General features: G+C 46.7%; 3 protein-coding genes across 3 annotated transcripts; 2 read left to right on the plus strand and 1 right to left on the minus strand.

Moving 5' to 3' along the window:
- Positions 1-30,585: 30,585 nt before the first annotated feature.
- On the minus strand, positions 30,586-34,641 carry LOC130492284 (uncharacterized protein K02A2.6-like). The gene is made up of 3 exons (XM_056866082.1): positions 34,283-34,641; positions 31,678-33,745; positions 30,586-31,629 (listed from the first exon to the last, which is right to left on the minus strand). Exons 1-3 carry the CDS (start codon positions 34,639-34,641, stop codon positions 30,586-30,588), a joined length of 3,471 nt encoding a protein of 1,156 aa, XP_056722060.1.
- An 8,544-nt stretch (positions 34,642-43,185) lies between these two features.
- On the plus strand, positions 43,186-85,157 carry TMC3 (transmembrane channel like 3). Its single transcript, XM_056866083.1, has 23 exons — positions 43,186-43,409; positions 52,636-52,770; positions 55,073-55,216; positions 57,248-57,323; positions 59,892-59,973; positions 61,266-61,372; positions 61,905-62,003; positions 62,130-62,272; positions 64,857-65,004; positions 66,105-66,148; positions 67,380-67,527; positions 68,536-68,645; positions 69,613-69,691; positions 71,206-71,460; positions 72,242-72,370; positions 73,432-73,499; positions 74,532-74,660; positions 75,936-76,046; positions 77,189-77,314; positions 79,682-79,760; positions 79,994-80,036; positions 80,919-81,237; positions 84,311-85,157. The coding sequence occupies exons 1-23, from the start codon at positions 43,186-43,188 to the stop codon at positions 85,155-85,157; spliced, it is 3,645 nt and encodes a 1,214-aa protein (XP_056722061.1).
- Positions 85,158-89,598: 4,441 nt separating this feature from the next.
- CFAP161 (cilia and flagella associated protein 161) lies at positions 89,599-100,096 on the plus strand. Its single transcript, XM_056865953.1, has 7 exons — positions 89,599-89,707; positions 93,092-93,181; positions 93,579-93,817; positions 95,389-95,473; positions 95,587-95,745; positions 97,683-97,756; positions 99,904-100,096. Exons 1-7 carry the CDS (start codon positions 89,612-89,614, stop codon positions 100,094-100,096), a joined length of 936 nt encoding a protein of 311 aa, XP_056721931.1. The 5' UTR covers positions 89,599-89,611.
- Positions 100,097-116,615: the final 16,519 nt, after the last annotated feature.

Below are 116,615 nucleotides of genomic sequence, written 5' to 3' on the forward strand. Positions count from 1 at the left end.
ACTACTGTTTACACAGACCTCCTGCCACTGCTAAGTGTAAAATGCCATTCAGAGTTTATATCCACTGGCTGTTTGAGACAAATCACACTTTAATTATTTATGCCCTAGGGCTGTCATGCAAATGCAGTGCTTGAATCGTATACATTTCCCTGGTTCTCTTCCCAATGCCACCAAATTTATCTATCGAAGCAGAGGAAAGAAGAAGAAGAGTTGGTTTTTATATGCTGACTTCCTCTACCACTTGAGGAAGAATCAAACCGGCTTACAATCACCTTCCCTTCCCCTTCCCACAACAGACACCCTGTGAGGGAGGTGGGGCTGAGAGAGCTCTAAGAGAGCTGTGACTAGCCCAAGGTCACCCAGCTGGCTTCGTGTGTAGGAGTGGGGAAACCAACCCGGTTCACCAGACTGCTGGACTTGATGGGCCTTGGTCTGATCCAGCAGGGCTTTTCTTATGTTCTTATGAGCATGCCTGTTGTATTAGGTGCTGTGGATCACAAGCAGGACAATGCTGCTGCAGTCATCTTGTTTGTGGGCTTCCTAGAGGCACGTGGTGGGCCGCTGTGTGAACAGACTGCTGGACTTGATGGGCCTTGGTTTGATCCAGCAGGGCTTTTCTTATGAGCATGCCTATTATATTAGGTGCTGTGGAACACAGGCAGGATGGTGCTGCTGCAGTCGTCTTGCTTGTGGGCTTCCTAGAGGCACCTGGTTGACCCCTGTATGAACAGACTGCTGGACTTGATGGGCCTGGGTCTGATCCAGCAGGGCTTTCTTATGTTCTTATGCATACCAGGATGTAAACATCCACTGGTATCACAGGATGGTCACGGTCAGACCCGGATTCACGTCATGCGGTGCCCAAGAACAGTTTTGTGCCACCCAAATTAACATGTAGAGAAATCCCAGCAGGAGGCAGTCACTTTGACTGCTGGGAGTGGATAGATGAGCGTCCAGGGGAGAGATTTGCATCATTTCTCATGGTGCCCGCCCAGCACTCAAGAAAGAAGGAGTTGCCAGCGTGGCTTCCGTTTTTTTATTTTATTTTTTGCGTGGATGAATGGCTTTATTAAAAGAATAAATCAAACATTTGGAAATTAAATAGAGAATAGCTGGTGTGGATTTGGCTTCCACATTTGCAGAGCTGAATTGGGGTGGGGGTGGGGAGCGTATTCGTTCTTGAAATTGGCTCTTTGTTTGTTTGGGAAGCTGTTTTGATGGGAAAGATCCGTTTTCCCTGGCTAGGTAGCCTGCCTGTCAGAGACTGAGCAATTTACCCAGGTCATTTGCATTTTGAACAACGCCAGTGCTCTCTCTCCCAGGCAGACAGGCAGAGAATGACATACGTTGTTTACAAAGGGTTCTCGCGCATAACGGTTCATTACCTGGAGATAAGGCTTAGGACTTTACAGTGATTTACAACTTGCAGACAAGGTTGCGTTACGAGCAGTTTGTTCGGCTGAGTTGAGCATGGGGTACATTTCCAGTCCAAGGTATTTAACCAACGGCCGGTATAGCATGCCCAAGGTAATGTGTTTTCTGTGGCTGTGGTGGGGCTTGCTGCCGCGACACCAACGTGGCTCCTCTCCAACCTGCCAGCGTGGTGTAGAGGTTAAAAGCTGTGGACACTGATCTGGAGAACCGGGTTTGATTCCCCACTCCTCCACATGAGCGGCAGACGCTAATCTGGTGAACCGGGATGGTTTCCCCACACCTCCACATGAAGCCAGCTGGGTGACCTTGGGCTAGTCACAGTTCTCTCTGAACTCTCTCAGCCCCACCTAGCTTACAGGGTGTCTGTTGTGGGGAGAGGAAGGGAAGGAGATTATAAACCAGTTTGTTCTCCTTTAACTGGTAGAGAAAATCGGCATATAAAACCAACTCCTCCTCCTCCTCCTCCTCCTCCTCCTCCTCCTCCTCTTCTTCTTCTTCTTCTTCTTCCTTCACTCTTTGTAGCTTGGTTGTGCCCTGACCTGCATGGCCCAGGCTAACCCAGTCTTGTCAGATCTCACAAACTAAGCAGAGTCAGCCCTGGTTCATACTTGAATGGGAGACCACCAAAGAAGTCCAGGGCTCCTACACAGAGGCAGGCAATGGCAAACCTTCTCTGAACATCTCTTGCCTTGAAAACCCTACAGAGTCTCCTCCTCCTCCTCCTCCTCCTCTTCCTCTTCCTCTTCCTCTTCCTCTTCCTCTTCCTCTTCTTCTTCTTCTTCTTCTTCTTCTTCTTCTTCTTCTTCTTCTTCTTCTTCTTCTTCTGAAATTTAAGAGGCAGCTTGATCCAGCTGAGAAGAAGGGCCGGGTGAGCCATGGAAAAGTCACCAGTGAGGTTGGGAGATCAGGACCTGATTTTGTGTTTCCAAAATCATCTCAAATCCTAGAACTCGGGGGGCTCATCTAATGAAGCTAGTGGGCAGTAGATTCTGGACAGACAACAGACTCGTTTGCATGATGCATAGCAAACTTGTGGAACTCATTGGTACAGGATGTGGTGTTGGTCACTAGCTTTAGATGGCTTTGGAAAAAAGATTTGACAAGTTCATGCAGGATAGGCCCATCAGTGGCCGTTAGCCATGATGGCTAAATGGAACCTCCATGCTCCAAGGCAGTATAGCTCTACATGCCTATTGCTGGTGGAGGCAATTTTTGGTTTTGTCTTGCTGAGACTCGACACGGATTACAAACTGTACAACACAGTTCAATCAAACAGCATAAGGCATCCAGAATAAAATATGCAATAGGGCTAGGAATGCGGGATTGGAAAACAACGCAAACAAGCTAGCAAACAAAAAACCTGTCTAAGGTATAAGATTAAAAAAAATAGGAGCACTGTGGGTCAGAGGGGTAAACTGCAGCACTGCAGTCCAAGCTCTGCTCACAACCTGAGTTCGATCCCGACGGAAGTCGGTTTCAGGTAGCCGGCTCAAGGTTGACTCAGCCTTCCATCCTTCCGAGGTCGGTAAAACGAGTACCCAGTTTGCTGGGGGTAAAATGTAGACAACTGGGGAAGGCGATGGCAAACCACCCCATAAACATAGTCTCCATAGTAAAGGTCATGGTATGATGCCACCCCATGGGTCAGGAATGACCCGGTGCTTGCCCAGGGGACTACCTTTACCTTTTTAAGGTGTAACGTACCATAATGCAGAAAATGGTTTACAAGGTAGAAGACAATACAGCACAAGCAAGGTGATATATAAAATAAGCATTGCAATCAATTACAATCCTATTCCTTTACAAAAACGACCCTCTGAGCTATTCTATGATGCCACGCTCCTAATCCCTGTGTAAATCCCAAGTAAACTGGTGCCTCTTGAGATCCTTCAACTTGAAGACTAGGGGAAGGAAGGGAGGAAGTCTCCTAACCCCGACCCTGCGATGGTTCCTTTACCACAAAAGTTAAATATTGCTACATCTGTAATCAGGGTAGACATCCAGCTTCTTTAAATAGGCACAGTTGCAGGATGACATTAAGGGGACGGCGGCGAACTCTTCACAAGTCTGGGAATTTGTAATTCAAAAAATGCTAATTGCAGAAGACGGGGATGAAAATGGAAACGAGCAATTCCCCACGTTAGCATTAACGTCATCTGCCCCTGATTTGAACCGCCTTCATTGGTATGCATCAGCAACTGCTCCACCACTGCTAACTCTTCCTTCATAGACACCCTAATAATGATGCAATATTTCAGTTTTATTCTCATAAAAATTAGAAGGATCTTGGAGGGGGGGACAAAATTAAAGCCATAAAATTTCCCCACGCTTCCTGGAAAACATTCTTGGGTCCTATGTTGGAAACCCTTTATGCAATTTTTAAAAAATCAATTATATGCCTATAAATATGGATGATGTAAAAAAAAATCACTCGTGTATATTTGTACCTATAAACTTCCTTAGTCCTTCTAGGGTGATGAAATTGTAGCCGTGTCTAGATGTTGCGGTCCTGGAAAATCCCTTCAGCTTTTTTGAAAGGGATGTTCCTAAGCTTGAGGACCATTTTAGAAGTACATGTGACCTTGAAATCATCCAGAGCTTTCCTATGTAACGCTTTCTTTGCCCTCCCCACAACAGACACCCTGCGAGGTAGGTGGGGCTGAGAGAGTGTGACTAGCCCAAGGTCACCCAGCTGGCTTCGTGTGTAGGAGTGGGGGAAACAAATCCAGTTCACCAGATTAGCATCTTCTGCTCATGTGGAGGAGGGGGGAATCAAACCCGGTTCTCCAGATCAGAAGTCACTGTTCCAAACCACTGCTCTTAACCACTACACCACTCTGGCTTTATAGGAGACAAAGCCAATTTTTTTTTACTTTCTTTTTTTACTTAAAATACAAACATGCTTAAAACAATCAGTTCAGATACCTTTATTGGCATAGCCAACATTCATCCAAGTACAGTAAGGAGATAACATAACTTATTAAAAAGGAAGGTGAATTGCCATCACACCAACAAAAAAAATTAGCCACAATTTCTATGATTTTAGGGTCCTGGTTATTAAGAAGGGTGAGAACCTTTGAACAGTTAGAAAATCCCTCCAACTGAATCAGACTAGTATTTAAGAGTTTTAATCGTAATCTGTGATACAGAGGGCACCGAAGAAGAACATGTTGAATAGTTTCCGTCTCTTCCATAGAGCAAGGACACAGTCTATCGGGAAGGGGGACAACACCAGTATAACGGCCAGTTAGTAAGGCTTATGGTAATACATTAAGTCTGTCTAGAGAAAAAGCCCTGCTCATTTCTGGAGTATACAGTTGATATAAATACGTGGCAGTTTCACCAGATTTAGGGAATATTCCATGGTGGAGAGGTGAGCATGTCTTAGTAGCAGACTCATATAATAAAGCCAATTTTTTTTACTTTATTTTTTTACTTAAAATACAAGCATGCTTAAAACAATAACACTCTTACTATATTTCTTTTATTTAAGTGTTTGACCATTGACAAATCAGGACTAGAGGGGTTGCTGCCTCGGCTGGCTCATGAGCCAGATAAGAGCTCTCAAGGGGCTGGATCCAGCCCCCGGGCTGCATGTTTGATACCCCTGCCCTACATTGTGGCTGGGTTGGGTGGTAGGAGAAGTATCCTTTCAGCTGTGCCACTAAGAAAGGTTAAGCTGTGAAGTGAGCGGCCAAGAGTTAGGATGTCCTACTTGGTCCTTCCCTTGGCGTTTCTCGTGAACAAATCCCTTGGTCCCTTCTTGGTCATCCAACCCAGTGAGGGTGGTCAGACCTTGGCGTGCAGAAGGTCCCAGGTTCAATCCCTGGCATCTCCAGTTAAAGGGACCAGGCAGTAGGTGATGGGGAAGACCTCTACCTGAGACCCTGGAGAGCTGCTGCCGGTCTGAGTAGACGACGCTGACTTTGATGGACTGAGGGTCTGACTCAGTATAAGGCAGCTTCATGTGTTCATGTGACCTGGTGGCAAGAGTGCCGGACAGCAACAGAGCTGTCCATCAGCACTAGCAAGTTTGGCTTGGCGATAACCAACCAGCAGGGGAGCTCTCTGGGAAAGACAAGGACTAGGAAGAAGGGGCTGGTTTGTAGGAGTGTTCCTAGAATCATAGAGTTGGAAGGGACCACCAGGGTCATCTAGTCCAAACCCCTGCACAATGCAGGAAATTCACAACTACCTCCCCCCCACACACCCCTACACCCCCAATGACCCCTACTCCATGCCCAGAAGATGGCCAAGATGCCCTCCCTCTTATCATCTGCCTAAGGTCATAGAATCAGCATTGCTGACAGATGGCCATCCAACTTCTGCTTAAAAACCTCTAGGGAAGGAGCGCTCACCACCTCCCGAGGAAGCCTGTTCCACTGAGGAACCGCTCTAACTGTTAGAAAATTCTTCCTAATGTCTAGACTGAAGCTCTTTTGATTTAATTTCAACCTGTTGGTTCTGGTAGCTTTCCTTTCTTCAGAAGTTCTGTGTTCGGTTTATCCTAAATAAACATGCGTCGCTTGCCTGTCACCTTTGCAACTGTGTTCACAAACTTAACTTGCTGCCTGGTTATTATTTTTCACCCAGCAAAGTGCCACCGGGAGCCGTTAGCGACAGTGTTGAGCATCAGGGTTTGTGTGTGTGTGTGTTTTCCTTTCTTTTGTCTCCGTGCAGAAAAAGGTAGCAGAAGCATGCTCTTTCCCCCTCATTTTTCACGCTCGCTTTTCCACCTGCAATGAAGCAGGCAGCTGCCGGAGTCCAAGGACACTGCGCATAAAATTCAGCTTGGCCTCTTTAAGAAATGTAATCTTAGGTGAGCAGATGGTAGTTAGGAAGGCAGAAGAAATAATAAAGAAAGCTCTCCGTTTCCTATGCCATGGGGTCAGTTCAGCCTTCTAGGAACACAGGCAAAATGAATCTTTTATTTCCCAAGGTTGCAAAATAACAGAATATCTGCAGTTTCTCCTTTCTGCAGCATTCCCTTTGACTTATGGCAAAAGACAATGCAACAAAAAATCAAACAAAACCCAATGCGCATGAACTGAAATAACTAAACCATTCAACTGGCGACTAGGTTTGGTCTACTGCCTCTGAGGGGCTTGTATGCCCAGGGAGATAGGGACTTTACTGCTTAAAATTCTTGTAATTCTGGGCCAGGCTGGAAAATTAAAATGGTATGGAGTTTTCCTGGAATTACAACAGATCTCTGAAGAACAGAGGTCAGTTCTACACATACCACATATCATTTCATTTGCAGTCACGGACCATCAAACTGAATAATATAAATTAAAACAAGTACAAAACACAATTAAAATTTAGATACTTAAAATGAATGGGAAACGCAGCGGTATATAGCTAATTAATATCAAGTAGAACGAAAGCAGCCCTGACCTGGATGGCCCAGGCTAGCCTGATCTCGTCATATTTCAGAAGCTAAGCAGGGTCAGCCCTGGTTTGTATTTGGATGGGAGACCACCAAGGAATACCAGGGTTGGTGTGCAGAGGAAGGCACTGGCAAACCACCTCAGCATTATCCTGCCTGTGATCCACAGCACCTAATATATTCGGCATGCTCCTCTGATCCTGGAGAGAATAGGTATGCATCATGACTAGTATTCACTTTTGACTAGTAGCCATGGATAGCCCTTTCCTCCAAGAACATGTCCACTCCCCTCTTCAAGCCTTCCAAGTTGGCAGCCATCACCACATCCTGGGGCAGGGAGTTCCACAATGTGCTGTGTGAAGAAATGCTTCCCTTTATCTGTTTTGAATCTCTCACCCTACAGCTTCAGCATAAAATACATATTTTATTCTACACCTGATGGCGAACTGAAAGGCCAAAACTGTTCAGTGGGCAGATAAAAAACTTTTGGCAACACCAATTGATGATGAAGTTAGGGAAGGTGGATTGCTCTTCTGGCCCACTTGCTAATTTTCCTCCTTGAGCTAAATGAGCTTCATTTGGTTTTTTAAAAAGTATTGATATTACACATGTTGCCAGATGTAATCTCTCCATCAGCGTGGCTTTTTCTTGGAAATTCTTCTGCTCCGGTGAGTAAGTTTTTAAATAATTACCATGCCAGGAAAGAAAACACACATGTGTGTTTATTTTTTGCCCCTCCAAAAAGAGGAATCTCATAAGAACATAAGAAAAGCCCTGCTGGATCAGTCCAAGGCCCATCAAGTCCAGCAGTCTGTTCACACAGGGGCAAACCAGGTGCCTCTAGGAAGCCCCCAAACAAGACAAGTGTCGCATCACCATCCTGCCTGTGTTCCACAGCACCTAATATATTTGGTATGCTCCTCTGACCCTAGAGAGAATAGGTATGCATCATGTCTAGTATCCATTTTAACTAGTAGCCATGAATAGTCCTCTCCTCCATGAACATGTCCACTCCCCTCTTCAAGCCTTCCAAGTTGGCAACCATCACCATATCCTGGGACAGGGAGTTCCATAATTTAACTATGCGTTGTGTGAAGAAATACCTTCTTTTATCAGTTTTGAATCTCTCACCCTCCAGCTTCAGCAGATGACCCCGCGTTCTGGTATTATGAGAGAGGGAGAAAAGCTTCTCCATGTCCACTCTCTCCATACCCTGCATAATTTTACAGACCTCTATCATGTCTCCCCTTAGCCGCCTTCTTTCCAAGCTAAACAGCCCTCATTTCAACTCCTGGATTTCTAGCTTGCTCAGGAGGAAGTGGAGCCGATAAGCGGGAAAACTTGCCACCCGTGACATATTGCTATCGGCTGGCACCGTTTCAAATGCATAACGTTCGAGAATCAAATCTTGTACGCTTCCTTGTGACTCGACGGAGGCGCATATTAAGAAATCGCTTGTCAATCGCACAGATCGCGGCGGACAGGTGGGGCCAGCTTGAACGGCACTCAAGGACGGGGCTTGTCTGTCAGCGGGTGGGAAAATGTCCTCTCTGGGTTGTTATTTCTGAAAGTCAAGAGCTGGAGAGGTAAATTGCAGCTGCAGCTCCTAGTTAAGGGCTGCTGTCAGCGAAGGGGTGTGTGGGCAGGGGTAAGGCAAGGCGCGGGGAATTGACATATATCAGCCCATGAGTCCTTAGCGCACAGTTAATTTTCAGTTCACGCGGAGGCGAATTTGTCCCTAAAGGCAAAAAAAGGGGGGGTAATTAAATTGGAAACATTATCTCTGCTGTAGCCTTGAGAAAAGGACACAGGAATTTTCAGAGAATTTGCACAGGTTGACAGATGCCACCCTGCTTTCTAAAGGTGTCTTCTTCGGATGCAATTTTCTCTTTCTCCATTTCTCTCTCCGAGCCTCTTGGTTAAGAGAATGAACTGCAGCCTGGGAGGTTGTTGATAAATAAAATGTAAAATAGCATAAAAGTTTCTAATTACTAAGTTAGTAACAGTTGCAGGTGTACCCACATTCCCTCTGGGGCATGTAGTTCCAAGGTGAAGAAGAAGAGTGGGTTTTAATACCCAGCTTTTTCTCTACCTTTTAAGGAGTCTCAAAACGGCTTACAATCACCTTCCCTTCCCCTCCCTGCAACACGCACCTTGTGAGGTAGGTGGGGGCTAAGAGAGTTCTGAGAGAACTGTGACTAGCCCAAGGTCACCCAGCAGGCTTCAGGTGGAGGAGTGGGGAATCGAACCCAGTTCTCCAGATTAGACTCCGCCACTCTAACCACTACACCACACTGGGCAATTTGCTTTGGGGAACAACTGTACATGGAATAGGATAAACACCGCCTGTCTTATGCTGTTGCCCACATGTGAATCATTACCAGCCACAGATCTTAAAAGGCAAATGCGATCTTGTGCTGTATCAACCGAAGTCTTATGTCCAGATCACACGAGGTGATGGTACCGCTTTACTCTGCTCTGGTTAGGCCCTCCAGCTTCAACAGATGACCCCACGTTCTGGTATTATGAGAAAGGGAGAAAAGCTTCTCCCTGTCCGCTCTCTCCACGCCATGCGTAATTTTATAGCCCTCTATCATGTCTCCTCTTAACCGCCTTCTTTCCAAGTTAAACAGCCCTAAGTGTGTTAACTGCTCCTCATAGGGCAATTGCTCCAGTCTCCTGATCATTTTGGTTGCTCTTTTCTGCACCTTCTCAAGCTCTGCAACATCCTTTTTTAGGTGTGGGGACCAGAACTGTACACACTATTCCAAGTGTGGTCTCGCCATAGATTTGTACAAGGGCAGTATGGTAGCAGCCGTTTCATTCTCTATTCCTTGTCTAATTATGGCCAGCATGGATTTTTTCCCCCCATGAGTGCTAAAGGTCTATTATACCATCTTTAGCTTTCTGCTTTTGACTCCAGCCTTTAAAAAAATCTTGTTTTCTGTTTCAATTGAAAAACAAATGGTATTTTTGTTCTCTTCCGCCATGTCCTTGAGTTCCAAACGAGAAGCTCTTGAACCTTTGTGCTTGCTGAAAATCCTTGTGTGTATTCATTACAAAGCCAGTGTGGTGCAGTGGTTAAGAGCGGCAGATTCTAATCTGGAGACCCAGATTGGTTTCCCCGCTCCTCCACATGAAACCAGCTGGGTAACCTTGGACTAGTCACAGTTCTCTGAACTCTCTGAGCCTCCCCTACCTCACAAAGCGTCTGTTGTGGAGAGAGGAAGGGAAGGAGATTGGAAGCCGGGTTGATTCTCCTTGAAAGGTAGAGCAAGGTGACATATAAAAACCAGCTCTTCATCTTCCTCCTCATTATGACATATGCACGCTTCAGTCATTTCCCAGTAGCCTGAGCTTGTACACATTTTACTCAGCCTGTGTTTGATAGGACTCTTAGGAAAGTATGCATAGTGTTGCAATTTTCTCTTGCATTTTTTGAAGGGATAAATAAAAAAAAAGCTCATCATTTTATGGAGGGGTATTCATGGCTACTAGTAAAAATGGATACTAGTCATGATGCATACCTATTCTCTCCAGGATCAGACGAGCATGCCTGTTATATTAGGCAGTTTGGAACACAGGCCGGGTGGTGCTGCTGCAGTCGTCTTGTTTGTGGACTTCCTAGAGGCACCTGGATGGCCACTGGGAGAACAGACTGCTGGGCTTGATGGGCCGTGGTCTGATCCAGCAGGGCTTTTCTTATGTTAATATAAGCATGCCTGTTGTATTAGGTGCTGTGGAACACAGGCAGGATAATGCTGCTGCAGTTGTCTTGCTTGTTGGCTTCCTAGAGGCACCTGGTTGGCCACTGTGTGAACAGACTGCTGGACTTGATGGGCCTTGGTCTGATCCAGCATGGCCATTCTTATGACTACCCCCCCACACACACACACAAATTCCGTATTGTAATGTACTTCTCTTGGGGCAAGGCAGAGTGTTCAGAAGAAGAAGAAGAGTTGGTTTTTATATGCCGACTGTCTCTACCACTTAAGGGAGACTCAATTGCCTTGCCTTCCCCTCCCCACAACAGACACCCTGTGAAGTGGGTGAGGCTGAGAGGGCGTGACTTGCCCAAGGTCACCCAGCTGGCTTCGTGTGCAGGAGTGGGGGAAACCAATCCAGTCCACCAGATGAGCCTCCGCCGCTCATGTGGAGGAGTGGGGAACCGAACCCGGTTCTCCAGAACAGACCCCACTGCTCCAAACCACTGCTCTTAACCACTACGCCACGCTGGCTCTGTTCAAATGGAGAGTGCAATTAATTTGGCTCTGTGGAATATTAGACTGTGGGTGACAGTCATCTCTGGCACACAGTAAGTTCTTCGTAGTCTGCAGTAGACATGGAAATCCTAATTAAAGACAGATGCTTCCCTGTTATAAATAATCACTGCCTCTTGCATGGAACAGGGGGAGAGAGATTCCTTGTTTAGACTGGTGTTACTTAGCTTTCTCGGACCTCTGCTTCCTCGGTCCGTTTTGTTTCATCTTTCCCCTGTCTCTCTAATTCTTGATACTCGCCTAAGGAAATAAAAGGAGCAGAGAAAGAATTTCTTGGCACACTCCGAATTCTCATTGGATTACCCTATACAGTGAAATTAAATGCATCTGACATGTGAATGGTTTTTTTTTTTTATTATTATGGGAGGGGGGCGGGAAGGAAGAAGGGAAGGAATAAAGATCAAAAGTGTCCCCCCGCTCGAAATATATTATCTGGACTTTCCCCCTCTGCGAGATGGGCAGCCGCTTCGCCTGTTGCCGCAAGGCTGTTGTGCAGATGCCTTGGCGAGGATCCAGAGATCTGCTTTGGACGTCCCCAAAGGGGCTTAGGCAGCCCCACTGGGATTTCCCCTCCCCGCTTGCCTTTGAACAGTGGGCCCCTCACACCGTATCAAAAAATTTCTTTGGAAACTCCACTTTACTGCGGTCGCAGTTTATCATGCTGCTAGGGAGGAGGTGGGGGCTGCGGCTAATGGAGGGCAGAACAGAAGTCTTTGTGGACTCCCAGAACTAGTGTTCAGGCTTCTTTAAACCCTGGCCTTTTTAGTGCAGTAGATTTCAAACTTCTTTGCTTTAGAGGTCACTGTATGGGTTTGTCTGCTGGGAAACTCCCTGGACACATGTTGAGGGACTAGGGTTCAGGTACTAAAATCAAATCAAATCAAATGACCTTTATTGGTATATTCTCAGAAATATGGCATAGCCAGGGGTCCAGGTACTAGCTGGAGATCTCCTGCTATTACAACTGACCTCCAGCTGACCGAGATCAGTTCCCCTGGAGAAAATGGCCGCTTGGGCAATTGGACTCTATGGCATTGAGGTCCCTCCCCTCCCCAAACCCCGCCCTCCTCAGGCTCTGCCCCCAAAACATCCCGCTGGTTGCAAAGAGGGACCTGGCAACCCTATGAGGAGCATTCAGGGGCATTTTCATTGAAAAATTATCCTTTTACAAGAAGGATAATTGCCCCCGCTAGGGTTGCCAGTTCTGGGTTGGGAAATATCTGGAGATTTTGGGGGCGGAGTCTGAGGAGGTCAGGGTTTGGGGAGGGGAGGGACTTCAATGCCATAGAGTCCAATTGCCGCGGCCATTTTCTCCAGGAGAACTGATCTCTATCAGCTGGAGATCAGTTGTAATAGCAGGAGATCTCCAGCCACCACCTGGAGATTGGGAACCCTAGCATGAGTGAAAACTGGTTTTTTTTTTCTCTTGAGCTTTTGGATAAACGCCTTGTGGTCACTGAACTACTGCTGAAAATGGCATCTCCGTGTCAAGCTGCTTCGCCCACTTGTCGTCTGAACTGTGATTAATTTATTGCTTCTATGTGGGAACCATTTCAGAAGCCTTTAGCCGAGGTCAGCAATGGGCATAAATCTTTTCAACCTACATATAACAAATACTGACATCTCTCCCGTGCCACCGTTAGTAATGCATATTTCAGCCCTCGGTCACCCACCCATCTGAACTGTTCACTCTCAATCTAAGAACGGGGCTTTAAAACGTATAGTAACGTTTTATTTAATAATAATAAAAGAAACTTTATTTTTCCCCTGCCCCTCTTTCTTTCTGTATCCCACTTGTTATTAAAAAAACCAATAAAAATATTTATAAAAATAATAATAAAAAAAAGTAACAACAGGGTCTTGCCTGGACAAAAAGAGGCAAAGAGGAAAAACGAAAATGGATGCGAGCTGTCTCACACACATCATCTTTCTGTGGCCTCGGCCTCCACCTCCGTGAACTCGAAGGAACCAAGAAATTGGAGGAGAGAGAGGAGGAGGAGGCCATGAGCGTCTTTGCTATCAAAACACATGCTCCTGCCTGTTGGCAGCAGGCATTACTATTAATAAAACATTTCAGGGGCTTGGCGTGCCCGGGCCGCATCACCTTTAGATGTAATGTCCAATTCAAGCAAATAGTGCAGATAGCCGATAAGCGCCCGGTCAGGGCCATAGAGGGTTGCTTATCGAAATCCATCTCCCGAGGAAATGCCGCCAACGCTGGGATGGATTGCTCAAACAGCTTCCCCCCCTCCCAACCCTCTCCGATTACAGCATCCTGGGAACAACATCTGTTTTGCCAATCAGGATTTTGTATGGGGGTTTTTTTTGCTGCTGTTGGGATGACTTAAAGAAATAGCGAAATTCTAATGCCTTGAAATGATTCCTCGGTTCACGTGCCATGGGGAGATTTCTTCCCTTCCCCCTTCCATCTCCAGATAGCTTTACACGCACAGTTTCTATTATATTGTCGAAGACTTTCACGGTCAGAGTTCATTGGTTCTTGTAGGTTATCCGGGCTATGTAACCGTGGTCTTGGTATTTTCTTTCCTGACGTTTCGCCAAGAAAGATGCCTGCCACAGCTGCTGGCGAAACGTCAGGAAAGAAAATACCAAGACCACGGTTACACAGCCCGGATGACCTACAAGAACCAGAGATTCTACTATGTATGTTTCCCCCCTCCTGCTGTCTAATATATATAGATGGAGGATTAGCCAAGGGCAATTCATGGATGTGAGTATCTAGCCAAGTGCTATTCTTTGTAGCCATGTTTAAGCGTGGTGTAGTGGTTAAGAGTGGTGGCTTGGAGTGGTGGACTCTAATCTGGAGAACCGGGTTTGATTCCCCACTCCTCCACATGAAGCCAGCTGGGTGACCTTGTGTTAGTCACAGCTCTCCTAGAGCTCTCTCAGCCCCCCCTCCCTCACAGGGTGTCTGTTGTGGGGAGGGGGAGGGAAGGCGATTGTAAGCCGGTTTGATTCTCCCGTAAATGGTAGAGAAAGTCGGCATGTAAAAACCAACTCTTCTTCTTCTTTTTCTTCTTCTTCTTCTCCTTCTTCTTCTGATAAGGGAGTAAGGAACAGACCTTATTCGGAAACTCATACCGCATTTGGTACACCTGGGATCCTGCCAAAGCTAGTGTGTGTGAAGCACTATTTCTCTAGATAGAAATGGTGTACCTGTCCTCACAAGGGTACAAGCAGCGGCTGTTCGTTTTGTGAGCTTTTCCGGTAGCTGCTCAAATTCTGTAGAAGGGTCTCCTACAAGATCGACGTCCTTTCTGTAGTTTTCAGAGGAGATCTGAGACTGAACCTTTTAGAAAGGCCTCTGGCTCTCTCTGGCTTTGAAGGGCAACCGCGGCGCTTAGACTCTATTTTAATTCTGCTATTTCTATTTTACAAGAGGACGACCATCCCAGATAGACGGAGTGTACCGTGCTTCGGTCAAGGGTATACGATAGCTGCGCTCCCCTGCTAGAACCTCCAAACAAGAACAAGGATTTCTATTTTACATTTGTCTCCCAGTTTTTTGGGAGCTAGTTGGTGTTACAATGAACACATTATGCTGATGCTTCATTTTTTCATTTGGATTGTGGTTTATATAGTTTTTTGGGGGTTGTTTTTTTATCATTTACCTGCTGACCAGGTTAAATTGTTGTTGATTATGATTTATTACTTTATTGTATGTTGGAGGAGAGTGGGAGGATACCGTGGGCTGCCCAAAAAACAAATCAGTGGGTTCTAGATCAAATCAAGCCTGAACTGACCCTAGAAGCTAAAATGACTAAACTGAGGCTGTCGTATTTGGTCACATTATGAGAAGACAGGAGTCACTGGACAAGACAATCATGATAGGAAAAGTTGAGGGCAGCAGGAAAAGAGGAAGACCCAACAAGAGATGGATTTACTCAATAAAGGAAGCCACAGCCTTCAATTTGCAAGATCTGAGCAAGGCTGTCAAAGATAGGATATTTTGGAGGACTTTCATTCATAGGGTCGCCATGAGTCAGAAGCAAGTTGATGGCACTTAACACACATGCTTTATACTGTGATTTAAAATTATAATCTTGTTGTAACTGTTTTGGAGGAGTTTTTTCTTTAAATCAAAAAGCAGCACAAATATGCTTAGATGGGGGAAATAGCCACGTGAATACTCTCTTAGGACTTTGGGATTAACTTGTGCTAATAATTAAATTCATTATTAAATTTTGAAAGGATGTCTCCGCTTGCTAGTGTGCCCTGATCAATCCCAAGAGGCAAAATTTGTTAATCCTACCAGTATCTCTGTGTTGTTGCTTATCTCTTAATTCTCCTTTAAACTCTTTGATAGATAAATTAACCATGATTACTTCTTGGCAAGAGGGGAGGGGCCGTGGTTCAGTGGTAGAGCATTTGCATGGCATGCAGAAGGTCCCAGGTTCAATCCAGTTAAAGGAACTAGGCAAGTAGGTGAGGTGAAAGACCTCTACCTACACACAAAGCCAGCCGGGTGACCTTGGGCCAGTCATGCTCTCTCAGCCTTACCTACCTCACAGGGTGTCTGTTGTGGGGAGGGGAAGGGAAGGTGATCGTAAACCGGTTTGAGTCTCCCTTAAGTGGTAGAGAAAAGTCGGCACGTAAGAACATAAGAAAAGCCCTGCTGGATCAGACCCAGGCCCATCAAGTCCAGCAGTCTGTTTACACTGTGGCCAACCAGGTGCCTCTAGGAAGCCCACAAACAAGACAACTGCAGCAGCACCATCCTACCTGGGTTCCACAGCACCTAATATATAAAAACCAACTCTTCTTCTATAAGGAAATATCCGAAATACGGACCTCTTCTGGTCCTAAGCAGTCCGGATACGGGATACTCCACCTGTAGTATGTAAGATACTCCACTGGCCACCAAGATAAAGTTAATTCATGCCATCATATTCCCTATTACTATGTATGGGTTTGAAAGCTGGACATTGAAGAAAGCTGATAGGAATAAAGTTGACTCCTTTGAAAGGTGGTGTTGGAGGAGAATGTTACGGATACCGTGGTCTGCCAAAAAACAAATCAGTGCGTTATAGATCAAATCAAGCCTGAACTGTCCCTAGAAGCTAAAATGACTAAACTGAGGCTATCGTATTTTGGTCACATTATGAGAAGGCAAGAGTCACTAGAAAAGACGGTCATGCTAGGAAAAGTTGAGGGCAGCAGGAAAAGAGGAAGACCCAACAAGAGATGGATTGACTCAATAAAGGAAGCCCCAGCCCTCAATTTGCAAGATCTGAGCAAGGCTGTCACATTTTGGAGGACATTGAGTCATAGGGTCGCCATGAGTCAGAAGCAACTTGACGGCACTTAACACACACAGTATGTTTTGTAGCTGAGCCCAGGCAGTCAAGGACACTCGTGCCCATGAGAGGGCCGGGAATTGGGGATGGTCATTCTCCAGAGGACCGGCATATCGGACACTGCATCAGCAGGTGTCAAAGGTGCTGGAACGGCTTCCGCAAGATCAATGGCTCTCAGAAGCAGCTCTGCCTGGAGCGGCTGATTGTCTTCGGGCCCCTTCATAAATCACTGTTGAGACAACCGCCGTTTTCTAGCAGTCTTTGATCTTAGAACGATTAGATGAGCAGGTCAGAAATGATGGACTCTGGTCCCAGCTCAACAGGATGACCTGGAGTGTGCGATTGGCCCTTGCAAGTAGGGACGTAAACTATGGGGGCAGGGGCTCAAGCTGCCCCCCAGGATTTCCCAGTGGGGGGCAATGCCCCCTCCAGGCTGCCAGGTAGAATCATATGAACATATGAAGCTGCCTTATACTGAATCAGACCCTTGGTCCATCAAGGTCAGTATTGTCTACTCAGACTGGCAGCGGCTCTCCAGGGTCTCAGGCAGGGGTCTTCCATGTCACCTACTTGCCTAGTCCCTTTAACTGGAGATGCCAAGGATTGAACCTGGGACACATGCCAAGCGGATTCTCTGCTACTGAGCCACTGCCCCTCCCCATGGCTCTCCAGGGTCTCAGGCAGAAGTCTTTCACATCACCTTGCCTAGTCCCTTTAATTGGAGATGCTAGGGATTGAACCTGGGACCTTCCACATGCCAAGCAGATGCTCTACCACTGAGCCACTGCCCCTCCCCATGGAGGGACTTTCTTTGTTGTTATCATTGTTATTCTGGTCTATGACCGTAATAAAGTACAGTATAGGGGCTACTCAGGCTGTCAGGTTCTCAAGTTCAGCCAATCTTGTTCGTCTTTGTAGCTAGAACAAGGAGAGTTGGTTTTTATATTGCCAACTTTCTCAACCTTTTAAGGAGAATCAAACTAGCTTACAATCACCATCCCTTCCTCTCCCCACAACAGACACCTTGTGAGGTAGGTGAGGGTGAGAGAGCACTAAGAGAGCTGTAACTAGCCCAAGGTCACCCAGCTGGCTTCATGTGTTGGAGTGGAGAAACCAACCCATTTCACCAGATTCGAGTCCGCCGCTCATGTGGAGGAGCCGGTTCTCCAGACTAGAGTCCACAGTACATGTGGTGGAGTGAGGAAGCGAACCCGGTTCTCCATATTAGAGTCCACCACTCTTAACCCCTACACCATGCCGGTTCTCCATGTTAGACTCCACCGCTCCTAACCACCACACCATGCTGGCAACTTAACAAGTTCCTAGGAGGTTGCCAACCTCCAGGTACTAGCTGGAGATCTCCTGCTATTACAACTGATCTCCAGCCAATAGAGATCAGCTCACCTGGAGAAAATGTCCGCTTTACCAATTGGACTCTATGGCCTTGAAGTCCCTCCCCTCTCCAAACCCCGCCCTCCTCGGGCTCCGCCCCAAAAACCTCCTGCCGTTGGTGAAGAGGGACCTGGTGACCCCTACAGATCAGACCATCCTTCTGGTGCCTTACTGTCTGGCTTCAGTTTCGCGGGCAGCGGGAGGTGAGAGCAGCCACGGAGGAAGAGGGCAACTCAGCAAATATGCATGTGATGGGCCATGATCCAACTGGGGGGGGAAGTGTGCCCCCAAGAATTAAAAGCTTGGAAAACACTGCGGTGTGGTGAATTGCAGAAGGAATGCTGCTTAAGCACTTTCTCTCGTTTTCTTTCTGCAAACAGGCATGTATTTATTGAATGAGCAAGTGTTTATGAAAGGAATTACCTAATGGCTGGGGCATTTTAAGTGAATAAATCTGGTGTTGCTCCATCAAACTCCCATCCGCTTTTTTAGTTTCTCTTTTATCCCATGCTTCTTTGGTAGGGCCGCTGCCAGGCATGTCAGACTGCTTGTTTGTGTAGCGCGATGGCTGCAGTCTTTTTCTGCGTTCTATTTTTGGGCCTCTGAAAAACAAAAAAAGGAAAAAAGGAGGCCCCGTTCTCCAAGTTCATACCAGCTGAATTACTTGGACGTCTGTTTAAGTCAATAGTTTACTGATTGCGTTGAGCATTGGACCAAAATCACATATAGATTGTTAGACCCTTGCATTCTTTATAAAACATGCCCCAAACGACTTATGGCAAAATTGATTTTTTAAAATAAGAATATATCAACAACTAAAACGACTGCTAAGGAGCCCCGTGGCGCACAGTGGTAAGCTGCAGTACTGCAGTCCAAGCTCTGCTCACGACCTGAGTTCGATCCCGACGGAAGTCGGATTCACGTGGCCGGCTCAAGTTTGACTCAGCCTTCCCTCCTTCCGAGGTCGGTCAAATGAGTACCCAGCTTGCTGGGGGTAAAGGGAAGATGACTGGGGAAGGCACTGGCAAACCACCCCGCAAACATAGTCTGCCTAGTAAACGTCGGGATGTGACGTCACCCCATGGGTCAGGAATGACCCGGTGCTTGCACAGGGGACCTTTACCTAAAATGACTGCAACCCACAATAATTAATAGTTGGAGAAGATTGTAGCAAAAAGTGTGTGGATAATTAAGTGATGTTGTGAAATTATTATTATTTCCTCCAGGTGAACTCCGGAGATCAGTTGTAATCCCAGGCGATCTCCAGCCACTACCTGGAGGTTATTTATGGAAGTATAGTACTAAGCTCAAACAAAAAGATACAATAATACTCAAGCAAACTATGCAAACATATCTTGTGAAAGATGTGTAACATCTACAAACAAGTGAAAACAACTATAAATATATATACAAGTGAGATCAAAGTAGAAAGTCTTTTTTTCTTTTTTTCAAGGTAAGTGAATTTCTTATCTTAAGGTTGTTTTCAACACGAGGAAAGCTGGATGAGGATGGAACAGTAACGCGGTCCGGATGCTCTTCAAGCGTTTTCACTCCTCCACATGAAGCCAGCTGGGTGACCTTGGGCTAGTCACACTCTCTCAGCCTCACCCACCTCATAAGGTGTCTGTTGTGGGGAGAGGAAGGAAAGGTGATTGTAAGCCAGTTTGATTCTTCCTTGAGTGGTAGAGAAAGTCGGAATATAAAAACCAACTCTTCTTCTTCTTCTTCTTCTCTTTCAAGAGTCATTGCTTCCTTCATCACATGAAATGTAGGAAACCGTATCTGATGGACCTGGTAATATCCTGGTCAGCCGGAATACCTGGAATGGCGAGGGGCAACTCCCTTAAAGAGAAGCAGAACTTCAGAGGTGCTAATCCGAAATCCCTGCCAATCTAACCATTTTGTCATTTTTATAAAGGGAGCACCTCAGAGGGCAACAGGAAGGGGAAAGGAAAGAGACTAATGACCACGCATGAAAGCCGGTCCCCTCTCGGCAGGGTCTCCAACTTCAAACAGTCTTGATGCTTTTATGACGTGTAAAAAACAGGGAGTGCAACTTAAGGGAGGGGGGTCCTTTTCATCAGGTCCGTCCGTGCTACATTATTGTTCTGCTTTTTATTAGAAAGGCAAAGAGACGGTCACGTCAAAGGAGGAAATAGAAACACAACATGTAAAGCTCTTGTTTTATGCAGCCGAGCAGCCTTTTTTATTATAATGCTAGGGGGTTCTCTCCCCCCCCCTTTGTTCATTCACTTTGAAAGATAAATTACCTTTGGTATCAAGTGAAGCTTAACCTCTGCTGACCCTTCTCTAACACTTTCAGGCAAACGCTGGCCCGTTAAATCATCTGAGAAATGCTTCCTGGGGAAGGTAATGTAGAAAGAGCAGCCGCTTCTTATTAATGAAAAATACGGGGTAACCGCGTTACATGCTTTATTTCACACGCCATTGGCTTTAAAGATCTCTGTTTTCTAGCCATCTTTTGGTCTCCTCAAGTCAAGCAGATCAGTTGCGGCCAGCAGAGCAAAACTGGAATGTCTTTCACAAAATCTAGAGCCCTTTCCACAAGTTACCGTCACGCATACCAGGAGCCTGTGTAAGACTCCTGATATGTAGGGTTGGCTGGTCCCTTTTCGCCACCGGCGGGAGGTTTCTGGGGCGGAGCCTGAGGAAGGCGGGGTTTGGGGAGGGGAAGGTCTTCAATGCCATAGAGTCCAATTGCCAAAGTGGTCATGTTCTCCAGGTGAACTGATCTCTATCGGCTAGAGATCAGTTGAAATAGCAGGAGATCTCCAGCTAGTACCCGGAGGTTGGCAACCCTACTGTGTTGTCTGGAAGGGATAATTTGTGGATTTTGCATGTGCATACAGCCTCTGTACATGCCATAAAGTAACCCTGGTTATTGCAGAGTTCTGGTTCACGTGTACCAAAGCTGAAAATCCATATGTTGGCCCTTTCACACAACATGGTAACCTTTTGTATACATAGGGGTGCCAGGCAGGGGTCTTTCACATCACCTACTTGCCTAGTCCCTTTAACTGGAGATGCCGGGGATTGAACCTGGGACCTTCCGGTTCCGGACGCCAAGCAGAGGCTCTACCACTAAGCCACAGCCCCTCCCCAAATCAGTTCCCCTGGAGAAAATGGCTGCTTTGGCAATTGGACTCTATGGCATTGAAATTCCTCCCCTCCCCAAACCCTGCCCTTCTCAGGCTCTGCTCCCAAAATCTCCAGGTATTTCCCAATCCAGAGCTGCCAACCCTATGTATCTACAGTTGCCAGCTCCCTGGTAGGCAAAGACTGCAATTCTAAAGGGCCTTGGTTCCTTTTTCAGAAATAAGTCCCACTGTAACGACAGATAAGATTGCAGCTAGTTTCTTCTTCACCTTCGTCTTTTTCTTCGTATCCAACGATCCCTTTGTAAACGGTTTCTAAAGATATCTTTAAAAGCCCTTTCTCACTCAGCTCCCCGCCCCTTTAATTCATTTCCTACCTAGCGATCAATATGTGTTTCTTTTAAGAGCTGTATCGCATTTATTCAAAAATGTATTTGTCAATCGGCATTCCGGCATGGCTATGCAATTGAAGGGTGGGGGAGAGAGAGAAATACCTGGTTTTGAAAGATCCAGTTACGCTGCCGTTGTTGTGGGAAAGGAGGTCCAAGAAAGACAACCAATGATTTTACAATCGCCGTGCGGTATGCAGACCCTGGTATAATAGCAGTCCAGACTGTCTGCCACAATGAACCCTTCCATTATTTATTTTTCCCTAGCTGTGGGTTTAATGTACTAGTCAATCATATGCCAGTTCCTTGTTGTTTAAACCAGGGGTGGGGAATGTCAGGCCCAGGGGCCGCTTAAGGCCCGCAAAATTATTTAGTCTGGCCCTTCGTGGGTCCTGGCAGATCTCTAGCTCAGAAGGATCTAAGACTGGTGATCCGCCCCCTCCCGCGGACAGGAATAGCCTCTATTCAAGGCGGATGTGAGTTTGTTTGGCCGAGAAAAGGAACCTTCTTTCCCCCTTGCAGAAGAGTCATTAGCTATGGAGCTGCTAGGACTTCCCAAGAAACTGTATTAACCCTTTCCCACCCGGGCCATGGAGAAACATGTTCCCTCTATCCTTCAAGAGGGCTGGGGGCGGAAGTGGTGACAATGGAGGGGTTAAAGGGGGCAGGGCCAGAATGGGGGGCGCGGGGGGGGGGAGTTCCTAGCCAGTGGGTCCTCATTTCATCCCTGCAGGTGGAGGTAGCAGGAGCCGCCTGTAGAATCCGGCCCCGACCATGCAGAGCAGGAGCAACTCCGGCGTGCGGCTGGATGGCTACGCCCGGCTGGTGCAACAGGCCATCCTGTGCCACCAGGTGGGCGAGTGCGCCACCGGTTGGATGCCTGCCTGCTTGGGGCAGCTGCCTGCTTGGGGCTTGGTCGGCTAATTTTTAAGTTGATCATTTTGTATGGCCGCGAATGATGTTATAAATATCCAAATGGCCCTTGGCGGAGAAAAGGTTCCCCACCCCTGGTTTAAACCATTACCCAAAACGGTTGTGTTTCCTTGGGATCTTGGTTGCTGGACCATCCCACTTTCCCAGTCCTGATTTAAGGCTTGTTTTCCTTGGCTCCTCATCACTGTGAGAAAAATCAATAATCATTTATTTCCATTAAGTGGCCAGAGTCGCTTTTATTGCATTCCTGAAGTTTTAAAAATAGCTAAGCCCAGAGCAGAGTTTCCTGCAAACTTCTGTTAAGACACATACAACAGAAACACAAAGAGCTCTCCAAATGAGCATTGTGTGAATTCTCAGACCTTGATTGCCATATTTTAAACATTAAACATATTTTTTCAACATCCCTGAAATGTTTTTATTCCCTGAAATCGTCTTTATTCCCTGAAAATTTAATAATATCTTCTTGATTTGCTATTTGATTTAATGAATGCCACAAATGTGTCATTGGACTCTCTAAGCCTTAGTAACTTTCTGCACTGGTGCCTAATGACATTCCAGGCCCAATCAGCTGGCCGTACTTAATTCCTGGTTTTTGCAGCTCGGTCAGAACTTTGTATTAGTGGCCCTCTGTGTGTGTTAAGTGCCGTTAAGTCGCTTCCGACTCATGGCGACCCTATGAATCAAATTCCTCCAAACTGTCCTATCTTTGACAGCCTTGCTCAGGTCTTGCAAATTGAAGGCTGTGGCTTCCTTTATTGCATCAATCCATCTCTTGTTGGGTCTTCCTCTTTTCCTGCTGCCCTCAACCTTTCCTAGCGTGACTGTCTTTTCCAGTGACTCTTGTCTTCTCAGAATGTGACCAAAATACGACAGCCTCAGTTTAGTCATTTTAGCTTCTAGGGTCAGTTCAGGCTTGATTGGATCTATAACCCACTGATTTGGTTTTTTGGCCATCCACGATATCCATAACACTCTCCTCCAACACCACATTTCAAAGGAATCTACTTTCTTCCTATCAGCTTTCTTCATTGTCCAGCTTTCACACCCATACATAGTAATAGGCATGAATTAACCTAATCTTCGTGGCCAGTGACACATCCTTACACTTCAGAATCTTTTCTAGCTCCTTCATGGCTGCCCTTCCCAGTCTCTCTCTCTCTGTGTTAAGTGCCGTCAAGTCACTTCCAACTCATGGTGACCCTATGAATGAAAGTTCTCCAAAATGTCCTATCTTTGACAGCCTTGCTCAGATCTTGCAAACTGAGGCTTCCTTTATTGAATCCATCTCTTGTTGGGTCTTCCTCTTTTCCTGCTGCCCTCCACTTTTCCTAGCATGACTGTCTTTTCCAGTGACTCTTGTCCCAGTCTCTACCTGTTGCTTTTACAGTACCTGACTTTTCTGAAAGAAAGCTACCATCACTCCAAAACTCTGCAAACTTTTCCAGAAATGTCCTGGCTGCATTTAAGCGATCAAAGTCCTAGGGCAGCTTATTAGACATTCCAAAGACAAGATGGGTTCCCCCACCCCCTTCAAGCTCTCCCTTTTTCTCTGCCACTCTATAAAATCCCTGGCATTTATCTTGGCAATGCAGAGAGGCGTACTGAGCGCCTCCTTAGAGGAATATAGCAGATGGGTTCTCTCCATGACGGACATTTAAAAAGTCTCGGAGAAAATTGTTATGGCAATAAAACTGCCCCCCCCCCAATTCTTCTACACCAGCTGCTGTACGTTTTCTTCACTTTGCTGTTGGTAAGGTGGGGGGGGACATGGGTCAGGGACAAGGGAAATGTAACACGCGGGACCTGTGAAATATAGCTGAATTAGACCACTTATAAGACACAGATGTTTTCTGTGTGTGATTTCTTTTTACCTTTTAAAAAAAAAAAAAGGAGGCTGCTTCCTTAAGTCTGCATTTTTAAAAAATTCCCATGCTTAATTCTGCATTTGCTTATTCTCTGGCGGGCCTCTGACCTTATTGCTGGCAATATAGAATAATTAATCAGCTGCAGGTTGATTAAGAACATAAGAACATAATCTTTCTTTGCAAGATTATGCATTTGAGCGCTGAAGTATTCAACAAACCTTACCTCACCTCTCTGACCTGCCTTGCAAAAGGTATACATTACTCGCTGGATGCAACAGGAGAACCCAGTGAATCTCTCTCTGCGCATCATGCGGAATCACAAATCCATGTGCGTATTGATGATGTCTCAGTATACTGATTTCAAGGACCGTCCTGGTTTAGAAGAAGAAGAAGAATAGTGGGTTTTCACACCCCACTTTTCTCTACCTTTTAAGGAGTCTCAAAGTGGCTTATAATCTCCTTCCCTTCCTCTCCCCGCAACAGACACCTTGTGAGGTAGGTGGGGCTGAGAGAGTTCAGAGAGAACTGTGACTGGCCCCAGGTCACCCTGCAGGCTTCATGTGGAAAAGTGGGGAAGCCAACCTGGTTCGTCAGATTAGAGTCTGCCACTCCTGTGTAGGAATGGGGGAATCCAACCCGGTTCTCCAGATTAGAGCCCGCCATGCTTAACCACTACCCCGTGATGGCTCTCGTGGAAAGAGGAGTCTTTAGCGGAGGAGGACAACCTGCTCCCAAGTCCTGCCTTGGCAGACCCTCCCAGGACAACTGGACTGGGAGTATTTGGAGACTAGAAACTGTCCTTCTTCACCACCAGTGGGAGGTTTTTGGGGCGGAGCCTGGAGAGGGTGGGGTTCGAGGAGGGGAGGGACTTCAATGCCATAGAGTCCAATAGCCAAAGCGGCCATTTTCTCATGGGGAACTGTTCTCTATCGGCTGGCGATCTGTCATAATAGCAGGAGATCTCCAGCTAGTCCCTGGTGGTCGCAACCCTAGCGAAACCAGCTAGTGATCACTTGCAGGTGAATAAAGGGGCTGAGATACTTGGCGTGAAGTTGTGCAAAATTCAAGGCACGGGTTCTCAGGTGCTCAGAAGGAATTGGGGTCAAAATAATGACCTGACATCCCCTCGTAGGACAAAGAGCTGGTCAGTTTTTCTGTCACCGACATCCAAGACGCAGACCTTGGAGACGGGGCTGCTACATCCAATCGGTCTTGGTCTTCATCTGGCACTTGAAAGGAAATTTCAGACGGGATTCCTTCTCTGTTCCTGAAGATTAGGGTGAGGTCAAGTCCACTTAACCTATTGCTGTAGGCTTAAAACAAAAGGGCACGCGGGCAGCGTGGTTGCAACCTTGGGAGAGGTGACCTCCCTTTTCCACTTTCTTGGGCAACGTGAAAACTATCTCTCTTAGGAAGGCAGCGGAAGCCCATTGAATGTTGAATGTTTTCTGCAGTTTCCTTTGCTCCTGAACATGCCTGACTTTTCTTCCCAAACGCTGTGGTCTAATTTGCTCAGCATCTGTTTGGATCGTGGTCTGAAAAAAACAAACACGTGTGGCTTGTTCGCACTGGCAAAGCCAAGGGGTGTGCATAGATATATGCCGGGGGTGATGGTGAATAACCCAGCAATTGATCTCTATCAGCTAGAGATGAGTTGTAATAGCAGGAGATCTCCAGCTAGTACCTGGAGGTTAAACCAAAATGAAAGAGGCAAGGTACTGTAGGAAACTCGAAATATAAAGAAACAGCACCCCAGTACAAAATTTGCAAGGGAATACAAAATTGAAATAGCAAAATAGTCACAAAAGTTGCAGCATTAATACACAAGCCAACACAACAAAGAGACACCTACAAAAAAGAGACGGGCGGGGAAACACCAGGGTGTAAACCCCTGTGCTTCAAACCTGGCAACAATATATGTAGAAATGATGGCAATGAGGAACAAAGTCATTCATGTAAGTACATTGACGCAAAGTCCGTTCCAACGTAGTCATGAACAGAAGATGTCCAGGTGCGAAGACGCACAAGTCACTGGTACGTGTAGTCTAGATTACTTTGACACGTTTCGCTATGGGATTCATCAGCCATGGGATTCAAAGCGTCGCTATGGGATTCAAAGCGTCGGATATTCAATAATATAGCACCGTAATAGGCAAATGTCCCGGTACCTCAAAAAGTTCTAATCTGGATCTCAGAAGCGCAGTGCAGAGCTAGAGGTTGGCAACCCTACCTGGTGGGTTTGAGGCAGGGTTAGCATTTGAACCTGGGGCTTCCCAACCGAAGGTGTCAGCCACCCCAATGCAGTGACTGTGCCCACATCATGTTTTCGGATGTTCAAGGCGTTCATCCCCCAGTTAAAAGTGGCTGCTGTATTCTCATTCATTCATTCATTCATAAACCTTTAATGGCATATAAGGCTGCTGTATTCTTTACAGTGCCGTCCTAAGCAGAGTTAACGCACTTCTCAGCCCACGGAAGTCCATGGGTTTAGAAGGGTGCAACTCTGCTTTGGATTGCTCTGCCAGGTATTTCTTCCTTCCTTATCATATTCTCTTTCCCTTGCTTTGTTAGAAGCATCTCTTTAACGCTTGGGAGGGGGGGTTGTGAGCGAGGCAGGGTGTGGCTTTGTTGTTGTTTATCTTGCGTACATTCGTAAAAAAAAAATTAAAATCAATAAAATTTGCCAGTGTTTTTTTTAAAAAGTGCCAATTACAGAAGCATTGTGGGGAATAATTTTTTTTTTTTTTGAAAAACAGGCTCTCTTACTTACTGCCAGGCAAATTAATCCGCCACTCTAATCGCATAAATAGGCCCATTTGACACATTATGCAAATAATCATAATAATCGGCATCGTTCTAAATCCTTTTAAAAAGATCTCTCTCACCACACACACAGGAGGTAATTAGGATTGTGCAAAACTGAATGCTCCCATTGAAATTCAGCTGAAGTGACTAACGGGCTCGTGGAAAACGGGGAAAGCCTCAAAAAGGAGAGACCAGGAATCCCCCTCTCAATTGTTGTCCCAGATCATACATCGGAAAATCCCTACACAGGGCGCAAGAAGTAGCTGGGTTTCAGCGACCAGCAACTGTCTAAACCAGTGGTTCCCAAAGTGGACAGTACCACCCCCCTGGGGGGGGCGGTGGGATTACCTAGGGGGGTCCTAAGAAGCAAGGGGGCAGCAGGGGGCGCTAGAGGTGGGCCCCTTCAACTATGTTGTTCACTAATTTGCAATAGATCAAGCTATGGCACCATGCTGGCAGATTTGGTGGCAACTATCAGAATTCTTTTTCCAGACTTTGGAGAGCTGGTACCGCTTGACCAAGTTCATCCGTTTTGTTGAATAAATTTCAACTAAAAAAAGGTTTTAATTTGATTTTGAAGAGACGTGCAATGAATCGTCACTGTTTTGAAATGTTATTGTTTTTATCTTCTTTAGTGAGTCATGCAAACCCCTATTTTGAATAACGCTTTTTATAGGGTAGGGGGCGCTGGGCTTGAGTTTGTGGAACCAAGGGGGTGGTGGCCCGAAAAGTTTTGGAACCTAAAAAAACCCAGACAGTGTGGTGGCCACTGGCCTACAGGTAGGGTTGCCAACTCTGAGTTGGGAAACACCTGGAGATTTTGGGGGTGGAGCCTGAGGAAAGTGGGGTTTGGGGAGGGGATGGGGTTGCCAACCTCCAGGTACTAGCTGGCGATTTCCTGCTAATACAACCGATCTCCAGCCAATAGAGATCAGTTCACCTGGAGAAAATGGCCACTTTGGCAATTGGACACTGTGGCATTGAAGTCCCTCCCCTCCCCAAACTCCGTCCTCTTCAGGCTCTGCCCCAGAAACCTCCCATCAATGGCGAAGAGGGACCTGGCAACCCTAGTTTTAATGCTAGAGTAAGAGAGACTGTAGTGTCTTTTAATAGCAGTAGCCATCTGTAATGCTTTACAGAACAAAATAATAAAGCCCCCCCTCCAAGATGGTAGGCTTCTTGGGGCAGAGACCTATCGAAACCTGAATGCTGGCACTCACAGAGGTGAGAGGAGGAAAGGGTTAATATATTCTTAATTATTAGGTATTAGTATTAAATAAGCTTGTCCTCTGACATGTGAAAGGTATCCTTGGTTTCTCTTGGCAACATCACTTTCTTGGACCTCACAGGCGCAAATGTGTTGGAACAAGGTGCTAGCAAATGTTAACAAGATAATCTCTCCCCTTGAATTAATGGGAGTTATTTTTAGGACGTTTGTCTGGCCTGCCAGGGATATTTAATTGGCATTGCACACACCTTGCTTGCATATTTTCCATGCTCTGTTTTTGGGGTGTAGCCCCCTGACTCATTCTAGCCTGTAAAACCACTGGTGTGTAATAGGGATGGCTCCTGGGTTTTCAACGATGGCTCTCTTTCCTTTCCCTTGCATTACATTCTTTGCCTTTCAAAGGGATGTGCATGTTGCGATTAAGCAGGTGGAGAACTGGGGAAGAGAAAATGGCTTGTCCTTGTGAGTTCAGGTTGGGTTGCCAGGTCCCTCTTCGCCACCGGCGAGAGGTTTGGGGGTCAGAGCCTGAAAAGGGAGGGGTTTGGGGACTTCAGTACCATAGAGTCCAGTTGCCAAAGCGGCCATTTTCTCCAGGTGAACTGATCTCTATCGGCTGGAGAGCAGTTGTAATAGCAGGAGATCTCCAGCTAGTACCTTAGGGTTGCCAACCTCCAGGTGGTAGCTGGAATTCTCCTGCTATCTTCAAGGGCAGCCTCACAGAGTGCTTTACTGTAGTCTAATCGAGATACCACTAAGGCAGGGGTGGGGGACATCATGCCCGGGGGCCGTTTAAGGCCCGCAAAATAATTTGGTCTGGCCCTTTGTGGGTCCTGGCAGATCTCTAGCTCAGAAGGATCTAAGACTGGCGATCCGCCCCCTCCCGCGGACAGGAATAGCCTCTATTCAAGGCAGATGTGAGTTTGTTTTGCTGAGAAAAGGAACCTTTTCCCCCCTTGCAGAAGAGTCATTAGCTATGGAGCTGCTAGGGCCGCCCAAGAAACTGTGTTAACCCTTTCCCACCCGAGGTTTGGAGAAATGTATTCCCTCTGTACTACAAGAGGGCTGGGGGTGGAAGTGGCAACAATAGAGGGGTTAAAGGGGGCAGGGCCAGAATGCATGTGCGGGGGGGGGGGAGTTCTTAGCCAGCATTTCCTCATTTCATCCCTGCAGGTGGAGGTAGCAGGAGCCGGCTGAAAAATCTGGCCCCAACCGTGCGGAGCAGGAGCAACTCTGGTGTGCGGCTGGATGGCTACGCCTGGCTGGTGCAACAGACCATCCTGTTCCACCAGGTGGGCGAGTGCGCCACTGGTTGGATGCCTGCCTGCTGCATGGGGGGGTCATCTGGGGCAGCTGCCTGCTTGGGGCTTGGTCGGCTAATTTTTAAGTTGCTCATTTTGTATGGCCTACGAATGATGTTATAAATATCCAAATGGCCATTGGTGGAAAAACGTTCCCTACCCCTGCACTAAGGCATGTATTGTGGGCAGATCATCACCGCTCAATGCTCCTTGGAAATAAGGATATGCTTTTGCTGACATTCAGCAGCTAATTATCCTAAACCCCGACCGGACGTAATTCAGCCCCGTTCCAAATAAAGAATTGACACTTCTGTTGTCAACAGCCAGTGTCTCACAGACCCAAGGATTGTATAGCTGCAAATAAACGTTCTCAACTGGCGAAACTATGTGACCATTTATGCTTGGTAATTAACAGTTTTTCACACTGAACCGTCATTCAGGAAGTGACTGCGAAGCCGGCACATACCCGCTTTGCGTTTCTTAAGAGCCCCTTTAACGCAACCTTTTGCATTTGCTCCAGTCCCCACCGGGAAGAATCCCTTCAAACAAGCATGCAAAATCACAGCTGCGCATTAGCTATGCACACACTAATGGCTATGCAAACAGGAAGGAGCAAGTGAGTGGGGGGGGGGTGGAATTTCTCCTTTTGCATCGGGACCGTGAATAGGCATATTAAAGGTCGCGTTTTTAAAAAGAGCTTGGAGCAAGCATCAAGATTGACCCTGCATAAATGGCCTTTGTTAATTTTTTGCTTTGGATTTATTGAGGGGAGGGGCAGGTAGTGTTGAGTCCGCGTGGGGAGGACACACGAGGTCGAGACGGAGTTCCAACAACAACACAGCTTTATTGATTTCAGCAATAACAGATGGAACTGGGGAACTAGACAACCTGGCCCTGCTTATATGCTCCCCTGGTCCCAGGTGGCCGCTCCCCCCCTGATCCGTGATAGGGGGAAAACAACCCCCAGGTCACCAATAGCATGACCTGGCTTAGGGCCAATAGGATGTGTTGGCTGTGGCCAATCATGCGAGCAGGCCTTAGGATCCTTCGCCCAGGACTCAAGCTCCTGGGCTTCCTTCGCTATGGTCTTAACTGATGCCCATACATTACACCCCTCCCCCCTAAGTCCAAACACTCACGAGCACACAAAGTCTTTCAGGTGGCGGGGTCGTGTTCGTAACCGCTGCGACCTACGCGGTACCAGAACTGGTGTTGTGGGTGGTGGGGCCGCGTCTGTGGCAGCAGTCGGCCCGGGGTCGCAGGAGGTGGGAGAAACGGCTTCCAGGAGCTCTCTGTGCATGCCGGCAGACAGGCGCTCCTCGCTCGGCTCGCTCTCCCCTGGGGTGGCTTGTTCCGGCACTCTGGGAAGCTCTGGAGCTTCTGTGGCAGCGGCGCGGTCGGGCTCGTCAGCCAGTCGGCGGCGCAGCTGATCGATGTGTCGCCGGAGGACTCGACCCTCGGGGGTGGCAACCCGATAGGATACTGGGCCGGTTGCGTCCTGCACGGTAGCCGGAATCCAGGCTGGGCCCATTCCATAGTTACGGGCATAGACGGGGGCATCCTGCTCCACGACCCGTGGGGTTGCTGGTTCTTCTCGGTGGCGAGGGCGTTCTGGCGCAAGGTCGGGGTGTAGCCGGTCAAGTGGCGTTTTTGGCCGGCGGCCCATGAGGAGCTCCGCGGGGCTTTTTCCGGTGGTGGAGTTGGGCGTGGTGTGCTGGTACAGGAGGAATTCTGCCAGCCCCCTGTCCCAGTCGTTGCGCTCAATGCGCCGCATCGCTTCCTTGGTCGTGCGGACCATTCTCTCTGCCTGTCCGTTAGTGGCAGGGTGGAACGGGGCCGAGGTCGTGTGGCGGATTCCATTTTTGGCCAGGAACTCTTGGAACTCCGCGGACGTGAATTGGGCCCCGTTGTCGGAGACCACCGTGTCTGGCAACCCATGGGTGGCAAAAAGCTTCCGCAGTTCTCGAACCACCACTCGCGAGGTCATAGAGCATACATCAGAAACCTCCAGCCACTTGGAGTAGGAGTCCACCACGATCAGGAAAGTTTTGCCCTGGAACGGGCCGGCGAAGTCGATGTGGAGGCGGGACCAGGGCTTGTGGGTGGACTCCCAATGGTGGGTCGGGGCTCGCGGCATCTCGGGCCGCGACTCTTGGCACGGCTGGCAGCGGCTCACCCACTCTTCCACAGCAGCGTCTATGCCCGGCCACCACACATAGCTCCTCGCCAGGGCCTTCATGCGCACTATGCCTGGGTGGCAGGCATGCAGGGCGTCCAGGACCTTGGTGCGCAGTTTGGCTGGAACCACGACGCGGTTCCCCCAGAGCAGACACCCCTTGTTCAGCGAGAGTTCATGCTGCCGCGTGAAAAAGGGCTTGAATTCGCCCTCCGGCCTGGCCGCCGGCCACCCCTTCCCCACCCAGTTCAAAACGCGGGCGAGGGTGCGGTCCTTCGCAGTGTGAGCCGCAATGTCCGAGGCATGCAAAGGCGGTTCAGGCAGGGTCTCCAGCAGCATGACGTTGTAGGCCGGGGACGGGTCCGGGTCGGAGTCCTTGAGCGGCAAACGGCTGAGTGCGTCGGCGTTCGCGATGCTGGACCCGGGGCGGTGCAGTAGCCGGAAGTCGTAGGCGTTGAGAAAAATCGACCACCGGAGCATGCGGGGGGACAGGATTTGTGGTGTCTGACGATCCGGCACGAACAACCCCAAAAGTGGCTTGTGGTCGGTGATGATGGAGAAGGGGCGGCCATAAACGTAGTCGTGGAACTTCTTCACGCCGGCCACGACGGCGAGCGCCTCCCGGTCGATTTGCGCGTAGTTCCTCTCTGCAGCGGAGAGGGTCCGGGAGTAGAAGGCAATCGGGGCCTCCCGACCGCCTGGCAGCTGGTGGCTCAGAACCGCTCCGACACCGTAGGGCGAGGCATCGCATGTTAACACAACGGGAAGCTTCTCATCGAAATGGACGAGCAAGCTGGAGGGAGACAGGAGGTCTTTGGTAGCCTCGAACGCCCGTTGATGCGACTTACCCCACGCCCACGGGGAGGATTTGTCCAAGAGCCGGTGGAGCGGCTCGGCAACCGACGCCTTGTTAGGGAGGAAGGCGTGGTAAAAGTTCAGCAGGGCGAGGAACGACTGGAGTTCCTGTTTGCTTTGGGGCGGCGGGGCGTTGTGGATCGCCTTGATCTTGTCGGGCGTGGGATGGATGCCCTCTGCGTCGATCAAGTAGCCCAGGAACTCCACCTGCGGCAGGCCCAGCTGGCACTTCTCTCGCTTGACTGTCAACCCGGCATCTCGGAAACAGCGGAGCACCCGGCGGACGCGATCCAGGAGCTCGTCCTCGGAGCTTGCGGCAATCAAGACGTCATCGAAGTACGGGACGACGCCAGGCAAGCCCTTCAGGAGGTCTTCCATCAAATTCTGGAAGATGCCCGGGGCCGTGCTGACCCCGAACTGTAGGCGCGTCACCCGGAAGGCACCCCGGTGAGTGACAATCGTCTGCGCCTCAGCCGACTCGGGGTCCACGGGCAGCTGCTGGTAAGCCTGAGCGAGGTCCAGTTTGGCAAACACCTGACCCCCAGCAAGGGAGGCCAGGAGGTGGCTGACAACGGGCACGGGGTAGGCGTGCGGCCGCAGCGCAGTATTAATAGTACATTTGTAGTCCGCGCAGATGCGGACGTCCCCGTTGGGCTTGAGCGGCGTCACAATTGGGGTCTCCCAGGGGGCGTTGGGGACCGGTACCAGTACCCCCTGAGCGACGAGACGGTCAAGCTCCGCGTCGATCCGGGGCTTGAGGGCGAAGGGGACGCGGCGAGGCTTGAGGCGGATGGGTGCAGCGGCGGGGTCGACGTGCAGGCGGACCGGCGGCCCCTTGTAGCAGCCCAGTGGGCCCTTCCACACGTCCTCAAACTCCGCCCAAACGTCGTTGAGGGCGGCCTGGCTGATGTGGTGGATGCCGCCGATGTGAAGGCCGAGCGCCGGAAACCAGTCGAGCCCCAGGAGGCTCGCGCGAGGCCCCTCGACCACGATGAGGCGGAGGCACCCGGAACGGGCCCGGAATTGAACGGGTACGCGGGCCTCCCCCCGGACCGGCACCCGGCGCCGCTGATAGTCCCAAATGGTGACGCGGGATGGACGCAGCTCGGGGAGGGAGGCAGAGCGACGGCCCAGGTCGCGGTACGTGTCCATCGATATAATGGAGAGAGCCGACCCGGAGTCCACTTCCATCTCGCAAGGCGCACCGCCGATCTTAACGACGATGGCGACCTTGTCTGCCCCGTGCACCTTGTGGAGGGAGACGCTGTGCAGCTCGGTATCGCGGCGACCCCGGCGGCCGCTGGAGGGCTCGTCAGCGTCCAAGTCGTGGGTGGGGCGCGGGGCGCCGTCTTTCCTGGCTGGGCGCGAGGACCGACCCTTCGGCGCCGAGCGACAGACTTTGGCAATGTGGCCGACCCTGCCGCAAGCCCGGCAAGAGGCGTCGCGGAACCGGCAGGAGTGGCGGTCGTGTCGCCCGCCACAGCTCGCGCAAGGTCGGTCTGTGGTGCCCCGAGCCCGGCGCCCCCGAGAGGCCCCGCGGTCGCTCAGTTTGTGAGCCTCGTCCTCGTCGCTGGAGGCTGCATCGCTGGCGCTTTCGTGGTGGACTGGAACCGGATCGCGGGGAATCGGTGTGGCCCGGTCACCCAGACGTCCGGGCCGGGCGGAGGATTCGGCCGCGGTGGCTTCCTCGATGGCTGCGGTCAGCGCGAGGTCCTTCTTGGCGAGGAGCCGGCTCCGCAACTTGTCGCTCGGCAGGCCAAACACGAAGCGGTCGCACAGCCGGTCGTTGAGGTCTGGGAACTCGCAGGAACGGGCGGCCGTGCGTAGAGCGGCAATGTATGCAGCTGCCGATTCCCCTGGTCCCTGGTCGCGCAGGTGGAACGCCAAGCGGCGAGTGGCCCGAGTTGGCTGGGGGTTGAAATGGCTCCCCAGCGCCGCCATGATCGCCGGAAATGGCGTCTCCTCCAGTTCGGCGGGAGCCAGCAGGGACTGAGCGAGGTCGAAGGTCTGGGCCCCGCACACGCTGAGGAAGGCGGAGCGCTTCTTCCCGACATCGGTGATATCGTTGGCGTCGAGGTAGAAGGCCAGCCGGCTCGCGTAGCTCTTCCAGCCGCCCGGTTTGGTGGGGTCGAATTCTTCCAGAGACCCCCGGGTAGCCATGTCAGCGAAGTGTTGCGTCTCAGGTGTGTCGTAGTGAATTCAGCAAGGGCAAGCCGGCCTGCCTACCGGGCACCGTGAAGTCGCGGCGACTCGCAGGAGATTTCAGCGCGAGTGATTTCGGTAGCAAGCCGGACTGCCTACCAGCCTTCGTCGCCACTGTTGAGTCCGCGTGGGGAGGACACACGAGGTCGAGACGGAGTTCCAACAACAACACAGCTTTATTGATTTCAGCAATAACAGATGGAACTGGGGAACTAGACAACCTGGCCCTGCTTATATGCTCCCCTGGTCCCAGGTGGCTGCTCCCCCCCTGATCCGTGATAGGGGGAAAACAACCCCCAGGTCACCAATAGCATGACCTGGCTTAGGGCCAATAGGATGTGTTGGCTGTGGCCAATCATGCGAGCAGGGCTTAGGATCCTTCGCCCAGGACTCAAGCTCCTGGGCTTCCTTCGCTATGGTCTTAACTGATGCCCATACATTACAGGTAGACAAGCACAGAAACTTTGGGTGGCACCAGACACAAAGAAATTATTTATAGCAGCTTTTTGTGGGGGGTACGTTTTTCCCAGCTCTCTGCTGCCATCTTGAGGGTTGGTTCTGCTGTGCGGAAATGGATAGCGGGTTTTTTCCCCTCAAAGGGGGGGGGTCACGCTCAGAGACAGCAAGAGGCGACAAGAAGAGACAGAGGGCCTATTGTTGCGGTGGGGTTAAGAGCGGCGGAATTATTGAGGTTAATCAACTTTCTGCAAGAGACAATGAAAGACCCCGAAAGGGCTTCGGGCTGCATTGCTGAACGACATCTGAGGGACGGGATGAAATTCATTCAAGATGTCTGTGGCACATGGAGAAAGGAAACTCCATTATCCACGTTAATGAGGGATGAATGCGGCTTTAATCCGGCAAAGAAGCACGCGTGCCACTATGCGCGGATAGCAATTTCAGACTGGCATGCAATGTGTCCCAAATCGTTTTCATTGATTAACCCCCAATTTCAATATCCAGAATCAACAGCCTGTAACTGATAGCTTCTTTTATCCCAGGGAAATCATCTTATTGGGGGGGGGGGCGGGAATTATACAAGAATCTAATTTTTTAATGTATGTTTATTATATTGAATTGATTCTTGTCTTTTCCTCCCTCCTGTATAGCAGTCCTTTCCTCTCAATCTGTTGAGACGGTTTTATTGTGTCGTCGCATGGAATTAAATCCCTCGTGCCTTTTATGGGTTTCCACCAGTGGCTTTTCTGCTCTTGAGTTGATAAACCTCTCTTTTCTGACGGTTCGCTTCAATTAAATAAGGATAAATTAAGGTTGTAATTCTTAACTTATTCACAAAGGCCCGTGGAGCTTCTTCTGAGAAGACATGATTAGCGTCATGCCGAAAAGCTTTGAACGACTAATCAAACCATTAAAATGATTAAAACTTCTAGCGCAGCAGTGCACAAATGCTGGCTTGTAACACAGGAAGCTGCCTCTTGTGTGTGCATGTGTGTGTGTGTGTTAAGTGCCATCAAGTCGCTTCCGACTCATGGCGATCCTATGAATCAAAGTCCTCCAAACTGTTCAATCTTTGACAGCCTTGCTCAGGTCTTGCAAACTGAGGGCCGTGGCTTCCTTTATAGAGTCATTCCATCTCTTGTTGGGTCTTCCTCTTTTCCTGCTGCCCTCAACCTTTCCTAGCGTGACTGTCTTTTCCAGTGACTCTTGCCTTCTCAGAATGTGACCAAAATAATTCCATGCGACGACACAATAAAACCGTCTCATTTCTGCTAGTTCAAACATTTTATAAATCCAATCAGTTTTGTCCGGTATTTCAGTCGTTTTCCATTTAGCTGCATAGACCATTCTCGCAGCTGTGGTGGCATAGAGTAAAAAGGTCCGTTGTGTTATAGTATAGTCCGGTATAATGCTTAACAACATCATCTCTGATGTTTTAGGGATATTTTGTTGTAGAATTAACCTTAGCTCATTGTATATCATATCCCAAAAGTTTTTAGCTTTATCACAAAGCCACCAAACATGATGAAAAGAGCCAACTTTATCCTGACATTTCCAGCAGTTTGGTGACATTGTACTGTACATTGCAGACAATTTTTTCGGTGTCAGGTACCATCTGTAAATCATTTTGTAGATATTTTCCCTTATCGATTGGGAAAGAATCTTTTTCATGTCTCTTGACCAAAGTCTAGTCATTTTAGCTTCTAGGGTCAGTTCGGGCTTGATTTGATCTATTACCGCTGATTTGTTTTTTTGGCAGTCCACGGAATTTGTAACACTCTCTATCCACCAGCAAAAAGCAGGCTATTTTATCACCTATTATGGTGGCAGATAGTTTTCTTAAAACAGCCTGCCCATTGTACCGGTCTTGAGCCTGCTACTTGCCGATCAGCACTCTCAGCCGCAAGAGACTGATTTCTCCCCGTCCTTTGTTCTCTATTCAGATCTGTATGCCTGGAGCAAGTAGCCTTTTCTGTTTCTTTCCAAGAATCGACTCAGCACTTTGTAGGGGGGGGGGGAAGAGGGGCCGGTGGTGTCCTACGGTATTAATTACCGCCGAGGCCGTTTGTTTTTTCTTGGTGTGCATTCCTCCCATAACTGTTAACAGAAATGCATATGTAGGCCATCATCAATCATAAGCTGTTGGTGACTGCAAAGAAATCTTCCGTTGGGATGGGAGGGCTCAATCTTGCTCTGAGCAGCGCACGGCGGGAAAGGGAGGACCTTAGGGTACAGGGAAACGTTCTCCTTCACTCTGGTCCACTGCAATAGTGGTGGATTCCAGAGAAGAAGAAGAAGAAGAAGAAGAAAAAGAAGAAGGAGGAGGAGGAGGAGGAGGAGGAGGAGGAGGAGGGGGAGGAGGAGGAGGAGGAGGTGGTGGTGGTGGTGGTGGTGGTGGTGGTGGTGGTTTTTATATGCCGACTTTCTCTACCACTTAAGGGAGAATCAAACCGGCTTACAATCACCTTCCCTTCCCCTCCCCACAACAGACCCCCTATGAGGTGCATCAACTTTAGGGGTACCTTTTGACGTTTATCAGCCCTCCCCATACTTATCTCACCTGTGTGATCCTTCCCAACGTAGAGCCATTTCTCTGGCCAGATTTGATGTTTTGCCATCTGCGCTACTTGAAGGCGGATTTCGGAAAATCCCTGTCTGACAGGCTTTGCCCTTGTGGCGACAATTGTATGGAAACGGTTGCTCACGTCTTATTTCATTGTAGTTTCTACACAGAATCTCTCAATGAACTTTTAATCCCCCTGTTGGTTAATAGACAGAAAGTCACAGATTCTTTTAACGTTTCCTATTTATTGAACCATCATTTGCCCCATATATTGGAGATGGTGGCACAGTTTTTAAAGTTTGTTTTAATAGCCCGCCAAACGGATGGCAGTATCAGCAAACAGTGCTATTTGATGTAACTGTCTTTTAACTATGCCCTAAAGGGCACTTTTTAATATCTCCATTCCTTTTGTACCCTCTTTGTATTATGTTTTTATGCCAATAAAGGAATTATGATGATGATGATGATCCTGTGAGGTGGGTGGGGCTGAGCGAGCTCTAAGAGAACCGTGACTAGCCCAAGGTCACCCAGCTGGCTTCATGTGTAGGGCTGGGGAAACCAACCTCGTTCACCAGATTAGCGTCCGCCGCTCATGTGGAGGAGTGGGGAAATCAAACCCGGTTCTCCGGATCAGAGTCCAACGCTCCAAACCACCGCTCTTAACCACTACACCACGCTGGCTCTCTTCACCCTGCAAAGTGGTTTTTACCACTCACTGTTCAACACTGAATGAGTTGCCAGTACCAGCAAGCCCCGCTTCTGCACACCCTCTATGCGGCGAGCATCTCATTTGTTAGCGTGATCAATATAATCACCTGCATCGTTTGGTTGATTGAATGCTTGTCATTTAAATCCATTAGCGGGCTCCTCAGAGCCTATAATTTGGTTTTGTGCTTTGTGAGCAATAAGCATTCTTCCTGAGCCATAGCAGGAGACTAAGAAGGAAATGCCAAGGAGAAATTAATCTGCAGGAGGAGGTTTGCCTCATCTGGAGCGGTCTCAAAGTGGCAGGCCTTTTTTAGTGGTGGCATCCCATGTCAGGAATACCATTCCTAGTAGGGTTGCCAGGTCCCTCTTCGCCACCGGTGGGAGGTTTTTGGGGCGGAGCCTGAGGAGGGCGGGGTTTGGAGAGGGGAGGGACTTCAATGCCATAAAGTCCAGTTGGCAAAGTAGCCATTTTCTCCTGGTGAACTGATCTCTATCGGCTGGCGATCTGTCATAACAGCAGGAGATCTCCGGCTAGCACCTGGAGGTGGGCAACCCTACTTCCTAGACAGATCCAAGAAGCACCTGCATTATCTTTTCAACAGGAGACCTCCATATTCTCCAGATGTCTTGTCTGTGCTTTGTTGTTTTATTTTTACAAGGATTTAATGCTAACATTTGCTCTGTAATTTGTGTTTTATTGTTTTATTGTTGGTATGGGGGCATCATGTTTGAGTGTTGGAAGTCCTGGATTAGATAGAGCAGTGGCCTGAGTCTACAGGGGCCAATTCACATGATATATGGTCCTCCCAGGCATGTGGAGTCTGTGTAATTATGTGTAATGATGGATGTCTATAAGTTTCCTAATGGAGTAAATAGTAGGTTGTCAGAACAACTTCGGGTCACAAACATGGCATGGAGTGAAGGCTGATGCTTCTTCTCCACTTGCACTGTGTTCATGTCCAGAAGACCATCCCTGTGTTCCTGGGAGGCACGTGTATGATCCAAAGTCCTTGCGGTGGCCAGAAGGACTTTCTATCATGTCAGTCAGCCTTAAAACGACTTCATAAGTTTCCTTGGTTGGGTGCGTACTTCTTTAATATCTTGGATGGAGGCATCTCGTCTCTTGTGTCCGCAGACATAAACGCTCACACGTTGAATCCCTGTTGTTGACCTCTAGCACGGTGTACCTTTGTCTCTCTGACATTTTGAAGTCTTCCTTTACCTCTTTCCTCTTAGGAATACTCAGATTCTCCCATTGCCTGTGAGCGATTCCTCCCTCTCTCTCAGCCCCTGTATACATCACTGAAAGTTCGTCTCTGCTATCTATCTATCCTATCCAATCTATCCTATCCTATCTATCCTTTCTTTCTATTTATTCTATCTATCTATCTATCTATCTATCTATCTATCTGCCTGCCTGCCTGCCTACCTACCTACCTACCTATCATCTATCATCCATCGCTCCATCTCTCCATCTCTCCATCTCTCCATCTCTCCATCGCTCCATCCGTCTTTCTTTCTTTCTTTCTTTCTTTCTTTCTTTCTTTCTTTCTTTCTTTCTTTCTTTATCTATCATCTATCTATCATCTATCCATCACTCCATCACTCCATCACTCCATCCATCCATCCATCCATCCATCCATCCATCCATCTATCTATCTATCTATCTATCTATCTATCTATCTATCTATCTATCTATCTGTCTGTCTGTCTGTCTGTCTGTCTGTCTGTCTGTCTGTCTGTCTGTCTGTCTGTCTGTCTGTCCGTCCATCCATCCATCCATCCATCCATCCATCCATCCAATCTAATGACTCAATCGGTGCACCTGAAGGATCTATTTAATCCGGCAGGCTGCTACTGTAACTGCGCCCAAATTTCATAATTTGCTGAACAAAGGGATCATGGCCAATGAAATCCAGCACCGATGGGCAGGCTTCAAACAGCCTGAAATGAACCAAGTCAGCTGGCCTTGGCTCCCTCTCTGTTAGCTGACAGAGGTTCGGAGCCAATTCCTCCCCCCCCGCCCCCCCCCCCCATGGACATCTGAATTCTAAATCATTCTGGGAGACCCACACTGTCCCCTTTGTTCTCCAGGCCCATCTGCGCCAGCAGTCTCCAGTAAGCAATGTGCTAAAGGTCTCTTTGCTTGCTGCTTGTGTGATCCGGGCCACTGCAGTCGGTGGGACGTCCGCTGTAGTGTGTGTGGCATGCTGTTCCTTTGGGTTTTAAATGTCCGAGTCTGCTTGGGAATTCAAGGCTGGATGTGAAATAGTACGGTAGTTCTTGCATGGGGGGAAATGGAAGTTAATCCAGTCCCTTATGTGGGGCAATATCCCAACACTCACTCGTTGCAGGAAATCAGCTTTGTAAATCAGCAGCGTTAAAAGCAGCCAAAAGCTACATGGAGGAATATTCACAGCACACATATTTAGAATAAGGAAAACTGTATTAAATAAAAGATTATAAGGTTCTGTAAATAAACAACGTTTTCTCCTTAAGAGGTTTGCAATACATTTCTTATATTAACTGAAACGTTACTTCTTCTTGAGTGTGAGGCAGAGAGCAAACTCAGAGTTACTTAGGGTGAAAACGCACGGTCGCTTTAGCCTCCTTTATTCCCTGTTTCAGCCAGGATTCAGCCAGGATCCAACACATCCGTTTTGCCGAATGTGCGTTCTATCCTGGCTAAATCCTGGCTGAAACAGGGAATAAAGGAAGCCAGGGTGTCTGTTGTGGGGAGGGGAAGGGAAGGTGATTGTAAGCCGGTTTGATTCTTCCTTAGGTGGAAGAGAAAGTTGGCATATAAAAACCAACTCTTCTTTTTCTTCTTCCTCCTCCTCCTTCTCCTCCTCCTTCTCCTCCTCTTCGTGGCACCAGATATCTTTTTGGCACCACAAGTAGACATTCTTTATTCTCCAAGGGTTTTACATTGCTGTCCTAAGCAGAGTTACACCCTTCTAGGTCCATTAAAGTCAGTGTTTTAAATTACTGGTTTATTATAATATTGAAGAAGAAGAAGGTTGTTTTTTATATGCTGACTTTCTCTACCTTTTAAGGAGAATCAAAACGGTTTACTATCTCCTTCCCTTCCTCTCCCCACAAAAGACACCTTGTGAGGTAGGTGAGGCCGAGAGAGCTCAAAGAGAACTGTGACTGGCCCAAGGTCACCCAGCTGGCTTCACGAGTAGGAGTGGGGAAACCAGCCCAGTTAACCAGATGAGAGTCCACCGCTCATGTGTAGGAGTGGGGAATCAAACCCAGTTCTCCAGATTAGAGCCCACCGCTCTTAACCTCTACACCACGCTGGCTGCCACATTAAATGGACTCTGGATGTTTTTGGTTTATTTTTACAGTACTTAGGAGACGTTTTTGAAAAGTAAAGTGTCCTATATAAATGTGCTGAATGAGTAAGACTCAAGCACTGGGGGAAAAGTCTTGGAGCTGGCCTGGATTTAAACACTTCTTCAGGAAAGATCTCTTGTTAGTAAAGTGAACCGTTTGCATTGGTTTTGTTGCTCTTTCACGGTCTTTGCTGCCATCTTGTGAGCATTTCTTGCAGGGCTGAAGAAAGTGAGGATGATGTGCAATTATTTATTCCAGAGGTGTATCCGTGTTCAGTTATTATAGCGTGTGTGTGTGTGTGTGTGTGTGTGTGTGTGTGTGCAGAAGAGAGCCAGCATGTGTAGTGGTTAAGGTGTAGGACTAGGACCTAGGAAACCCAGTTTGGAATCCCTACTCGTGCTATGGAAGCTTGCTGGGTGACCTTGGGCCAGTCACACACTCTCAGCCCTGACCCTGGCTAGCATTTGGATGGGAGACCTTCAAGGAATACCAGGGTCGTGACTGGAGAGCCGCTGCCGGTCTGCGCAGACCAGGGGTGGGGAACCTTTTTCCGCCAAGGGACATTTGGATATTTATAACATCAGTCGCAGGCCATACAAAATGGCCAACTTAGAAATTAGCCGACCAAGCCCCAAGCAGGCAGCTGCCCCAGATGACACACACCCCCGGTGCAGGCGAGCAGGCAGGCATCCAACCGGTGGTGCACTCGCCCACCTGGTGGCACAGGATGGTCTGTTGCACCAGCCGGGCGTAGCCGTCGGGCTGCACGCCGGAGTTGCTCCTGCTCCGCATGGTCGGGGCTGGATTCGACAGCCGGCTCCTGCTACCTCCGCCTGCAGGGATGAAATGAGGACACACTGGCTAAGAACCCACCCCCCATGCATTCTGGCCCTGCCCCCTTTAACCCCTCCATTGTCGCCACCTCCGCCCCCAGCCCTCTTGTAGTACAGAGGGAATATGTTTCTCCACGGCCCGGGTGGGAAAGGGTTAACACAGTTTCTTGGGCGGTCCTAGCATCTCCATAGCTAAGGACTCTTCTGCAAAGGGGGGAAAAGGTTCCTTTTCTCGGCAAAACAAAACCACATCCGCCTTGAACAGAGGCTGTTCCTGTCCGCGGGAGGGGGCGGATCACCAGTCTTTGATCCTTCTAAGCTAGAGATCTGCCTGGACCCACACAGGGCCAGACCAAATGATTTTGCGGGCCTTAAACAGCCCCCGGGCCTGACGTTCCCCACCCCAGAGTAGACAATACCAAGGGTCTAACTCAGTATAAGGCAGCTTCGTGTGTCTTTAAGGGGCTACAGGACTCCGACTTCCTTGCTGCAGCAGATAAGGGTCCGATTTTGTCTGTCACTGGCAATATGCACACTGTGTCTGCGTATTTTAGGTCCCCCTCCACGACGAAGACGTTTGAAACCATGGGGACGTAGATGGTGTACTTGTGGAACAAGCAGATGGTTCCTGTGCCAGCGCTTCCGGCCCCCAAGGAGGCACAGATAGGCTGGGCTACAAATCTGTTTTTATATAATAAAATCATGCCAATTTCAGTATTTCGTCTGCAGGGTATCAGCGAGAGAACGCAGTCCGGCAAACAGTTTCCTAGAGACCAGCTGTCGGCGTGCGCTCCGGGGCGTCTGCTGCCTTTTCCAGAGAGGTGAATGCCATTAATCTCGTTGCGGCGGCGATTTCGCATCAGATCATGTTGCAGATCCCAAATCAGATTAGGCTGCAAATCAGCTTAGTTTCCAGCTTTGTCAGAGCTTCTTTCCAGTCAAAGGGTTAGGATTGGGGAGCAGGAACGTCAGTACTGGTAGCATTTGCGTGATATCTACATTTTAGTGTGTTTCACTGACAGGGCAACCCTGGGCAGAGTTACTCCAGTTTATGGCCACTGGGCTCAGACACCAGGATACACATTTTGAGCTCCTTGTGCTTATTGGGGAACAACACAAAGACTTTGCATCATGCGAACGATTGGAGTTTTGTACTTTCCAGATGCACCCTGGCTTTTCTTCTTGAGAGCCAGCATGGTGTAGTGGTTAAGAGTGGTGATTTGGAGCAGTGGACTCTAATCTGGAGAACTGGGTTTGATTCCCCACTCCTCCACATGAGCAGCAGAGGCTAATCTGGTGAACCAGGTTGGTTTCCCCACTCCTCCACATGAAGCCAGCTGGGTGACCTTGGGCTAGTCACAGCTCTCTTAGAGCTCTCTCGGTCCTACCTACCTCACAGGGTGTCTGTTGTGGGGAGGGGAAGAGAAGGTGATTGTAAGCTGGTTTGATTCTTCCTTAAGTGGTAGAGAAAGTCAGCATATAAAAACCAACTTCTTCTTCTTTTTCTTCTTTTTCTTCTTTTTCTTCTTTTTCTTCTTCTTCTTCTTCTTCTTCTTCTTCTTCTTCTTCTTCTTCTTCTTCTTCTTCTTCGTTTGTGACCACAGAATGAAGTTCAAGTCCATCCCCCTGTTGTTTCCTCCTGCACAAACCATTCCATGGAACCTCTGTTGTCTTGGATATAACCATACAAGTAGGTTGGTTTTTACAAAGAGCCAATAGCAGCTCCATGGGGCCGGGCAAATAGCAACCCTGCGTCGAGCAAGACTATCAGCGCCATTTTTCCAACAGCATGTGCTCAATGCGTGTCTCCACATCACTTTTTTTTAGCAATAAAGTGTTTTTTTAATTAAGGTATGAATATTGGGTTTTTAGACATAATTGTGTCACTGTGGAATTCTGGGATTTGCCCAGAAGTTTCCAGTTTAACTAGAGATTTGGGTGAACCCTAGAGTGTCACCCCATGTGATGACATGACTCTGAATAGCTTGTCCCCACCGCCCAGGATACCCTAAACTGGCAACCCTAAACTGGATGCTGGGCTGGATGGGCCACCACCAATCTGTCCCTTCAGGGGTCTTCTTATATCTTTATATGATATTATAACTGGTCGAAAGTAGCCATGACCTTGTAACTCGTGGGAGGGGGAAATTCCTATGATTGGCTCATGGTATCATTTATCTCTGCCTTGACATACCACTGTGTTCTGACATTTGTACCCATTATACCAAATGGGGGGGGGGACATTCGTTAAAACCCAGCTCTTTGCTTGCTTCCTCTTGTCAGATGTGATCTATCCGCCTTGGCCGTGCAGGATTCTGATTACCTCTTTGCTTCATTTCCTGTTTAATTTATGTGAAAACCCTTCCATGGCTGGAAAATACAAAGTGCATGCAGGCGTGCAAGATTTAGGGCAAGTGTTAGAAATGGAAGGTAGGAAATGGTCATGACTCAGGAAATTCCAAGGTCATTCCACATGAAAAGTGCCCAAGCTGTAAAATAGTTATATTTCCTGTGGCTATTAATATTGCCCTGCTCCAAAGGCCCTCTTCTCATGTGTCTCGGTATTTTATCTTGGAGCAGAAGCGATCAATATTATGTATTTTGTTGTGCTTATTGCTGGGGTTTAATCAATAGCTTGCTCCATATCTGTACACGGACTGGTCTTCAAACACTGATAGTGTATGAACCAGGATCGTTCGGAGAGACGTGACTTGTAAGACTCAATGCTCATACTGAGCAAATGAAGGTCAGCCACCTTATTCTGGCCATAAAATGTCAATTGCATGCTCATTCGTACTCAATTTTCCTCTGGGCCGTGCAGGGAAGTACGAGGGTGTTTAACCCTTCAACCTCCACTTGGACACATTATTCAAAACTGGACTTCCTGCTTTGTTATGAATGTTTTAAAAGGGAAAAAATGTGCGCGTGTTTTTAAGAACATGTATTTTCTTCTTTAAATACTAATGACAAACAAGGTTACTCCATTCTAAGTTTATCACTGAGTCAATGGGAGACTGGAATAAGAAGAAGAAAAAGAAGAAGAAGAGCTGGTTTTTATGCGCCAACTTTCTCTACCTTTTTAAAGGAGAATCAAACCGGTTTGCAATTTCCTTCCCTTCCTCTCCCCGCAACAGACACCTTGTGAGGTAGGCGAGGATTAGAGATTTCGGAGAGAACTGTGACTAGCCCAAGGTCACCCGGCAGGCTTCATGTGGAGGAGTGGGGAAACCAACCCGGTTCACCAGATTAAAGTCTGCCGCTCATGTGAGAGTTCTCCAAGAACCTCCCCATATGACAAGCTCTCTTGTGAATATTCAACATCTGAATTCCCAGAGGAAGATTCTGAGGATTTATGGGAGTATTTCAGCTGCCGGAGACCCTTTGGACAGAGTTTGTGGCCCCCCTGTCAAATTTATTGCAACCTGCTGTCCAGAGATTGCAATTAATGGGCAATGGAACGGAACAAATCTGCCCTTATTTGCCTTGCAGTAGGACTCCACTTGAATATCTGGAGTGTTTATCAAATTCAATGCACGTCATCTTCCCAGCTGAATGCTGGAAGTTTCTTCTGCACACGTTTCTCGAGAAGCATCATAAAACTATCCTCTTTGACACAATAATTCAGTTTTATTGCCGAGCAAAGAGAGCAGACTCTACTGAATTGATAACTTTGATCATCACCACCATTCACAGACATCTCAGGATTTTCGTCGCCGCTTACCACTTTGATTTGGTTGTGTTGGGTTGTGCTGGAATTTTTTACTCTTTTGGACCACACATCTTGCTGCAGTTGAGGCTCAGGAATGGAGGCACTGGTGTTCTTCTTGAACAGCCTGTGATGCCTTCTGGATTTGTAAAATTTGGAAGGGATGGAGACGCAAAAGAACACATGAAGCTGCCTTGCACCACGTTAGACCATTGGTCCATAAAGGTCAGTATTGTCTCCTCTAGCTGGCACCATCTCTCTAACAGAGGTCTTTCATGTCACCTATACCCTGGGCCTTTTAACTGGAGAGGCTGGGGATTGAACCTGGGACCTTCTGCATGCAAAGGAGATGCTCTACCACTGAGCTATGGCTCTTCTCCTTAACATATGACAGATAGAGTGGCATATCACATGCAGTTCCCTTCTACTGAGTCAGAACATTGGTCTATTGAGATCAGTATTGTCTACTCTGACTGGCAGCAGCTCTCTGGGGTCTTAGGTCTTTCACATTACCTGGGCCCTTCTGCATGCCACGCAGGGTCACCTAGTCCAACCCCCTGCACAATGCAGGAAATTCACAACTACCTTCCACACACACCCTCAGTTACCCCCTTACATGCCCAGAAGATGACTAAGATGCGTTCACTCTCATCATCTGCTTAAGGTCATAGAATCAGCACTGCTGATAGATGGCCATCTAACCTCTTCTTAAAAACCTCCAGGGAAGGAGAGCTTCCTACCTACCGAGGAAGCCTGAAGAACCACTCTAACTTCTTGTACGGCATGTTAGAAAATTCTTGATGCCTAGACGGAAACTCTTTTGATTTAATTTCAACCCGTTGGTTCTGGTCTGACCTTCTGGGGCAACAGAAAGCAACTCGGCACCCTCCTCTATGTGACAGCCCTTCAGGTACTTGAAGATGGTTTTCCTATCCCCTCTCAGTCTTCTCCTCTTTAGGCTAAACATACCCACCTCCTTCAACCTTTCCTCATAGGACTTGGTCTCCAGACCCCTCACCATCTTCGTTGCCCTCCTCTGGACCCGTTCCAGCTTGTCTACATCTTTCTCTAGGTGAGGTTAACCAGAGCAGAGTAAAGCGAGTGGTACAGTTTAAAATTATTATTGTTGGCCCCTCCTGGAATGTCGCGCTGATGATGAAGCAGGACAGAAATATTTTAAAGAAATAAACTTTGAACAGAGGTCACAAGGCACTGACCACAACATTTCCTGTGTCGGCTGCCAATCACATTACAAAAACTCTAAATATCCCTTCTGCATCTCAGTGGCCTGGTTTCACAGTGATTTGCGCCGACTGCAAAATAATCAGGTTAAAATGCTTTCACGGAAGTCCCTGGTGAGATTTAATATATTTGTGACATGCATACCACGTCAAAGTAACTTGAAAGGCAGTCTGACTGGAGTCAGGGACGCACGATCGGCAAAGTTATAGAATAAGTTTGATGACTTTCTCATGCAGCCCTTAGTCAATCTGTTTACTTCCAGAACAATTCGTTCAAAGAACAGAACTCACATCTAACTTATTCGCATTATCAGATTTCAAGGTTGACAGATAGCCTTTAATAGGAGCCAGCGTGGTGAAGTGGTTAAGAGCAGTGGTTTGGAGCCATGGACTCTGATCTGGAGAAGCGGGTTTGATTCCCCACTCCTCCAAATGAGCAGTGGACGCTAATCTGGTGAATTGGATTTGTTTCCCCACTCCTACACACGAAGCCAGCTGGGTGACCTTGGGCAAGTTACAGCCCCACCTACCTCACAGGGTGTCTGTTGTGGGAAGGGGGAGGGAAGGGGATTGTAAGCCGGTTTGAGTCTCCCTTAAGAGGTAGAGAAAGACGGCATATAAAAACCAACTCTTCTTCTTCTAATAGATAAATCCCAGATATATCTGCCGCTAAATGCTTTGAATGGCAAAGTCTTGTTAGAAATGTTTAGTCCAGACTCTCTAATTGGATGTGAGAGTAACACATCCCGCTACATTCTCACCACTTTGAATTTAGGGGCAGCAGCAGTGGGACGGGTAACTTTGATTGCAGGAGGGATAATTTTTACAAATGGCTTCATGGCAGCTGAGCTGATTATTTAATTTCAGCCGGAAGGGCAAATAGACAGAACACATGAAGCTGCCTTCTACTGAATCAGACCCTTGATCCATCAATGTCAGTACTGTCTACTCAGACCGGCAGCGGCTCTCCAGGGTCTCAGGCAGAGGTCTTTCACATCACCTACTTGCCTGGTCCCTTTAACTGGAGATGCCGGGGATTGAACCTGGGACCTTCTGCATGCAAGCAGATGCTCTACCGCCGAGCCATGGCCCCTCCCCTTCTTGCCTTCCTGTATACCAGCAACATCAGCCAATGTCAACTATATGCTTCATCCAGTGAGTACGATCATTTGGGTTGACAGATGTTGAAGATTGTACCTAGAGCACGGAACTTGACTGGACCATTGGGCAGTCTAATTGCCAATGGGGGGTGTCTATCTTTTTATTGTCCTTAAATCATCTGATGAGAGGTTTATCTAGCAGTGCCGTAAGAGCAGCTTGCCTTCTGGGTTGCGAGGAAAGTATTTCATGGTCTTCCGCACCGTTCCAAACTGCTCGGTTCCTTCATTCCAGGTGGCGACTATAGATAAGGTTTGTAATGGCCAGAAAGGAGGGTCGGGTTTCAGAACAGCCCTTATTAACGGGCAGTTATAATAGCTGGGGGAGCGGGTAGATTTTATATGGTTGTGGCCGGGGTGGGAGGATAACCTGTAGTCTCTTTCCTTTCTTTCGGGCTCTTTTGACCAAAGGTCTTAAGCACAAAAACCCGTAGTCTCATTTGTATAAAATAGAGTTGCAACAAGGGAGAATATTCAAGCAACTGTTCCTAAACGAATTACCTTAGATCCTGCTAATTCAGTCCGAGATTCCCAACTATACGGGGGGCGGGGGGCAACCAATGTAAGAATGGCTATGTTTCAGCCTCTTGGTGGACTATCGTGCTATTGCTGATGACAAGGGTTGCCAGCTCTGGGTTGGGAAATACCTGGAGATTTTGGGGCGGAGCCTGAGGAGGACAGCGTTTGAAGAGGGGAGGGACTTCAATGCCATAGAGTCCAATTGCCAAAGCAGCCAATTCCTCCAGGGGAACTGATCTCTGTCGCCTGGAGATCAGTTGAAACAGCAGGAGATCTCCAGCCACCACCTGGAGGTTGGTAATCAAACAAGGGCTATAAGTGCTAGACAGGAGTTCAGAATTCAAAAGAAGAAGCACAGGGAAAAAAACAGCCCAAATGAGGGCAATAAATATCAACACTCAGGTTATGCTATTTAGAAAAATATATTGGGAGAAAAATTTCTCACCAGGACAATTGCAGTTGGAAAAAATTGTCGACCGCAGGTCTGAATTGAATTAATTTCTATGTATGGACTTTTATGATTCTGAGCGTTTCATGCCAGATTTCACACTTGTATAACGGCCTTGTTCATATATCTGTGCACTTTACACTTTGTTGTATCAGACATGTGGTCGACAATTTTTTCCAACGGCAATTGTCCTGGTGAGAAGTTTTTCTCTCTGGGGGTTGCCGCACTTGTACTCCCAGCGATGTATTAAGAGTTTGAAAACATTATAAAAAATACTGTTCGCACTTTCTATGTATTCCCACTGATGTATTAAGAGTTTGAATTTGTTTGGCCCCTTTAGCTGTGAAGACGTCTTCCAACCATTTATAAGCCGTGGTATCCAAAAACCCTTTTAAAGCGATGTTTTTTATAACATTTTCAAACTCTTAATACATCGCTGGGAATACAAAGTGCGGTAACCCCCCCCAATATATTTTTCTAAATAGCATAACCTGAGTGTTGATATTTATTGCCCTCATTTGGGCTGTTTTTTTCCCTGTGCTTTTTCTTTTGAATTCTGACCCCCTGGAGGTTGACCACCCTACTGATGACCCATCTAGTGACTGCCGTTACGTCTGTATTTACATATTTATACCCTGCTTTTCTCTGCTATGGGGACCCAGGGCAGCTTCTACCATCATTTCCCCCTCCATTTTATCCTAATCAAAACCCTGCGAGGTAGGTTACGCTGAGAGAGAGAGTGTATCTGGCCCAAGATCACCCAGAGAGCTTCCATGATTTGAACCCAGGCGTCCCTCAGATCCTAGTCTAATGCTCTCACCAATACAAGGTTGCTGTCTCTTGCAAAGAACGCTGGAGTTAATGGATTACATCTGGGTGATCTTGGGCTAGTCACAGTTCTCTCTGAACTCTCTCAGCCCTACCTATCTCTCAGGGTGTCTGTTGTGGGAAGAGGAAGGGAAGGAGATTGTGGGCTGGTTTGATTCTCCTTAAAAGGTAGAGAAAGTCGGCATATAAAAACCAACTCTTCTTCTTCGAACACTTTAAAAAGTGCCTGATCTTTCTTTGTCACTAAAAAGAGTGTTATTTAAAAGATTGCATTGAGATTTTTTTTAAAAGAAAGAATTGCAGAAGCCGAAGAACATATGGATCTTAGTTAAACCGTGAAGCATGTCACCCGTTTGCATTTGGGTTGCTTAATGTGCATAGTATTAACGGTGCCATTTGGAAGGGGGCATTTTTCAGCAGGCAATGACTCAGTAGATTAGCTGGGGGACTGAACAAAAAAAAAGCAAGCTCCAATCTAGGGGAGACAGCTTAATGTTGTGTCGTTGCTCGAGGATACAAATAAAACTCCAGTACCGTGGGCTTGATTTATGCAACCGAGGCTTGGCTTCTCCATTGCATGCAGAGTAATTGTCAAGTGTGTGTGTGTGGCAGGGGAGTCCTTGTTATGGAAATGAGCAAAATCCCATCAGGGACTATGTGGGGTAAATCAAAGTTGCAGCCAGAGAATTGTTCTATGCCAGCACATAAACACACTCCCGCTTTAATAAGGTCACCAACCTGTAGGTACTAGCTGGAGATCTCCTGCTATTACAACTGACCCCCAGCCAAAAGAGATCACTTCCCCTGGAGAAAATGGCCGCTTTGCCAATTGGACTCTATGTCATTGAAGTCCCTCCCCTCCCCAAACCCATCCTCCTCCCACCAGTGATGAAGAGGCAATCTCTGTTGCCTGGAGATCAGTTGTAATAGCGGGAGATCTCCAACTAGTACCTGGATGTTGGCAACCCTACAGCCAGGCCTTGTGATAAACGATTGCAGTCATCTTCCGTTGGTGCTTTGAAACTGTACCCCAATTTCCTATCCTCAGGACGTCCTTTCTATATCACTGCCCAGAGCTCCTTGGAAGAAGGAAAGGTTAAAAAAACCCATATAGATTGGACCTATCTATGTAGACCTTTCAGGCTAACCTGCCTCATATTATAGTAGAAATGTATAGTGTCCAGATCACGCAAAGTGCTGATATCCCTTTACTCTGCTCCGGTTAGACCTCACCTAGAGTACTGTGTTCAGTTTTGGGCACCGCAATTTAAGAAAGATGTAGACAAGCTGGAACGGGTCCAGAGGAGGGCAACGAAGATGGTGAGACCAAGTCCTATGAGGAAAGGTTGAAGGAGCTGGGTATGTTTAGTCTGAAGAGGAGAAGACTGAGGGGGGATAGGATAACCATCTTCAAATACTTGAAGGGCTGTCACATAGAGGAGGGTGCAGAGTTGGTTTCTGTTGCCCCAGAAGGTTGGACCAGAACCAACAGGTTGAAATTAAATCAAGAGAGTTTCCGTCTAGACATTAGGAAGAATTTTCTAACAGTTAGAGCGGTTCCTCAATGGAACAGGTTCCTCGGGAGGTGGTGAGCTCTCCTTGTTTCGAGGTTTTTAAGAAGAGGTTAGAAGAGGTCAGCAATGCTGATTCTGTGACCTTAGGCAGATGATGAGAGGGAACGCATCTTGGTCATCTTCTGGGCATGGAGTAGGGGTCACTGGGGGTGTGGGGGGAGGGTGGTTGTAAATTTCCTGCATTGTGCAGGAGGTTGGACTAGATGACGCTGGTGGTCCCTTCCAACTCTATGATTCTATAGGGTGGTTGTGTGAGGATAAAATGGAAGAGGGGAGAATGATGTTCTAATCTGATTTGTTGTCCCCATTGGAGAGAAAAGCAGGGTATAAATTTAAAAAAAGGATTCTGGCTCATATTGCCAGGGACTGAGGTATCTGCACTTTTCTGAAACACCCGGCCTTGGCGCTGTGGCTATAGCAGCTGGAGTACTGTGTCTTTAAGAGTCTCCAGCTATTCTCCAGCTTTCTGGTCTCCTCCGCTATTAGAAGCACCAGATGCGTGCAAGGAGAGGCACAGGGAACCACCTCAGCATCCCTCGGCTTCTCAACAGTCTTTCCCCACATTTCCTGGCAGCCGCTGCCTTCGTGAAACCCTGAAGATGTCATCAGGAAACAGCACGGCTGGAGCGAGAAATGCTAAGACCTGCAAGAGGTATAAAAGTGTGAAGCGCCACGCCAGCATCTATGCCTACCCAGAGCCGCCCCACAGGTGAGCGGTTTTCTTTCTTGTTCTCTCCGAAGGGATAGAAATACTTGAGGGGGGGGACCTAATACGGAAGAGAGTGGGGGAGGTCCTGTCGCTTTTGGAGCTGCAAAAAAGGGGGAAATTTGAGCAGGTACAGATTTTCTAACTGTTGTTAGGGTTGCCAGCCCCCCCCCTGGCCACCTGCAGGGGGTGAGAGGGGGTAGGGCTGCCAGATCCAGGTTGGGAAACACCTGGAGATTTGGGGACGGAGCCTGGGGAGGGCAGGGACCTCAGTGGGGTACAATTCCACAGAGCCCACCTTCCAAAGCATCCATCTCTGTAGTCTGGGGATGAGCCATCATTCTGGGGGATACCCAGATCCCACCTGGAATCCCTAATTATGTCACGGGCTGCTAAAATTGCCTCTCGTGCATAGCTGATAAAATTACAGGGGCAGTACAGTGGCTTAATCTCCCCCTTCCCTTCCCACAGTGGCTTAATCTCCCCCCTTCCCGCATACACGTATCAGCACCTGTATGCTTACCTGTAGGCTTACAAGAGATGGATTGACTCAATAAAGGAAGCCACAGCCTTCAATTTGCAAGATCTGAGCAAGGCTGTCAAAGATAGGACATTTTGGAGGACTTTCATTCATAGGGTCGCCATGAGTCGGAAGCGACTTGACGGCACTTAACACACACACACACATGCTTACCCCAATGGGTTCTCTTCAGTCAGTGATACAGCTGGAAATTGGGTGGGGGGATAGAATTAAATCTCTCTCCTCCGGTGCCTTAGCCCCAAATCCCAAAGCAGGACCCCCACATTTTTTTAGAGAGAAAGAAATGCTGGGAGCTCTGATTGTGGAACTCCGAGCGTCGGATCTGTTCCAACCCCCTAGTCGCGGTCTGCTTTTGAGATTCCTTCTGTTGTTAGGAACAGGGACGGTTAGCAAGACCCTTACTTAAAACAATTCCTTCGTAAGCTTTGAAATGTACTTCCCCCCCAGATTCCAACTTTTTGCCTGCAGTTCAGTGCAATGCATTTCAGAGTTTCTATGCTTTCATTACAGCTGATCAGTAAGCTGTTTGGATATATAGCGTGGAGTTTGTGTGGTGTTTTCCCAGTTAATTTATACACCTATGCACAAAGCTGCAAATGCAACCACTATCCATCTCTTACTGTATGTCTTTGCCAGTGCAGTCCTAAGTAGATTTATACCCTTTTAAACCAGCTGACTTTGATGGGCTTAGAAACGAGTAACTCTGCTTATTGTTTCACTGCTATCCTTCTAGATATTGTCTGCTCCAGAAAAATAGCGGAAATGAGCAGCGATTACAACTTTTAGGCAACACGTTAATCTCCTTGCTGGAGAACCGGGTTTGATTCCCCACTTTTCCACATGAGCGGCGGAGGCTAATCTGGTGAACTGGATTTGTTTCCCCACTCCTGCGCACGAAGCCAGCTGGGTGACCTTGGGCTAGTCCCAGCTCTCTCAGCCCCACCTACCTCACAGGGTGTCTGTTGTGGGGAGGGGGAGGGAAGGTGATGGTAAGCCGGCTTGATTCTTCCTTCAGTGGTAGAGAAAGTCGGTGTATGAAAACCAACTCTTCTTCTTCTTCCTTTCGTGATATAATTCCCTCTGAAGGTTGCAGTCCTGTACACATTTACTTGGGAGTAAGACCCAGTAAACTTGGTGGGACCTACTTCTGGGTATATCGAGCTGCACAAGGCTGTTATGGAAAATTGACAGGCGTGGGCATTTTAAAAATTTGCTCTACCCAGGAAGAAAAGTGGGGTAGTAGTAGTATTACCGTCCTTGACCAGTATTACAAAGTTAAAACATTATTAAAACAACAATAGTTCAATACAAAAACAACAGAAAAAATAGCTGCAGGAACATTTGAGCCAGTGAACTGGGTTTAAAACTCTGCATCAGCTTAAATATCTTTTCCCCGTGTCTTACATTGTCTGGATACCCAGTGGTTTCTATCAGACAACAGATATTCCAGTGGGGTATAGATTGCATTGAACATTTGAGCCAGTGAACTGGGTTTAAAACTCTGCATCAGCTTAAATATCTTTTCCCCGTGTCTTACATACCCCAAGACAGAATTTAGCTACTTGTCTGGATACCCAGTGGTTTCTATCAGACAGCAGATATTCCAGTGGGGTATAGATTGCATTGGAGTCACAAGAACAAGAACAGAAGTAGCTAACCGTTCTCTGAGTGAGCAGTTTCAGGCATAGCCTGCGTTCACGCAACACTTTGTTTTTCGATGGAAATAACTTGCCTCACCTGTTTGGGAATGCCGGCTGCATTTAGCAACTCGGATGAAGATAACGGGAATGGAAAAGTGGACAGCAGTGACCCGGAGCAGATCTTCCAGAACATACAGTTTCAGAAGGAGATCATGTCCAATATCCGTTGCAGACCGTGGCCCATGAGACAGAAATTGAGGGCACTGAGGTAAATGGATGTTCTGGAGCATCGTCTTGAAGGCTTTGCAAGTTCTCCGGAAGTGTGATTTCAAATTATTTCTACTTGCTAGGGGTGGGGAAACAGCACCTATGATGGAAAGCCAGTGGTGGCATAGTGTAGTGGTCAGAGCAGTGGCATAGTGGTTAGACAATTCCACAGTAAATCTTAGGCTGTTTATGCTTGGTAATTAGCATCACGTTCCAGGCTGAAGTGCCCTGCATATTTTTTTTTATTTCTTCACGCTGAACCGTCATTCCAGACGTCACTGCGAAGCCGGCGCATACCTGCTTCACATTTCTTAAGAGCCCCTTTAACGCGAACTTTTGTATTTGCTCCACCCCCGCATCGAAGCATTTACTGAAGGAAGCATACAGAATCCCAGCCTCGGTTTAGCTATGCAAATGACTATTGCTAATGGCTATGCAAACTAAGGAACGAAGGAGCAGGGGAGAGGGGGGTGGAATTTGTTTGACTTTCTCCTCTTGCATCGGGACCATGAATTGTCATTTTAAAGGTCAGATTTTTAAAAATCAGCATTGAGCGAGGAGCAGAATTGATCCTACATAAATGGCCTTAGTATTCCGAGCCTGGGTTTAATTTGAACCTCTTTGGTAAGTGAATCACTTCAAAGGCCAAGACACTTTGGCCTTTTATGCACAGGTTGTTTCCGTCGGACATGGTGCTCTCTCGATGCACAGTATTTGTAGCCGAACTCTTCAATTACTCTGCACCGGGGTCTGAAACTGACCAACAGTCGCTGTGAAACTGACCAAATAAGCAGTTTCATAGTATTCCAGCTTCAAAGTGGGGGCCGGATGAGGGGGAAAGACAAGTGGGAGAGAGAAGCGAGAATGGACGTGGGGAGAAAAACTCGAATTGACAAGTATGCACAGGACCAGCTTTCGATTTGGGATCGAGGCAGACTTTAAATTTGAGCTAAAACACCATCCAGAAAACACAGGGAAAACACAAGGAGAAAGCGAGGTGACTGCTAAAGGTCAGAAAAAAAACCCGCATAATGAAAAAAAAAAGCCCCAAAATACTTGGGGGGTGATCGCAATGGAAACAGCCAGTGAATAAAAGTCCTTTGTTGCTGGGATAGAAAATGCAAATGTCTTCCTCCATGATAGCAAAAACTTCACAATAAACAGGGACCCCCCAGAAGTTGCCTCCTGAAGCAGGACGTATCACCTTACCTAATGGGAACTCTGTCCAAGCCCCACTGGAATGTAGGTATTATAAAGACCATAGCAAATCTGGAGACCAAGTCCTATGAGGAAAGGTTGAAGGAGCTGGGTATGTTTAGCCTGGAGAGGAGACGACTGAGAGGGGATAGGATAACCATCTTCAAGTACTTGAAGGGCTGTCCTATGGAGGAGGGTGCCGAGTTGTTTTCTGTTGCCCCAGAAGGTCGGGCCAGAACCAACGGGTTGAAACTAAATCAAACAAGTTTCAGTCTAGACATTAGGAAGAACTTTCTGACAGCACAGTTCCTCGGTGGAACAGGCTTCCTCGAGAGGTGGTGAGCTCTCCTTCCCTGAAGGTTTTTAAGCAGAGGCTAGATGGCCATCTGACAGCAGTGCTGATACTGTGAAGCAGATGATGCGAGGGAGGGCTTCTTGGCCATCTTCTGGGCACGGAGTAGGGGTCAGTGGGGGTGTGGGGGGTAGTTGTGAATTTCCTGCATTGTGCAGGAGGTTGGACTAGATGACCCTGGTGGTCCCCTCCAACTCTATGATTCTATGAAATCATTAGAAATTCCCAAGTGTTCACATTTTTAACGCCCAATGTGATGCTTTTTTTTTTAAGGGTAGCACAGGTAAGATTTCAATAGCAGCAATGCTCCCGTTGAAATACAGAGGAAGGGGGGCAGGCCCATTGGGCAGACTGAACACTGCTGCAGTAATTCAGGCGTGTTGGCAAGTTAGTGAGACGTGATTTACGAGAGGGGAACGGCAGCAGTTCAGAACGTAATGAGTTTTTGGTCACACGAAATGAAGCTCCCGTCTCCCTTGGCAGGCAAGCGAAAGAGATTGTGCTCAAGTACGAAGGTCGGCTGACTCGGACAAGAGGCTACCAGGCGGCTGGAGCAGAGGTCGGTTTCCCTTTTCGCTCAGTGCTCCGGAGCTAACCTTGGGTGAAAATTACTGAGAATTTCCATTTGTCGAGGGAAACATGTTCGGTACAACATTGCAGGCGGCACGGAGAAGTGGGCAGCAGCTTGTGGTTTGCCATTTACTGTCTCTGGCAGGGTTCTGATGCCTTTAATAATTGTGGCAGGCAGAGATTCACTGGGTGAAGCTTTCCCCCCCACACACATGCAAGTTCAATGCTAGTTGCACACCTGAGGAAGGTATGAGATCCCATGGGGGGAAGGGGAGGAGAACTGGCAAATGGAGAAATGTGACTGCAGATTTTTGTAATGATGGATCTGCAGAGCAATTGTAAGCAGTTCTGCTCTTCCAAGTCCACTGAAGAAGGGTTATAACCCTGCTTAGGATCACACTGTTAGTCTCTGCCTTCCTTCCAACATGGTGTAGTGGTTAAGAGCAGTGGACTCTAATCTGGAGAACCGGGTTTGATACCCTGCTCCTCCAAATGAGCGGTGGACTCTAATCTGGTTTTCTCACTCCTACACATGAAGCCTGCTTGGGTGATCCTGCGCCAGTCACAGTTCTCTCCGAGCTCTCTCAGCCCCACCTACTTCACAAGGTGTCTGTTGTGGGGAGAGGAAGGGAAGGCGATTGTAAGCCGGTTTGAGTCTCCTTAAAGGTAGAGAAAACCAAAGTATAAAAACCAATTCTCCTTCCTTGCCACAACCATGGTGCAAGTTCAGCGTTCATGCCAAAGTTCAGATAAACTATTTGTTATTATGTAGGTCTATTTTCTTGTTTCCAAGAGTTCACATAGCCTAGCCTAGCCACAGTAAACCTTTAAGCAATACATTTTCCTATATTGGGGACTCGGATAACACAGATAATAAACAATTATTTTAATAAACAATACTTCTCAAAATCAGAATAACTGTTAAATATTATTTTGCTTTCAAACAAGTCCAACAAAAATGAAAAAGGGCACCTTTACGTTGCTAGTAAATCAAATTACAATTACAACTGGCCTTATTTTGCTTGTTGGGGACAATATGCCATTGCACCATTCACTCTAAAACCAAAGCTATTGCTGCTTCAGGCTGTTCTGTTTTGGCATCCATGCCTAATGTATTTCCTTGTAGAATATGACACATACAATCCATAAGCAGAGGGATCTGATTGAAGCAGAAACGCAGATGCCGTTCGCACCATCTGTTAATTCTTTGTTTAATTAAAATAGTTCCACAATAAATCCTCAACAGCACCATAAAATGAATTTTGTTGTGACCCTTTGGATTGTTCATTCACGCATTGATGAAAAGTTGGCTCGGAAGAGATTGTCTGTGTATGAAAGAATAGCCACTCAGAGAAGATTGCTGCCTCGGAGCCTCACTGAATGTGCATATAAATGTCACTTGTCACCCCTGTCGCCACATAACCGGAGCCTCAATAGGTACGATTAGAGTTGCCACTGAAATTGCACCAAATAAGGGGATTTCTTCTTAAGAGACACATCTGATGAATTTCAGTACAGATTAAGGCTGTGAGAAGAGCCGAGGAAGAGTTTGCTGCAATCCTAAAACAACTTACCTGGGAGTAAGCCCCATCGAGAAGATCGGAGTAGGATTCTGAGTAGACCTGTTGAGGACTGCTCTGAAAGGGTCAGTCCCCAATAGTTTCCCATTGGCCTTTAATGCAGGGACATTTCCCCGAAGTCTTTCCCCCCACCCCCGCCAACAGATTCGGGGCTTCCTTTCGATTATGCATGCCTTTTCCGCCCATCAGAGGTAGCCTTGCTCTCCCCAGGCGTTGTGCCCGTGTTTTCCAGATGCTGTTTTAGCCAGAATCTGGAAAATGTGGGCAAAATGCATGGGGAGCGAGGCGACATCTGACAGGCAGGAAAAGTATGCATAATCAAAAGGAAGCCCCGAAGTAAACAGCGGGGGTCACTGCAGGCAAACAGCCCTGCATAAAAGGCCTGTATATAAACCCCCCTGTATAGGACAATACAGTAAAAGGGGGCGATACTTAGAATAATCATTGTTGTGGACTATGAAGAAGAGTTGGTTTTTATATGCCGACTTTCTCTACCATTTCAGGGAGACTCAAACCAGCAATCCAAAGAGCTTACAACCACCTTCCCTCCCCCTCCCCACAACAGACACCCTGTGAGGTAGGTGGGGCTGAGAGCTCTAAGAGAGCTGTGACTAGCCCAAGGTCACCCAGCTGGCTTCGTGTGGAGGAGTGGGGAAACAAATCCAGTTCCATATTAGCCTCCGCCGCTCATGGTGAGGAGTGGGGAATCAAACCTATTTCTTCAGATCAGAGTCCACCACTCCAAACCACAGCTCTTAACCACTACACCACACTGGCTATGGTCCTATTCCATTACAAAGGTGCCCTCTATTCCCCACAAACTGCATGATATTAATGGGGAAATGTATTTTTAAAATGACATTCATAATACAGAAGGAAAGGATCCTCAATAGAACTGAAAATGATCCCTCATGGGGGCAAGATAGTCTTCGTTTAACGCGCTACCAAGTTGTTTCTAATTTTTTTTCCCCCTCTAGATGTGGCGAAAGTTTGTTCGGCTTGCATATAACTTTATTGTCATCTTTATTCCTTGGGAAATGAGGATAAAGAAAATAGAAAGTAAGTAGAATAAATCTAGAAGACTCAAATGTGCTGGGTGGTAGAGGTAAGGAAGCAGGGGCTTGCTAGGCTGAAACACTGTTTTAACAGCTGCAAACTTACCACATGCTGCGTCAGCGCAAGGAAATAAACCATCACTCACTTTTTAGCGAGCAATCCAAAGAACGGTCCCTTCAAAGTAAATTCCCTTAACACCAATGGAACTTACACCAAATAAACATGTGTAGCATTGAGATGTAGACCATTCAGTGATAGCCAATGGTTTTAAGGAACAAAAAATTCTCTATGAATTTCCACAACGTTCAAATCAATTAACTTGTTTCATGATACCAGGACTTCAGTTTCTGAAGACATGAGCTGTAGTTGTTTTCTGTTGCCCCAGAAGGTTGGACCAGAAACAACGGGTTGAAATTAAATCAAAAGAGTTTCTGTCTAGACATTAGGAAGAACTTCCTAACAGTTAGAGCGGTTCCTCAGTGGAACAGGCTTCCTCGAGAGGTGGTGAGCTCTCCTTCCCTGGAGGTGTTTAAGCAGAGGCTAGATGGCCATCTGTCAGCAGTGCTGATTCTATGACCTTAAGCAGATGATGAGAGGGAGGGTATCTTGGCCAACTTCTGGGCATGGAGTAGAAGTCACTTGGGGTGTGGGGGGAGGTATTTGTGAATTTCCTGCACTGTGCAGGGGGTTGGACTAGATTACCATCCAACTCTATGATTCTATGAAAGCTGATTACCCTGCCATAAATTGTATTAATTTTTAATGTGCCACTGGACTCTTGCTTTTTTCTACTGCTATTGACAGACTAACTCGGCTACCCATCATGATCTAGGACTTCAGTAGTTATTGTTTTCCAGAAATGTATCTTTATTTTACTAAAACGACATGAATTGGGCTTTTGTCCCATCGAAATGACTTTTAAAATGTTCAAATAACTCTTAGTGGACGAACCATCAATCGGCCTGTTGAATTAAAACAAATTGGTTGTTACCGAAAACTCAACAAAGATATAAAGAAGGGAATCTAAGGTGACTTAGAATTTAGTAAAGATAGCCATCCAAGGAAAATCCGTCATTAGTAGTTTATTTATTTCTTTGGTATGGCAACATCCCGAAGCAACTTCAAAAAATATAATCAAATTTGTCTTTCTCTGAGCCCTGCTGATATTATTTGCCCTTATCGATTATCTAAGTAAGGCTGACTGAATGTTGCATCCCTGCAAATGTGAGCAGAACCACCTTTGACAATTACTCCAACGGTGTATTTTTTCCTCCCTTTTCTTGTGTGGTTTTAAGGTCACTTTGGATCTGGCGTGGCTTCTTACTTCATTTTCTTGAGATGGTTGTTTGGGATCAATATCGTTCTCACCGTCATGACAGGAGCATTTGTCGTTTTGCCGGAGGTATGTATGTATTGGAGCCAGCGTGGTGTCGTGGTTAAGAGCAGAGGACTCTAATCTGGAAAACTGGGTTCGACTCCCCACTCCTCCACATGAAGCCTGCTGGGTGACCCTGGGCCAGTCACAGTTCTCTCAGAACTCTCTCAGCCAACACGCAAACCACCTCCCAACGTCTCTTGCCTTGAAAACCCTACAGGGTCGCAAAACCCAACGGGGTCGCTGTAAATCAGCCCTGTGTTGAACATCTAATGTTGCAAAATATTGTCGAAGGCTTTCACGGTCAGAGTTCATTGGTTCTTGTAGGTTATCCAGGCTGTGTGACCGTGGTCTTGGTATTTTCTTTCCTTGACACTGTCCTTCAGTGTTACTCCTCTGAAGATGCCGGCCACAGCTGCTGGTGAAAGGTCAGGAAAGAAAATATCAAGACCATGGTTACACAGCCCAGATAACCTACAAGAACCAATCTAATGTTGCCTTCAGAAAAAGATCTCTTCTCCCCGCCCCAACAGTATTTTCAGCTTTTGCTTTGTTACAGATCCTGGCAGGAAGGCCATTTGGAAGCACCGACAGGAAGACGATCCCTCCAGGGAAGGCTGCATCCGCACAAGACCTGGATACCATCTGGTCTTTGGGGGTAAGTCGGAAAACCCTAATTACATTTCATTCATAGTTTGATTGAGCCTTAGCATAACAAATTAATGAACAAGCAAACTAGGAGATGTGAGTGGTTCCGTTTACAGTTTTGTTGCCGTTTCTGCAGGGTTATCTCCAGTATTCAGTTTTATTCTATGGCTACTACGGCCAGGAAAGGAAGATCGGAAGAGCGGGCTATCGGCTGCCCCTGGCATATTTCCTCGTCGGAATGGCAGTGTTTGCATACAGCTTCATCATCCTCTTAAAGAAGTAATGCTGCTGTTTTGACTGGGTCCCGTGTAAACCGGATAATTTTCTTTTTTATATATAATTTTTTTATTATTTCTAATAATATCAGAACAATATGTGTTATATTAATTAAAAAATATATAAACATTACTAAAAAAGAAAAGAAAAAATATTGACTTCCCCACCATCCTCCTCTATCCATTTATACTCTTAGTACTTCCCTTTGCATATATTTTCTAATTTAAATCATTCTTTATCCTAGGATTATATCATATACTTCAACGTTTAAAAACTAATAATAACACGCTTATAGAAACCTGTACATTCAAATTAATTCAAATCCTTGGATATTTGCTAAGTTAAATTCATTTCCACAATACATTCTCCATGCCTCCCATTCCCCCACAAATCCCCCATTGTCCTTTTGATTTATTAATGCTGTCAATTTAGCCATTTCTGCTAGTTCCATCATTTTATTTATCCAGTCCATCTTGTCCGGTACTTCGGACATTTTCCATTTTGCTGCATACACCAATCTTGCTGCTGCGGTGGCATATACTATAAACCGGATAATTTTCTGCTTACTTGTAGGACTTCTTTTTTGGGGGTAGGCTAGAAACATGAATGAAATGTAGTGAGTTGATTTGAAACTTGGGGAGGGGCTGTGGCTCAGTTTGTAGAGCATCTGCTTAGCATGCAGAAGGTCCCAGGTTCAGTCCCCGGCATCTCCAGTTAAAGGAACCAGGCAAGTAGGTGATGTGAAAGACCTCCACCTGAGACCCTGGAGAGCTGCTGCCGGTTTGAGTAGACAAGACTGACTTGGATGGACCAAGGGTCTGATTCAGTATAAGGCAGCCGCATGCGTTCATGTGAAACTACAACATTTATCCTCCCAGTGGCCCCCCTGCCAGCTCAAAACAATTTAAAATGAAATCAATAAGCAAAGATAGTCATTTGGTTGGTTTCTTAGCGTACAGCACCTAGCATATTACACACACGTGTGTGTGTGAGGTGCAGTCAAGTCGCAGCCATCTTATGGCAAACCCAGCAAGGGGCTTTCGAGGCAAGTGAGAAGCAGAGGTGGTTTGCCATTGCCTTCCTCTGCAGAGTCTTCCTTGGTGGTCTCTCATCCAGGTACTGACCCTGCTTAGCTTCCGAGATCTGACAAGATCGGGCTATGCCATGCTGCCTTCCCTTCCACCCAGCACATTAAAGTTGCTAAAAGTAAGTCTTTATGAGTAGAACTGATTATGAGGATAATACTTAGCATTTATGAGGGTTTGGTACTTGAAATGCTTCATGTATATCGTCTTGTTACCCATGTTCCATGGTGGAGGGGAGGCTAAAAGAAAATGGCTTATCTACCTACTGAGTTCATGACAGAGGTGAGATCCAAACTGGGGAATTTCGTAGTTCCTTTAACCCCTGCTCTACCTCCGCTCCGTGATAGGGAGAGAGATTCTAGCGAGATAGCTCTTTTATTTCTCAGGAGTTATTCACACATCCATGGTCACTGGTCACTGCGATGACCTGAACATGTGAATGAGCCACCACAGATTAACCACAGCTTACGAGGAGGATCTGTCCATGTGAACTTGGAGAAGTCAGGACTAGGGAGCATATTTTGTTTAAATGCCCTATTTATAATCGGCTCCGATCTGCCATATTATCCCCACCATTGGAAAACCTATCTGGTTATTCGAACAAATATAAACTTGAAAAACTACTGGTGGACGAAAACCCTTTGACCACAAGACAAGTTGCCAAATTTTGTGTGGTGGTGAATAAAGTAGGTAGTAAATTAAAAAGCAAAGACGTAGATAAAGTTTGAGTTTAAACTACTGGATTTCAAAAGTGGAGAAACCTGATGGCTGTTTTGTTTATGGGAAAGAGATAACTGTTAAAGTACTATGTGGTCATCTGATTTTAGTCTTGATAAGTTTTTATATCCTATTTTATTTGAAATGTTGTACGATTGGTACATGTTCTGTGTATTTATTGGTCATTGACCGCAAATAAAATCATGACATGATTCAATCAATCAATCTTTATTTTACGGTCATTTGACCAAAAATAGAACACATCTAATCAAGAGTAACATAAATTTGTAATAAAACAGTATCAGTCAACCGAAAAGTCCACAAAATAAAATATATCAATAAAATCCCATATCGAAAAAGGTAAGCAAGCTAGCTTCTAAAATGTTTATCTATCAATTGTACCTATTTGTACATTACATCCTTTCGGCCCTTATATATAGCAGCACAAAAATTTGGCCACACATCTCGATATTTGTGTGTGACTATCTTCCAGTAGTCATTGGATACAGTTTTTATCAGGTAGCCCTGTATTATTTCTTAGAATTTCTTGAATAGTCTTAGATCTTAACTCATGATGGAGAGGGCAGTGTAAAAAGACGTGTAACAATGACATGATGAACCACAGCAGACAGGATTTTTTCAAATCACTTGCTGTCAACTTTGAATTCTTGGCAATGGGACCAGTTTGTTTATTCTTTTGTAATGGGGAATCCACTAAGGAGGGAGATACCAAAGGTTAGTGTGAACAAGCCCTTGAATGTTTTGCTTTTATGGTTCTGTTCCAGAATGGCCAAAAATTCAAGAATGAGTCTCGCAAGTGCCTCTGATGAAAACTACACATTTTGTTGGCGGGTGTTCTGCGCTTGGGACTACCTGATCGGCAACCCGGAGGCTGCAGAGAGCAAATCGGCTGCTATTGTGAACAGTATCAGGGTAAACAGCTCCACCAAGCTCCTATTTAACCATAAGAAATATCTACTAGTGATATTGTCTGTATAGGCTGAACATATTATACAGTGTGTGAAGACGTGTTGTTTTGAGGGGTAGTTGCAAGCAAAAAATTACGTCAGACGTATGATATTACCTCGTAGGGAGGATGTTTATTTGCCCAAAAGGATATTTAACCATAACAAATATCATTGTGTGTGTGGGCTGAATATATTATAAAGGTAAAGGTCTTCTGTGCAAGCACCAGGTCATCCCTGACCCATGGGGTGACGTCACATCCCGACGTTTACTAGGCAGACTTTGTTTATGGGGTGCTTTGCCAGTGCCTTCCCCATCTTCCCTTTATCCCCAGCAAGCCAGGTCCTCATTTGACCAACCTTGGAAGGATGGAAGGTGGTCAACCTTGAGCCGGCTACCTGAAACCAACTTCCGTCGGGCTCGAACTCAGGTAGTGAGCAGAGCTTGGACTGCAGTACTGCAGTTTACCACTCTGCGCCACGGGGCTCTGAATATATTATACAGGATGTAAATATTTTTTATGATTTAGGGAGGTTGTAAGCAAAAAATTAAATAGAAATATACCTTACAAGTGGGGACCCACAAGAAACGTGCGGGGAGGGGACAACCCCCTACCTTTGCTTCCTTCCCTCTCCCCCCTTCTCTGTCAAAGTTCCCTCCTCTCTCTTGCTGCTCCCAGCCCTTATCTATCTATCCGGGCACGAAGCGGCTCCCAGTGGCTGCCAGGCCCGGAGCAGCTCTCAGCATCTGCTGCCAGGTCTGGAGCAGCTGCCTGAAGCCAGGGTAGTGGCAGCTTCCTGTGGCTGTCACTGTCAGCTCTACAGTATTGGGGGGGGGATTTAAACCCCCAATTGTAGTTTTTAATAGTTTTTGGATTTTTCTGCAAAACTGTGGAGTCCCCCCAAGCTTGCAGAATTACCTGCTCCGGGTAAGTGTGGTCCTGATCTGCAGATTTAAACATCCGCAGATGGGGGCCACAATTGAGAAACAGACTGAGAAACAATATAGTGAGGACATTCCATGTGGGAGTAGCTGGGACCCAGTTTTCAATCTGCTTTTCTTTCAAGGAAGCTATACTGGAGGAGCAGGAAAAGAAGAAAAGCACAAACCTGTAAGTATATAAGTGAGGCTGTTTTCTAATCAGTTCTACATCATTCAGTTGAGACATCGCATGAAACCGTTTTATAATTAAAGAGTGAGGGTATGGTGGTCTGAATGGCCACTAATTAATCAATTAGGGGAGTGGCCATTCAGACCACTAATTGATTAATTAATTCAGGCCCTAATTGATTAACTAGGGCCCATAAAAAAGGGACCTGAAACCATAATCTGAAGTTGGTTTATTACCAAACAGTTGGTCTCAACTATGGATTTGCATGTTGTATAAATCATGGCGTGTTCTGCGGTGATGCCTTCGCATGAAGAAGAAGAGTTGGTTTTTACACCCCAATTTTCTCTGTCTTTAAGGAGTCTCAAAGCGGCTTGCAATTGCCTTCCCTTCGTCTCCCCACAACAGGCACCTTGTGAGGCAGGCGAGGCTGAGAGAGTTCACAGAGAACTGTGACTAGGCCAAGGTCACCCAGCAGGCTTCATGTGGAGGAGTGGGGAAACCAACCCGGTTCACCAGATTAGAGTCTGCCGCTCATGTGGAGGAGTGGGGAATCAAACCCAGTTCTCCAGATTACAGTCCACCGCTCTTAACCGCTACTCCACATGCTCTCCCACTCACAGATGCTTGGCTAGAGTTAAGGCAATGAAACCTGCCTTTGTTGAGGCAAACCAGGATTTGAGGGATCGTCTGCTTGCCAGATCCTGGTTTTACAAACCAACCATAATTAAAATTAACCGTGAACTACTGAATCAGACCCTTGGTCCATCAAAGTCGGTATTGTCTACTCAGACCGGCAGTGGCTCTCCAGGGTCTCAGGCAGAGGTCTTTCACATCACCTACTTGCCTGGTTCCTTTAACTGGAGATACCGGGGATTGAACCTGGGACCTTTTGCATGCCAAGCAGCTGCTCTACCGCTGAGCCATGGCCCCTCCCCTTCTTGCCTTCTTGTATAGCAGAGATCCTTCTTGCCTTCCTGTATAGCAGCAACATCAGCCAATGTCTACTATACACTTCATCCAGGGAGTGCGATCATTTGGGTTGACAGATGCTGAAGTCTGCACCTAGAGCAAAGCAGAGGCTCTACCACTGAGCCACACCCCCTCATGGTTTACTGATATACAAACTGAGCCCCCCCCCCCAAAAAAAACCTTTAAAACAATTTTAAAAAACTATTTAGTGAAGCGATTCAAATCCTTTGTTTCTTTCCCTGCACGTTGTCCTTCTTTTCAGGGCAGTGACAATAAGCTTAAGGATCATTGCAAATATCCTCGTGCTTCTCTCGCTCGCTGGAAGCATTTACATCATTTACTTTGTAGTGGACCGGTCTCAGAAATTAGAACGAACCAAAGCGGTACTCACCCTCTGGGAGAAGAATGAGGTAAAAGGACTTCTGCTCAGCTCTGCTTCTAAAGGCACTTCTGGATAAACCTTTATTTTTCATCATCATCATCATTTATTTATTACGGTCAAAGACCAGTTACACAAAAAGAAATATCATAAATAATTTAAAATGTCTAGTATTTGATCAAGTAAAACAAAAATTTAGTTACAACAACTCTTGGTAAAATGGTCTGTTTAACATAAAAGACATTATGACAGCTTCTTCTACCTTATTACACATGCCCTGGCACAGAATCTTGCAACCTGATAAGTAATATCTTTAACAGAATCATCTAATAACAAATTAGTGCGGCTAACTCTATCTCTATCTGGGACGCTAGACAAAACTGGATCGATGAACATTTTACGTATGTCTTGATAAAATGGGCAGTGTAAAAGAACATGCTCAACTGTTTCCACCATTCCAGATTGACATGGACAGAGGCGAAGTTCATAAGGGAGACGGGCATATCTCCCTTCAAGAAGAGCAGATGGGAGGGCATTAAAGCGGGCCAAAGTAAAGGCTCTCCGAAATTTAGGGTAATCTAAGGCATAAGAGATAATTTGCGGGAGCCAAAAAATTAATACGGTTCTCCACTACTGGAACCGAGTGAGCCCTTGATCCGTCAGCTTGGAGGGCAGTGTCCCAAAGCCTCTGTTTAGCTATAGTTTTTGCTCCTTGATAGCCAAGATTTAGTAGAGTTGTGCTTGATAAACCTAAGCGTTGCAGTTTATCCTCAATTGATTTAATCCATTTTGAGGAAAAATTATCTGCAAAGATTAGGGGAGTTAACCTTTATTTTTTAATTTGTTGAGTCATCAGTTTGTTGGATCATTAAGTGATTGAGTTCTTTGGATAGTGTGTGTCCTTGCTCTCCTGTGGTCGGCTTATATCCAGTAAACAAAAAATGGGATGGATGGAGGACAAACCAACAACCAAAAAGAGATGAGTCCAATAAGGTACCAATTATGATATAATGTAAGTTTTCGTTGGGCTTCTCTATAGGTGAGCGTTGTGGTCTCGTTGATCACAATGCTCGCTCCCTCTGCCTTTGAACTGATTGCAGCTTTGGAGATGTACCATCCGCGGACCACTCTACGCTTTCAGCTTGCCAGGTATGGGAAGCGGGCTGTGTTACCATCAGTAGGGCGGAGGATGAACCTGTTGTGTGTAGAATTTCAGCCTGTGCAGGACAAAAGGGGTACCGAATGTTGCATCAGAGGTACCGAGTATTGCAACAGAACAACTGTTCACAGCTAAGGATAAGCCAAAAAGGGCAATTTTCATTTACTTTTGATTTTGTACCGTATAAGAACATAAGTACATAAAAAAAACCCTGCTGGATCGGACCAAGGCCCATCAAGTCCAGCAGTCTGTTCACACAGTGGCCAACCAGGTGCCTCTAGGAAGCCCCCAAATAAGACGACTGCAGCAGCACCATCCTGCCTGTTCCACAGCACCTAAGATAACAGGCATGCTCGTCTGATCCTGGAGACAATAGGTATGCATCATTACTAGTATCCATTTTAACTAGAAGCCATGAATACCCCTTTCCTCCATGAACATGTCCACTCCCCTCTTAAAGCCTTCCAAGTTGGCAGCCATCACCACATTTTGGGGCAAGGAGTTCCACAATTTAACTACGCATTGTGTGAAAAATACTTCCTTTTATGTTTTGAATCTCTCACCCTCCAGCTTCAGCAGTTGACTCCGCATTCTAGTATTATGGGAGAAGGAGAAAAACCTCTCCCTGTCCACTCTCTCCAAACCATGCATAATTTTATAGACCTCTATCATGTCTCCCCTCAGCCACCTTCTTTCCAAGCCGAACAGCCCTAAGTATCAACATCCTCTAATTTTTGTTGCTGTGATCTGAGCATCCTTGTGTTTCTTTTTATACCGTTTTATGCTATGAAATAACGTTGAAGGAAATGTGTGGTCAGGAGAAAAAAAATTAGGTATGAAGAAAGAGAGACGAACTTGTTTCACCCAAGGACAAAATCCAAGCGGGGCTATTCGAGTCCGAACTTTCAAAACTTACTCTGATCGTTAATTGTAGCTTCTGGCACTTTCTCTTGACAGGGTTCTTGTCTTATATCTTGGAAACCTCTACAGCTTGATCATCGCACTTCTGGACAAAGTGGACAGCATGAGCGTTGCTGTAAGTATGGGTCAGCTTCTCTTCGCAATAGCTCTTAGAGCTTAGAGAGCCAGCGTGGTGTAGTGGTTAAGAGCGGTGGTTTGGTGCGGTGAAGTCTGATCTGGAGAACCGGGTTTGATTCCCCACTCCTCCATATGAGCGGCGGAGGCTAATCTGGCGAACCGGGTTGGTTTCCCCACTCCTAATTGAGTACCCAAGGTTGGGTAGAAAGAATATATAAATATTAATACTGAAAATATAATTTATTCAAAGTGCTATGTAAAGGTTAAAAATATTTAAAAACATTAAAATAGCACAATGGCATTTTCTAGGGTTGATATCTGTAACCACAACCATTGCTCTACTAGGTTGATAACTGCACACATCGTACATGAGAGACATATACAAACCAGTATTACAACTAGAACCAATCTGACCAGATGTTTGAGTAATTGGTAATAGATTTTACAACCTATACACATGCCTGGTTTGATTTAAACTGTTTGTATATGTATTTATTTCTGTAAATGTGTGCAGGCTTAACATGGGTTTTAATTGACCACTGATGAAGGCCCAATAGGCTGAAATGTGTTTGGTTTGTGGGTACTGTGAGCTCCAGGCCTGGGAGCGCAGCTGGCCTTCAAGGTTCTGTTTCTCAGAAGTTTGTCGTGACTGCTTACTCTCCGTTTGCGTGATAACTGTAATCTACCATGGGAACCAGGCTCGGCCTGGTAACCAACTGTGCCTTTGGTTTTCTGTATATTTTCCAACCTGCTTGCATCCCCCCCCCCCAGTAGAGTCCTCGTACCTTCCCCTGTAAGTACCTGCTACTCACCTTATGCTTCCCAAATAAACCAGCCTCTTAGAATACCCTGTTTGGACGTTTGGTGCTTGGGATTCAACAGGTGAACTCAGACCTTACAGGTACTCAGCTTCTGTTTTTAGGTTGGGTTTTATTCCCCCTTTTTTCTTCCACTGGTTTCCCTGCTCCTCCACAAGAAGCCAGCTGGGCGACCCTGCGCCAGTCACAGTTCTCTCTGCGCTCTCTCAACCCCACATACCCCCCAGGGTGTCTGTTGTGGGGAAATAATTCACAGTGGGCAGCCGTGTTAGTCTGTCTGCAGTAGTAGAAAAGGGCAAGAGTCCAGTAGCACCTTAAAGACTAACAAAAATATTTTCTGGCAGGGTATGAGCTTTCGTGAGATACAGCTCACTTCTTGTTGTGGGGAGGGGAAGGGAAGGTGATTGTAAGCCGGTAGGATTCTCCCTTAAGTGGTAGAGAAAATCGGCATATAAAAACCAACTCTTCTTCTTCATAGAACTTAATGGGGAATTTTTGAGTTGTCGGATCCTTGTAAAATACAACTTGGGTTGTATACCCTGCATACCATTTTTGGTTTTGACTACTAGTAATATTTATTAATAATAAGGCGCTGGAAAGTTTTATTACATATGTTTCAATACGATGTGTAGTTCTGCTGAAACCAATGGAGAAAACTAACTCACACGTCGTTTTTAATATACCTCCATTTCAGGACTCCAAGACTCATAGCAATGGAAGCAATGCGGTGGGTACCACCTTCTCATTAGCTGCTAAAACCCTTATGGAAGGAGTTCCTTTCACCACCTTTCCCAACATGCAAGTTGTGAGGAACGGCACCTTCCCCCTGGCTGAGAATCAAACCCAGAATTACTTCCTGCCTGTTAATCCGGTGGTCAACAAGACGCCTTCCTACGAATATAACACTCAAAGTCACCAAGACCAGTGCTGGGAGACATATGTTGGTCAAGTATGCGGCACTCTGGGAATAGCTTTTTGTTTGGTGGTACTGCAGTGAGAAAGGAACAGTAGAGATTTTGCAGTCGGGGGGATCTTTAAATTGTATCTCCATGTTTCCTGATTAGCTTTCAAGTCCAATTCTCCTTGACCCAAGGAAAGAGCGGGTCTTGCTTATTTATTTAGGTATTTTTTTTACACATCCCTTTCCTCCTCTGTGAAGACCCATCCCCCATTTATACTCACAACCCCATGACGTAGGTTTGACTAAGGGTGAAAACGCATGGTCGCTTTAGCCTCCTTTATTCCCGGTTTCAGCCAGGATCGAATGCACGTTCGGCGAAAACGCATGCGTTCAATCCTGGCTGAATCCTGGCTGAAACAGGGAATAAAGGAGACTAAAACGACCATGCGTTTTCGCCCTAAGTGAGAGTGGCTGGCTTATGGTTGGTTACCAGCGAGCTTTCCATAACGGAGTGGGAATTCAAACCTCGGTCTCCCAGACTGTAGTCTGATGGTCAATGCCAGGAGATTCCACTGGATATGGGAGAAGCCAGGGGCACAAAAGACAGGAGTGGGGAAACCAACCCAGTTCACCAGATTAGAGTCCGCCGCCCTTAAGCACTACTCCACCAGCGGCCCATCTTTTTCTGAGTCACTCGATTGAAACAGCGGAAATGGAACGGGGATGGGTCTTGCTGGCAATGTTGGAAGATACCGAGGTCCTGCAAGCTGGGTATCCTTTGGGTTGCTTTTGACGGTCATCCGATTCTGTGCACCTTTTCATGTTCCAGGAAATGCTGAAGCTGTCAATTATCGACATGCTATTCACAGTGGCAAGCATCCTGTTAATTGACTTCTTCCGAGGACTCTTTGTCCGATACTTAAGTGATTGTTGGTGCTGGGACTTGGAAAGCAAGTTTGTGAGTATATGCTTAATATTAGTAGGAAGAGGATAAAGACTTTGATGGCACCGTTAATACGCAGACGTAGGACGATGGCTGACAGCTATGCTGCCTTCTCCCCTTTCTCCCCATAATGTGTAGATCCGTTTATCTGTGACGTAACGTTACCTTGTCACATCCTGCATTTCCCCACCCCTGCTTCACATCATTGGCTGCCACTGGCAGGGGCAGAGCAATGCATGGTATAACAAGGTAATGTTGCATCATGGGTAAGCGAAACTGCATGTTATGGAGAAGGGGGAAAGAATGCAACTTTTGACCGTTTCCCCCGGCTTACCATAATGTGTCTCTTGACCTGTAGAGAGTAAAATCCTATCACATTCTTGTATACATAATGGGGTTAAATGATTGTTGGTGCCATTGGATATAAGTACCCCAGCGTGGTGTGGGGGAATTAATAGTGACACTCAGTAGACATATGCATGTCCAGCATGCTCCTCCCCACAATGATATGCGCAGTATTACAGTCCCCATGTGCTTTTCCGCATTATTATTTTCCTCGCTTCTAAGTTCCTGTTCCTTTTGGGGGGGGGGGTTTCCAGTTCCGCATGTGTTTTGCTCCCTCTAGTGTTTGATTCGATATAACACAAGATTAAGTCTGGCATAAAAACCTGTGATTTCGATCTGCGGGGGAAAACGCTGGACTTAAACTTGTCTTATATCGTAACAACTGCTAGAGGAAGCAAAGCACGTGCGGAACTGAAGCGCACACACACCTGAACTTAGAATGTAGAAGTGAAGAAAATGAGAATACGGAAAAGATCTATATCACTCTGCAGGCACAGGTATAAATGGGAGCAGATGCCAAGCTGTGTTGCGGGAACCATGCCTACATAGGGTTAAGACAGCATCGAGGACTCTGCAGCGCATATAGTCTTGTGGTTAATCCAGGACCGCTCGCGAAAGTGTTAGGAATCCTTCTGCCGAAGCTTCTGCAGCTAAGCGCATGGCCGTCTTTGCTCTAAAACCAACTGAAAGCAGTCAGTCCATGTAGCCCTCTGTTTTTATTTGCTTTGTAGCCAGAATATGGAGAATTCAAAATAGCAGAAAATGTCCTGCATTTAGTCTACAACCAAGGGATGATCTGGTAAGCAATTAAATATGTGCATGTGTGTTTTTGCGTAATGTACTTATTGCAACCAATGCATTTTGATATGGGCTGTCTTGTTAAGCAAGGTTGGGATTATTTTAAGATATCTACAATGCATAAGAGCCCTGCGTAGTCATGTAGGAGTGTTTATTAAAAGCAAGCAAAATATCACAAAACCACTAGCAAGCTTTCAGATTCTCCAGGAAGCTTCATCAGATTGGAAGTTTAAAAAGAGGGTGGGGAAGGGGAGAAAAATATCTCCAGATGATCACATGAATCCTCCTCTACTGAGTTTTAAGTGTCAGTTTTATTGCTCAGTCATTTAACTGGACGAATTCTGGTTTCTGCTTTTTGATTTTATTATAGAACATTTGATAACCTGCTTTCCCCCCTCAGCGAGGGAGCGAAACAGCTTAGAAGTTAAGAATCTAGAATGCAATTTAAAACATCAAAAATCCACCATGAGTGGAATGAATGAACAACCAAACTGGAGTCCAGATTTTTTAAACCCACAAAAATAAAACAGCATTTTGTTGTTCTACTGTCCTGCTGCTTTCCTGTTCTATTGGTTTTATTTGTGCTGATGCTTGTTTTAATTGTGCTTTTTTTTAAAAAAAAAATCCTTTTTACTGGAAACTGCCTTGGAAAGTAGGGTTGCCAGCTCTGGACTGGGAAATACCTGGAGATTTTTGGGGCAGAGCCTGAGGAGGGCGGGGTTTAGGGAGGGGAGGGACTTCAATGCCATAGGGTCCAATTGCCAAAGCGGCCATTTTTCTCCAGGTGAGCTGATCTCTATCGGCTGGAGATCAGTTGTAATAGCAGGAGATCTCCAGCTAGTACCTGGAGGTTGGCATCCCTATTGGAAAGCCTTTATATCCCCCCTGACATATTTAAAATAAATACGTTTAAAAGGTGGCAACCATGGCATAAATCAAGCACTCCGTGGAGGTTAAGTTGTTTTAACTCTGCTGTTACACAATGGAAAGATAAAATTCCATCGAAACAACTCTGTGTGTGTTTCTGGCCTAGGATGGGTGCCTTCTTTTCCCCGTGCCTGCCTGCATTCAACGTCCTCAAACTAATTGGGCTCATGTACCTGCGGAGCTGGGCGGTCCTAACTTGTAACGTGCCCCACCAGCAAGTCTTCAGAGCTTCAAGGTTAGAGAAAGAAAGAAAGAAAGAAAGAAAGAAAGAAAGAAAGAAAGAAAGAAAGAAAGAAAGAAAGAAAGAAAGAAAGAAAGAAAGAAAGATTCCATTTACCTGCATGTGTAATCAAAATATCCCAGAATGGGGTCCCACAAGAATACATTGGGGAGGGGAAAATTTCTTTTTTTGCCACTATCTAGTGCATTCTAATCTCACCTTTCCTCTAAGGAGCGCAGAACAATTGTCAATCCTTTTCCCATTTTATCCTCATGACAACTCTGTGAGGTGTGTTAGGCTGAAGAGAGAGAAAGAGAGAGAGAGAGACAAAGCGAGAGAATGCCCTAAGGTAATAAGAACATAAGAAAAGTCCTGCTGGATCAGACCAAGGCCCATCAAGTCCAGCAGTCTGTTCACACAGCGGCCAACCAAGGGCCTCCAGGAAGCCCACAAACAAGACGACTGCAGCAGCAGCACTATCCTGCCTGTGCTCCACATCACCTAATATAACAGGCATGCTCCTGTGATACTGGAGAGAATAGGTAGGCATCATGACTAGTATCCATTTTCACTAGTAGCCATGGATAGTCAATTCAATTCAATTCAATAACCTTTAATAGGCATAGTACAAAAGACAGCTCATACAGACAGATTCTCACGGTCGAAAACAGATCACACAAATCCCTGATAAACAAACCAGGGCCCCTACAGAGTATACAATACAATTAAGTATAAAATATATTAAATGTACCATATTTTGGGATTAAACAAAAGGTTAAAATAAAGGATTAAAATAATCTAACCATCCAACCAGACTGTGAAATAATAAACAATGATAATCATGATCACTGACCAAACTCTATTAGCCATGGATAGTCGTGATCTAGATCCTAGACTGACATAACCACTGCACTGCACTGGAAAGATCATAAGAACATAAGAAAAGCCCTGCTGGATCAGACCAAGGCCCACCAAGTCCAGCAGTCTGTTCACACAGCGGCCAACCAGGTGCCTCTAGGAAAACCCCAAACAAGACCACTGCAGCAGCACCATCCTGCCTGTGTTCCACAGCACCTAATATAATAGGCGTGCTCCTCTGATCCTGGAGAGAATAGGTATGAACCATGACTAGTATCCATTTTAACTAGTAGCCATGAGTAGCCCTCTCCTTCATGAACATGTCCACTCCTCTCTTAATGCCTTTCAAGTTGGCAGCCATCACCACATCCTGGGGCAGGGAATTCCACAATATAACTACGCCCTGTGTGATAATGCTCTTTTCCCTTGTAGATCGAATAACTTCTACTTAGCCATGCTGCTGTTCATGCTGTTTTTGTGCATGTTGCCCACCATATTCGCCATTGCCCGATACAAGCCATCTCTCGGCTGCGGTCCATTCAGGTGAGTTCGATGGTGATGTTGCATCCCCGTTTTAACCGTTTAGTGGTTTGGGCGAGCCAGGATGGTGTCGTGGTTAAGAGCGGTGGGCTCTAGTCTGGAAAACTGCCTTTGATTCCCCACTCCTCCACATGGGACCTTCTGCATGCCAAGCAGATGCACCCTCAATGGCTGTGTTGGATATGCACAGGTAACAGCCATAGGGGATGAGGGCTGTAATAATGAAGAGAATTGAGTGAGGAAAAATCCCGGCTGGATCCAGCTCGACAGTAACTCTGAACAGAACTGCACTGCCGTGGCTCAGTGGCAGAGCATCTGCTTGGCATGCAGAAGGTCCCAGGTTCAATCCCTGGCATCTCCAGTTAAAGGGACTAGGCAGGTTGTTGATGTGAAAGACCCCTGCCTGAGACCCTGGAGAGCCGCTGCCAGTCTGAGTAGACAATACCGACTTTGATGGAATAGAATCATAGAATAGAAGCATGGAATCACAGAGTTGGAAGGGACCACCAGGGCCACCAAGTCCAACCCCCCGCACAACGCAGGAAATCCACAACCACCATCCCACACCCCTAGTGACCAGATGGCCAAGATGCCCTCCCTCTCATCATCTGCCTAAGGTCACAGAATCAGCATTGCTGACAGGTGGCCATCTAACCTCTTCTTAAAAACCTCCATGGTAGGAGAGCTTACCACCTCCCGAGGAAGCCTGTTCCACTGAGGGTCTGATTCAGTATAAGGCAGCTGCATGGGAAGGGGTCATGGCTCAGTGGTAGAGCCTCTGCTTGGCATGCAGAAGGTCTCAGGTTCAATCCCAGGCATCTCCAGTTAAAGGGACCAGGCAAGAAGGTGGTGTGAAAGACCTCCGATTGAGACCCTGGAGAGCAGCTGCCGGTCTGAGTAGACAATACTGTCTTTGATGGACCAAGGATCTGATTCAGTATAAGGCAGCTTCGTGTGTTCATGTGTTCACTGACTGAGCCGTGGATTCTCCCCACTTTGAACTGTGATTATGCCCATCCCATGACTCTAAAGTATGTGGTCACGGATCTTGCTGTTTATCAGAACGCGACCTTCACATATTTTTGAGATGCTGGGCATTTTCTTAAGAGAACAATTTTTCTTAGAGGAATCTTTTTCCATCTTAGCGGGCAAGAGAAAATCTACGACATTGTGTCGAAAACCATTCAAGATGACTTTCCTGTCTGGTTCAAGAACGTGATGACGTACATCAGCAGCCCCGTTGTGGTCCTACCCGCCTTGCTGCTTCTGTTGTGAGTCGATAACTCTCTCACCTATCGCACCGCAAGCAGCGCCCTTAATTTGTAGGGTTGGGGAATCATGTTGTAAATGAACTGTAAGATACGAGGAGGGGAAGACTGCATGTTCGTATGTTCCTGCACATCAGAAATCCCCTGCATACAGACAAGTGTCATGTCAGAGGAAAGGATAGGTTAGATGCATTCTCTCTGATGTTCTCTTCATCGTCATCACCTTTATTAGGCATTTACCACACCATAGTTTTAAAACAAGATTACAAAATCCCAATAGTCATAGAATCATAGAGTTGGAAGGGACCACCAGGGTCATCTAGTCCAACCCCCTGCACAATGCAGGGATTTCACAACTACCCCCCACACACCCAGTGACCCCTACACCATGCCCAGAAGATGGCCAAAATGCCCTCCCTCTCATGAACTGCCTAAGGTCATAGAATCAGCATTGCTGACAGATGGCCATCTAGCCTCTGCTTAAAAACCTCCAGGGAAGGAGAGCTTACCACCTACCGAGGAAGCCTGTCCCACTGAGGAACCCGCTCTAACTGTTAGAAAGTTCTTCCTAATGTCTAGATGGAAACTCTTTTGATTTAATTTCAACCCGTTGGTTCTGGTCTGACCTTCCTGGGGCAACAGAAAACAACTCAGCACCCTCCTCTATGTGACAGCCCTTCAAGTACTTGAAGATGGTTATCATATCCCCTCTCAGTCGTCTCCTCTTCAGGCTAAACATACCCAGCTCCTTCGACCTTTCCTCATAGGAAAGGTCTATGGAAGCATTAAAATAACATTGTTAGTAACATTATCTATGAGCTCGCACAAGCAGTTCGCGTATCCTTGATAACAGCAAGCAGGTATCTGGCTACTTGTTGAGTAATAAAAGAATTTCTGTCTGATAAAAGATACACCACCAAGTACAGGTCTGAGAAACTCTACAACAAAGGTCTGCTATCTGAGTGCAAGGAGGTTTTACTATGGGGGTCTCTCAGTATTGTGATTTACGCACACACACACACTGAATTGTACGGTCCTAGGAAAGATACCCATGCAATTACTAGGCAGGTCAGTGTTCCCCCGCGTGGCGCCCAGATGGATTCCCTGACGCCCAAAGCAAAGAGCCAGTCTGGCTTTCCTACATCGCACTGGAGAAGAACCCAGGAGTAGGGTTGCCAGGTGCCCGCTGGTGGCGGGCAAACCCCCGGCAGTTTACCCCTCTGCCCGTCGACCACCTGAGTGTCGGTGGGCAAACATGCCCGCACGCGTGCATACTGCGCACATCACTTCCAGTTTAGAACTGGAAGTTCTGCCTCGCGAGGGGCCTTATACCTCTTAGTTTGAGTGGTAAAGGGCCGCTTTACCACTCAAACTAAGAGGTAAAGGCCCCTTGCAAGGCGGCACTTCTAAACCGGAAGCGACGCGCACATGCGCTTTCCGACAAGAGCCTCCCGCTGGAGGAGAGGAGGGACCTAGCACCCCTACCCAGGAGGCACCAGTTTTGTGTCTGCAGGGAGGAATTGTTCGGTAACAGCTACCTATGCTGTAGGAAGATGTTTGGCTTGAACCTTCCCAGCATTTTGTGGCTGATCCCAGGCCCCATGGCAGCCATTCTGTGGCTCACTCTAGGTTCTCAGAAGTCCAAAAGGGCCCACAGACTCAGTCAGACTGCATATCCCTGATGTTGCTTGTCGACAACTTGGAATTGTTGGTTCCTTGGACATGTGCATGGGGCTTCCTGCAGTCTCCTGTCCAAAGAACCGATCAGGTCCACTCCTGATAAGTTTCAGCAACTTTGCAGGACCAGGTTCAACAAAAAGATTGGCAACCCTATCCTCCCTCCATTCCAGTTCATTGGGAAGTACAACAACAACAAGCCTTTATTGGCATAAAAAATAAAGTGTACAAAAGCAAATACATAAAACCATACTGTACAAGGATCTCCATCGTTTTTACAGTAAAATCAATTTAAGTGGATTACATAATTTTACAGTACTAGGCCAGCCTTATTTGATACACAAGCGCTCATGTTCTTGGATTGCAAACTGTAGAAATCTTGCCACCGATTCAATTTTTATTGGGTCCTGAGTGGTCATTAGGAGAGACACCTTAATTTTGGCGGGTAACCATTCCCTGTCCACAAATAATGGGTGTATAAATTGAGAACAACCCCTAAAATAAAACGAACCGTTAAGAAGGACATGAGGTACTGATTCTATTACGCCCTCCCCACAAGGACTGGCCCTGTCCGTATATGAGACCTTATTGTCAAGGGGAAGTAGTGGGGAGGAATAGTTACAGTGATCATTCGATTCCTGCCCCCTCTCATCAATGTTGTTTGGAGCTGGCTTGTCTTCTTCTCTCTTCCAGCATGCTAATTTACTACCTTCAGAGTATTGCCAGATCCCTGAAATTCACTAACAATCAACTGAGGATGCAGATCCAGGCTGTAAGTGCCAGTCAAACCCTCTTGCTGCATATTTCCGTAGCAGCTTTTTATAAAGGGCTCGGTTTCATTAAAAATCTAAATCACCAGAGATGGCAGGGACAGGAGAGGTTGAAAGATGCACCCTAGACCCATATTTTTATTTCCTGTTTGCTTCTTTAAAAAAAAAAAAAAAGACAGTGGCAGTTGTTAATTAATCACAGGCTTTTAGTTAATTAACTTTATGTGCATTCTAGGAAAGAACGGAAGACAAGAAAAAAGTGGTCCAAATGGCAGCAGGTAAGAGACAAGGCCAGGATATCTGCCCGTTGCCAAAAGCATCCGATTGCATGTTCTTTGGGGGTTCAGAATATCTTTTTCACAATTCGTAATAAGCATTCCCATCTTGCTAGAGCAGTTGGCACGATCTGACCAAAGTTAAGCATTTCAATTAAAGCACTTCAGCGGGAGAATTAAGCACCTATCTCGGCTCTGTACAGTGCATCACAGATTTAATGGGGTTTCAAGAGTTTTGAGGGCCTGCTCGGCCTCTAAGTCAGGGTCCCCCATCGCGGTGCCCAGGGGTGCCAGGGCACTGGGCAGTGTGTTTCCTTGGTATCAGCTTGCTTGGAGATAAAATCTCAAATAGAAGAATAAAGGGGACTTTAAATTGCTTGCTCTGGGGTTCCTTCTCCCTCTCTGTGGTGAGTATGGTGTAGTGGTTAAGAGCGGTGGACTCTAATTCTGGAGAACCGGGTTTGATTCCCCGCTCTTCCACATGAGCAGTGGACTCTAACCTGGTGAACCGAGTTGGTTTCCCCACTCCTCCACATGAAGCCTGTTGGGTGACCATGGGCCAGTCACAGTTCTCTCCGAACTCTCTCAGCCCCACCTACCTCACAAGGTGTCAGTTGTAGGGAGGGGAAGGGAAGGTGATTGTAAGCTGGTTTGATTCTCCTTAAAAGGTAGAGAAAGTTGGCATGTAAAAACCAACTCTTCTTCTTCTGCAAGACCTGTGCTTTTTTCAGTGCCCATCCTAGCTCAGTAGTGGGAGAGAAACCGGTCCGTCAAGGAAAGTCCTCTGAAAACTCTGATTATCTTTCCCAGGCTTGCTGGAGCACAGCTCGAAAACCGCTGTTCTAGTTGTTTTCTGAAATGGGATGGGGTGGGTTTTGTTTTCAGTCAGAATCCAGAATTTGGAAGGAACCGGCAAAAGGCCAGAGCAGGAGAGCGACGTCATCAGCCAGGAGTCCTCTGCTCGGTCCTCAACACCGAGGAAGAACGGCAGCGTGTTGACTTTTGAGTCCCCCAAGGGCAGCCAAATACAGACGGTCTCCCAGTCTGTGCCCCATCTCGACGTGACCAAGCCCATCAACCCAACCCCAGCAAACGCTGCCCCTCTCGCTCCGGCTGCTCTACCACCCGCAGTTCCAGCCCCCGTCACACTGACACCTTCTCTTCCTACTATACAGAAGCCCAGAATGGAGCCCATTGCCAACAGGTAAGGTTTCCTTTTTGAAAGGAAATGGATTTGTATTCGTGCCTGTGTGAATGAGCCAACACCACAAATTATGCTTCCTTTTCACATGAACACATTAAGCTGCCTTATACTGAATCAGACCCTTGTCTTTCCTTTTTTAAATCCTTTCTTCTCTGACCCCATAGGTCCTGAGCAGTTATTTCTCAGTGAAAAATATGATGGAGAGATATTTGGCCATGGCCAATGTTATATTTGGATCTCTATCCATCAGCAAAAAAGGGACTATTTTGTCTCTTGTTACGGCAGGGATGGGGAATCTCAGGCCCGGGGGCCGTATGCGGCCCCCAAGGACATTTTTTGTGGCCCTCGGAAGCTCGGGGGCCCTGCCATGGAGGCGGGGCGCAGAGCGGCCCTCCCCAAGGGTGTTCCTGGGGCCGCGGCTTACAGGGGCACTGCAGTGCCCTTTGGACCACCTCTCGCCAACTGTCGGCTGTTGGTCGGTGAGAGGGGAGAGGGAGGGACGCTCCCCCCAAGGCTGCCCCTAGCCATGGCACATTGTAAGCCCCTCTCGCTGCCTGTCGGCTGTTGAGCAGTGAGGGGGGGGAAGAGGCCGGCTGCTCCCGGCAGCAGAGCATGCATGCGGGAGCCGATTGGGCTTCAGGGGGGCCTTTTATGGACTCTGGGGGGGAGGGCATAGAGACTGGGGCCCAGTCGCTCGGGGCTCCGTGCGCTGTAGGGTGTGTGTGTGGGTGTGGGTGTGGGCGGGGGAGGTGGGGAGGCTGGGGCCCGGTTGCGTGGACCGGTGTGCGCTGGTGTGTGTGTGTGTGTGTGTGTGTGTGTGTGTGTGAGGCTTTTCTCTCTTTTCTTCCTCTTTTTCTGTCACTCTCCTTTCTCTCCCTCTTTTTCTGTCTCTTTCTTTGTCTCCCTCCATCCTTTTCTTTCTTTCTTTCTTTCTTTCTTTCTTTCTTTCTTTCTTTCTTTCTTTCTTTCTTTCTTTCTTTCTTTCTTTCTTTCTTTCTTTCTCCCTCTCTCTCTCTTTCTCCTTCCCTCCCTTTTCCTCTTTCTCTGTTTTCCTTCCTCCCTTGCCGATTGACTGCGGGCTGCGCCCCCCTGGCGCCTCGTTTGCTGGGGCCCACCGCTGGCTGCCCTACCACCTGGTAGGGGGAGTGTGGCCTCCCCTGGGGTTGCCAACCTCCAGGTGGTGGCTGGAGACCTGGAAACCCTAGCCTCTCCCCCACAACCGGGAGATCTACACCTGGTATGGCCCCCGAAAGATGTTATAAATGTGCAAATGGCCCTTGGCAGGAAAAGGTTCCCCACCCCTGTGTTACGGGAACAGGAATTCTCGCGAATATGCGGGTAATCCATTCATCTCGGTGGTGTTTCAAGAGGGGGCATGTCATCATCTTATGAGATAATGCGTCAATTTTATTTGAAAATGGATACTTGGTCGATCAAAGTCAGTATTGTCTGCTCAGACCAGCAGCAGCTCTCCACTCCCCTCCCTCTCTCTCAGCTGAGCTGCGGCCGCAGCTCAGCTGTTTGTGGGCGCCTCTCCGGCTCTGTCCCACCCGTCTCCACCGCGGACGGGTGAGGCTGTGGCCGAGCGCCTTGCCACTCCCCTCCCTCTCTCTCAGCTGAGCTGCGGCCGCAGCTCAGCTGTTTGTGGGCACCTCTCCGGCTCTGTCCCACCCGTCTCCACCGCGGACGGGTGAGGCTGTGGCCGAGCGCCTTGCCACTCCCCTCCCTCTCTCTCAGCTGAGCTGCGGCCGCAGCTCAGCTGTTTGTGGGCACCTCTCCGGCTCTGTCCCACCCGTCTCCACCGCGGATGGGTGAGGCTGTGGCCGAGCACCTTATCCATCTTGACCTAAAGTAGTCACTCGGTACCAGTGGCAAAAGACCTTTAGGATTAAGATTCATCCTAAGCCATATGTAGAGAGAGGATAAGCAGACCTTTGCCTCTACCCTCATCGTACCAGTTTCCAGTCAGATCCATTAACAACATAGATAAAACATTATAATACAACTGTAAACAGAAGGCCTTACAATTTTCTCAAATGCCACCGTGCAACAGGATTTCAGCAGATCGCCCTCCACCGGGGGGGGGGGGGAGAGAGAAAGATCTACTTTCCGCCTTTCTGCCCTCATCAGGGTAATAAGGTGGCTAAGCAATTTTTTAAAATTAATTTAAAAAGTCCTAAAACCTGTTAAAACCAATCAGAAATGCCTCATTCAAACAATTAATTCAAACAATTAAGTTATATTTCTCCATATGTTAACAGCTGCTAGAACAAATTTTGCGAGAAACTGGAAAAGCAATAAATTCCCTGATTTAAATAATTGGCTCAACAAGGTTAAAGAAACCTATGCTTTAATTAAGCTGATGTACTATAATAATGATAAAAATACTGAAGAACTTAATGCTCTTTGGAATTCAACAATTTTACGAATGGAGAAAGCATTCTAATGTGTAAATTGTAGAGAGGGAGTGATGTAATAATAATGCGGATTTTAGTTAAATAGACAAATAGAGTTTTGTTTGATTGCAATGGGTATTTTAGTTATATTAGCTCTGTTTTAGTTTTTTTTTTTTTTTTAAATATAATTTGTATCACCAGTATTTGGTTTTTTAAAATTAATGTTATATCTAGGGGTTCCCCCCTTTTTTTTCTTTTATTGTAAGATTAAATGTGACTAATAAATTTAAAAAAGGGGGGGAATCAAACAATTAAAGCCAAATGAAAAAAAAAACACATCCAACGTAATAAAGATAAAGACAACATGTAGGTGTTAGGGACAAATTTTTAAAAGTAAATACAGAAAGATAACATGAGGGGGTAGAACAGAAGTATTTTACTTGTAAAATGCAACACTAGAACCCTTGCCATAAACACACTGTGGAATGGAGAGTTATGTAAACTGGGACCGTTGGGAGTCATCCATGGGAACAGAGAGAGTTTGCATTCTAGGACACACGGCAACCCGCTGGCAAACTGTTTTTCAGGAATACTTATCCGCCATTAGCAGTGTTCTCCTTGAATATACTTTGAGATCTAGAACAAAGTCCCCTCTGCCTTTCTCTCACTCTCTCTAGATACCCCAGTTCTGCCCACGGGAGCGCGAGCGAACTCTGCAAAGCCAAGACTTACACTCCTGTGAAGTTCAAGAAGCGCGTAGAAGACGTTCATTCAGAACCTCTCTTCCGCAAGAGCCTTCAGCAAGTCAATCCGGATGCCCCTGCTTTTGCGGGCCGCCGAGCTCACACGGCTAAGTATTTTATCGTCAACGAGCACGAACCCCGCAAAAGACTCCTCCGCTCCACCACCCGGCTGCCGAGGAATTATCGGATGGATGAGTCAGGGGATGTCGTTGAGCTCTACCCGAGAAACGTCCGGAGGTATCTGGTTCGGACACCGCACAGAGTGTATTCCCCTCATTTCAGCGAAGAGGAGGAAGAGGAGGAGTTAAGGAGAAGCATGGCAAACAGGTCCCACCGTCCACGCTCACTGTCCGATCTCCGAGCAGCCCCCCGGTTCTACATCGGAGAATGTGTAGACGGTCAGATCCTTGCCAGCAAGCCCTTGGCCAAAATGCACTACAAATCTTGGGAAGGCGGCTTTGGGTTAGCGTTCGACAGGCCCCCACACCCCCACAGAAAGATTCACATGAAAAACATCGAGCTGGACCAGCGGTACCCAGAACACCACGCCAAGACCTCGAAACCCAAGCACAAGCCGGAACCGTCCCCAACGGAGTCCGATTCTGTTTCCATCGGTTCCAGCAGCGACCAGCCAACCAGCAGCAATGATCAGTACATCCAGGTCATTCACAGCAAAGAGAAATATCTGAAATCCAGAGCAAAACTAACCCGGAAGAAATCCAAGTCTGGCATGGACCTCGACGCAGCTGAGGCTAATGAACTGATATGCTCCAATGTCTAGGAAAGAAAATGCTGTGTTATTCTAGAACGACAAAGGGGGGGGGGAAGAGTCTGGAAAACTTGATCCGCCAGAAGTTTCTGTCATGTTAAAAGTAGACGTTTCTGTCATGTTAAAAGTAGCTGACAAGGCTCATTCTCCATTTTTAAAACCTCGTAGTCCAGCTCCCTGTACCGAGGCAAGACTCTCTCATTATTCCTAATTCTTTAACCTATATCCATCTAGATATATATCCAATGCACCCTTTGCGCTCCTTGAATTATCTTCTCCTTGCTGTGCCTTCCCTTCAAGCAGTTTGCCCAAGGCCCTTTTAAGAAAAACCCTGCTGGATCAGACCGAAGCCCATCAAGTCCAACAGTCTGTTCACACAGGGGTCAACCAGGTGCCTCTAGGAAGCCCACAAGCAAGACGACTGCAGCAGCATTCTCCTGCCTGTGTTCCACAGGACCTAATATATTGGGCATAAGAACAGCCACGCTGGATCAGACCAAGGTCCATCAAGTCCAGCAGTCTGTTCACACAGTGGCCAAGCAGGGGCCTCTAGGAAGCCCCCAAACAAGACAACTGCAGCAGCATCCTGCCTGTGTTCCACAGCACCTAATACAATAAGCATGCTCCTCTGATCCTGGAGAAATCTCCACCACTTTTGGTGGTGGGCCCCACATTTGTAGAGTGGTCTGCAAAAACAGGCACAGAGGGAATCTTGACTGTCTTTTTTCCCTTTCGTGGAACATAATGAGAAGGCTCTCGCTGTGATTCCATGTCCAAGTGTACTTCTGCTTTGTGACGTGGTCGAATTTGGTGTCACCGTTTTCATTTCTAATTGCAACCGCATTGTTGCTTGCGTAAGCTGCCTTGAGAGAAAAGTGGGCTGTAAATGTTTTAAATAGAAAATAAACATACAAATAAAATAAAAAGGTGAAAGGGACCAACGTGGACTGTCGGCAGCTACTCAGTCAAGGGTATGTTCTCTATATTACCTGGGCCTCCCAGTTCTGAAGTCACTACCTGTATATTGTAGGTTCTTAACAGTTTCCAAATACAGAATATTATTCTACTGGGCAAGATTGAATGCTTTGCCATTGGGGGAACTAACAGGTAGCCTTCAAGGGATCCCCTTCTCAAGTCGATTTTGTGATTGTAACTCAGGAGACCTAGACCCCATTTGGCAATTTTTTCATTGAGTAAGGAAGTTTATTGATACGGTCTGTTTGACCAGCCAACAGTCATGCATAAAATTGACTGACTTAATAAAATTGCAAAATTTAATATAAATTACAAAATTAGATAAAAGTCTAATGCTATTAAAACGTAAGATTTTAACACAAACCACAAGAATTAGCATCTTAATATTTCTAAAAATATAGCAAAGTTAAGTAATTTTTTCCATTCTATTTTTGCGCGTTTTGGTTGCGATGGCACAGAATTTGGCGGTTGGGAGGGAAAAGTGTGGAAAGTATCACCCATCAGGAGCCTCTTGGTCAGAAATTGTACTGGCTCATCGGGGAATTCACTGACCAGGGGAGCAATGAATTTGATACGAGCCTCGTGACAGAATGAACAGTTGAACAATACATGTTCGGTGGTTTCCATGTCTCCTGACCTGCAAGGGCATAGATTTTTTCCATCGGTTGTAAGAAACACAACGTGGCCCGTGAGAAATTGATCTACAGATATATTCAAAAATGGAGCCCTGATACCAAGCAAGAGCTTGTAGTTAAGCTACTAGCAGATACTGATCCAAACGTGTCCTTGGCGGTTGCAAAAATTTTGTCTGTGGCATTTAATGGTATTATCTTTCAAAATTTTAACCTATATTTTTAGTCATTTAAAATGTGAAAACTGAAATGAAAGTTATATATGACTTTAGATATTTTGTTGTTTTATATGTATTGTGTTCTCTTTTTTGCTTGTGACCTGTTGGTCTTTGAGCAGTAAATAAAAAATGGAAATTGAATGTTACTCAGTCAAGCCTGAATGTCTCTTGCCTTGAAAATACCACCAGGGGTCACCATAAGCTGGATGTGACTTGAAGGCAATACAATAAAATAAAAATAAAGGCAAGATGTTCATGCACAGTTTGGCAGAACAAGGCAAGAGAAATGTTGGGAGGCGGTTTGCCATTGCCTGTCTCTGCGTCACAACCCTGGTATTCTTTGGAGCTGGGCAGGATTTTGGCGGCGGGGGGGGGGGGGATATTTCTTGTTTCAAATTGGAATAAAAGTCTGGGTCCCCCCCCAATTATTCAAAAAAATGCTTGACCAATATTTGACAGTGTTTGGCTAATATCAGGCAAAATCGTTTTGGTTAAATATTTTTGGCTGACTCCATACCCAGTCCCATGTGGGTTGGTAGAGAAGTCTATACTCTTGAATTTGAGCTTGTTTGGGATGATGTAAGTGCGATTGTGATGGACTCTCCCACAGCGGTGGCTGGTTTTCAAACTTTACAGCAGCCACACCAAAAGCCAAACTCAACAGGGCAACGTGAGCCCTTCCTTCTCAAAGTTTCTTTCCCCTAGAAAAAGCAGTCCTTGCGTGCGTGCAATTAAAGTGTCACATGCTACTATTATTTGAGAGATTTGTTCCCTATCTAAAAAGCAACTTGCAATCAAGATTCAACACAAAGTTTATTTTTCTAGACTAACTTAGAGTGTATTAGGCATTAAATGATGAAAGTTTTGAAATTTATTTTAAGTAAAAGGTATAAGTAGATTAAAAGTGTGAAATTTGTAAAAATGGAGTGAACAAAGACAATAAATTGGGGGGACAGTATAACAATAGTTGTTCAATTAAGCAGATTGTAGACTAAGAAGTATTTCATATAAGTGGTGGGTGGTAGGGAGAATGTTTGAGGTATGAGAATATTGTCTTATGTACGTTTTTTCTGTACCTTTTTATCCCCCCCTTTTCCCCTTTATTCTGTACCCAAAAAAACCCGCAATAAAAAAAAATAAGAAATAAAGATCCAACACAATACCACATAGGTAAGATATATACACACACACACACAATAAAACCAATACTGAAATAGTCCACAGTGGGTAGCCGTGTTAGTCTGTCTGCAGTAGTAGAAAAGGGCCAGTAGCACCTTAAAGACTAACAAAAATATTTTCTGGTAGGGTATGAGCTTTCGTGAGCCACAGCAATTGAATTGCTTTCATGGCTCATTACCAATGCTGATTTCTCCACACCCATCTCTCCCCTGGACATCACACTCTTCTGCATACCACACCTAATCCCATCACGCCTGCTATTCACATTTACATACTGTTAACATTTACATACTAATGCTTGTCTGAATTCACTCTCCTCTACTTAAAGACAGATGGATTCACATTCCAACTGTATCTGAAGAAGTGAGCTGTGGCTCACGAAAGCTCACACCCTGCCAGAAAATATTTTTGTTAGTCTTTAAGGTGCTCCTGGACTCTTGCTCTTTTCTAATACTAATGCTTGTCTGAATTCACTCTCCTCTACTTAAAGACAGATGGATTCACATTCCAGCTGTATCTGAAGAAGTGAGCTGTGGCTCACGAAAGCTCACACCCTGCCAGAAAATATTTTTGTTAGTCTTTAAGGTGCTCCTGGACTCTTGCTCTTTTCTAATACTAATGCTTGTCTGAATTCACTCTCCTCTACTTAAAGACAGATGGATTCACATTCCAGCTGTATCTGAAGAAGTGAGCTGTGGCTCACGAAAGCTCACACCCTACCAGAAAATATTTTTGTTAGTCTTTAAGGTGCTACTGGACTCTTGCTCTTTTCTAATACTAATGCTTGTCTGAATTCACTCTCCTCTACTTAAAGACAGATGGATTCACATTCCAGCTGTATCTGAAGAAGTGAGCTGTCGCTCACGAAAGCTCACACCCTGCCAGAAAATATTTTTGTTAGCCTTTAAGGTGCTACTGGACTCTTGCTCTTTTCTAATACTAATGCTTGTCTGAATTCACTCTCCTCTACTTAAAGACAGATGGATTCACATTTTCCAGCTGTATCTGAAGAAGTGAGCTGTGGCTCACGAAAGCTCACACCCTGCCAGAAAATATTTTTGTTAGCCTTTAAGGTGCTACTGGACTCTCGCCCTTTTCTACTACTGAAATAGTCCTAATGCTTGAATGCTCTCTGAGCAAAACAGGCCCAAAACTGACAGGTAAACATCATTATAAACCATCCATATAATGTTAAAATAGGTCCCATTTTCTGACCTCAGACTGTGTCATGCAGCGAAAGGGATGCCAGGTGTCAAGTTGCCACCTTGAGCTTCATCCATCCCGTTCCATTCTGATTGGCTAGTGGATCTCCTCCAGAAGGGCCAATCCCCAGCAAGCACCATCCCCATAGCAACCTGCAAACCCAACACAAATCAGCCTGGACCGTCTGTGCCGGAGAGCTGTTTCCTCGCCTCCTCCGGCTTCTTCCTCTGCTTCCGTGCCAGCTGGTTTCTGAGCCAACATGTTCAACTTCAACCTGAGGACCAGCAAGAGCGGAAAAGCCTACAGTCCCGGGGTCCTGATTGCCAACTGGAACGAGGACGTCTATCTCGAAGAGGTACTGAAACCGCCGCCCCGGGACTTCATGCTATTTGTTTCCAGTTTTGGAGTTACTCGATGGGGTGGGGAGGACTTTAAATTCCAGCCCCCAAGCATCAGTTTCTCAATCGTTGTTTCCCTTCAATCTCTTCTCCCTAGCCTTGCATCCAAGTAGGGTCACCAACCTCCAGGCAAGGCCTGGAGATCTCTTGGCATTACAACTGATCCCCCGACCATAATACGCACGATCCTCTGTTTCCGGTATCCTCTACAACCATCCAGTTTATGGCACAATCGTCTACACTGACTTCTTCAGCAGCCTGGTTCTATTCTCCCTCCATCCCTCCCTCCCTCTCTTTCAGGAGGCATCCAGATAACACTGCATCTTTCGTTACTGTTGAACTGCAGTAATAGTCTGCAACTGGATTTTCCCACAGGGACAAGGAAATCCAGTTGCAAATAAATGCCGAGGCTCAAAACAGAGATTGGTTCCGCTGGAGAAAGTGGCTAATTTGGAGGATGGCTTCTAGGGCGCTATACCCCACTGTGTTCCCTCCCCTCCTCAAATCCCACCCTCTCCAGGTGCCACCCCCCAAATCTCCAGGGATTTCCCAACCTGGAGCTGGCAAGCATACAAAGTCAGATCCTGGGAATCTGCCTCTGCTCACCCTATATTTTAATTTGGCAGGGTCTCCAAATATTTACCTTCCCCTTCTTTTGCTTTAATCTTTTTCCCTAGCACAGACTCCTCCACTCACAGTCCATCTGTCTCCCACATTCAAATAATGTACTTCTATAATACGCACGATCCTCTGTTTCCAGTATCCTCTACAACCATCCAGTCTCGATTATAGCAACACTACTTTTTGTGCTCGTCGCGTCTGTTCATCCCAGTTCTTTAGAATACCCCCTCCACGTGGTCTGCCTGCCTATACATATTATCTGACAACTCCTCGTCTCTGTAGAGCTTTTTGCTTGGCTAGATTGAATGCTAACCCTTCTATGGCAATGCAGGGCAGATTTCTGAATATACCCTACTCAGACAGGATCTGCCCTTGCCCTTCTGGCTCTATTGACTCATTAGCCCATGCCCTTTGGGAATGCCGCTTTTACGAGGAACTTCGATCGCACTATATTTCCCCCCTTTTAATATACAAATCCAATGCCTCTGTGACTGACATAATGCCTTTTTTACTAAGCGATAGGGACTCCAAGGCTACATTGTCAGTGGCAAGATTTGTTTCGGTCCTTACATCCCTGCCACACTAGATGTATGCTGCTCAAGATCAATTGATCAAGGAGCTTCTAAGGGATAAAAGGAAAAGGAAAGGAAAGGAAGGAAAGGACAACCATCCAGTTTATTGCACAATCGTCTACACTGACTTCTTCAGCAGCCTGATTCTATTCTCCCTCCCTCCCTCCCTCTCTCTCAGGAGGCATCCAGATGACAGTGCATCTTTCGTTACTGTTGAACTGCAGTAATAGTCTGCAACTGGATTTTCCCACATGGACAAGGAAATCCAGTTGCAAATAAATGCCGAGGCTCACAAGCCAACAATACGTAGATATAGCCTCATTGTGTCTGGGGTCAGCTTGTTGGACTGAAGTAGCAAGCAATAGAAGTTAGAATCCCTCCACCCCCTTGGTCAGGGACCTCTCCCTCAGCTCAAGTTACTCTGTACAGTCACACGCCAATCAACAAATTAGAGGGTGCAATTCAGGAACAATGAAGCAATTTTTTAACAACTGACAATGGAAGCAATTACCCTTGCTAAAAAACCTTCAAGGAGAGGCTGGATAACCATCTGTCAGGAATGGCCCAGCTTTGGATTTCGTGCACTGATCAGGGGAGGGGGGTTATGTTCCCTGTAAGATCTCTTCCAACCCTTACATATTATAACCTATTCAGTTCAATTGGGGTGGGGGGATCTCACACACACACTTAATTTCCTAATTGTACTCAGTGGGACTTACATGTACTTAATTTTAAAATAGGCAGCTCATATCCCACTTTTGAACAGATCCCTACAGTGCCTTACAACAAGAGTCATAAAACAACGATCCTACTAAAAGCATAAGGAATTCAACAAAGAAGAAAAAGAAACCAGCAAGGAGGCATATCAACAAAATAATATCGAAGCAGCCATTCAGACAAAAACCAGCAATGCAGCAACGATAATAAGAAGCCAAAGACTAACTTTGCCAAAGATTCTGCAAAACAAAATGATCTTTACCAGTAGGTTATCCGGGCTGCGTGACCGTGGTCTTGGTATTTTCTTTCCTGAAAATCAGGAAATCAGGAAAGAAAATACCAAGACCACGGTCACACAGCCTGGATAACCTACAAGAACCAATGAACTCTGAACGTGAAAGCCTTCGACAATATTTAGATCTTTACCAGATTTATTTATATTAATTTTAGTCACCACTCACCCAACATTAGAACAGTATAAATCAGGTAAAAACAACATAAAAGCAGACAAATGGCGTCCCTGTAAGGTTTTCAAGGTAAGAGACGAACAGATATGGTTTATCTGTCTGCCTCTGCGCAGCAACCCTGGACTTCCACGGCGGTCTCTCATCCAAATACAAACCAGAGCTGACCCTGCTTAGCTTCTGAGATCTGACAAGATCAACCAGGTCAAGGAAAGGGATGGCGCACATGGGACTTTCATGGGGAAGGGAGTTCCACAGTCTTAGTGCCACCACAAAGAAGGCCCTTCCCTTCTCACCACCCATTGTATATATTTATACCCCCCTCCCCGGTATCTCCTCAGACTCACGGCAGCTAATAAAACAGCAAAAACCGTTGGGAACTGCAAAAGCATCATAAATGTCCAGCAACCAAGACACAGTGGAAACACACCATTGGAAAACACAGCTAAAACAGTTGAATTTCCACCAAACGCCCACAGGAATAAAACAATGTTATAAAACAAAACAAAATAAGTCTTTGGATTGAGTCAAGAGATGTGTTAAAATATGTCTATTTCAGCATCATTTTGGTTTTAAGTTGTGCTCATTTTGATGGTATACTTACAAACTTTTGTTGTGTTTTGTACTGCTGGTTTTTATTCTTGTACATTTCTTTTAAATACAAACATCAGCTGAGTTACATGCCTCTAAGCACCATGAAATCAACATGCTTAGAACAGCCAATCTTTACTTAAGACTGCACTGTAACTTTTCTGTGTAACTTTATCGGTGTGTTAGATAATGTTTTCCCTATATTTGTAATGCTATTATGAAATATTTTAAGTTGGTTTTTGTTGCAGTCTGCTCTGGAAGCCTCGTAAACAAAAGCAGGCTTGAAAAATATTATCAATGATATGGTTTGCATGTTAAGTACCGAGATGTTGATTTCAATTTCTTTTTCAATTTCTCTTTTAAAAAACGACAACAGGATCTTATGAAAGATTTTATATATAGAAGAGAAAGGGGAGAGCTTTTAATCCAGAGATCGAACAAACTGAAAGAAAGGCTTTACAAAAAGGTATCCAGTTATTACAAACTTTTTCAATGAACATAAATTGTGGTTTCAGATGTCAATCTTGCTCGTATCTCCAAATAAAACTAAAGTTAGAGAGACAGCAACCCCTGGGGAGAATAAGAGTGAAAAACGCACAATCTAAATGACTCTAAGAATTCTCTCAAATGCATTAAGATTCCTCAGCAGAAAATGAGGAAAATGTTTCAAAAATGGAGAATGTTTGAAATCCGCTGTTCTCAGGTCCAACCTACACAATACGTTCAGACATAAGTAAGGTTGGGGGCTACAGGGAACTTATTTCCCAGGCATAGGCTTGCCAGCTCTGGGTTGGGAAACTCCGGATAGGAAAACTGAAACCATGCTCTAATGAAATGTAACGTTCCCCCCCCCCCCCAAACAGGAGCAGCTTTCCATTTCCAAAGATGGATTCCTTCACTTTGGAGACATGGTTATGCTGGTGAGCCCCGAGAACAACAAGTCACCTATGGAGAACCTACCTTGCGAAAGTGGAAACCTCTCCCTGGCAGTTACTCCGGACGACATGGCTGTCCATGCGCTGGATGCGCTGCCGTCTCCCTGTGGCGTGAGCGCCATCAGATGCACCGACCCAATAGGTCGGAACGCGTTTCAGATTTTAAGGTAGGAGATTCCGCTGGAAGCTTTTAATAGTTACTTTGCAGGGCAACTTTCCTGCTCTTTCTAACCGTTCTAAGCAAATATACATCTGTACATTATTATTTCTTTACCCCAGTGGTCTTTTAAAAAGCTCGGGGTTGCGTACACAACCCCCTCCTTTATTTTATCCTTACAACAATTGTGCAAAGTAGGTTAGACAGAAGATGACTGGCAAGTGGGGATTTGAACCCAGGTCACACGCCAGGTCTAGGGTCGCCAGGTTCCCCCTGGCAGAGGGTCGTACTCAACCCAATTCCCCCAACATCACACTGGCTCGACCATTATTAAATTTCCTGAAATGTTCAAAATTAATTTTTTTAACAAGAACACAACCCATTCAACTTTGAGCAATTTTAAGCCCCAGTGACTTCAGCCTTTGCAAGTCACCCACGGCTTCCTCTAGATGTGAAAGAGCTCTAAAATTATTTATTGTTGCAGTACCAAGGCTGCACAGACAGTGCTATAAGCCTGCGTCTCAAAATGCGAGCGGCACGCATGCATGCAACCGACGCAGGTTTGTAAAAGCAGGTACACGGATCGGAACGGAGCGCAGCTCTCTGTGTGGAAGCCAGGCACCGAGACCTAACCAAGCACTCTCTCTCGAGGAGCCCGGTTTTTATTATATTTAGTTCTTTGTATTGGTTTTCATCTGTAGTATGTGTGTGTGCTGTCAAGTCACAGCTGACTTATGGTCGATCTCCGTAGGGTTTTCAAGGCAAGAGACATTCAGAGGTGGTTTGCCACTGCCTGCCTCTGCGTGGGCTGAGAGAGTTCTGAGAGAACTGTAACTGGCCCAAGGTCGCCCAGCAGGCTTCATGTGGAGGAGTCGGGAATCGAACCCGGTTCTCCAGATTAGAGTCCACCACACTTAGCCAGGACACCACGCTGGCTCTCTGTAGTACAGGGGTAGGGTTGCCAAGTCCCTCTTCGCTACCGGTGGGAGGTTTTTGGGGCGGAGCTGAGAAGGGCGGGGTTTGGGGAGGGGAGGGGACTTCAATGCCATAGAGTCCGATGGCCAAAGCAGCCATTTTGTCCAGGGGAACTGATCTCTATCGGCTGGAGATCAGTTGTAATAGCAGGAGATCTCCAGCTAGTACCTGGAGGTTGGCAATCCTAGATAGACCCCCCAATTTTGGGATGAAATCTTGGTTAAAAAACAGTTCATAAGTCAACAAAAAGAAAATGGCTTGAACCAAACTAAGGGGGAAGGGGGTTTCTCCTTTCCCTCCACTGACAGGCTTCATGCTCTTCGGTTTGCTATTTTGCCTCTCTTTTTCATTTCTCCCATTGTTGACATTTACATTGTAATGTGCTTGGGGCAGGGACTTTATTTAAAACAGAGAAGTTGTTGCTTATGTTACTCTGCAAAATACCATTCCTGTTGATGCTACTCATTCATTCATTCATTCATTCATTCATTCATTCAACCTTTAATAGGCATAGTTCAAAAGACATCTCATACAATTGATGCTACACAAATAGATATGAATCAACAAATCTTCCGCTAACAATGCCACCTTATTCTGTGGTTAAAGCACCGAGGGAGCGTCCATGGGAGACCCTGTTCGATTTGGGCAGAATTTTGGCCTGGGAGCTACAGGAGGATTTCGTGATCGAATGGTAAGTAACTATATGCAAGTAAGGAGACGCGTGGCTTTGCCGTTTCTGTCCATCTCTTAACTTGGTTCGTCCAGTACCCAAACAAATCACTCCCTGCTCTCCCTCATTTCCAGCTGTTTCTAGCGAGCGACCACAAAACGTTTTGGAACAGGGCGAAGAAATCCCTCCTTCAAGCTGTGTTCCTGACTGATGAACTTTCCTACCTGGCTTCTTGGCAAGCGACTTACCTGGATCCGCAGTTGCGCCTCGAGTATGAAGGGTTCCCGGTGCCTGTAAGCAGCTTTGCAGAACTTCTTCGCACATGTTGATAATGAATCTGGCCTTTTCTCTCTCTCCCTCTCCCTGGTTTCCTGTCTCTGCTCCATGCAAGCTCATCTACTGCCAGAAGCCTTGGTAGCTTCCTCCTCCCCTTTGCTATTTAGTCCAACAAACAGGACTTTAAATTTGAAGATGCCCAACTTGGCGGCTGACAGCTATCCTAAAGCAACCCGTTGCTGTTTCAAAATCAGAGCACCTACAAGCCCCAAAGCACTTTGGCGAAACCAGTAAACAGCCCCACTATCATAGGGTTGCCAGGTCCCTCTTCATCACCGGCTGGAGGTTTTTGGGGTGGAGCCTGAGGAGGGCGGGGTTCGGGGAGGGGCTTCAATGCCACAAAGTCCAATTGCCGAAGCGGCCATTTTATCCAGCTGACCTGATCTCTATCGGCTGGAGATCGGTTGTAAAAGCAGGCGATCTCCAGCTAGTACCTGGAGGTTGGCAACCCTACACTATCACTTAACCCCAGGGAGATTTATAACGTTTGCCCATCTAGTTCTGAGGGCACAACATATAAGCTGTAACCTGAGACAAAGTAACATGCCTTTCACTGCCAGACAAAATGTATAACAGATTAAAACTGTGTGAACAGCATATATTTAGCTCTTACCGATGAATGCAAATAATCATAAAACATCAGTTTGATGTTGAATGCAAAACGATTAAAGCAGGCCCACGAAAGGCGCTTTGCAGTCTCTCTCCCTCTCTTCTGCAGAGCAACTAAGTTGCTGATGGAAGGGCTGGTTGCAGTTGGGCCAAGCAGGCGAGTGGGAAGTGCCCGGATCCTGTCTTCTGCCAGGATGCACAATAGCTGGCTCCCAAGGGAGTTGGCAACTCCAGGCAGAAGCCGGGAGGGGCGTGAACCACGGGAAAGCCAGCAGTTCTTCAACATCAAATTTAGCACCTTTTGCCACCTATCGAATCTGCTGCGTCTGCGCTTGGTTAGTTGCTTAGTCTAAAACGGCACTAAAAAGCCCTAGCACCAAAATGATAAAAACTAGTAAACTCCAGCCATGGTGAAAGAGACATCCATGTGGATGAAAGAGTAGGGTTGCCAACCTCCAGGTACTAGCTGGAGATCTCCTTCTATTGCAACTGATCTCCGGCCGATAGAGATCAGTTCCCCTGGAGAAAAAGGCTGCTTTGGCATTGGACTTTGTGGCATTGAAGTCCCTCCCCAAACCCCGCCCTCTTCAGGCTCAGCCCCAAAAACCTCCCGCCGGTAGCGAAGAGGGACCTGGCAACCCTATGAAAGAGACGTCCATGTGCTATTATTTTTTTTGAACAGCTTCCATTGTGAAACAGAGAGAGAGATCTAATTCTTGCTGCCTAAAGCTCTACAGACTAGTTCCAGACAAGCCGTTGCAAGGTTTCTGGAGCCTGGGACCTACCACTGAAAAGGCCCTGCCTCTGATTGACTTCAAAAGGTAGGGGGCACCCGGAGTGGAGCCTCCAATACTGCCAGACAACGTTGGGAAAGGTTACTCTAAACTCTGGGCGTCACCACAGAAAAGACCCCGTTTACTGTAGCTACCCACATCAACTTCTGTGGCTGAGGGCACACGGAGCAGGGTCTGGGCTGAAGACCTAAAGGCACAGGCAGGTTCGTACAGAGCTTGAATCTTTACCTCCAGCTATGGAACCAGCACTTTGGGAACAGCTACCCTCATTTCTTCTCTATCGAGTCATTTTCTCTCCCCCTTCTGACTCTCATTTGATTTTTGCAACGGCGGCTTCCCCCCCCCCTTTGAAAAACACTTAACTCTCCTCTTTTTGATATTCCTTTCTAAGTTCTTTGGATTTGATTCCCGGCAGAATCCGGCTTCCCACCACCACCACTACCCCGGCCCCTCGAAGTTTTAATATTTGTTTTTGTTTGCTCTTTTTCCAGGCAAACACTAAGATTCTCATTACTCACTGCCATACAAATCAAGCATTAGCAATTCCGAGGAACTTCTGGTTAAGGTAAATGACCTCTGCGGCAAAAACGTATCTACTCTATGAGTTTATACTAACATTATCTTAGCTTTTATTTAAAAAAGCACCAAAGGTTTTTATCGGTGGTTCCCAAAGTGGGCAGTAACACCCCTTGGGGGATGGTGGGATTACCTAGGGGGGCACTAAGAGACAATAGGGCAGCGGGGGGTGGGCGCTAGAGGTGGGCCCCTTCAACTGTGTTGTTGACTAATTTACAACAGATCAAGCTGTGGCACCTTGCTGGCAAATTTGGGGGAAACTATCAGAATTCTTTTTCCAGACTTTGAAGAGCTGGTACCGCTGGATCAAGTTCGCCAGTGTTGTTGAATAAATTTCAACTAAAAAGTTTTAATTTGATTTTGAATGGATGGGAACCATTGGTTTCTATCATGGAGCGGTTTTTAAATCATAGAATCCTGGGAATTGTACAGTTTTTGGGGAGCATGTTGAGAATTCTGACAATCCCTTCCCCATACTCTGCCCCTAACAGAACTACACTTACCCAAAGAAAGGGAACAACCCAACTCATGTCCCACGTAATGTGTATTTTGGCCCTTCGGAGGTGCAGAGTGGTAAGCTGCAGTACTGCAGTCCAAGCTCTGCTCACAACCTGAGTTCGATCCCAGTGGAAGTTGGTATCAGGTAGCCGGCTCAAGGTCAACTCAGCCTTCCATCCTTCCAAGGTCGGTCAAATGAGGACCCAGCTTGCTGCGGGTAAAGGGAAGACGACTGGGGAAGGCACTGGCAAACCACCCCATAAACAAAGTATGCTTAGTAAACGTTGGGATGTGATGTCACCCCTTGGGTCAGGAATGACCCGGTACTTGCACAGGGGACCTTTACTTACTTTACTTAGGTGCAGTTTATTAGTCCATGGTGGGAAAAGCTGCCCTGGCTGAATGTCTGTCTTCTACACAGCTGTTAAGGAATCGCAAGGCCACATGCTGTCAAAGAATGAGTACAAGACTCACATCTTGGGGGTGGGTTCCCTTGCGCACGTTTATCCTCTGATAACTCCGGAGATTTTCTGATACTGCGTCCACGCATAGCGAGAGCTCAGCAACTGTGTATATCTGGGACGTGAACTGCCTGTGATATTCCCAATACGGGCAGTCGCTGCATTTTCTGAACAGAGGCAATGCACACATTGCTGCAAAAGCATACAGCTTTGGCACATGTGAACTGTTACCATGGGGGGGGGGAATCCAGTGGTCCATTCACGCACATTAGGGGAGGGGCCGTGGCTCAGTGGTAGAGCATCTGCTTGGCATGCAGAAGGTCCCAGGTGCAATCCCCGGCATCTCCAGTTAAAAGGACTGGGCAAGGAGGTGATGTGAAAGATCCCTGCCTGAGACCCTGAGAGCCGCTGCCAGTCTGAGTAGACAATACTGACTTTGATGGACCGACGGTCTGATTCAGTATAAGGCAGCTTCATGCATTCACAGGAGTTGCACATGCATGTAAAATACATGTTTTGCCCCTGTTCCAACAACATGGTGACTGTAAATCAGAAGGATCTACACACAGTTGGGAGGCTCCCAGTATGTGTGGATGTAATGTCTGAAAAGGATTCTTTGCTTTGAGAGATGAGGTACGTGTGCGATTGAGCCTCAGACAGAATCTGCTGCCCCTGGGTGCAACCCTTCCCGACAGAATCCACTCACACACAAAGCTGCCAGGTCAGCAAGTGTAAAGTAATACATGGAAGAAAAGTCCAGCAATCGACATTAAATTAAATCAAAAAGAGTTTCCGTCTAGAAGAATTAGGAAGAATTTTCTAACAGTCAGAGAGGTTCCTCAGTGGAACAGGCTTCCTCGGGAGGTGGTGAGCTCTCCTTCCTTGGAGGTTTTTAAGCAGAGGCTAGATGGCCATCTGTCAGCAATGCTGATTCTATGACCTTAGGCAGATGATGAGAGGGAGGGCACCTTGGCCATCTTCTGGGCATGAAGTAGGGGTCACTGGGGGAGGTAGTGGTGAATTTCCTGCACTGTGCAGGGGGTTGGACTAGATGACCCTGGTGGTCCCTTCCAACTCTATGATTCTATGACTCTATGACATATTTGTGCGAACTGTCCCACGAGGTCTATAAACCGCACAGCAATCGCAGCAGGTTTCCCACTCTTTTCTCTTAAAGGACCTACTTTGGAAAGGAATACGAAGTCGTCTGCCGCACCTTCCTGGATTCCCACAAAGCCGAAGAAGATAAGAATTACTGGATCATGGTTACTGGAAACCCCAGCAACGAAGCAACCACCATGTTCAATAGACCTCCTCCCCCTTCAGAGGCCACTCGAGAGGAAAGCAGGGAAGTCCAAACAGAGACTTAACTGCCCAGGATTTAATTAAAAACAAACACACACTTGTTAGTGCTTCGGTTAAAAATAAAGATATGAATGGTACAGGAGCTTCATGCTGTCTTTATTCTAAACACTGAAAGGAAGGTACTTCTAAATATGCATAGAAGTATATTTTCTGAACAGAAAGGAAATTATATGATTGTTCCATCCTATTATTAAAAAACATAAGTGGAGAAGCAATTTGTTATTGGTTTTTTTTGCCTCCAAGTCACAACTGACTTATGGCGACCCAATAGGGTTTTCAAGGCAAGAGACGTTCAGAGGTGGTTTGGTTTTGCCATTGCCTGCTTCCGCATCACGCCCCTGGTATTCCTTGGAGATCTCCCATCCAAATACTAGCCAGGGTCAGGGCTGAGAGTGTGTGACCAGCCCCAGGTCATAGAATCATAGAACCATAGAGATGGAAGGGACCACCAGGGTCATCTAGTCCAACCCCTGCCCAATGCAGGAATTTCACAACTACCTGCCCCCAAAAAACCAATCACCCCTACCCCATGCCCAGAAGATGGCCAAGATGCACTCCCTCTCATAAACTGCCTCTCATGAACTGCCTAAGGTCCCAGAATCAGCATTGCTGACAGATGACCATCTAGTCTCTGCTTAAAAACCTCCAGGTAAGTGCTCCTTCCCCGGAGGTTTTTAAGGTCACCCAGTAAGCTTCCATTGTGGGAGTGGGGATTCGAACCTGGGTTTTCCATGTCTTACACCTTAACCGCTACACCAAGTTGGAGCAGCAATACACTGCCGGTAAAGCAAATTAATAGTATTATTTAAAAAAAAAAAAAAAAACTATTTGAGCAATCTTTGCATGGATCATTGTTCTGGCCGCAAGGTGGCACCATCTTTTTAAAGGAAATTTCAAATGACTTTAGGAGAGAGGCACAATTACAATGAAATCTAAGGGTAGAACTATTGCATTGTATTGGCAAATCATATGCTTCCCAAATATGCATCTGCTGGTTAGGACTGATGCAGGGGGGCATCTGTGGTGTGGATTCTAATGCTTTTAAGCATGCCCAGGAAATCCTTTTTTCATCAACTTTTCTAAGTATGTCTTAATTCCACTCCCCCCGGGGAAGTCTGAAGTGACATAGTTCAGGAATGGGTTTGCCACTTCGTGTGTTTAGGCCACAAAGTGAGAGAGATTTAGGGTTGCAACCCATAAGTAAGTGGGGATTTTTGCATGGTAATTAGCACCGCGTTCCAGGCTGAATTGCCCCACATATTTTTTTGAATTTTGCACGCTGAACTGTCATTCCGGAAGTGACTGCGAAACCAGCGCGTACCTGCTTCGCATTACAGAAGAGCCCATTTAACGCGAGCTACGGTGTTTGCCGCGAAGAATCCTCCTCAAGGAACAATGCAAAACAACAGAGGCTATGCATATGCTAATGGCTATGCAAACAGGAACAAAGGAGCAGGCAAGTGGGGGAGTGGAACTTCTCCTTTTGCGCAGGGACCGTGAAAAGGCATTTTTAAAGTTGCATTTTTAAAAAGAGCTTTGAGCGAGCGACAAAATTGACCATGCAAAAATGGCCAGTGTGTGCACACGCCTCAATGTTTCTCAGAATGGTCACCAAGAAACGCCCAAACTGCTCGAAGTTTCCCAAGCTAAAAAAAAAATTTTTTTTGGAGGACTGCACGTGCAACCTTCTAAAAAGGGAAATAACACCTACCTCCATGTGCTAGTTTTTCCTTTCCTCCTTTTAGAAAGCACCCAACATCAGATGCCCAGAACTGTCTAGAGTTGTGTGCGCTAAACCTCTCTTTTGGCTGCAGTGTTTTCTAGAGGCCAAGAAGCAGTTGTGAAATTTCATCAACTGCTGTCACTGATTCTAAACAGCATGGAGGCGGGAAAAAAATTCCTACTAAGATCTGGCATAAACATGTCGAAAGAGCAACACACACGCGCACATACTCCTGCGTTTTATGAAATTCAATTACGGCGATACGGGGACTGGACGTTTGCGTTACAGACCGGTGTGTGCATGAGCGTGCTCGACCTTCCCCTGCAAGCAATTATTTTTTTCTGAACAAAGCGCTCATTCATCACACACCCCACATACTCCCCCCTTACCCCACCCCCCCAAAAAAAACCCAGCTCCAGCAGACAAAGTTGATTTATGCTGAACATTCGGCCTCTTATACAACGCTGTTTCCTTTCAAGAGCTACACGTTATATTTAAAAAACAAGTTGGGCTGAAAGCCCTTTTTGTTCGTAATTCGTAAGTAACAACACATTTTTTTCCCCGCAACCCGACAAAGCCCCATTATGTATATCAAGAGCGATGCTAATTCAGAACGGATGAACCAATGTCTTTAAAAAACAACCACCACCCTGCTTTTTCTAGACACGCTTATCCAATGATTTGCACCTCGGGTAGAACTAACTTTTTCTTTCTCTTAAGTGAGAAAACCACGGAAGCTTATTTTTCTGTGTGACACCCCAACTCGGGTCGTGTGTGAGCGGCTTTAGTTTTGCCAGATACCCGACCCGACCCAAAAGGCTGGTATGGAGGTGGGACGGGGGGGGGGTCCTTGACTCGGCAAAAGAGGCGGGGAATGTGCCAAGGAGCCCAATCAGAAATGCACCTCTTATCCAACAAAATGTAACCCTGCCGATGAAACAACACTTAAGTAACTTAGGGTAGCTAGGGGGGGTCATCATTTTATCGGGACCTTTCTCTGGTGAAGACCTGAAGAACAAGGTAAGGCGTCTTATTTCATGCTTGACTCAGAATATGATAAATCTTACCTGCTTTGCTGGGAAAATATGGCATCCCTTCAATATTAGAACAAGTACAGTGTTTAACTTAAACAGGCTGAAGTCTCAAGGGAAGGTAGAGTTAAAAGTTACAGAAGTCTCAAGGGAACGTGGTGCATTAGGAGAATCTTGCTTATTTTTTACTACAAGTGGCTCCTGGGATTTGCCAGTTATCAGCTTTCAGGTTAGCAGGTCTGCAAATGGCTCTGTAAACTCTCACAAGGTGGTGACTGAAGCTGGAGGGGGAGAGATTCAAAACAGATAAAAGGAAGTATTTTTTTCACACAATGCATACTTAAATTGTGGAACTCCCTGCCCCAGGATGTGATGATGGCTGCCAACTTGGAAGGCTTGAAGAGGGGAGTGGACATGTTCAAGGAGGAAAGGGGCATTCATGGCTACTAGTTAAAATGGATACTAGTCATGATGCATACCTATTCTCTCCAGGATCAGAGGAGCATACCTATTATCTTAGATGGTGTGGGACACAAGCAGGACAATGCTGCTGCAGTCGTCTTGTTCGTGGGCTTCCTTGATGTACCTGGTTGGCCCCTGTGTGAACAGACTGCTGGACTTGATGGGCCTCGGTCTGACCCAGCAGAGCTTTTCTTATGTTTTATGAAAGTCTGGATAGTTTTAAATTGCTAAGCATTCTGGCTTGGCTCAACCTCAGTATTAGGCAAGGCATTTGAAAATTTCCATTCATTTCCATTAATTAAAGGGTGAAGTATAAGAATGAGAGGGGCTTCCCCCCTCCCCCCGATCTAGGAGTTGGCGCTCCAGTGGAATAGCCTCCAAACTACCTCTAATGAGATAAATTAATGACTGCTAAAAAATGGAACTGACCCTAGAAACTAAAATGACTAAACTGAGGCTGTCGGACTTTGGTAACATCATGAGAAGACAGGAGTCACTGGAAAAGACAACCATGCTAGGAAAAGTCGAAGGCAGCAGGAAAAGAGGAAGACCCAACAAGAGATGGATTGACTCTATAAAGGAAGCCACGGCTCTCAATTTGCAAGACCTGAACAAGGCTGTTAAGGATAGGACGTTTTGGAGGACGTTGATTCATAGGGTCGCCATGAGTCGGAAGCGACTTGATGGCACTTCACACACACACACACACACACACAAAAGGTGACTAAAGGCAAGTGAGCAGAAGCTTAAAAACTCATTACCCCCCAAGAAGATCCACCTGATACCTGTGTTAGGTATACCACAGTAGTGCTTTTCAGATATTACACCTGCAGGCACCAAGAGCCTGGTAAATGTGTGTATCGGGAGCATGTACCATAATCCTCCCAATATGCATGGTCGCCATGTTACATTGTGCGTGACTGCATCATCATATGCACAAACAAAACCCCTGAAAAATCCAACGGTCTGCTTGTGCTCACCAAAGCTGCACATGCATCCAAAATACATGTGCTACTCCTGTTTACAGGAACACGGTGACCAAACGCGCCACGGAAGGTCATGCACGGTTGGTGTACTACAGTACGTGGGCTTTTCTCCCCAGTGGGCTTACAACGCTGGTCTCCCCCTCGATTTCATCCTCAGTGAGGGAGGTGAGGTTAAGTGTAAGAAACTGGCCAAGAGCCCCTGGCTCAGAGCGGTAAGCTGCAGTCCTGCAGTCCAAGCTCTGCTCACAACCTGAGTTCGATCCCGACGGGAGTCGGTTTCCGGTAGCTGGCTCAAGGTCGACTCCACCTTCCATCCTTCCCAGGCCGGTAAAATGAGGACCCAGCTTGCTGGGGGTAAAGGGAAGATGACTGGGGAAGGCACTGGCAAACCACCCTGTAAAACAAAGTCTGCCTAGTAGACGTTGGGGTGTGATGTCACCCCATGGGTCAGGAATGACCCGATGCTTGCACAGGGGTGGGGAACGTCCGGTCCGGGGGCTGTTTAAGGCCCGCAAAATCATTTGGTCTGGCCCTTCGTGGGTCCTGGCAGATCTCTAGCTCAGAAGGATCTAAGACTGGTGATCAGCCCCCTCCCGCGGACAGGAATAGCCTCTATTCAAAGCGGATGTGAGTTTGTTTTGCCGAGAAAAGGAGCCTTTTCTCCCCCTTGCAGAAGAGTCGTTGCTATGGAGCTGCTAGGACCACCCAAGAAACTGTGTTAACCCTTTCCCACCTGGGCCATGGAGAAACGTATTCCCTCTGGGCTGGGGGCGAAAGTGGTGACAATGGAGGGGTTCAACGGGGCAGGGCCAGAATGCATGGCGTGGGGGAGTTTTTAGCCAGTGTGTCCTCATTTCATCCCTGCAGGCGGAGGTAGCAGGAGCTGGCTGTAGAATCCAGCCCTGACCATGCGGAGCAGGAGCAACTCTGGCATGCTGACCAGCTGGGACAGCTACGCCCGGCTGGTGCAGCAGACCATCCTGTGCCACCAGGTGGGTGAGTGCACCATCGGTTGGATGCCTGCCTGCTTGCCCATGCGGGGGGGAGTCATCTGGTGCAGCTGCCTGCTTGGGGCTTGGTTGGCTAATTTTTAAGTTGATAATTTTGTATGGCCCGCGAATGATGTTATAAATATCCAAATGGCCCTTGGTGGAAAAAAGGTTCCCCACCCCTGATGTAGCAGATACATTTTTTCCCCTCTATAAATAGGCGCCCCGATTTGCCAACCTGATGGTGTTTAGTCTGAGCCTATGTGAAGAAAATGGGAATTCCATCTGTCTCTTCGGTGCGGGCCTGAAACGGGTGTGGTTGGAAGCAAGAGTAGTTTTCTGTTGGCAAGTCTGTGCTTTTATAACCCAGCCCTTCAAGTGTCTGGAGGATGTCACAAGGGCCCGCTTGCTATGCCCAACTGGGAAAGCCGGAGAGGAAAAAATGAACCCATGTTGTGTTTTATATCACAGACAAAATGTACTTACTGTTCTTTGCACAAGGGCTAACGCCAGAGAGCTTTTAACTGTTTCCCAGGTGAAATTTAAAACCTGGTGCACTTGTAGGGTCCCAATCTCCCCTTGCATACTTTATGGACTATTCTGAGCTTTTTCCACATTCAAAATTGTATAAATAAGTTGAATGTATATGTACTTCGGGCCCTGACCTGGATGGCCCAGGCTAGCCTGATCTTGTCAGACCTCAGAAACTAAGCAGGGTCAGCCCTGGTTAGTATTTGGATAGGAGACCACCAAGGAACACCAGGGTTGCTGTGCAGAGGAAGCTACTGGCAAACCACCTCTGCTAGTCTCTTGCCATGAAAACCCCAAAAAGGGGTCGCCATAAGTCGGCTGCGACTTGACGGCACTTTACACACACACACACATATGTACTTCGGGCAGCATTGGTAAAAACTAGAATTGTGACATAATTTCTGTTGGAACTTGAGATAAAAAATATATATATGGAAAGAATAGATAGTCAGATAGACAGATAGACGGATAGACGGATGGACGGATGGATGGACGGATGGATGGATGGACAGACAGACAGACAGACAGACAGACAGACAGACAGAAATAATAGCACTTTGTTTGTGATTGGTTAACATAAGCCATAATAGTTGTATAGTTTGAATAACGTTGTTTAAGCAGCTCGGTTTCTTTTTGGTTTGGACTAATCTCCAGGTAGTAGCTGGAAATCTCCCGCTATTACAACGGATCTCCAGCCGATAGAGATCAATTCACCTGGAGAAAATGGCTGCTTTGGCAATTGGACTCTATGGCATTGAAGTCCCTCCCCTCCCCAAACCCCCGCCCTCCTTAGGCTCTGCCCCCAAAACCTCCCGCCGGTGGTGAAGCGGGACCTGGCAACCCTACGTACTCAACCCGCAGAGTGATCTTGGGAAAGCTGAGGTGGGAAGGACTGTACCACTTGGAACGGTCTTGCTTCAGACTAAGGATCACACACAGGGGAGAAAGGTTCTAGCCCTATCTTGTCCTTGTTCTAATTTTCTACTTGCAGACGAATCGTATTTTTCTACGAGGGAGTATTTAAAAATGGGTCCCTCCTTGCCTAGAGAGGTGCTGTTCATTCTACTAACTCTCATTGTGTACCGCCAGTGCGATGTAACCGTTCCACCATCAGACCAGGATCGGGGAGACCCAGGTTCAAATCTCCACTCTTTCCTGTTCGTGAGCCCAGTAAGCAGTGAAAAGTGGCATGCGCTTCCTCCGCTGTTTGCGTATCCTCAAAGCGCCCCACGGAGCTGCTGATGGAGCCCTTGTAGGGTTGCCAACCTCCAGATACTAGCTGGAGATCTCCGGCTATTACAACTGATCTCCAGCTGATAGAGATCACTTCCCCTGGAGAAAATGGCCACTTTGGCAACTGGACTCTATGGCGTTGAAGCCCATCCCCTCCCCAAACCCCGCCCTCCTCAGGATCCACCCCAAAAACCTCCCGCCGGTGGTGAAGAGGGACCTGGAAACCCTACGTCATGTGTGTGACACGAAGTTTTTGTGTTGCTCCCCTGCAAATATGAGGACTTTTGTTTATTTTATTCACTCATTATAATTCTTATATCCCTCTCTCCCTGGCAAGCCGGGATTTGTACTGCATAGACTCAGCTTCGCCTACCTCGCAGGGTTATTAGGAGGATCAGCTTGGAGGATGGGAGAACCATGCCCACCGCCCTGAGTTCCTTTGGAGGGAGGGATCAAAAGGTAATGGAGAATAGGGTTGCCAGGTCCATCTGGGCCAGCATCCTATTCCCACAATGGCCATCCAGACGCCACTGCAAAACCCACAAGCAAGGCATGGAAGTAAAGACCCTTCCTCTAACTACAATTCAGTGGCAGAATAGAAGAAGAAGAGGAAGAAGAGGAGGAGGAGTTGGGTTTTTTTTATGCCGACTTTCTCTTACCACTTAAGGAAGAGTCAAACCAACTTGTGAGGTAGGTGAGGCTGAGAGAGTTCAGAGAGAACTGTGAATAGCCCAAGGTCACCCAGCAGGCTTCATGTGCAGGAGCGGGGAAACCAACATGGCTCTCCAGATTGGCATCCACCACTCGTGGAGGAGTGGGAAATCAATCCCGATTCTCCAGACGAGAGTCCACCGTTCCAAACCACCGCTCTTAACCACTACACCAGGCTGGCTCTCAGAGCGAGCTGGGGTGGGAGAGGGACAGCTCAGATTTACCACCCTCCATTAGTGGACACTCCCATCCCCCACCTTTTCCTTTTTTTTAATTAAATTTTTATTATTTTCATCATTTAATATATCAACATATAACATCAACATCTATTACTAAAAGGATTGATAAAAATAGTAAAAAGCAAAGAATAATAGTAATTTAAACTTAAATAGACTTCCCCCTCACTCTTTTCCATCTAAAAATAAATTGTATATACTTTTGCTAACAAAGTTAATCCACATATTATTCAATTAATATATACTTACTAAAATTTGTTAATTCAGTACCTTAATGTAACCACCCCTCACCTTTTCCATTGCAGTGACTGACAGGAATTGCTCTTCAGCAATTCCAGAAGACAGGGAATCCATCCCCCTGCCCCTGTCCTACCTATCACTGATACTTGATGCTTCGAGAGGACCATTTAGAAGACTTCCCAGGTCATGGGAGGTTCTCTTTAGCCACCACATCTAAGAGTTGTTGATAGACCCAATCCCCTTTTAAAGCCATCTAAATCCAAGGCTGTAAATCACATTCTGCATCAAGCAGAAATTCCTTTTATCTATCCCAAATCGACCACCCGTCGCCACACACACTGAATTCTCTCCAAATGCACCGCGCACAATTTCTGCTCCTGTGCCCCCATCGGTTTCCCTAAACCTGACAGCTGCAAATGATCTAATATTTTCTTACAGGAGAAGTGTGCCAAGTGTGCTCATTCTGGAGTGGGGGGATTTGCATTTTTCCCCCCTCTACCATTACCTGTTTTTGAGGTGGGTCTTTCAAAACTTTATGCTTTGTTTCCTGAATGACCCTCTCAAGCGGTTCACTGGCAGTGAGTCCTTTAGAAACATAGAGCGGGAAGGGACCTCAAGGGTCGTCTATAGGCTTGCCAGGTCCCTCTTCGCCACCAGCGGGAGGTTTTTGGGGCAGAGCCTGAGGAGGGAGAGGTTTGAGGAGGGGAGGGACTTCAATGGCATAGAGTCCAATTGCCAAAGCAGCCATTTTCTCCAGGGGAACTGATCTCCATCGGCTGGAGATCAGTTGAAATAGCAGGAGATCTCCAGCTAGTACCTGGAGCTTTAATCAAACAGCGGCTTACAGGTGCTAGTTAGGAGTGTGGAATTCAAAATATAGCACCGGACAACTACTTCCAAAAGTAGGAAAACAAACAATTGCAAAATTTGCTATTAAAGATATATATTAGAAGCAGTTGTAATGATCACAATACTTGAGCAAAACGATGTATATCAGGACGGTCTAATTGCACGGAAAGACTGAAGGCTTGAAAAAGTTTACACAAAATGGACTTATACCGGATCTCCATTGTATTACGTCTTGTTTCCGTTGCCTACTGACACACTTTTATGGATTCATTGTTACGGACTGAATAAGGATTGAGCATTTGGGCTTATATTTTGTATTGTAAAGCCTTATGCTAGGAGTTGGGGTCTCAATTAGACCGTCCTGATATACATCGTTTTGCTCAAGTATTGTGATCATTACAACTGCTTCTAATATATATCTTGAATAGCAAATTTTGCAATTGTTTGTTTTCCTAATTTTGGAAGTAATTGTCCAGTGCTATATTTTGAGTACCTGGAGCTTGGCAAACCAGAAAGAGTTAGCAGCCCTGTTTGGGAGCAGAGAAATTGGAAGCTGTAAGCTACATTGCATATTTAAAGGCTGAAGAAGTCACTTTTGGTGACGAAAGCGCTGCTGTATATCCGGAAAGGCGTTTCCTCCGAGTTGCCTGACTGCGCAAGCACCCAGCCAAGAGCCAAGCTGACTTTATTGGACATTGTTCCTTATCATGAGCATTTTGAAATTATTGTGACTCTTCGGTGTTGCGTTTGTTTGCTTGCGCCATCTCCACTTGTCTTGCACTTGTTGCTTGTTTTGGCCCATTTTTGCATACAACATTGTCATCCTCATTCAGTGTGTTCTGTTACAATATATCACAGTTTGCAGAGCCAACTACTGTTTATTTTTGCAGCTTAACTGTACAGTTTGAGTGAGTAGTTCATACCAGTACCTGGAGCTTGGCAAACCTAGTCATCTAGTCTAACCCTCTGCACAACGCAGGAAATTCACAACTCCTTCCACTCCCCCAGCGACCACTGCTCTATGCCCAGAGGAAGGCAAAAACCCTCCGGGATCCCTGGCCAATCTGGCCTGGAGGAAAATTCCTTCCTGACCCCAAAGTGGCGATCGGCATTACCCTGGGCATGTAAGAAGAGGCCGCGAGAGCCAAGCAGACACCCTGTGAGGTAGGTGGGGCTGAGAGAGCTCTAAGAGAACTGTGACTAGCCCAAGGTCACCCAGCTGGCTTCGTGTGGCGGAGTGGGGAAAGCAACCCGGTTCGCCAGACTACCCTCCGCCGCTCATGTGGAGGGGTGGGGGATCAAACCCGGTTCTCCAGATCAGAGTCCACCGCTCCAAACGGCCGCTCTTAACCACTATACCACGCCGGCTCTCAATATAGCAATGAGATAAAATGTCCACCCTCAAAGGAGGGTACCTGTTGCATCCCTGCCGGAAGGCATGCCTAGAAGATCACTTAGAAGATCACCTGGAAGACAGAAATGTGAGGGGCTAGGCTCCCCCAATAGCAAGCCATTCTTACTTTTGGGTAACCCTTCACTATCAAGAAACTGGAAAAAAAAAACTTGACATTTTAAGATCCACATTTTAAAAAATATTTCTTCAAGGTGAAGAGAATAAGAGAGGCAGCCTCAGCTTTGCCCGTGTGTAAAACTGGGATTGATCTTAAACATCTCACAGGGCCGCTGTGAGCATAAAGGCCGAAGGAAACGGCAACGCTGTAGTGTGCCAGGCGACTGATCCCCCATAACGGTGCCTCGAAAGAGGGGAGATGAAGGAAGAGCGTCGTTGCTGACGGTGGGGTGGGGGGACGGGCAGAGAGGATTTGTCACTCACAGAAGCCCCCATCTGGAAGCATTCAAAAGGTAAGAGCCCTTGCTAAAAGGAGGAGAAGCTGGGAAGACGCGTGATTTAAAACAGCTGACTAAACTCTTCAGCCACCTAAAGGCAAATTTGCAGAGGGAAAAACACACACCAGCAAAATACGTCCAGTTACTCCAAAACTTTTGCATCCTTCCCACCCCCCTTTTCTACCACTGCACGTTAGCATTGCTGGTCTAGGAGATTTCCAAGGTCGTCCCCCCCACCCCATGTCCCTTTCTTCCTCCAAGTTGAGCCCTGCTGTTCCCCACACAGGCTTCATTCACCAAGGAACCCCCCTCCCGAAGCGTTCGACACAGACTTCTTATGAAAGGCGTTTTCACTAAAGTTAAAAAACGAACGCAGTATGCTGGATCTCTCTCTCTCTCTCTCTCTCTCTCTTTTTGGGGGGGGAAACATCGTAATAAATGAAGCATTTCATTCCAGACCAGGGGCACGGAGGTTTTAGGTGTAAGATCTGAAGTGAGCCATGCATTTCCATAAACATAGGAAGCGCCCGTTTGCCAATGAATGGCAGCGCATGGGTGCAATATGATTATCTAAACTATCCAACACATTTTCCATGTGTGTGTAGGTGGCGGTGGTGGGGAGAATGGCTCGGAACAGCCAAGCTGCATTGTGAAGGGGGAAAAAAATTCTGCTATGCAACCAAAGTCGGGAAAAGTCTAAAGGAAAGACTGTGGTTTTTAATTTTTTTGTCTGTGCTGCAATCCTGGTGACAGAATCGTTGAAATAACCTCTTCCTTTACCGCCTCCCGAAGCAAGCCGGGCGGTAGACTGCAAGCTGAGCCATCCAGGAGAAAGCAGGAGGGCCGTCTGCTGCCAAAGCAAAAGTCCACCTACAGGAAAGTTATTTTGCGGGCTTGGGAGTTACGCTGAAGTACCCCAAAACTTTGGAGCGTTATTTCCCCCCCCCTAAATCAAGACAACCATTTTTACCCATTGCAAATTTAACGGACGGCATTCCACCCACCACCCCCCGCCTGCCAAAAATTGAATCCAATGGTAGCTATGAAATACAAAGATCATCTTTGTGACTCAAAGGTGGTAAGTGGTTTTGTTTATTATCTACATAAACTCCGCCATTTGACACAGCAGACGCTGTGATCCCTAGCTGAATTTCTTGAGAGTAAGGTCCATGGAAATAAGGTGAGTGCGTTTAGACTTCTAGGAACTGCGTTTAAAACCATGCATGGCCTCCAACACCTTTTTCAAAGATGAAGGCTTAAAAAAAAATAATTCGAAAGGGTTACTGATCCATGAATGTACTGTGGCAAATCTGGGAATTTCAAATCAGTATTTGTGCATAAATGTTGGGTTTTTTTTAAAGTGTATGCTTGAGATGGTAAGATTTGACTTTGCTTTCAATACTTTAGGCTTAACTGATTTGTGGACCAGATTACCTTTGAAGGCATTTTAAAGTGAACACCACCAAGAGTACACATTCAAGGTTTATTGAAAAAAGCAAATTTAGACTGGATGGAGTAATTCTTCGTTATATTGCACATCCCAGCTCACAAAAGCTCCGTAAAGCACCGCCTGGGAAGGTTGGTTGTGGTGTTCAACTGAGGTGGAGATATTGGTACTTAAAGGAAAGCCTCTCCTGCTACGTCTCCACAAGGACGTTGTGCTCGAGTTCTCAAAACCTACTGGAGGTCCCTGGCCCCAAAGCAGCCCGCTTGTCCTCAACCGGGGCCTTTTTGGCCACGGCCCCAGCCTAGGGGAACTCTCGGTCTGAATACACCAGGGTCCTGCAGGACCTTTCTCAGTTCCCCGCGGCCTGCAAGATGGGGCTGTTCCGCCAGTCGTATAGTTGAGGGCTTTGCACTAGGGTTGCCAGCCTCCAGGTACTAGCTGGAGATCTCCCGCTGTTACAACTGATCTCCAGCTGACGAAGACCAGTTCACCTGGAGAAAAGGGCCACCCTCCTCAGGCTCCGCCCCCCAAAATCTCCCGCCAGTGGTGAAGAGGGACCCGGCAACTCTACTCTGCATGTGCTCTGCAAAGCACCCTGGCCACTGGACAGAACCCCCCCTCAGTTCCCACACACACACACACACACACACACACACACACACACACACACTGTGTTTTTTGCGCATCATAGAATCATAGAGTTGGAAGGGATCACCGGGGTCATCTAGTCCAGCCCCCTGCACAATGCAGGAAATTCCAAACTACCTCCCCCACACACACCCAGTGGCCCCTACCCCATGTCCAGAAGATGGCCAAGATGCCCTCCCTCTCATCATCTGTCCAAGGTCATAGAATCAGCATTGCTGACAGATGGCCATCTAACCTCTTCTTGAAAACCTCCAGGGAAGGACAGTTCACCACCTCCCGAGGAAGCCTGTTCCACTGAGGAACCACTCTGTTAGAAAATTCTTCCTTATGTCTAGAGGGAAACTCTTTTGATTTAATTACAACCCGTTGGTTCTGGTCCGACCTTCAGGGGCCACAGAAAACAACTCAGCTCCCTCCTCTATGTGACAGCCCTTCAAGTACTTGAAGATGGTTCTCATATCCCCTCTCAGTCTTCTCCTCTTCAGGCTAAACATACCCAGCTCCTTCAATGTTTCCTCACAGGACTTGGTCTCCAGACCCCTCACCATCTTTGTTGCCCTCTTCTGGACACGTTCCAGCTTGTCTACATCTTTCTTAAATTGACATGTCCAAAACTAATGGTTATGGTTATGGGCTTATAAGAACAGGGAGCGATAACAGTGGGATTTTAGTGCGCCATCTGTTCATTGACCATTGATTGGTTTTAAATTATATACCGTATATACCGGATTTTATATGGTATATTGTTTTTAATTATTGTTGTAAGCCGCCCTAAGCCCCACTTGGGCAAGGGGAGAGCGGGATATAAGTTGAATAAATAATAATAAATAAGTCCCACCCTCCCTTGATGCCAAAAGGCAATTTAGGGTCCACACTTCTATAAAAAAGATTAGATAGATTTATAACTATTAGCCATCATGATGTTACTCACTAGAATGGTATTAGACAGGGAGCCAAAGATGAGATGAAACTAGGGTTGCCAATCTCCAGGTGATAGCTGGAGATCTCCCGCTATTACAACTGATCTCCAGGCGACGGAGATCAATTCGCCTGGAGAAAATGGCCGCTTTGGCCATTGGACTCTATGGCACTGAAGTCCCTCCCCTCCTCAAACCCCACTTTCCTCAGGCTCCACCCCCCAAAATCTCCAGGTATTTCCCAACCCGGAGCTGGCAACCCTAGATAAAACTCCTGAAGGCCAGGTTTAAATATTTGCCTACACAGGGATTTGAACCCAAGTCTCTCAAATATAATCTAGTGGGCTATACAGGGTTGCCAGGTCCCTCTTTGCTGGCAGGAGGTTTTGGGGGCAGAGCCTGAGGAGGGCAGGGTTTGGGGAGGGACTTCAGTGCCATAGAGTCCAATGGCCAAAGCGGCCCTTTTCTCCAGGGGAACTGATCTCTATCGGCTGGAGATCCGTTGAAATAGCAGGAGATCTCCAGCTAGTACCTGGAGGCTGGCAACCCAGGGGCTATATAAATGATTTATGTTTAATAAGCACCAACGCTGGCTGTAAGACCGGAAAATCATTCAGAACGGAGCAAGAGGTTTTCAAAACAGTGCAGGTTACCTGGCCAAGAGATCAGCCGCCTGTTGAGGAAAGCTTAACCGTAAGACCTTTGGCAGCCCAACCTCCCATAAAACCGAGACACACGCACTTCTCTACGACTCGTGCGAGGCTGTCAAAGCTCAGGGCGTGAGGACAGAACGTGTGATGCAAACCGGGATTCAAAATTAGCCAGAGGCCAAGAGGAGCATTTGCTTGGAGCAAGCCGGCCTTGGCCAGGCACACGATAGACGTATGACAGAGACTTACAGAACAGTCGCTGCTAAGACCTTACAGCTGAAATAACAGCGGCTCCCAGAGACACTGTGTAACTCAGCCACAGACAGGGTTTTTTGGGGAGGGGGGACAGAGGGCTACAACGCTAAATGCTGGAAAGCCTGGAACGATCTAAATTTAGCCCCTGCCACCTTTCTCGGGGCCTCCGGATGCTTTCCAAAGAAAATCAGCTTCGTCGCCCCCGTGTGCCTTATAATGCTATAATTTTTTAAGGCTAGGTCGAATAGACACATTTATTTATTTAGGTATTTATGCCTTACTTTTTCCCTCCCGGTGAGGACGCAAAGGGGGGGGACTACCACTTTCCTTTCCCATCCTCTATTTTATCCTCACGCCAATACTTTATCACGATGGGTTAGCCCGTGTTAGTCTGTCACTAGCGGCAGAAAAGAGCAAGAGTCCAGTAGCACCTTAAAGACTAACACAATGTCTGGCAGGGTACGCGCTTTCGTGAGCCACAGCTGACTTCTTCAGATACAGCTAGAGCGTGAGTCCATCTATCCTTAAGTAGAGACGAGTGAATTAGACACACAATGGCAATGTTAATGTCAAAAGCAAGTAAATGACATTAGCAGGCGTGATTGGATTAGGTGTGATATGCAGGGGGGTAGTAGGCATGGAGAAATCAGCATTGGTAATGAGACAGGAATCCCAGATCTCTATTCAGTCCAGGAGAATGCATTGCCTTGAGCTTCATTATTAGTTGTAATTCAACAGTCTCTCTAATCTCCCTTTGAAATCCCTTTGTAAGAGAACTGCTGTTCTTAAATCTCAAGAAGTGAGTTGTGGCTCATGGAAGCTCACATCCTCTCAGATTTTGTTAGTCTTTAAGGTGCTACTGGACTCTTGCTCTTTTATACTACCAATACTTTATGGTAGGTTTAGGCTGTGAGTGTTTGGCTGGCCCAAGGTCACCCAGCAAACTGCCATGGCAAACCGAGGACTCCATCCTTGGTCTTCTATATCCTAGTCACATACCGGTACATAAAGAAGAAGAGTTGGTTTTTATATGCTGACTTTCTCTACCTTTTAAGGAGAATCAAACCGGCTTACAATCTCCTTCCCTTCCTCTTCCCCACAACAGACACCTGATGAGGTAGGTGGGGCTGAGAGAACTTGAAGAGAACTGTGACTAGCCCAGGGTCACCCAGTATTGTCTACTCAGACTGGCAGCGGCTCTCCAAGGTCTCAAGTGAGTGGAAGTCCTTTCACATCACCTACAGCCTGCTCCATTAACTGGAGATGCCAGGGAGTGAACCTGGGACCTTCTGCATGCCAAGCAGAGGCTCTTTCTCTGAGCCACAGCTCCTTCCTCCAGTCTGACACGCTAGCCACTACACCATGCTGGCTCTCATTAGATGGATTTAGTAGGGGATTAGACACTTGTGGAGGAAGCATGTTGGTCTGTCCAAAGTACCCATGAACAGAGATGAAGCTGCCTTGTACTGAATCATGCCTTTGGTCCATGAAAATCAGTACTGTCTACTCAGACAGGCAGTGGCTCTCCAGGGTCTCAGACAGAGGTCTTTCACATCACCTACTTGCCTAGTCCCTTCAACTGGAAATGCCGGGAGTTGAACCAGGGACCTTCTGCATGCCAAACAGATGCTCTAGCGCTGAGCCATGGCCTATCCCCATGAAGCTGCCTTCTACCGAATCAGACCCTTGGTCCATCAAAGTCAATACTGTCTACTCAGACCAGCAGCGGCTCTCCAGGATCTCAGGAAGAGGTCTTTCACATCACCTA

The sequence above is a fragment of the Euleptes europaea genome, chromosome 20 (assembly GCF_029931775.1).
Source record: "Euleptes europaea isolate rEulEur1 chromosome 20, rEulEur1.hap1, whole genome shotgun sequence".
Taxonomy (NCBI): Eukaryota; Metazoa; Chordata; class Lepidosauria; order Squamata; family Sphaerodactylidae; genus Euleptes; species Euleptes europaea.

Excerpts from the sequence above, each read along its gene's own strand:
- LOC130492284 (XM_056866082.1), bottom strand. The coding sequence starts at position 34,641 with ATGGCTACCCGGGGGTCTCTGGAAGAATTCGACCCCACCAAACCGGGC. Across the intron at positions 33,746-34,282 it reads ACGGCCGCCCGTTCCTGCGA|CGTCTCCCTCCACAAGGTGC; the intron begins GTTCCCAGACCT and ends CGAGCTGCACAG. Across the intron at positions 31,630-31,677 it reads TAGTGCGCATGAAGGCCCTG|TGGGTGAGCCGCTGCCAGCC; the intron begins GCGAGGAGCTAT and ends GCTGTGGAAGAG.
- TMC3 (XM_056866083.1), top strand. The coding sequence starts at position 43,186 with ATGGTGTACTTGTGGAACAAGCAGATGGTTCCTGTGCCAGCGCTTCCG. Across the intron at positions 55,217-57,247 it reads CAGAAATTGAGGGCACTGAG|GCAAGCGAAAGAGATTGTGC; the intron begins GTAAATGGATGT and ends CTCCCTTGGCAG. Across the intron at positions 80,037-80,918 it reads AGTGGTCCAAATGGCAGCAG|TCAGAATCCAGAATTTGGAA; the intron begins GTAAGAGACAAG and ends TTTTGTTTTCAG.
- CFAP161 (XM_056865953.1), top strand. The coding sequence starts at position 89,612 with ATGTTCAACTTCAACCTGAGGACCAGCAAGAGCGGAAAAGCCTACAGT. Across the intron at positions 93,818-95,388 it reads AACGCGTTTCAGATTTTAAG|CACCGAGGGAGCGTCCATGG; the intron begins GTAGGAGATTCC and ends CTGTGGTTAAAG. Across the intron at positions 95,474-95,586 it reads GAGGATTTCGTGATCGAATG|CTGTTTCTAGCGAGCGACCA; the intron begins GTAAGTAACTAT and ends CCTCATTTCCAG.